Consider the following 122,207-nt stretch of genomic DNA (forward strand, 5'->3'; position numbering starts at 1 on the left):
TCAAACTGTATTAATTATTTTGTATATGTATGGTTGTTCTTGATTATTATGTATTATATTCTATGTAAAAGGGCTTGTTCCTTTAAACTTTTAAAAAAAAAAATCGCATGTCGGAGCTGTTAATAATTGTATAGAAACAAATACAAAACTTTCTTTTAAACTTTCTTCTATAGACAGTGTAAATGCCGAAATAAAACGCATAACAGGTATATTTGATGAAAATTCTTTACCGAATCGTGGATCATATATTTCAAATTTAAACATTCGTTTGAAAATCATCAAAGAAAATTATATTAAGAAAAATTAATTTTTTACATAATAAACTTGTTAAATGTCATGAATGTGTTTGGTGGTTCACAAGCTGGTGAAACTAAAAAAACTCTATAAAAATAATTAGATTTGAACTAAATAAAAATATGAGTAAACTTGAAAATAACACTAAGATTATTGAACAAAAATTATCAAGTATCGAACAATAAAAAAAAAATTTTAAATTTAAAGTATCTGATCTGGAAGATAATGTCGATTACATGAAATTTCAAATATCAGACCTTGTAGAAAATGATGCAGAAAATGTCGCAGAAATTAAGAAACCTAAAGAGTGAATTTAACATTTATTATTACCTCAAACCGTCTAAATTTGGTTCGACCCAGTTAAAACTACCATACGGCATGTACTCTGACATTGCATAAACGTACAAGTTGTTACCTATTAAATTAAAAAAATTGTTAAAAAATGTATTAAAAAACGTATATAACCCAGGCAACAAAATTACATTTCAAGAACTTTTAAATAATATTCTAAAATAAATATAAATGTTATAAGAAAATTCAGATTGAGTTTTAATAATATTATTCCATTGTTGTTAGAATGTTCTACCTTGGTTTTTTGGCCACGCTTTTAACGTTTTTATAATCTTATAGCAATAATGTTATGTTCTGAAAATATTTTAAGTATAATATTTTGTTTATAACATTGTTTAATATTTTGAGAATATGAGAATTAAGTTTCAAAATATTATTTATATGTTCTTACAACAGTTAACATTCATCCAAGTTTATAAATTATATACAATATACATATATATATATTATATAAAATACAATGGATTATACTTTTATATTTTAACAGTATCAACTTAATTTTTGCAGACTTAATTTGTGTACATAATTCATAATTCATTATTAAATAATTTAGTTCAAATTTACTCAATTGTCTCAGTGGCAAATGTACACTACTGGAGAGTTATGACTTATGAGGTTAGGTTAGCTTATTTAGGTAGGTACTATAAACTTTAATAAATTACACTTCAAAACATTATATAGCGTAATAAAAATCATTCATAGAAAAGAGGAGAATAACATAATATATAGGTGCATTAAAATTGAAATAAACATATTTTTGTGTTTTTACATAAATCTTTTTTATTATATTTATAATAAATACGAGTGTATTAAAAAAATTTATGAACAAATTATAGTATTATAGAAAATTAGTTTTCACCCATTTTTATTAGCAAGCCGATATTTGGCATGCGCCAACCAAACTGCTAATGACACATGGAATTATTTTTCAACAATTGATTTATACTTCGGATGAATTCTTAAGGAATCTGTAAAAAAATTTTAAAAGATATAAGCTGTAATAAGTATATTATTAATTATTATCTGTATATATATTATTATATAGGAATACAGTAGTATCTTTTTGAATCATAAATCACCCACTCAATTTTGTGCCAATGTATAAATTACCTATAGACTATAGTTGTATCTTAAACTGTCAAATTTATAACAACTAAGCTGTCATCAGCTTTAACTAGGATTATAATATAGATCTGCCACCCATTTATAAAATTCAGCAATCTACCCTAATAAGTGCCCTCGTGACACCACTGTATGTATATATACTGTACAGTATATATATTATATAGACATCAACCAAAAAAAATTTATATTATATTTAAAAATGAAAGATAGTATAATACAGGGTGTTCAAATCTGGAAACAGTCATTAATCTAATTAGGACTGATAATCAATAATATGATATACCTAATTAATAAGATAATTAAAAATTCTATCAAATAAATGTGTGTCTAACACACGGACTAAGATTAACAGGACTGGAAACGAACAATACTGCACAATATAATGAAAAGATCCACATCTGTTACGGAAAGTCAACAACCTTACGAATTATTTCGTATTTGACTGTTGGCATGTATTTTAAAATGTATTGTATTATAAAATATGTATCGTATGATTTTGAATTGTGTGCTATGTATGTTGTTCCTTTCATATCTTTACTTAGTGCCCATTTGCAAAATTTATCATTAGCCGTGGCCACGTCATCTGTCGAAAACACATATTTTGTACCTTCAAAATTGTGAGCAATTACCATATTTGGTATGTGTGTTCCTGTGTTTTGTTGGGCTTCGTAATCGAAAAATCTATAATTCGTTGTGAACGTACAGTCTTTCCGTTTTTCTGATGATTTGTTGTTACAAACGCAGGCTTCCACACAATATCCACCTTTTCCTATTTTTCGTTGCATAAAACATTCATGTAGACACAATTTGATGTTTTCTTGTTTGCAATTATGGCATTTTCCATATCCGCAAACGCTATTGTGTGTGTGGTCATTTCTTTGTACGATTAAATTACATCCACTGCATTTATACTCCTTATCGCAAACATTTCTATGTTTTCTTAAACATTCGACATCGACACAGTAACGGTTGCACTCTTGACAAAAAATTTTTTCTTTTCTGAAGTCATGGATATGATATTTTTCGTTACACAGCTTACACTTTAGCCCGGGTCCTTTTTTACACACGTGTTTATTTTTATTATTATTATACCCCGTATCACATAATTCGCAGTAGTATACACGTTCCTTAAACGAAGGCATGAAATAAATAGTATGAAAATGATCATTTTTTTTCAATAGATAAATCTTAATTCTATTTTCATTTCTCGAGTAGTCGATTTCACAAAAATTATCCACATTCACGACTTTCACTTGAATGTTCAACAATTTTTCGACATTTTCTATATCGCGGTAGGTAAATGGGCGGTTATCAAATATTTTTAATTTTTGACATAATTGCTTTGTCAAACGCGTTTGTATATTATTTCTGCCATTCCGTAGGTCTTTTATTTGGCTATCGGTTAATTTATGTCCCAATATATCAGCAGTCTTGTACGATAATCCAACTAAAATAGCACGGGGGCAACATAATTCATCTTGATTATTAATTTCTGTTACACATCTTTTGTTTTTGGTAAAAAGATTCAAGTATTCCCAAGACGGTTTAGGTTTACCACCTTTAGGCATTATAATAACTTGAAAACTGAATACCGTTTCGTTAATATTCACAGACTGATCCGATGTTAATATACTACAAATTTTATTTAAAATTTTCTGCCCTGAGATATTGGATGTCATGTTACCTGTGGATATTGGCGAAAAAAACTTCGGATTGTCTGCGTGCATATTAACAATGTCCCCATCAGTAAAATTTGTAATTGTTTTAATATTTGTTATCATATTTTCTAAACCATCCTCTAATAGTGCGTTTAAACTAACTATATCTAAATTTCCCGGCACAGGTTTTAATGTTATACTATAGTCAATCATATAAGCATTATATTTTTTTATAAATCTATTTTTCTTATTATAAATGCTGAACAAATTTGATTCTAAAAGTGAAGTTTCAGTTGCTGGTTCTATTAGTTTCGCTTTTTTTCTTTTTTCTTTTGTTCCGACCGTGGTGCCAACGTGTACACGCTTACCTAAAAAATGTACACATAATATATAATATAAGCGTTTCATAAAAATGTTAATTAAATACTTTTGTTAGACGTTTCAGCTGGATTATTTTCCACGAAAATGTTGGGGGCTATTTCAAGCATGTCCTGTTGTTTGGCATTAGCTAAAAACATTTAATAGTGTTATATTATGTAGGTATGTATAGTTTATAAAGTGTATCATACTTTTACATAATTCACTATTTTCGACCTCTTCCAACAATTGAACACACAATTCATCGTCACTGTCCTCGAACATTATATTATTGTCATCTAATTAAAAAGCAAAAATATTTTTTATTTTTGACACCGAATAAACAAAGCACGTCTTACTTTTACATAATTCAGTATTTTCAACCTCATTCAACAATTGAACACACAATTCATCGTCACTGTCTTCAAACATATTACCATCTGAAAAAACTTTAAATATTATAATACTCAATTATAAACATATATATATATTATATATATATAAAGTTCTTACTTATTGCTTCAGGTATTGTTGGTACTAAAGGTGCTGCTGGTGCTGCTGTTGGTACGGCAGGCTGTTTATTAATACCTAAAATGGATCAATACTATAATATTTTAAACTTGAACACCGAAATCGCTATAACAATTTATTGTCTATCTGTGATGTACCATCTGAGATCGAGTGTCCTATTACGTTGACCTAATAACCATGAACATGTGGTTGCATATACTAAACTCCTTAAATACGGTCAGAATGTCTTAACACGACGTATACCGGTGTCCATGTTATCTAATGATAACAATAAAAGTAGATATAAAACGCGGGAAACAGAAACCGATTCGTTAAGTTGCATGCCTGAGTCTGTGCTGTCTATGAATTATATGACGATAAAAGTAAACGATAAAAATGCGGGAAACTGAATGCAAAAATGTTCAAAATAGTAGTATATTCTACAACCAAATAATTTATAATCGTATTTTCAATAATGTAGTGTTGTTAATGGTGCATGTATTAGTATTATATAATGATAAATAAATAAATACATTTTTTTCTCATACAAATCTAATATTGTACGACTGTGAGAAATTACACGCATGTAAATCGTGATTATTACGTATGGATATTTACCATTATACATTATACGTTAAATTTTATTTACTCACCGTGAATACTTTTGATGTGTCGTTTGAGAGCATCGTTTCTAGTAAATAAATTTCCACAAATAGTACACTTAAATGGTTCATTACTATTATGGCGCTTTAAATGCCTAGCTAAAATGTCTTTTCTCGAGAAAAAACATTGACACTGATCGCACTTAAACATTTTGTACAATTATAATTATTATTTTAATAAACACATCAGAACGATATCACTACGAAAACCACACTAAATCAGTGATACTGTGCTATAACCTAATGCAATGAGGAGAACAAAATATGTCAGCAGAATCGTGTTACAAGAGAAAAAAAAATGCTTGTTGGTGTTTTTTAATTTTTACTGGAATATAATCGGTACTAATGATAAATCTTAGTGCATTATGTTAGTGTAGTTTGTTGAGTTGTGTTAAAAATTATTTAAAAATTATTTTGTTTTTAAAAATGTCATACTCCAGCCAAGTATCTACTATAAACACACCTGACGTTTCAGCAGGCTTCATCGACTTTTTAGCGAATGGCGAGTTTGATGAAATGGTATGTTTAATTACTTATACATAATATATTAAAAATAACACATTTTATTACATTTGTAGCTATCAAATACACCAAGACGTATGTTTTATAATAATCTATTAAGCCAAGGTGAAAATATTTCTGTTAAAAAAGTTAGTATGACAAAATATATTATTATAGCACTTACCTTACCATAGTCATGTATGCAACGTGCTCTGATACTTATATTAAATATAATATATAAATTACAAATTATAAATTATAAAGAACAATAAAATGTATAAATTAAATATATAAATATTTAGATATAATAAGGAATAATATTAATAATATAATATAACTTAAAAATAATAATATAAGTTATTAACAATCACATAAATGTATAAGTATGTACTAAATGTAAAAAAAAAATATGAAATACACTCACTAATACAAAATGTTTAATTATACAGAAAAGAGACACATAAATTCATAATTATGGACTTCGAGTTCTCAATGGTAAACAAGACAAGCATGGTTGTCATCTCCGGAGCTATATCCAATAGCTTAGACCGTTTTAAGATCAGGAAACTGGAGGGACGACCTCTTTTGCTACCACTTAACGAAGAAGCTCGACCTATGGGTGAGACGGAGCTTCAGGTGGCAATAAGAGAGATAAAGAGAGTGTTCAGAGTAAAAACTGATCTGAGAGATGCTTGTCTAGACCAATTACAACAAAGTTTGAGTTCAACCAGGAATAATTTGAATAAGGGATATATTGACAGTTACATACGTAGAGGTAATAAAGAGAATGTGATAGTAGTATGGAACGGACATTCGGACAAAAAATATTTTAAAAAGATTAGATTTAGACCACTATCCTATGTTAAACATAACGTGCTACGATAAGTATTTTAATAAAAATTTCTATATTCAGTTTGAAAAGTTAGGCAACAAAGAAATAATTTTCGAAGTAGATATCGGTACATATAATAAAACAGGAAGGCTACTTAATTTAGTAGAGACCCATGATATAATATGTAAAAAGAAACACCATACTACGTATGCGCATGATCCGAGAATGGATGTCAAGTATACTAAATGTATATTTGATTATGTGATACGGAAACAGCGATATGAAAATTTAATAAAACATTTCTAAAAAAAAAAAAAAAAAAAAAATTATACAAACAATAACAATAAGAGTAGTAATAAAACAAAAAACAACGGTTACATTAATAATCGAAATACGAACGTAAAATTTCTTTTTCAGAAATTCATAATTCTATAAATTACAAATCAACTCTACGAAATAAATAATAACCAATAATGGATAGGATGGAGCAATTAGCTTCGGCAATATCGTTTAACATAGAAACGCAATTTCATATTAATCCAACACAGGGAGAATGGCATAATTACACAGCTTGTTTTGATTTTCATATAGTTACCGCTAATGAAAATATACTCGTACCTTACGAGGATGAAACTATATTGGAAATAATTGAGGCAGCCAAAAGATTTTTGTATGATATGGCGTTAGACAGAGAATTTGGTGAACCATACTGTTATGAATTAAACTATTACCTCGAAATAATACAGAATCCACGAGATATATTGAATTACAGTAGATAAATGTATGTCTAGAATGAATTGATCAGGTAAAACGAAGTGGTTGGGGCTGTACGAAACACCTATCGACATAACATTTGACATATGATCGATGGGGTGGATTCTATGGCATCCCCAATGAGTAAAGAGTGATCAAGTAAACGTATTAATCAATTAGGGTTGTTGTCAATGTGGACGACGTACTTCAAATGATTAGTATGTCATTCCATGGGCAGCGAATCTTGATTGAGTAAATAAAAAAAAAAAAAACATACAAACTGGAATGATAATAAATATATATATACACTTAGATTTAAGAAAACATACTGTACGAATAAGTTACTATTGGGATATGGAAATAAATTTGAATTGTGGGGAACTTTATAGATTTTGTACTACTAAAATATTATAATAAGTAAAAAAAAAAATATTATTTGTATTAATTAATTTACCATATAAGAAACTATTGTAATCAGCACATTATACTAACCACATATTTTATTGGAATTATCAAATTAACTATAATCACTATATTGTACTATTTACTAACACTATATTTTATTGTAATCACAATTATAAATTATAAGAAAACTAACCAACATATTTAAGAATATTTAATCCAACCATATAATCATTAATTATATTATAATCAAAATATTTAATCAAACTATTTAACCATTTGTAAATGTAATCAACCCATATTTAATCAAAATTATATATACAACATATACATCATATATTCATATTATATAACGAAAATACTTTAAATGTAAAAGCATACAGAGGATTGTAATGTATGTCTTATATCAATGACTTGTAATCGATTATTGTAAACACTATAATATTGTAATAATTTGTAATTTAACTATTTTGTACTGAACTTTGAAAGATTTCTGTCTTTGAGACATAAACCTTTTTTTTCGTGGGGAGGTGCAACGTGCTCTGATACTTATATTAAATATAATATATAAATTACATTCTGTAGCCAACAATAATCTAACATTGGGGGTGCAACAGACACTTTTTGATGAGGGTGTAACAATTATTCTTATAATTGGATTCTAAAAGTGAGCAGGTGATATCAAGTACAGATTTTCCTAACCGTGAACGATTAACACATTAACGTAGCAATTGTCGATCATCAGCGGCGGCGGAACGGCGTGAGAACGCTAGCCGCAACGAAAATATTATATTATAACAATTATATTATGCGGCGGCATCGTGCAGGGTCAAAGGCAGATCATCGCACGTACGCTTGCCACCCGGTAGAATAATATAGAAATATAATTACCACCCGATAGAATAATATAGATGTCAAAATGACGCACGTCGGCGTTCAGATAACGCAAAGCGTGGGAAGAAGCGGATGCAGGTGCAGATGACCATCAGGGATCTGAAGGTACCGCGGGAGTCCCTGGACGATATATAAGGGGGCCCAGATTAGGCACAATTCAGACGTGATCCACCAGAGTTAGCGCAAGCACCTTCACGTCACCCAGTTTAATATTTTATGTCTCCTGGACTTAGAATATTTTCACAAGTTTTATTAAATTAATTAATTGGACTTAGAATAATTTTAAATAAAAAACACTTAGAATAATTTCGAGAGTTCAATTATTTCACAAAACCTTTTCCAAATCGACATCATTCAACTGATTGTACGTGGCACGTTACATGTATACCTATATATTTGTTGTTGTTGTTATAGACTAGAAACGATGTAAAACATATATCGGATGATTGTGTTAATCAACAACAGACCAATGGTATGTTCATTTAATGTTGTTTTTTCCGTGCATTATGCATAACATTTATTTACTATTATAGATAAACCAAATGATATCGATCCATGGGGTGGCGAAGATTCAGATAATATATGTCTTGAAGCCCTTGATAAATATATTTGGGGTGAAGAATACACAGATGATGAGAAAATGTTGTTAATAGCTTGTATTGAATCTAATACCTAACACGTATTACATATATATATATATGAAAAATATAACTCTTGATTATTCTATAACTTTATTTTATTTTTATTTTTTTAATCACAAATCTTTGTCGTCGTCTGTTGAAATAACGGGCGAAAACGTTTCAGACATTTCGTCGTCACTCAAATCTTCGTCAGTTGGCATTTCTTCATCATCACTACTATAAAGATTTTTTTTTTATAATGTTAGAAAAATTAATAATAATAAACTTACATTATAAATAATCGGTTTTGGTCGAAAGGTTGTGGCAACCAACCTTCAACCATCAAATTCCTGATCTCGTTCTCGAGAAATTCACCCATCATTATTGCTACCTCGTTTATTGTAACGGGTGTCGTAGGTAGTTCATCAACACTAAACACCGAATAATATGATAAATAAACTAATAATAAAATAAAATAACATTAAACTTACATTGGAGGTAAATCCTGATTTGGAGTATCAAATGCATTATTGTTGTTGTTGTTGTTGTTGTTTTTTTTATGTCTTGAAAATTCTCTATTATTAATAAAGAAATAAAAAAAAAAGACTGCTAAATTAAACATTATGAAATGACACTAAACCTTCTCTTGACAAATTTGTTTCATACTGATTCAATTATCTATGATTATTTTAAATCACATTATTTTAAGTGTATGGAAATGCTGAATAAAAAATCTAAGTAAAAAAAAAAAATATGTATGTGAAAAAACATCTTACAATGTTTGGATTTCACATTACATGCATAATCGGCATGTAAAGATTTATGATGTGCTTGCAGATTCTTTGATGATGCTGTTGCAGGGATATGCACATGTATACATAGGTCTGCAACGTGCTCTGATACTTATATTAAATATAATATATGAATTACATACCATAGGCAACAATAATCTAACATTGGGGGTGCAACAGACACTTTTTGATGAGGGTGTAACAATTATTCTTATAATTGGATTCTAAAAGTGAGCAGGTGATATCAAGTACAGATTTTCCTAACCGTGAACGATTAACACATTGACGTAGCAATTGTTGATCATCAGCGGCGGCGGAACGGCTATATTATAATTTATAAAAATATAGATATTTAGATATAATAAGGAATAATATTAATAATATAATATAACTTAAAAGTAATAATATAAGTTATTAACAATCACATAAAAGTATAAGTATGTATTAAATGTATAAAAAAAAAATAAATATGAAAATACAATCACTAATACAAAATGTTTAATTATACAGAAAAGAGACACATAAATTCATAATTATGGACTTCGAGTTCTCAATGGTGAACAAGACAAGCATGGTTGTCATCTCCGGAGCTATATCCAATAGCTTAGACCGTTTTAAGATTAGGAAACTGGAGGGACGACCTCTTTTGCTACCACTTAACGAAGAAGCTCGACCTATGGGTGAGACGGAGCTTCAGGTGGCAATAAGAGAGATAAAAAGAGTGTTCAGAGTAAAAACTGATCTGAGAGATGCTTGTCTGGACCAAATGAAGCAGAGTTTGAATTCGACGAAAAATAATTTAACACGAGGATATATTGACAGTTATATACGTAGAGGTAATAAAGAGAATGTGATAGTAGTATGGAACGGACATTCGGACAAAAATATTTTAAAAAGATTAGATTTAGACCATTATCCTATGTTAAACATAACGTGCTACGATAAGTATTTTAATAAAAATTTCTATATTCAGTTTGAAAAATTAGGCAATAAAGAAATAATTTTCGAAGTAGATATCGGTACATATAATAAAACAGGAAGGCTACTTAATTTAGTAGAGACCCATGATATAATATGTAAAAAGAAACACCATACTACGTATGCGCATGATCCGAGAATGGATGTCAAGTATACTAAATGTATATTTGATTATGTGATACGGAAACAGCGATATGAAAGTCTAATAAAACATTTCTAAAAAAAAAATATATAAACAATAACAATAAAAGTAGTAATAAAACAAAAACAACGGTTACATTAATAATCAAAATACGAACGTAAAATTTCTTTTTCAGAAATTCATAATTCTATAAATTACAAATCAACTCTACGAAATAAATAATAACCAATAATGGATAGAATGGAGCAATTAGCTTCGGCAATATCGTTTAACATAGAAACGCAATTTCATATTAATCCAACACAGGGAGAATGGCATAATTACACAGCTTGTTTTGATTTTCATATAGTTACCGCTAATGAAAATATACTCGTACCTTACGAGGATGAAACTATATTGGAAATGATTGAGGCAGCCAAAAGATTTTTGTATGATATGGCGTTAGACAGAGAATTTGGTGAACCATACTGTTATGAATTAAACTATTACCTCGAAATAATACAGAATCCACGAGATATATTGAATTACAGTAGATAAATGTATGTCTAGAATGAATTGATCAGGTAAAACGAAGTGGTTGGGGCTGTACGAAACACCTATCGACATAACATTTGACATATGATCGATGGGGTGGATTCTATGGCATCCCCAATGAGTAAAGAGTGATCAAGTAAACGTATTAATCAATTAGGGTTGTTGTCAATGTGGACGACGTACTTCAAATGATTAGTATGTCATTCCATGGGCAGCGAATCTTGATTGAGTAAATAAAAAAAAAAAACATACAAACTGGAATGATAATAAATATATATATATACACTTAGATTTAAGAAAACATACTGTACGAATAAGTTACTATTGGGATATGGAAATAAATTTGAATTGTGGGGAACTTTATAGATTTTGTACTACTAAAATATTATATTAAGAAAAAAAAAAAATATTATTTGTATTAATTAATTTACCATATAAGAAACTATTGTAATCAACACATTATACTAACCACATATTTTATTGGAATTATCAAATCAATTATAATCACTATATTGTACTATTTACTAACACTATATTTTATTGTAATCACAATTATAAATTATAAGAAAACTAACCAACATATTTAAAACATAGAATTATATAACCAAATATTTAATCTAACCATATAATCATTAATTATATTATAATCAAAATATTTAATCAAACTATTTAACCATTTGTAAGTGTAATCAATCCATATTTAATCAAAACTATATATACAACATATACATCATATATTCATATTATATAACGAAAATACTTTAATGTAAAAGCATACAGAGAATTGTAATGTATGTCTTATATCAATGACTTGTAATCGATTATTGTAAACACTATAACATTGTAATAATTTGTAACTTAACTATTTTGTACTGAACTTTGAAAGATTTCTGTCTTTGAGACATAAACCTTTTTTTTCGTGGGGAGGTGCAACGTGCTCTGATACTTATATTAAATATAATATATGAATTACATACCATAGGCAACAATAATCTAATATTGGGGGTGCAACAGACACTTTTTGATGAGGGTGTAACAATTATTCTTATAATTGGATTCTAAAAGTGAGCAGGTGATATCAAGTACAGATTTTCCTAACCGTGAACGATTAACACATTGACGTAGCAATTGTTGATCATCAGCGGCGGCGGAACGGCGTGAGAACGCTAGCCGCAACGAAAATATTATATTATAACAATTATATTATGCGGCGGCATCGTGCAGGGTCAAAGGCAGATCATCGCACGTACGCTTGCCACCCGGTAGAATAATATAGAAATATAATTACCACCCGATAGAAGAATATTAGAGATACATAATTGACGCACAACATCGTTCAGATAACGCAAAGCGTGGGAAGAAGCGGATGCAGGTGCAGATGACCATCAGGGACCTGAAGGTACCGCGGGAGTCCCTGGACGATATATAAGGGGGCCCAGATTAGGCACAATTCAGACGTGATCCACCAGAGTTAGCGCAAGCACCTTCACGTCACCCAGTTTAATATTTTATGTCTCCTGGACTTGAATATTTTTCACAAGTTTTATTAAATTAATTAATTGGACTTAAAATAATTTTAAATAAAAAACACTTAGAATAATTTCGAGAGTTCAATTATTTCACAAAACCTTTCCAAATCGACATCATTCAACTGATTGTACGTGGCACGTTACAGGTCCATGCATTTGTGTTTTGTACGTATATAGATGTATAGATATAGGTATATAGATATATGTTTAAGTATATAATATAGGTATAAAGATAATGTGTACTACGAGATAATGGCTGAGCAGTGTTATAGGTATAAAGATAATGTGTACTACGAGATAACGGCTGAGCAGTGTCCGATTGCGGCATCTATGGCGGGGCGGGAGGTGGTGTGACGGCGGCGCTAACCATGGCTGGGCAGCGAGTGGTTGTACGGGTGGCGGTACCTTGGGTGAGTGGTAGGTCACGGGGGTGGCGGTGGCGGTGGTGGCCCCCCAGGGACCCAGTTACTACTGGTGTCGGTGTCCCCAAAGAAAATTGTCTTTTTCCCTGGTGAAAGCGACCCCGACCGGACCATCCCCCGTCTCCGGCGGCACATGAAAGAAGTTGCATATGTTGCGCTGTACCGTAGTAGTATGTAAAAGAGAGTTCTAGCCACTCATCCTGCTGGCTCATCGCTATACCGCCTTGCGCATCCCGATTCAAACACCGCATCCCGCATCCCACCATCGCCGCCGCCCGATCGCGTACGTGCGCGACTTGTATTATCAGTTATAACATGTTATCATTTGTTATCATATACGTATGCCATCGAGATGTATATACTACACTGGAGCGCGCACTCCCTATGATAACACTACAACGAAAAATGAGCCGTCGGCGTAGCCTTGTTCCCCCACCATTGCAGGGCAAAAAAACTCACATAGCATATTCAGATAAGCTTTAATACGCATTGCTCCGTGCTCGCAAAGTCGCAACGTTCGTTGTTTATTTATTTTTTCTGTAGTTACCAATGTTGAATGTACGATTTTGAATTTATTTGTTGAAAATAATTAATTTTAAAATACATTGTTCTAAATTGTGGTCCGAGAATTATATTGTAATGAAATTAGGTACTTAAAAATCATTTATAATAAGCAACTAATAGTAAATAGGTACCCAATATTCATAAACAGTCAATTAAAACAAACCATTATTTTTCTAATATTTATATTTGATACAACATATAAATGAAATAAGTACTTAAATTAACAATATTTGTGCTTATAATTAAATAATACTTAAAAAATTAAAAAATATACAAATCTAATTTTATTTTTACAAATTATTAAATAATATTAATTTAGTGAATTTTTGCCTCAGTGACGATTTATTTTTAAATACTTCCCTAGAATTAATTTCTTTTGCATAATGACGCATTCTTATGTTGATATAACTATTACTTATAGCTGTAAACAAACTATATTCATGAGATGGAGAACCTAAATCAACATTAACAGGGTGAGAATTTGGGAAAAAAAAAAGTGAATTTTTATTTAATATATTTTTTTTTGTTAACATAATAATACTTTGTTTTACATTCTTGTGTAATATTTTTTTTATTACAACTATAGTTTGAAAAGATTTTTCTAATTCCTTGATGATCAAAGATACAGCCTCAGATACAATTTTTAATTTTCCTCGATTTACAAAAGATGTAAATTGAATACCTGCTGTATAGTCATGATCTGATTGAAAACTTAATAATATACCTACACAGAGAGGACACACAAGTTTTTTGCATATGCTTCTTACAATATATCCTGCAATGTAATCTAATATTTCACCTGTGTACTCTCCTAACTGTACACTATTAAGAATATCTAAATAATTATTAATATCAGATTCAAATATATTTTCACTGTCTTCAGTTATTAAGCTTCTTTTTTCACAACGGAAATCTAAAACATCCCCTCCAGGAATAACAAAATGAGAGCAATTTCCGTTTTCCACGGTAATATTTTTGGTAAATAGTAATTGCCTTAAACTTTTTTTGAATTGGACACAATTTGGGTTATTGTTAGACTCTCCTCTCGCTCTTACACAACCAAAAAAAATTTCAAGGTGATCCTGTGACATTTTGTATGTCAAGATAAATTTAAGGGGACTTTGAGATCTATATAGAAGTTTATAAGCAATTTGTATAGTAGAAGACATTGTAACAATAAATCCTAATATGAACATTTTTCTCCCACCTAATACTAACGGACTTCCATCACATTTTAATGTTTTTAAATAATCAGTAGTATCATTGAATACAGACACTATAGTGTTGATATTACCAGCGTGTATAGGACTCTTATAACCTTTAGAAAATGGTATTCTAGAATTTAGGATATCAAATAGGCGGTCAATTTTTCTTATAAATTCAACTGTAGCTTGGCTATTTGTAAAAGAAGGTTCACCTTTTTGACATAAATATTCAATTGCATCGGCAACCCCACTACTCAACGTTTGTGCTGCAAGTTTGACCTTCATGACTGAATTTCTGTAATAAATATGTTGTGCAGTTAGCTTATTTGCAAATTTTAATCCTAATTCATTTTGAAAAGAGTTCAAAGAGCATAAATATGACCATTTTATATCACCATTTTTTGACTGAATAATTTGTTTGTCAGCTAAAGAAGAACGAGCAAGCTTAAGCATGTGGCAAGTGTCAAACATAGAATATACTTCTATAGATTTATCTATAGTGATTTTTGTATTCAAATTGTCTATATCAAAACTACAGCCCAACTTTTTGAAGCATTGTATGTTAGCAGAAGCACCATCACACGTTACATTCCAAACCTGAATGCCTACCTCATGTAGTTTTACAATAGCTGTAGATAATAATGTACTTAATACACTACTATTTATCTTATTCACATAAAAAAAAGCAATTGGGCATTTAAACTGTTTAGTTAAGCAAACCACCATAATAACTAAAACTTCAGTAGCAAGATCTGTACTTTCACCAACACCAAATTCTACATTTCCAGCATATTTGCCTTTATCAGGTTCCCAAATTAGTTGTTTTCTGATCGACATAGAATCAAAAACCAACGAACAGTCTTGTAACCAAGTCTTTTGAGTTATTTCAAGTTTTAAAAATTTGAAGACTCCTTCCAAAAACCCAGGCTCACATTCCATAGTGTTCATCCAGCTTCGAATGGTTGAATGATGAGGAAGTCTAAAATGTGTGCGTACATACCTATAAGCTCTAGGAGAATAGAAGAAAAGTGTTTTAGCAAACTCTTTCATAGAATCACTATAGCGTATGGCATTTTTTCCAATTTTTTTAGTTTTGCGTTCATGCAGAAATAAAGCTAACGGTATCCCACCAAAATGTTCTTCTAGCTGTGTCGTCACATCATCTGACATCGGGACGTTTTTCTTAATGCGCATAACAAGACCTGTAACACAAATACATTTTACAAATTCAATATTGTATTAGAAACAATTATGTTAGTTACATTACTTTTTAATGATTTTATTTTTGTTTCTCTTCGCTTAAGGCGTTGTTGTAATACTTTTACTTTTTTTCTCAAAATTGCTTTTGTTGGCGATTGTATGGAACACTGAACACTTTTAGTATTATTTTCAAAATTTGTTGAACTGGAACATTGTATATCGACCGTATCGACAGATATATCACAATTATTTTCAACCTAAATTAATAAATAATAAAATTAACTAATCAGTCTTATGTTTTCAACTTTTTTCTTGTTTGAAGGAGTAGAGTTTATAAAAATTGCATATCTAGACATTTTTATATGTCACTGGGTAAAAGTGTATGTCTTAAAATTAGATAATGTACAGTGAAGAAAAGTTTATAGGTATGTAAACCTATATACACAATTTGTATATAACAACATTTAATGTTGTTAAAAAATATAGTGGCAACATTTGTCACTGTGTAGTCTGAAGGATCTAAGTATATTGCATACTATTAATTAAAAATAGGTAACAACAATTTCTGAAATTAATAAATGATTAAGATTATATGATGTAAAATTATTAAACTTACCAATGGGTTTCTTTGTAACAACCGGCGAACAACTTTTTTCTTCTGTAAATGTTGAGGAAACTCTTTAAATACTGATGGAACAGCCTCATCTTTTAACCATTTCACATTTGCTCCTGGACGGATTTGATAGTCTTCATTTGTAAAGTGTTCGCTGCATAAATAGCTATACTCAGAAGGTTTGAAGTTTTTGCGTTTCATTTCATGTATCCACTTTTCCAAAACGGATGGCCTCTTTAGAGGAAAGCTAAACCAGGTAAACAAAATAATTTTATTACATATACTCATCAGACAGTAACGTTTATCTTGTATAATATTAAGGCTATTTATATTAGAATAATCGGTACAAAAATGACTAAAGGTACCTATGTTTTTACATACCGGTGAAATTGTATACCACATCCTTTTTTCCGCCGGTTTGTACACCCATATGAGGAACACGAAATTACCATGATTAAATATTAAATATTGAATTTACAATAAAGCAGAAATTTAACCAGTAAACAGAATTTGACGCCATGAAATAATCGAAATTGTGCAACGGCGTAACGCACTGCCTTATGCCATCCAGTCCTTTTGCCATGCAATGGTGGGGGAAGCGAATCAACGAGCCGGCTCGTTTTTTGACGACTAGTGCGCGCTCCAGTGTAGTATATACATCTCGATGACGTATGCATACAACTAGTTATCATTTGTTATCACATACAACCAGTTATCACATGTTATCAGTTATCATTTGTTATCATATATTTGTTACTTGTTGAGCTACTTTACATTTTAAATAGGCAGGGTAGACACAGTGTGCTAATAAAATGATAATATTCATACCTAATGGCATGAATTGTATCTTATTATTGTCGATACAGTTAAAAGGTATAATGGTCATTATAATGTACAAGTGGTGGTTTTGTTTACTTTACCCTCGACGTATATATATATATATAATTCTCGCACGGCATACAAATCGCCACCGTATTGTCATTACCAGACATCACTTAAAGAACAATTATTAAAGGATAAAATAGACATCTGTTCGCACGCTCGTCGAAAATTATAAAATAATCAATATAATAATTGTCACAGGTATTGACACGTCAATCAAATAAATACAACACCATATTGTCAGTATAATAGTGTATATTTCCTTAATCAATTAACAAATATCTTAATAGTCACCTCATTAGATGAACATATCCGTAATTAATGAAAAATACATTAACCCTAATTATTGTCTTGGTCATCACCAGTATGTCGCACGCTAATGATATTAAAATTAATAATATATAAATAATGATATTAGTGAATAATACATTCCAGCAAAATCCATTAATATTGAAAAAATGTTCCCACCTATTTAATTTCCAAGCACCGCGATCGGACTGAAAGAGCCGGTGGCCGTTTAGTCCGTCTACTGCCTTAAACCGTTGTACACGTCTACGCGCGTCTTCAAAAAAATTTTAGTGAGTTTTTTTTTTGAAGTGTGTGTTTTTTTATTATTTTTCAAAAAATAATTTTAAACATGGCTGCAGTGTGCAAGAAGGCTTTTACTTATATGCCTCCGTCACCACCGGCCTACCTTATCGAATCTACAACTTACACACTAGACTTTGTCGCCCGTAAGTTCCTACATATTGGCATCGATCCGACTGAAAATTTCCAAGTCGCCGTTCATTTGATAACTTCATCGCGGCATGTAAATATAACACCGGATTTTCTAAAACGTATATTTTCACTGTTTGGCAATATATTGTCATTTATATTAGACACACCACGAACAAATAAACGAATACTTTTCTCGATACTGATTTATTTCTAATATCGAGTATGGTGTATAAGGGTGAAAACAATCTAGTTGTTGAATGTAAAAATAAAAGCGAATGCAGAGTTTTATTGAATCGTGAAGATTTGATTGAGTTAAATAAATTAGAATGGTGTATTTCAAAAACTATCATTCAAAAATCAGTCATCCAAACCATTCTTCTTAATCAAATCGAAGAGTATTGTGATTATCTAGAAGAAACTAGTTTACAAGATACCAATCCGCCAAATACTGAAGAAGAAATGGAAGTATTCATAAAGTTGGGTACACCTTTAGAAAACACAACTACATCTCCTAACCTGGCCTGTCAAATCCACATGTATGCACCTATGCAGTTACTTAGAATTTGGGTAGATCGTAGAAGGGCACGAAAAACACCAGAGGTAAACCTTTAAATTATATCGCTTGTAAAAAAAAAAAAAATTTAATGTATAATTATTATTTTATAGTTATTCACCGAATCCGAAATGAGGGTCATATCATCCTTGTCGCCGCCTCAATACTCGAGTATGTCTCCAATGTATAATGATAATGGTTTCGACCCTTCGCAGGCACGGGTAATTTATAACTTATATATATTGAAATAATTTAAGTATTAATAATTTTTAATTTTATAGGCAGCTGACGAGGATCGTGGTATCCATGAATTTTTAACGCAAATCAACCCTACACAGGCGACATGGGCACCAACCAAGTCATTGGTAAATTTCACATTTGATTTTATATAAATATATATTAACAAATTATTATTTGTATAGCCTATTGATGATTCTGAGAGTCTACCACCGGCGATCATAGACAATCATTCTACAGGACATGATTCGGACAATTTTACGCAATCACCCCTATGGTATAATAACCGTGTAAGACCCCCACCAACGAGCCTCGCAGTTGATGAGAACGACGGGCCGACGTCTTTTAACCACTCGCCATCAATTCTAGTCAGCAAGCCCACGAAAAAGCGGAACGTAAAACGCAAACTGTTCGAATAATAATTATTGTTTAAATAATTTTTGTGTAAAATAAAAACAAGCGTGATACTTAAACAAGTTTTTTTTATTTATTAGATTAAGTTTGTATAATAAGGTTTACAATTTATACTTAAAACAAGGTATTAATTACAAGGTATAAAAATAATTATAAAATATATACAAGGTTTACAATTTTCTAACATCACCGCTAAACGGGTTATAAGTTATAATCTGGTCATGTAGTATTAAACAATAAGCTGCAGTCTTCTCAGGAATAACTGTGTCCGTTTCAAATTCTATTCGTAGGTCTATGGTCGATGATTTAACGTTATCATTCTGGTACGACAAATCGACAACGACGATTGGAACATATGTTTGAAAAACATTTTTTGATAACAATGGTTCACAATAATCTCTTTCGTAATACGATTTTTGAAAGTCTGTATAAGCCTTATACAGTAAGCAGGTGGTATTTTTTTTAAAATCGGCTCGAAAGTCTTCATATGGAAACACTTCTGAATTTAAGTGTACCTTAAGATTTTTTAGTTGGCAGTGATCGAAGCGTCCAGCGTCGATTTCTATATTTTTTTTTTCGATCTGTTTGTAACCCAAACAAAATAAATCTCGGTTTTTCAAGCAAGCTGCTAGACTTTATCGTCCATGAATGTGAAGTATTTCTAGGGAGTACCGGATATTCACATAGATCCCAGGTTCTGAACGCGCATGATAAGGTTTTGCGCGAATCCAATACTTTCAGCAGTTTTAATTTTTCTTTATCGGTGACTTTGATTATAGGCATCTTCCACGCTACCTTAGTCAGTTCAATAGTACCTAATTTTTTTATTTTTCTCAACGTTTTCGGTGGCTCCGGCACCCACAACACGTATTGCGTCCAAATCAGTAGACGAGCGATTTAAAATCAATTGTTGATTGCAATTAAGTAATATTTTTTTATAATCTTCACAAAATCCGAATAAATGTTTTAGAGGGATGCATCCGGCAAATACATTGTCGGTCATAAAATTTTTATTATCTTCACCGTCCATTTCTGTATCCCAAGCACAGTTGTCTAATGTATTCAAGTCATTTGGTGTATATGAACAGTATGCTCTCAAACAAGACGACACTCCGGGTGATTTCAATTTTTGTATTTCTATTCCGTTTATTTCATATCGCATCTCGGAGAATAAAAATGCCAATCCATTATTTGAAAAACGTACGTCTCCAACAGCATCGGAAGGTTTTTGTACATTCCCTTCAATGTAAAGAAAACTCTCACACGGTAAAGTGTAAGAATCCATATTCTGGATATTTATTCTAATTTCATCGTTGTATGAAAAAGACGCGTTTGAATATGGTGTAAACGAATGATATTGCATTTGTGTTATTTTACAATCATCGACATAGTCAGCAGTCACGTCTAAATATGAGTCTTCCATCATTGTAACGAACGAAGAAAATTTAAATTATTTTTCGTGAGCTTGATTTTGTTTATTATCTTCTTCACTGACGGTTTAGATGTAGGCTTCTTCACTGTCGGTACTACACTGACGGGTTTTTTGATGGGAGCAGTTTTTATATTAAATTTGAGTGCCATATCACTGTGTTATTTGTAAACGAATTGTAATCGGTTCTCCCCGTAGATTTATTAGAAAATCGTTTTGATCTTTTAGTACAATATTTACTTTACTTATTGAAGTCGTGTTTAGTCTGTAAAACACTGGGTGTCTAGGTACCTCAACGATCTTATAACCTGCAGGCACAGTCGGGTAAAGTTCATGTATGATCTGACTCGGCGTTCCGTCACAAAATGAACCAACAATTAAGTTGCACTCTATTTTTATACAGTTTACTTTCATTATGTTGACTGTATTTGCAGATTCGTGAGTAACACCGGTAGTGTATAAGACGTTTCTAAAACCCAACAATTTAACAACGCTGTTTTCGACTGAAAAGTCAATCTCATGGCTACAGGATATCATACACTTTAATGTATTGCTGTTTGCTTTTAATTTAAAATGAGTAACATAGTCAGGCATAAATTTGTTTATAACAGACTCTAAGTCATCCAACTCGTACGAACCAGTAGGTATAATTACGTTTTCAATTTGTCCAATCATATTCCGAAAACCTATGGTATTGCATCCAGGTTCTATGTTTGGAATTGAATTATTCGTCTGTAAGCTCAAAAGACAAATCTGCGCTGTATTTTCTACTTCTATAGGTGGAAAAATATCACATGACAATTCACTAGAGTTTCCGTTTAACGTTATCGTGTACATGATAAAAATTTTAAACACAAGTGTCCACAGTTTGTAGTGTTATATTTTTGTTTTCTGTTATAATTATAATTAATAGCGCATCCGTGAAAATAGTTCTGTACTTCGAGTGGTGGTGGTAAATTTCCAAAACTATCGTAATATTCTATATTTTTTCCGATTTTTTTATACGCTACCCAATGAGTTCCTGTTCCGTTTTCTGTATCCAAGTTAACAATCGCCGATTCTTGATGTTTAGGACGTCTAGATAACCTATCTCTGGTAAAAACGCCAATGAAATGAGGTATTTTCATCATGCGAGCATATTTTATAAGTTCGTAATCGTACAACGCTCTACTGGGTAACGTGGCAATTAGTTTTTTGACTTTCTATATTTTTTCGCTTTTACACCCCCACCACTTTTTTGTGGTGTTTCTATTTTGTATGAGTTGCCTTTATACGGAGTGAGATATAGCCCTTTGCCTAAATGCGACGGAGTGTTTCTATTAAACTCATTAGCAACCTTTACAACGTTGGCTACGCCGCCAGTCAGGGCTCCTAGAGCTGACAACCCTGCAAAAATCGGTATGAGTGGTAGCACACCGCCCTTTTTCGGAATATTTATTGTTCGCGGAACCCTAGTCTTCTTAGTTTTGAATGCTTTTCGTGCGACGGCCACACATTTTTTAGTCAATTTCATCAAGTTTTTTTCACCGATATTTTTCTTTATAACGTTTTTACTCGCTTTAAGTGCCGCTTTAAAACCACAGCCACCGCCTACTTTACGTTTTGCTTTCATGGCGGTAGTCACACCCCAAGCCACAGCTTTTTCTTTTAAACTTGAATCTTTTGACTTGAACCTATCCCAGGCTCGCTGTTCTAATATATAATCGGCTTTGTTACGATCTGCGATAGAGTTACTACGCTCGTATGCTATGTCGTGGTCTCTACAAGCAGAGTCCAGTAGGTTTATACCTTTGTCACCACGAGCTAATCGTTTTTTTAAATTTGTACCAGGTCCACAGTATTGATAACCTGCAAAGAATTATTATTATTATTATTATTATTATGATAATATAGGATTTAATAAACTTACCAGGCACATGAAGCTCGATTGGTAATTTGTTTATAAGCGTGTTGATAAGCCCTCCGCCCTTATTCTTGTTGCTTCTTCGAGCGAGTGACATTGTGTACTGATTGATTTATCATCGTTGCTCAGTTATTTATAATGAAGTTCATCAAACAAGATATAAAACTAACAGTAGAAAACGTGGACCCACCTACATTGTTACAGAACTTTAAACATGGGGCGCTTCTTCCTAATACGATTAGAGCACTTATCGTGGGTCCTTCAAATTGCGGAAAAACGAACTTAATATTCACCTTATTAACACATATAAATGGAGTACGATTTCACAACGTTTACATATATTCAAAAACATTGGATCAACCCAAATATAAATTGCTAAGTGAAATATTATCGGACATTGATGGTATAAAATTATTTACGTTCTACGAAAACGAACAAGTTATTGAACCTGAGAAAGCTTTACCAAACTCTGTATTTATTTTCGACGATATTATTACTGAAAACCAAAAGATTGCAAGAACTTACTTTTCCAGAGGTCGTCATAATTTAATTGATGTATTCTATCTGGCTCAGAGTTATTCAAAAGTCCCAAAACAACTTTTGCGTGATAACGCTAATTTTATTGTATTATTCAAACAAGACGAAACTAATTTAAAGCATGTTTACAATGAACATTGCTCTGGCGACATGTCATATTCAGAATTTAAAGACTTTTGCACTTCATGTTGGCGTGCTGAAAGATTTGAGTTTATCGTGATAAACAAAGACAGTGAACGTGACAACGGGCGATATAGTCATGGATTTGATACATTTGTTGTTATATAAACTGGTGTTTTTATGAAAATGATTCATTCACAGTCATGGCTGCCAGTGGTGATGTACTCGGAGAACTGATTAAAGCCAAAGAAAATATCAAGCGCAAGTATACAGCATTAAAACACGGAAAAGCCGATATTCATTCATTAGTATCAGAAACATTAAGTCCGATTATCGAACCATTAGAAAAAATAAAACGTTTCGGTCCATCAACATTTCAAGCTCAACATACGGAACTTGGAAAAGACAGTGATAATCAAGATTCTAAATATTTTGAAGCAGATAATTCGCTAGCTTTTGACGACTGGTTTAAGTCTTACGATATAGACAAGACGTATGGACCTAAAATACAAACAAATGGAAGTGTACACTTAGGTAAAAAAGAAATTAAACTCGTTGATAATACGTTAACTATTGAAGATACATCATATCCACTAACACAAGGACTTGGTAATTTAATATTTTCAAAATCTCCAAAATTGTACACCAAAAACGATTTAGAAACATACAAATCTATATTAATTCAAACATCAGCTCATTTAACAGCAGACGGAACAAAAATTAAAAGAGGTGGGAATAAATACTCGGGTTTAATCCAAAATCTATTTCCATCGGGCGCTGGACTGTCAGTTAAATAACAAAAACATAATTTAGTATACTGGAACGATCCTAACGAGCTAGTCGAAAGATTGAAGTTACTATTGGCGTCAAAAGCAGCTGGTAATACAGGTGTTTCCAACGAAATACTCTCGATTTTTGAAGAATTGCGCGAAGCTGGGTTAATAAAAAGTATTCCAAATGTCTAAACGTGAAATAGCAGTCGAATTACACAAACCGGCTAGGAAAAATTATCCACGGCGTAGAGTTAATGTTTACGGAAAAAACGATCTATGGCAGGCAGATTTAGTCGAAATGATACCGTATTCGAAAAAAAATAAGGGCTATAAATATATCCTATGTGTCATTGATTGTTTTACAAAGTTTGCCTGGGCAATAGCGTTAAAATCCAAAACTGCCAAAGAAGTTGCCTGTGCAATGTCTAAAATATTGCATAAGCGCACACCAAAACTATTACAGCTCGATAATGGTAAGGAATTTTACAATTCTACATTCGATGCCTTGATGAAGAAACATGATATTCATAAATATTCAACTTATAGTACTATGAAAGCGTGTATTGTAGAACGTTTCAACCGCACATTGAAAGAAAAAATGTTTAGAGAGTTTACGGCACGTGGCTCGCACGAGTGGATTTCTATTTTGCCTTCATTGATTAACGAATACAATAATTCAAAACATAGAACTATAGGAATGACGCCTGTACAAGCTGATGCTAATCCTACGTCAGTAGAAATAATGCAACGAAAAATTATTAATCGAAAAAATAAATTTAACGTTGGCGATAATGTCCTTATAAGCACGTATAAAAGTGTATTTGCAAAAGGCTATTTACCGAGCTGGTCTACAGAAATATTCAAAATCGTTAAAATTAATGAAACATTACCTACTACTTATCAGCTGCAAGATTATACTGGAAAACCGATTGCTGGTTGCTTTTATTCAGAAGAAATATTGAAAACAAATTATCCAAATGACTATTTAGTCGAGAAAATTATCCGTAAGAAGGGGAAGCAAATTTTTGTGAAATGGCTTGGCTTTGATAGCACTCACAATAGCTGGATAAATATGCGTGACATTAGAAAATAGTGTCAGTCAAGCTACAGTCATGAACGTGTTTGGTAGTTCTCAGTCTGGTGAAACAAATAAAATTATTTTAAATCTCGAACAAACCGTTAAATCGTATTCTAATAAATTAGATAAATTTGAGCATTTACTTGACGAAAATCATAAATCCGTTCAAATTCAAGAAGAACAAGTAGAAGCGATACAATCAACGTGTGTGGAAATAACTGAGCATATGACAAGAAGTGAAATATCATTACAATTAATCAAAGAAAATATAGAAGTGTTTAAAAACATAATTCCTGCTATACTGAGTCGTCTTAATACTATCGAAACGTATTATAAAAACAAGTCATAATGTCTTCGGCCATCTTGGACATGCAATGCGTTCTTGGCGTAAACAATAAATACATGATTAAAGAAATGTCCATAGTAGACACAGAAACATGGGCGACTCAACACTGGATTTTTAAACATTCAAAATCCATGGAGGATAACAAAAGTCGTAAAACCAACAAGTGGTTGGAACGTAATTATCATCAACTAGCTGTAGAATTTGGTGATGTCGAGTATGAAGAACTCGGTAAAATATTGAATTCATTAAAATTCACCTGCATTTACGTCAAGGGTGAACAGAAAAAACAAGTTCTTATGGAGTATATACCGCACGTCGCACTAATCAACATTGAAGACGTTGGCTGCCCTCGTTTGGATCAAATATGTGATGACGAAACTTTACCTTGCTGTATTTTTCATATGGAATTTAATCCTAAACAATGTACATTTTACAAAGTATTTGCTATAAGGAAATGGTTTATAAATAATTCATAACAATTTTGAATGTATACATTTTATTTAATAAACATAATAATATTTTAACTTTGTGTTTATTATTTTTTTTTTTTATTTATACATGGTTACAAGAAGGTTAGAATATTTACAAGTTTATATACACGGTATTTTTTACAATATAACAAATATACATGGTATTTTACATGGTATTTTACAAACTAAACATTAATCTATATCAAGTATTTAAAATATATAACATGATAATATTTTCAATATACAAATTTATATACATAGTATTTACAAATTAGAAATATATACAGTATTTAATTATGTAGACATGCATTCCCTTAGAAGTAATCTCATTAAATCTTTATCCGATTCATCCCACTCATGCCCAGCAACGTGTACTGGAAACTCATGATCAGGCCATTTAACAGTCTCCTCAGATTCAAGTTCGTCTTTCCTATAAAAAAATTATATAAGTTAAACAGTTTTATGATATGTAATTATTCTAAAACTTACTCTAAACTATAGTGTCCGTAAGCCAAGGTATGAATTTTATCTTCTAGTATCACCCTTTTATCATCATAGCTGTTAAATGTCAACTTATCTGACTTTATGGTCTTGAGCTGGTGTTTGAATGATCGGATTGAAACGTTCTCTCGGTACGCCTCCACGCCGGCTTCACCAAACAGACAACGATAATGGTCATTGAATGTCATGTGGTTCTTTACCACATGCCCACGGATTCCCTTGGCTTTGATTTTTTCCTTCCCATTGATCTTATATGCATAAGACTTGGCTCTGAGAGCACAAAACTCTGTCATAACGAGTCCATCCGTCTCGTCAGAAAACAAACCCGGGATTTTCTTACGGTCAGCAATGTAACACGGATGGTCTTTCGGAAGATTTGCCGTGTCCATTCGGTCAAGCAAGTTGGAATTGTGTGCTAAGTCGTTGTAAAAGTTGTCAGTCAAAACATGATACACCAGTGAATCTAAAATAATTATTATAAATTAGTATATAAAAATGAGATTAGTTTAAACAAAATTACCAGTGTCAGTGTACATGAGATTGATTTTGTCTCCGTAGTGTTTTTTCATGACATTGTAATGGTAATCGTACATTAATGTTTTTGAAATATCTAGCACGGCAAAACCTGTGAAAATAAATATATTAAAATAAAAATCTACCGTTAAAAAAAAATTAAAGTGAAAATTTACCTATATAAATAGGTTTACAAAAATCGATTATTTTATTTTCCAATGAGACAGCATTTAGATTTTCGTTATATGTCGTGCAATATTTGAATGTTGAACGATTTATCAGCTTCTGGAGACGTTGTTCACTAGACACTAGTTGTATGTTAATTCTTTTCCTCATGCTTTCCATCGTTTTTCCTGGATAAACGACAGGAATTAATTAAAAAAAAAAACCTTACTATAACTTATAATAACATACCAAAAACAGCATTATTCATCAGCTTAAAAAAGTCCTTTTCAAAGTCGTTTACTGCCTTCTTCCGCAACTCTGTATTAAGACTGATATATTCAGCTAGCCAAGCAGACTGATTAAACTGTACTACTCTATGCACCTATGATAAAATTAATATATTAAAATCTAAATCTAAATAAGTGTATATATATATATATATTTACTTTTTCAACTATGAGACCGTTGGCTATAGCTTGCTGCAAGTTTCGATAGTGTATAACATAATTTTTCTTTGATTCTAGTGTCGTCATAAGTTTTTTCACTTTAGAACCTGGTGGAATACTGTTTTGAGGCAGAAAGGGTAAATCATTGTGATGACCATGAAGTTCTGCCGGATAAACCAAATCAACTTCATATATTCGGCCGATGGGAGATGTTTCGTTTAAATCATTTAGACCGTCTAGTGATGGTTTGACCCACTTAAAACCTCCATATGGCATGTATTGAGACATAGCCCAGCCATATAAGTTATTACCTAAATATTGAAATATATTATCAACTGATTAAAGGAAATTATAAAAATATACTTACAGTCTTGGTATATCAGCCATGATTTAGGATTTGACGGTTCGTAATCTGGGGTATTTTCGTTGTTTGCTTTAGCGTAACGCATGCTTGCTTGAGTTAGACCACCACGAATTCCTTTAATAAAAAAAATAAAACATAATTTATAAATAAACAATCGCTTTATAATTTACCTTTTTCAATCATCAACAGCATATCATAATCAGAGAGTAATTCAAGTTTCATAGACGTGTATTTCAACATACAGTCAAAGCTGAAACCTGGTGCTGTGTAGTAGAATGCCGGGTCGAGGTGATATGTGCTCAAACACAGATCACGGAAATTTTCAAAAACATCAGCCAATAATAAGACATCAATTTTGAGATACAGATCTGAATATTCACCGAGTGATCGACAATTGAAGTGGTCCCATACTGTTTTTGCGTGTTCGTAATCTGCGTTTTCAATATTTGACTCTGTTAATGTGCTATAAAATTCTTCTTTCTGTGGTAAACTTGTCTCTTCTAGTTTGCTCCAATTGTCTGTATATTCGTACGGGTATACTCCTTTACGGGTAACAAGCGGCATATCTTCGGGTTTAAACACTTTGGCAATTTCTCTGAACTTTTCGTATCCAGGTGTTATTAAATTTGAGGACAGGGTCGATAAGCTTGACGCCATAAATCTGCATGTGTCAATGAATCTTATTGAAAACTTGTTGTTTACATATTTTGAGAATGAGACATACTTTTCTTCACTGTTCGGAATAACATTAATAGTGTTTGAATCATAGCCAAGACGTGTCACAATAAAATGTGCATCATAATTTGATAAATTATGAAAAAAAACCGGTATAAAATTAGGTGTTTGGAGCTTAAGGTTACATGTATTGCATAATGTTTGCCTAAATTTTCCCGATAAATGGCAGTGATCTGCCACTTTATGATTTTCTTTAGAAAACTCGGCCTTACATAGATTACATATACAACATGACTCGTGTGTTTTTCGTTGGTCATCGGTGAAAATGATAGGGGTGTTTGTTTTCAGTAATTTTTCTATTTTCTCAGCTATTTCCACAATACTATCGACAAAATGTTTTGCAACGTCCGGGTTGTTTTCATTTCCACGATAAATAATTGGTGAAGTCGGAATATTAAATTTTTCAAGTAGTTCGAGTGGTATGTCATCATTCGCCTTAACCAAAAATCCATAGCTCATCGCTTCATGGTTTTGAAAAGCTGTTGTTTTGTCTCCAATTTTCTCATCACTTTTTTTAAGCAATGCTTCAAAATCTGCGTAAATTACTATCGGATGACGTTGTGTTTTTTTCCACCCGGTAAACTCTAGCATTGTTCCAGGTTCAGGCATCTGAGGTAGTATGGGCTTATGAGTGCCACATATCAGTTTATGTTGCGCTAGTCCAGCCTCTCCATTCAATTTATATTTGTACTGTTGTCCATCGAATGACGTGAAGCACCGTTTACAAAAAATTGTTTGTCCATTATGTTTGGTCTTTTGCGAGCGAATGAGTCTAGAAAAATTTGAGATGTAGCTAAAGTGGTTGTTATCTTCGTCTGATATTAATAGTAGATCGAAATGTTCGGGTTTTTCTTCATCCACTACTTTTAATGGAAATACTTGGTATTTAACAACTTTTGGTGGTTGAAATTGCTTTTGAATACCGTAAACATTGACAGACACGTTCGGATTATTTCTTTCAAAAATTTTTACTTGGTGAAGAGGTGTCGGGAACGAAAGATCAGAAAAATTATACCGTCCTTCGTGTTCAAAATAATTTTCACCAACATAAGCTTTATTTTTTCCTGTAACATGCCTAGCAAGAATTGCCCATTTGAAGCATTGCATGTCCAGGTTTTGCGGGTTGATAGTGGCTTTTTTATTTTCTATTGGATCTGGTAATGCCATGTAGGAAGATCCAACCATAGGTGTATATTTATATACACCTAACATTAAACCGTCTATGCACTGTAAAGTAAAGCCACTACCCTTGCTCGAATACTCGGTTTGTTCTGTCATTAATTTTGTAAATGCCTCTTCAACGATTTCTTGTACTCCAGTATCAGTGAAAATCGCCCTAGCTGCAGTTTTAAAAGCACGGTTTTCAGACGAATATTCTACGTGTGGAATATTATATGTTGCCTCTAGCTTTAAATTGAACTTTATAGGATGTTTGCACGCAATTGATTTTAATAGCTTGACAAGTTCTGATTTAATCGAATCAAGGAAGTATACATAATTTTCTATATTACTCATATTTTTAATGTAATACCAGGTGACTGTACGGTTCGAGGAAGACGAGATTTCCACAAACCCAGGGGACTGTACTAGATTCAAGCGCGCTTTTTTTGCAATGATAGCTGACTTTGTGTTGGCCAAAGAAACACGTTTCCCGTTTTCACCCGTAGTGTATGAGTCTTTAAGAAAAAAACCTAGTTAGCAAATACCCAGTCTATATAAATATTTAAATTACTAACCTTCCGTATCACAGAGTCCAAGATTTTCGACGGTGGTTAGAACTTCCATACATTCATCGTCACCAAGGTTGCCCAAAAATTCATCCATCGCATTATCTTGTTCGGTTGATAGGGGAGTAGTTTGGATATTTCGTACTGTTAATATGCTATCGTTTTGGGTGGTAGGTCCTGGATTCATGGAAGACGCTCCAGCTGGTATGTTGGGAACAAAAATGTGTGGCGCGATTTGAATATTTTCTGTCAGCGGGGCTGGGATGCCACCTGGTAATCAATATTGTATAAATAAATATATAAAGCGGATTACAAAAATACGTACCATGAAATTTTTTTAAATGTCTGATGAGGTTGGTCTTGTAACTGAATGTAATGGAACACCTAGTACATGGGTAACGCACACCCGCATGCTTTTTTTCATGCCTAACCAAATTACGTTTCGTCGTGAATTTCGAAGTACATTGCTGACATTTGAAAAATGTTAAATGAGTTTTTCGGTGAGCGAGCAAATTAACCTCGTAGCTGAATTTCAAAGGACATTGCTCGCATTGAAACATTTTATAAAAATAAAAGACAGACTGACCGAAAAATATACTCACAACGGTTAAAGACGGGGTGAACGATAAATATACGATTGAAGACTGAACGACTGACGACTCTTTCAGAGTATATATATATAGCCAAATTTAAGTAGGCGGGCATAGGTAGTGTAATATACTTAATGATATTTAATTGATTATCGATGAATTGAATATGGATATGTGAGAGGTGGTGTAGGGATATACATTATGAGTCGGCGACATCCTGGCGACACGAGTCGTACGAATTTCGAAAAATAGGTATTTAACATATCGAATAATCCTAATGGCATTTTATATACAAAAGTAGGTATATCGGTTATTAATGCCTCCTGTGATGGCTATTAAGATGGCAATATATTGGTGTATTTATTTGATTGACGTGTCAATACCTGTGACAATTATTATATTGATTATTTTATAATTTTCGACGAGCGTGCGAACAGATGTCTATTTTATCCTTTAATAATTGTTCTTTAAGTGATGTCTGGTAATGACAATACGGTGGCGATTTGTATGCCGTGCGAGAGTTATATATATATATATACGTCGAGGGTAAAGTAAACAAAACCACCACCTGTACATTATAATGACCATTATACCTTTTAACTGTATCGACAATAATAAGATACAATTCATGCCATTAGGTATGAATATTATCATTTTATTAGCACACTGTGTCTACCCTGCCTATTTAAAATGTAAAGTAGCTCAACAAGTAACAAATATATGATAACAAATGATAACTGATAACATGTGATAACTGGTTGTATGTGATAACAAATGATAACTAGTTGTATGCATACGTATATGATAACAAATGATAACATGTTATAACTGATAATACAAGTCGCGCACGTACGCGATCGGGCGGCGGCGATGGTGGGATGCGGGATGCGGTGTTTGAATCGGGATGCGCAAGGCGGTATAGCGATGAGCCAGCAGGATGAGTGGCTAGAACTCTCTTTTACATACTACTTACCGTTATAATCCCGTACAGTGTCTTGTACGTGACTAGATAATAGGAATCGTTCCAATGACCAGTGACTTGATTTATTGGGGTTATTTTAGATTTTATTACATGCGTGCGACAACTTGACCGTTATATATTTTATTAATTGAAAATAACGGACTTACAAAATTTATGTAAATTTGAGCATATCATTACATCCACCCTACGCTTTTTTGTGTTGTGCCCTCACAACACCACTCATGGTTGAGTGTCAGCGTGATACAATAATTGAGATGTTAGAGAAAGAGAAGAAATTAAAATTCAAAAGTTAAAAGTTTAAAAGTTAGAATATAAAGCAAACGGGTCATGTTTTTGTTTTGTTTTATACATAATTAAAGGGTTAATGATGATATGATTAGAGCTTGTACATGTAATATCGGAATAGTGTGAGTGCAATTTTGAGGCTTGAGTTTTCTTCCACTCCTATTCTAATATTGCTCTAATTGTGTTTATTTTAAAGAAGAGAAAAAAATTCTTTTTTTGAGTTTGAATTTCCTAACTGGTGGATTATAATGATTGCTTTACAATTTTATTGTAGTTTGACATGATATTAAAAGTTGTACATTATGTTGTTATTGCTTAATTTCTAATTTTGTATTCTAATTTATTAATTAGAGCTTATGTCTAATGATGGTAAATGGCCTTGTATATATTTTTTTATCTATATTCTATCTATGTTTATTTTTTATATGATAAATCTTGATTGTGATTTAATAAGAATTTGTCTAATTTGAATTTTTGTATTTTGTTAGTTTATTTGTTGTTTATTTATTTTTATTTCTGTTTTAGTATTATTTATATTTGATTTAGGAATGGTCTTTCTATACTTATATTAACTTAACTAAGGTTAGTTTATAACTTATATTAGGTTGTTTATTCTTTACACATTTTTTTTTTTTTATTAATTGCAATGACAATTGTGGTTTAACTTATACTATTGGTTAGTTAAGGTTAATGTTTTTTACATTTTTTTTTTTTTTTTGATTTGGGTATAAACAGCTGTGACTTAACTTATACTACTGGTTAGTTAGGGTTTTACTTATACTAGTTTTAAACTACAATATTATTATTACGTTTTTTTTTTGACTATTTATTAGATATCTTATACTAACTTAATTTTATAATTAACTTTTTTTGTTTATTACAGTTTTTTTTTTGTTGTTTTTTTTTTTTTTTTGACGTACAAATAACTTTAACTTATTAATTCTAAAATTACTTATACTAATTTTAAATTATGTTATTAAATATTTTTTTTTTGTTTTTTTTTTTGTATTATTTATATTTGTGACTTATATTATCTTTATTATTAACTTATTTTTGTAATGATTATTTATGAAAAGAAGAGAGAATTGTCTCTCTTTTTATATTTTTATGACCCTCTTTTTTTTTTTTTTTTTTTTATTATTTTTTTTTTTTATATATATTTTTTTTTATACTGAGAGTCTTCTCTGGTAAAGTGCTATTGATGCTCCACTTTTTTTATGCTTATCATCTGTTTTTACTATTTTGTAATCGGAATTTTTTGAATTATACTGTTTCTTGTGCTTGTTGTGCATCAAGTGGTGAGTTACATTGGAAAATAACCCACCAATTAGGTTGATGCTCCATCCAAAAGTATTATATAATAAAGATATATTGAGCCCAGTATTTATTAATGTTATAATTATTTTGAAAATAATAACTATCCCTAATACGCCTGACATTATGTTACCAAAACTCGTGAACCAGCCCCACATGTTATGTAGTTCTAGTTCTTGATGTACTAACTTACTAATGGTTTGTTCATTAATTAAATTTTTTACATTAATTCCCTGATCTATGACACTGTGACCTAACGTTTGTCGAATTAGATTTCTTTGAACTGTTTCCGATTCCTGAGGGAACATTAAGTGATTTTGTAACGCCTTCATTATGTCAGGTGTATATATACCTGCCGTCATAAAGTTGTCCGAACTTTCGTAGGACCATGTGAGCGCAGTATCAGGTTTTAAGGATTGTGGGTTATTTACCTTATGTGGTTTAGGTGTCAAAGAAAACCATTTTCCGTTTTTCTGAAAAGCGGAGGGTAAGTATTCATTACAATCTATTTGGGTGCCGTACGTCTGTAATATGTGGGTTTTCGGAGTCATGAAGTGTGTTTTGTTGTTGAAAAGAACTGGAAGTTCATTGAAACAAGAATCTTGTATTGATATTTCTACATCTACTGGTTTGCACTTTTGTAAATAGATAATTTCGCCATTTTTAATGGCTACGAAGCCGGGCCCTTCACCAATGGTGTAAGCAAATTCTGAAAGACTGTACGAGGCTAATGATAATTTTTGAAATAAGAGTTGTCTCTCGAAGTTGCATTGTTTTTTGGTCAAATCTTCGTAGAGATTTGTAACTGTTCTTTTTATTGTGTATTCTAGGTATACGAATTTTGTGTTTATGTATGAAAATAAGTCGGTATTGAAAGGTTGAATTTTTTTTTGGTGAAAATATGTTGACGTACATGGGATTAGATAGTATAAGTAGTTGATTATTTTCGGTTTGGGCAACTGGTATGTTGCAGGCGAATGCCATGGAAATTTTTTTTAATACAAATGCAGTATAAGTCGTTTCTACAATGTAAGTTTCGGTTTTATGATTGTTACGTCCTAATGAAATGACTAAGGAGGCCGGCCCGTCGTAGAATACATCGTACTCTATAATACTACAGTCCGACTTTTCGTTCCTCCAAATCACCTCTCCTTTATATTGATCGAGTCCATACGATTCTGATAATTTAAGCCTGGAACCCGTTGGTAATATTACTATGTTATCTTTGTTGTTCGCTAGCGCTATACCCTCAGACAAATAAATTTTATATTTGGCTTGGACTATGACGTTGTTCCATGTACCCCTAGCATTAGTGAAAGTGGTACTTTCGCAATTGCCATATTTGTCTAATATACCCCCACTTGTGTGTGAAGTGATAAAAGTTTCATTTATCCTTAACCCAGATATAATACCTCCGAATGGGGTCTGATAAATTAATTTCTGATGTAAATCATCACATCGGGCATAACCTAATTCGATGACTTCTGAATAGTAACTCCCCATCTACCATTTGAGCATCTTCAAATGTGGAGCATCTAGTTATCAAATAGTCAACTGAAATAAAGCATGATCTGAAGTATTGTGTATGAATTTCTACTTTTTGTAATAGTTTTATTTTTGGTAGTGATTCGATTTCCGTGGGTTTCGGAGTTTCGCAGAGATCTATATCTATGCTGTTGAATGCACTAATGTTTATTTGTGGGCCCCCACAGTCATATGCTATGAAAGTTTGTATAGGATTGAGCTTTAAAATACAGATGTAAGTGAGTATGTACTTAATATAGAGTGGAAGCATTTTTGATTATAGTTATTGTTTTATTGTTTTTTTTTTTTTTTTTTTATTAATGTTATTTTGTTATTATTTTTATTTATTAATTTTATTATGTATAAATAGTATGTGATAATATGTTGTCACCTTGATTTCTGAAAAAAAATGTACTGTAATTGTGTTTTTGTAGATATTATATTGTATTAAAATACAATATATTGTTAATAAGCGATAGGCATTAAAAGTCATGCTTATTGTTACAACTAATGATAATGGCATTAAAGCTAAAAAGGTAAGTATTATATATATATTTTTTTACATGTGTTTTTATAAAGTAAATAATAATAATAACAACTATTTTATATAATTAATTCTTATACTATAAGTTATTTCATATTACAAAATTGTGTAAGTAACATTTATATGATTTTAATTTATATTAGCGTAATATATAGTTTGAGATGTGTACATATATATGTTGATTTTTTTATAAAGATTGGAGAGCAAAGTGAGTATTAAGTATAAATTTATTTTTTACTATGTATATGCTGTTATTTGTTATTCTCTTTTATGGTATGGTTTTAACCTCCTAATGTGTATAGTATCAATAAGCTCTTTATTATTTAAGATTAATTTTATTTTGTAATTAAGTTCATTAACTTTGTCTATTAGGTATCTTAAATGGTCCTCTATATATAGGCCCTAATTTTTTGATTTAATAAACCTATTGGCTTGCCACTCATTTTTTTATTTATTTGACATTCGTCACAGGATTTAATGAAATTGGTGGTGTCTTTATGTAAAGATGGCCAATAGTATTTATTTTGAATTTTATGAATAGTGCGTGATATGCCTGTGTGACCATCTGTAGGCGAATCGTGATAAGATTTTAGTATATCATTTATAAGTGTTTTCGGTATTACTAAGATTGGATTATAGTTTATCGGGGGTGTGTATTTTTTATAATATAGTATTTCATTTTGTAATATGAATAACCTAGATTTTCTTTTTATGTTGGTGGGTACCTCTTCATTATTTAGTGCTTTTATTATATTATTGCAAAATTGGTCATTTTTTTGTTGTGTTTTTATGTCGTGTAAGTTGGTCAATGTGTCGATATTGTTGTTGATTTTGCTTATGATTTTAATGTTGTTAATTGCGTTTCTAGATAGTGAATCAGCGACTTTGTTTTCTTTATCTTTTTTATATATTATTTCAAAATCAAAGTCTAATAATTTTAGTGTTAGTCTGGCTATCCTAGCGGAGGGTATTTTTAAACTGTTATAATATTGTAAACTTATATTGTCACAAAATACAGTAAATTTACGTCCCCATAAATATTCTCGAAAATACTGAATACCTACCGAAACAAAGTCCAAGTAATTCAAGAGTGGTAGAGGAATAAGTTTTCTCCGAGTCTAAGAGTTTTCTAGAAGCATAACCTACAGGGTGTAATTTATTTTTGTCATCGGGTTGCTCAATGCATGCGCCTAAACCCATTATAGAAGCGTTTATTGTTAAATATACGTGTTTATTGTCGTCGAAATGCATTAATAAAGGTTCCGAGATTAAACATTTTTTTAATTTATTGAATGATTCATTATGTTGGTCAAGCCATGTTATTTTATTTGTTCCTGATTTTATTAATTCACTAAGTGGGTGTGCAATTTTTGCAAAATCTTTGACGTGTTTTCTATAGTACGAACACATGCCTATAAACGATCTAACGTCTTTTATTGTTTTAGGTATATTAAATTCAGTAATAGCTTTGGTATTTTTGTCTAGAGGTTGTATGCCGATAGTTGATACCTCGTGTCCTAATAATTCAATTTTATCAAAAAAGAACTTACATTTTTTTGTTTTTAAAGAAAAATTTATTTTATTTTTCGAATGCTTCGCGTAAATTGATTATTGCTTGTTCAAAATTATTGCCATAGGAGACTAAATCATCGATGTAAATTATGATTGATTTATATAATATATTTGAAAATGCTTTATTTAGTTCTCTTTAAAATATTGCACTACTATTTTTAAAACCTTGTGGAAGTCTTGTGAAGGTTAATAAACCTAGAATGGAAGTAAATGCAAAGTTTATATTGGTCTTGCTCTTTGACAGGGATCTGGAAAAATCCGCTGTTTAGATCTAATGATGAAAAATATTTTGCTCCTTCCAGGGCTCTAAATAAGTCGGCAATACGAGGAATTGGGTATTGATCGCATTCTACTCTATCATTAAGTTCTTTGTAAGATACAACTAAACGGTATGATCCAGCCTCCTTTTTTTTTACTAAAAATGCCGGGGTGGCAAATTTTGAAATTATTGATTTTACTATATTTGCTTTTGTTAATTTATTTATTTGGTTCTCTAATTCGGTTCTTTGTTGCGGTGAAACTCTATGAGGTGCATTAAATTTTGGTTCTTTATAATTTCATTTCATTTTAATTTCACACGGTTTTATATTGGCGGCTTTTATGTTAGAAGTGTCGGTTGTGAAAATGTGTCTGTATTCAGTTAATAGCTGAACGACTTTATTATGTTGTATTATGCTTAGGTTAGGAGAAATCGAAAATGGTGTACCCTCGTAATCTGTTATAGATAGTTTTGTGAAATTATTTACTTGATCTGGGACCGTTATTATGTCACTTATTTTTTTATCGGTTTGTTTGATTTGTTTGTTAACGATATTTTCTAATGATTTGACATGTGTTGACATTTTTGTGTAAGGGGGTGTGTTGGAATAAGACCTTTTTTAATTTTGAGATGCCGCGTCTGTGGAATGCGGTGAATCCTTTATTTTAGGGATTATTTCCAGTTTATTATTATTATTTATTATATGGTTGTCGTTTGGGATTATTTGTATATTGTTAATTGTATTTATATTATCGTTTTTAGTGCTCTTGATATTTAAGTTATGTGTCTGTAAGTTGATTGTCGGTGTTTCTTTTATATGAATTATATGATTAGAGATTTTATTTGATGTTTTTGACCTAACTTGACCGTTATATATTTTATTAAATGAAAATAACGGATTTACAAAATTTATGATATGTAAATTTGAGCATATCCTTACAGCTTACTAACATGAAAACTAATGCTTCTGTAGCAGGAACATCCAACCCTTCCAATTGCAACTCCCCTCCAAAATCACAATATCCAACAAATTTGTTAAATTTATCGCTCCACAAAATTTGTTTTCTCAATGCCATGGCATCCATACATAAATTGCAGTGCTTATCTTCTGCTTTTAAAGTTTTTAAAGCCTCCATAACCTCAGTAAAAATTCCTGGTTCTCCATTTACAGATGATGTCCAGTTCATAATTGATTTACAATTTGGCAATATCAAGATGGATCTAAAATTATTCAAAAATTATTAGTAGATACAAACTGGATATATATTTATTTATTAAACGGGACAAGCGCAATACTAAGAAACTGGTTTAGTCCCCAAATAGAAAATAAGAATAAATAAAAAAAAAAATAAAAATATGGGACTGTTTCACAAATAGTCATGAAGTGGACAATCAATTTATTGATACCTGAAGGATGCACACTACAGAAAGTTGCGTTGGGTAAAAGATAAATTATATATTATTTTTTTTAACTAATATTTATAATTTTGTAAAATATGCTTTTAAAATTAAAATTCTGTGTATGCACTAAGCGCATGAAAAAGAGTTTAATTTGCAAAAAAAAGCTCTTAGCATGGTGAAACAAATATTTTTTATCATAAGCAATGTTTTGAATGATTATTAAAAAAAAACAAGCAAACCCCAAGTTCCAAGCCTTACTTATAAGCATTTAAGTTTTTTAAAATGTTATAACATACTCCTATATAATATACATACATAATACTCCGTGATTTCTAAAAAGGAAATTGTAATTTTGCTGTACAATATATCACTAAGACAATATATTTTTGCAATAATTAATTACTAATTAGCATTTTATAATCAACTATATTATTTACCTTACATACTCGTAAGCTTTTGGCGAATAATAATGAAGCGTTAAAGAAAATTCTTTTATTGCCTTATTGTACTTGCGGCCAGTACCTTTACGCTCTTTGTTTTTAATCAGGTTTTTAAACAACTTCAAATTGGTACCTTCAAATTTCTCCAATAATATTTGTTCTGTATCGTTTTCCAGCAAATTTTTTTTTCTAAAATCTTTTAGCAGATCCTATAAATTCGTTAATGAGGTATTTTTCCTCCTAATATTTTGTTGTAATCGTTTTATTTTGAGCTTTAGTTCAAATTTTGATGGTGAATGTTTTTTATGTTTTGGACTAGCAACAAATAATGGGCGTGCTCAGGTTGCTCTTGATGGTGTTATTAATAATGGCTCAAAACTGGTGTTAATAAAGGATCTTTCAGGTGTAATCAAATTAGTTGTATTTGAGAGTGGAGTCAAATATGATGCAATAGGTTCAATGCCTTCTAAATTGAAATAAAATAATAAAATTTATAGCTAAAATATTAAAACAATTCTTGGTATTATCTATTTATTTCATTTACCTAGTTCCGGTATTTCTAATTGAGACATATGTTTAGAATACGATGGAAAAATTGAAGGCACAGCGTTTGAGTTAAGCTTCAACTTGTAGCTACCACCAACATGTTGTTGAAAATCAGTTTGAACAAAATGATCACTGCACACCTTGCTATATTTCGAAGGGATAAATCCTTTTCGACCTAATGCCGTTATCCATAACTCATTTCTTTCTGTATCCTTAAGTGGAAATCTATTAAAAATACAAATTAAACAAGCAAATACCTATAACATCTAATAATAGTAAATTAGTTTTATAGTAGGTACATAACGTTAGTAGATAACATATTGATCAATTTTAAAAATGTTAATTATAATAGGTTAATATAAATATAGAATAATACTTACGAGAAAAAGTGTACATTTCTAACTACATTAATTATTGTAGAATGTCTATTCGTTCACAAATGTACACTACACGAAGTCACCATCTTAAATTATTAATTATACAAATTACAAAATAAATACAATAATGGTCGAAAAGGGGTCAGTAGTCGGTAAGTTGGGCAGCAGGCTTGTTTGTATTGTTATCATATTATATTATTTGTAAACATTGCCAAAGTTGCAAATGGCTGCCAGAGTCATTGATAAGAAGAAGTCGGGTATCTAGTTATTATACATATCTGTGGTCCCAACAGTTAGTCTAATGATTACTGCTTAATTTTTATAATAATAAATAGTTATAATATTTTAATATTAATATTTTGAACACTATATATATGTTTTAGAATAATTGTTTATAAACTATAATATGTAAAACAGTGTTGGTGGAAAGTTTTTTTAAAATCAAATCATCATTGATGAACAGCCCGGGGATTCTCTTACGCGCCGACGTGTAGCACGCATAATCCGGTGGTATATTAGAGGTATCTGTACGGTTCATCAAGTTTGGGTTGCCCTCCAAGTCTCTGTAAAAGTCGTCCGTCGACACTCGATACAGGTGGGAATATGTGAAGTGTAATAAAAATAAAACATTTTTATATTAAGTGGTATACACACCAGTGTCGATGTACAGCAAAGTAATCTTATCAACATAATGACGTTTCATGACGCTATAGTAATAATCATACATGAGTGTCTTGCTCCACTCAAGGACTGCAAACTCGATGCAAATCGGTTTACAGAAATCGATCTCTTTGTTGTGCATAGATACTGATGCAAGACTTTCACTATAAGTGGTACACTGCTTAAACGTGGGACGGTTAGTGAGCTTTCGCATCCTCTAGAGGCATGAAACAAGCTTCATATCAAAACAATTTCGGACATATTTCATTGTTATACCTTTTTAATGGTATTAATCCTTAAATCATTTCACGAAATTAATAATAATAATAATAATAAAACGCTATTATTTTGGGCTTTAAAAAATTTTTCTTCAAACTCATTCGTCACCCATTTACGCATCTCAGTGTTCAACGCGATTTATGGTGCCAACCAAAGAGATTGTCTAAACTCTAATACTCTGTACACCTGAAACGCATGAATAATTTTTTGTAGAAAAAGAGTAATGTATAGTATATTATATATATATATATATTATAATTTATAATAAATGTTACCTTATCGACGATCAGATCGTTGGCGATGGCCTGTTTTAGATTTGAGTAATGCACGACGTAGTAGTGCACTTTCCGCTCGAACGTATCCATCAACTTTCGGACGGTAGACCCGCGTGGAATGCTGGTGTGTGGTAAGAACGGTATATCATTGTGTTCGTCGTGCAGATGACGCGGATACGAAATATCGACTTCGTAGAATCGTTCCACGTCATCCGTATCCGACATCCACTCCAGCTGAGCCAACGCGATGTTCGGATTTCCCGCGTACCACGAGAAATCACCGTACGGCATATTAAATTTGCTCATGGCCCATCCGTAAAGATTGTTGCCTTCGGAAAAAATTAATTAATTAATACACATACATAATATATTAATATCATTAATATTATTGTATAATTACAATCTTAATATACGAGCCACGTATTCGGCTCTTCGGATTTGTATCCAGGCGTCTTCGGGTTATTGGCCTCGACGTGACGCCCGTTCACCTGTACCAGCCCGCCTCGAATTCCAAGCTCAAAAAATAATATTTGATCGTAATCAGTTAGAAGTTCTAATTTGACCGACTTGAATTTCAGCATACAGTCAAAACTGAACCCGGGCGCCGTATAATAATACGCCGGGTCCAGCTGGTACGTCGACATAAATATGTCGCGGAAATGCTCAAACACGTCGGCGCTTAGCAGTACGTCGATTTCGAGGTATACATCGCTATAACCACCAAGAGTCTGACACTCAAAACGATTCCATACCAGGGTGTCATGTTCATAATCGGCATCACTCACGTGCGTCTCGGTCAACGCACTGTAGAGCTCCCTCCTTGCTGACAGCTCTGTCTCGCGTAATTTTGAGTAGGAATCCGTGTACTCATACGCAAAAACGCCTTTGCGCGTCACCAGTGGCATCTCCGTCGGAGTGAACACTTTTGCGACTTCGCGAAACTTGCAAAAGTCTGCGGTCGTAAAGTTCCGCGCCAAGTTAGCCGAATTCGACGACATGAACCGGCATATATCGATAAATCTAACAGCGAACTCGTTATTGATATATTTCGAATACGAAATATACTTTTCCTCGCTGTTATGTATCACCGATATCGTATCGGTAGTTATCATACCCCAATTCGGTAATGATGAAATGAGCGTCGTAATTCGACAGATTATGTAAATAGCACGGGACGAACTTCGGCGTTCGTAATTTAAGATTGCACGCGCTACACAGAGTTTTAAGAAAACGACCGGACAGGTGATCGTGATGTGCGACCTTGTGGTTACTCGCGATAAACGTTTTCGCGCACAAGTCACACGCAGCTTACCTCCGTGAGCGCGAGCATCCTCAACAGACATCGACATCGGTACGTTGATCGTCTTGAGCAATTTACATATTCTGTCTGCCACATCGGTGACGGTCAGGACAAATCGTTTGGCCACATCGTCGGCGAACTCAGAGCCGCGAAAAACGATGGGGGCCCGCGGGATATCAAACTATTCGAGCAGCTCCACCGGTACACCGTCCGCAGCTACCACCAAAAACCCGTAACTCATCGGATGATGCGAGTGCAGCGTGGTGGTATTGTTGCGTGCTAGTATCAGATTTAAATCCAGATGGTTATTTTGAACGAAAGTTAAACTCATTAGCGAAATATGTCTTTATTGCGTATAAATGAAATACATGTAACAAACAAAATAAGTGGCTGAGTGTCATGAAAATGCTCAGTTGTTGATAGCTTTGGTACATCTGCCGTTGCTGGTCTTCGGGCTCCCTTATATATTGTGGTGCGTCTCTTGTTTACGTCAAGTCGTCGTCTTCTGGGTGAAACCAGGTGTCCTTGTAGTTGTTTTTTCAAATTCGGACAAAAATTTGATAATGTGCAATAACATCTCAAATGCATCATTAGTGCACTATAATTATTGGTGGGCTTATTATCCCGACATGTGTCATGGTCATAGTAGCATCTGCATCATCCTCGACACGAGGTATGGTCATACTAACTTAGCCTTGATATCTCGTAGATATCTCGTAGCCCATAACAGTATTTACTCCGTAGCGCTGCATCGTTTTCGGCAGAAGAGCCTCGAAGTCGGCGTCCAAAACTTCTCAAAACAAAAAAATTTACACAATTCAGCTCAAAATCGCGCATTTAAAACTTCGGGCCGCGAATTATACGGGCACAGTAATGTCGAACGTTTTTTAATCACGATTTCGCAGCGCTCCAGGCCGAAGAGGATTGTTACGCCGGAAAGTATAGTGAATTTTCCTTATCGTGTATCGACGGACTGCTCTTGGGTGTGTACGAGTACACGCCTATGGGGGGATCGTCGTACTTACCGTTGCCGGAAAGTATTTTGAATAGGAAGGCCGTTGTCAACCCACAAAATATTGACCAGCAATTTTTCAAGTGGGTGATCCTCGCCAAACATGTATTTAACGATCGCACAAGAGTAGGTACGATTTATTCGAGGGAAGAACACCGATACGACTTTTCTGCACTATCAACCCCCACTCCGGTGTCTGAGATAAAGGTATTTGAAAATTCGAATCCCGGCACGACCATTAATGTATACGGCGTAAGAAAATGCGTAAAAAATAAAAATAAAAATAATAAAAAGTCGTCCACACAATCTGTCGCGTACCCTCTGCGAATCGTGGATGAAGAAAAGGAGAATCATTTTGACCTGCTACTGATTACCGGAAAGGATGACAAGAATCATTACGCGATCATTTCTAATTTTTTACGCCTAGCCAGTTCTCAAAAAAATAATCACCAACATCGATTACTTTACTGCAAACGGTACTTCGCCAGTTTTGAGGACCGCCCATTAAAATATAAATTACACGGAGAGAAGGCACTGGCCAACCACCGTTTACTGTGCGGCTCACACAAACCGGTTGTTAGGAAGGAGACACGCTCAAATTCGAGGCGTGGTGTAAAACGGGTCGCCTGCTGTTCGTGGTATACGCTGACTTTGAAGCCCCACTACTGAAAACGGGGTGAAAACAAGGTGAAAATACCACTGCGATACACGAACACCATCCAATGAGCTACGGGTACCATGTTGTCGCGGCAGAGGGGGTGCCGACAGAGTTGCTCGACCAGTTCAACATACCTCGAGCTCCAGTCATTTTCCGTGGTTTAGCTACTCAGGACGATGTTGCCAAACGCTTTGTCAGCAACGTACTCGGCGTGATCAAAAAGATAGCAAGATTATATAAGGAAGTAAATGTACCGATTATTATGAGTGTTGAGGATTGTCACGTGTATGACGTCAAGACAATGTGTGAATTATGAAGTTGTACGTTTAGCGAACGCAATTGTAAAACTGCACACCACGACCACTTTTCGGGACGTTTTCTAAAAACATTATGCAACACGTGCAACCTTGTGTTGAAAACACCGAATTTTATACTGTGCTATCTGCATAATCTGTCCAACTACGACGCCGCCCATTTTATCGTGACGAATTTGGCGTGCGACGGCGACAATAATCGAATATCGGTAATAGCGAACACCGAGGAGAAATATATTTCGCTCTCGAAGTATATTAACAACTCGTTCTCCGTCAGGTTTGTAGACACGTGTTGATTCATGACGTCGAGCTTGGCGCACTTGGCGGAGAACTTCAGCTCCGCGAACTTTGATAAGTTTCGCGAAGTCGCGAAAGTGTTCGCCCCGTTGTCGTTGGTACACGGAAAGGCGTTTATCCGTACGAATATACGGATTCGTGGGATAAATTGGACGCTACGTACCGGATAAGTTCCAATTCTACAGCGCGTTGATGGAGACGCACGTGAGCGACGAGGATTATAGTCACGCGACCAGGGTCTGGAATCATTTCGGCTGCACCTCACTCGGCGCTTATAGCGATTTATACCTTAAAGTCGACGTGTTGTTAAGCGCTGACGTGTTCGAGAATTTCAGGGATATATGTATGGCCACATATTACCTCGACCCCGCACATTACTTCACGTTTTGACTGTATGCTATACTTTACGAAAGTTCAACTTGAACTTTTGATCGATTATGAGAAAATTCTCTTCATAGGGTTAGGCATGAGGGGTGGCCTGGTGCAGGCCAGCAAGCGTCACACGCGTGCCAACAATCCTGAGACACCGGGATACAATACCGAAGAACCTGACACGTCGCTCATATACTTAGATGGTGATTATAAAATATAAATAATATGTACTCGTATATTAATCCATGTTTTTCTGTATTTATTTAGCAAACAATTTGTACGGGTACGCGATGTGTCAGTATATGCCGATTGGAGATTTCGTATGGTACACGGGGAATCAGGAGGTCGCGCTGGCCCAGTTAGATGCGCGCGATGGACGATGTGGGTAGATTTTACGAAGTGGATATAATATACCCGGAGGATCTACGCGACGCCCACAACGATATGCCGTTTTTGCCTCACGACAACATTCCGCACGGGTTGACTGTCCGAAAGTTGATGGTCACATTTCTGCGGAAAGAACACTACGTGTACGAAACAACATTACGGAGATAAGATCGAGCTGCTTTATACCGATACTGTTACGTCTATATAAATCTCGTGCAGACTCATTCAGATATTATATATTATTATTATTATTATTATTATTATTATTTCAGATTTACTATTCTACCGCGTGATGACCAACGATTTCTTTGCTGACCTGATAAAAAATCCTAATTTGATGCGGTTTATGGACACCTCAAATTTCGCACACGATCACAAGTGCTATACAAATGCTCGGAAGCGCATTCCAGGACTTTTTGAATTCGAGTGTGGCTCCAGAACCGTTTACGAATTTGTAGCTTTGCGCTCCAAGTCTTATGCGAACGACGTGGAAGAGGAGATTACCATTCGCGCGAAGGGTGTTATGAGGCACGTGAATCGTAATCACCTCACTTTCGCCGACCATAAGCGGTGCTTATTCGTTGACGTGGACGACAATACAGAATCCAACGAGTGTGACAATGAGTTCGACGCAAATATGGAGAAAATGAGCGCACCCGATTCCGCACTGAAAGCTGTCGCACAAGCTGTCGATATTGTTATTAAATAATACAAACCTTATAAAATATTTAATAAAATATTTATTTTTTTCAAAAACCATCTCATCTTAACGAGAATAATTATACATGTTAAATGTATATAATTATATTATACGTCTCCTAAATTCGTATACACAAATGCCGACTATTAAATAATAAAACCTTATAAATATAAAATATTTCACCATCTCGTATTTGCGAGGATAAACCTTATAATAATTATTAAATAATATATTTTTTAAAACCAACTCATTGCTTGGACAAAATAATTATATAACTTGTTAAATGTATATAATTATATTATATGTCCCTTAAAACTATAGGATCTAGATAAAATGAAAATAAAAACATATTTTTAATTTTTTTTTATTAAAAACAAGACATAAAAATATTTATTATTATTATTTTTTTTTTTTAAAGCTACATTAGACATCACTTGAAAAACGAGCTTAAGCGGGTATGAATGTAATAATAAAGCTTCTTTTACTCATACCCCAAAAAATGAGGTTTACCAGGTCAGCCTCATGTTGATTGTACCGTTGTATTTCATCACTCGAAAATTGCACCAACTTGGGGAGAAATACATTGATTATCCCACCGCCAGCCGGATCTTGTAAGACGCACGCCACAGCCGTTCCAAATTTCGTCTCCACATTATTCATCGATTGTACGCGGTATTCGATGTCCTTTGTCAGTTCCTCGATAGATAGATTCAACATGTTCGTTTGCCGCTGGAGCGAAAACATCCATAATTAACTGTGAACAGAAAAAATAAACGTTAGAAAGAAAGTAAATTATTTAAATTAACTGAATTAACTCACTTTTTTAATTAGACGACGTGTGTGTAGAGTCGTGTGATGATGTCGTCTTGATATTGTTGAATGATGATGAGTTTAAAAAAAAAAAAAAATCGTCTGTTAATTTTATATAAGATATAAAAATTCTCCACTGACATTAAACTTTAACAAGACATTAGTGCATTAGTCTCGTGTAATACGTCAGCATATTATAATAATAATTAAATAAAACTCACTTTATTCGTGCGGAGGTGTTGTAATATTTATGTTTTGAACTGACGAGTGATGATATCTGGAGAGGTCTGTTTAGTCTTGTAGTGAGAAAATAGGACTGATTCAATATTGAGTGGACAGTGGACAAGTGTCCAAAATTATTGTCATTGGCGGTCACCCCCCCCCCCTACACCGTTCGGCGTGCGCAATATTTAGCGGGTACAGTGATTGATAAACAAATGTGTTTGTCAATATCACGGTCGAAAAGGGTGGTCCGCTGATCGGAATGTGTCGCTTCGGTTGTACGCGACTGGCGGGTTGACCTTCGACGCCAGATGATGGTATTTTACACACCGCCTGTAGGGTTGTCCAGATGTGGCTAATGAATACGCTTATTTGTGTGAAAAACTCCACATTCGTGGGCATTATATTATGTATATATCTATTTGCAGGAGACTATATAATAATATCGTGTATACAGAAATGAAATTATATTATTTTATAGAATACCGATGTTTTTTTTAAAATAGATTTTTAACTCCTTAGAATACCAAATATTATTATTTTAAGACAGATTATAATTTGTACCTCATATAATTACAATTATATGTAAATATTTTCTTGTGCACTGTAATCCTTCTGCGATCTTTCTGTAAAGTCACATTTTCATTGGTTTTGAGCTCAATCACTTCATAGGGTCCCAACCACTTGGCGCTGAGTTTCCCTTTTCTGGCATTGTTCTTGAGCAGTACTCGATCTCCTACGTGTATGTTGGTTGGATTTTGATTTTGGTCGTACTGTTCTTTCATCTTTTGCTTTTGTTCCATCAGACGATCTCTGGCTATCGGATGTGACAGTTGGAGTTTCTGTTTTAGTTCTATGTGGTAGTCCTCATAGTTGTAACGAGGTTCTGGAGGTTTTGTTATAGAATTCGGCATATTTATTTTTCGTCCGTACATTAGCTCGTATGGCTGCTTCCCCGTGGAATAATGTTCTGAAGAGTTAAAAACGAACATAGCATATGGTATAAATGTATCCCAGTTCATTTGGTCCTTATCCCCGAAATGTCGTAAGTATTCCCCCAGCGTCCGATGGCTCCTTTCCAGGGCGCCATTAGCTTGTGGATGATAAGGCGAGGTGTTGCATTTTTTTATCTTTAGCAGCTTACATACTTCAGGCTAGTACTCGGCTTAGAAACTCCGTTCCCTTTTTACTGACCAACATGCTCGGAATCCCATGCAGACATACACACGACGTCACGAAGTGATAAGCCACCGTATTTGCCTCATGGTTGAACATGGGAACAGCTATTGAATATTTTGTCAAGTCATCCTGCATTGTTAAGATGTACACATTATTATTGTCTGTCCTCGGTAGAGGTCCGACCACATCGATGAAAACTTTTTCAAAAGGCTCCATTGCTGTTGTACTTATAATCATGGGCTGCTTAATATTCCGGTTGCATGTTTTGTGTATTTGACACGATGGACACTTAGAGACAAATTCTTTTACGTCGTCCGCTAACCCTTCCCAGTTGAACTGTGTTTGGATGCGCTTCAGTGTTTGGTTGATTCCGCGATGACCGCCTAGTGGGCTAGCATGGTACTCCGCTAACACTTGTTGCTTTTCTGAGTCCTTCAGCTCCGCTTATGGGTAGATATGAACCTCTATGTTCAAATCATTAAACACAAACCGTATCATGTTCCTGATGATAGACCAATCCAGTTGATCGTTTACGGTACCGATCCTGGGAATCGCCAACTTCTCGATGTTGAGTTCGACGCATATGCTTCTAAGGTTCTGTATTGTTAGGAACTATTGTTATGTCCTCCAATGATGCTTTTTGCCAATATTTATTCTTTGTAATCATGTGCAAAATGTATCTTTACCCCTGACGCATATATATAACTTCATGGATTCGCGGGTGTTGGCTCTTCAGCATAGCTACGTTCCCAAATTTTCTGCGAAATAAGAGCCCTGTGCCGTTGTTCATCTGTAGATCCTGCGATACACAATGTGCAAAACTTTGGTCTGACGGTGCGTCAAATAGATCCCCAGATTCTTCTATTACCCTGCTGTTGGTTATAGTCTTGCCCTTCACTAGCTCTAAGTAAGTTTCAAAACTCAGTTGAACATATGGGGTGGAAGTATTATTCAGCAAAACCCTTTCCATTCGACTCAATGCATCGGCATTCGTGTTTGCACTGCCTGGTTTGTAAATGACCTCGTACTGGTATTCAGCTAGCTTGAGTCTCCATCGCATAAGTCTGGAGCCTGGGTCTTTTACATTGAACAGCCATGTAAGTGGTTGATGGTCTGTGTACATTCAGAATTTCCGGCCCAACAGATAGGATCTGAAAAGCTTGACTGACCACACAATACTCAATAGCTCCTTTTCGGTAGTGCTGTAATTGCGCTCCGCTTTATTCAGAGTACGCGACGCGTAAGCAATAGGTAAATCATGTCCTATTTCACCTTGGGAAATAGCGCTTCCAATAGCATATTGACTTGCGTCTGTCGTCAAGATGAATGGCTCCTCGAATTTAGGATATTGTAGTATGGACGCTGTAATGAGTTTTTGGACAAGCGTCTCAAACGCCGTTTGGCACTCGGTATTCTACTCGAACGGTTGGCCTTTCTTTAATAAAGTCGTCATTGGTTTTGCGATTTGGCTATAATTCTCGAGGAATCTTCGATAATAACCAGACAGTCCAAAGAACTGCTTGATTTCAGTTGGGTTCCTAGGGACTGGATCACCTTTAACACAACTATTACTGATTTTCGTCGGATCTGGTTTCACACCAGTTTCTGTAATTAAATGTCCGAGGTAAATAACCTCACGTCTAAGAAACTGACATTTACCCGGTTGGAGCTGAAAATTGAATTTTTGTAACCGTTGAGATACTTCTTCCAGCCTTGCCTCATGTTCTGTCAGATCGACGGCATATATGATTATATCATCTAGATATACAAACGCTTTAATACCGTTCAGCACGGTTAACACATTATTCATCAGCCGCTGGAACGTGCTAGGAGCTCCACATAATCCGAAAGGCATCCTGACAAACTCAAAGTGTCCCTTATCTGTGGAAAATGCCGTAATGCCGTCTTGTCACAATTCTGTGGTCGAATAGGCACTTGATGATACTCACTTGCCAGGTCCAGTGTGGTGTAATATCTAGAACGCCCAAGTTGGTCTAAAATCTCGTCGATCCTAGGAATTGGAAATGCATCCCCGATGGTTAACTGGTTAAGTCGACGGAAGTCTACGCATACCCTAAATTGAGGTTTACCGGTTGCATCCGGTTTCTTTGGCGCCACTACTAAGGGCGCGTTCCAAGGTGATTCTGATGGTCGGATTAATGTTGTTTTCTTCTAGTTTCCCCATTTGCTCGACTATCACCTGACGGTGAGCGTAGGGAAGTCTGTAAGGTCTGATGTTCACCGAAGCTACTCCTTCCGGGACCTTGATATCATGTTGAATTGCGGTAGTGAGAGATAGCTGTTCTTCTTCGAAATGAAACAACTTCTGGTATTTTTTACAAATTCGTAAAAGGCTGGCTCGTTCTTCGAGGTTTAGGTGATCCATCTATAAAGCTTCCACAAGCTTTGTTGTTCGATTTTCTGTTCCTTCCTGGTTTCTTGGTTGTCTGCTGAGTTGTACACTTGATTCCTGCCAGACTTCATATTGCATGTCTCCCAGTTGGGGCGGGCAAATCTCAATGTAACCCTCTGATGTGTTGATTACCGTGACCAATATTTGTCCTTCATTTATATTATTGGCAATATTTCCCAGTAAGATCCCCTTCTCCCCAATGGTCTGAGCATGGATCAGCAAAGTTGTTCCATCTTCTTTATCCGTTACAACGGGTATTAGAGTTTCAGAACGTGGTTGTATAATAATTGTTTGAGGAACTTTCGGAGGTTCTGGAGACTCTGGACGACCTGAGACCTCTATTGATAATGTGGAGGTTTTGAAATTGATGCTTACTCCATTTTCCCAGAGGAATGGGGCACCCAAGATTCCTGCTTCATGTATTGGAAAATCGTCATGCATGACTTGAAATGTAGCTGTTATGTTCTTTGATTCAAGTTGGATTGTTAGAACGACGGTCCCTATGGTGAACACGGGTCGTGAGTTGATTCCCGTTAGTTCGTAAACGGTGGATTCATCTACTAGTACATCCTTTTGCAATTCTGAGAGCTTTATCATATTCACATCACTTCCGGTGTCCACTAGTACCTTGACCTCCTTATTTACACACTGTTTGATCTTGAGCTGGGTCGTATTGTTTTTTAATGCTGTTGAGAAGACGTAGAAGGTCGTTGCAGGCTTATAACAGCGCTCTGGATCTGCTGAACCGAACGTGCGCTGTTTGTGTTCGCTTCCTCCTCATTTCCCGCATTTTGATTTTCTGTCGCGGCTTCTTTCGTTGCCTGTTCCCTTTTGCTGTTAACATATTTCCTTTTTCGACATTCTTCCAACTCGTGTCCTTTTTTCCTACAGTATTAGCATATCAATACTGTTTTCCCGTCCTGTTTCGAATCCTGTTGTTTACTCTGCTGTCTGGATTTATACTTTTCTCGGTCCCACTGCGGCGCTCTGCAATCTTTAGCGAGATGATTGGTTCTGCCACACTCGAAACAGCCCTTGCCGGCGCTATTGGTTTTATTGTATTCCCCTTGCTTAGTTGTTCTGGAATTCGGTTTCGATGGCTGGTATTGCTGATTCTTCCCATTGATCTGCAGGTTAAATAGTTGCGTTTCCTTGGCCAGATTCTGCTCCATTTCTTCCTCTAAAACAAATACTTACGCATCGCTTAATTTCTTGGGACCTCGCGCTTTTAATAATATTCGATATGAGTCTGGTAAGCCACTTACAAAAGCGTTGAGTACCTTGCCGTGTAACAATCGGTCTACGTCCGCTTCGTTTGTATAGCCTCCCTCTTCCATTGTTGCTCCGATTAAGTCATGTAGTAGTTGCTCCATTTTATTGTAGTATTCTTGCACTCCTTCGTCCGGAGCTTTCCTCCAGGTGAGTAACTTCATCTGCAGTTGAGGCAGCCGTTTTTTTGCCTCCGATATTTCCGCTATACTTTCTCGGAACTTTTTGTATGTTGCGATATTCTTATATCGTACCGTCCGCAATGCTCTTCCCGTTAACTTAATTATTAGTCCTTGTACTAACATTTCCACATGCTCCGGATCGACCATCCTGACTGCCAAATCACATGCCCTCAAGAAATGATATGTTTGGTCAGAATTTGTCCCATCACAATTCGGCACTATTCGCATTGCTGCTTCGACACTTTCTCCGGCACTTTTAAGTTTGGTCTTAGCGTCCGTGTCGACAGACATTTTCCTTATTTGTGATTCTTCTGTGTTGACGCGATGTTTTGAATTTCCTAGTCTTGGTGTAGGTTTTGGACGTTCGGCGCGCTTCTTGTTTCTTCGATGCTCTGCAGGTTTTGTATGCTGTTGATGTTCTGGATTTTCCGTGTGGTTATGGTATTCTCGATGTTCTGTAGGTTTTATTTGCTGCTCTAGATGCTCTGCGTTTTGTTGCTGCTCTGGATGCTCTGCGTTTTGTTGCTGCTCTGGATGCTCTGCGTTTTGTTGCTGATCTGGATGCTCTGCGTTTTGCTGCTGCTCTGGATTCTCTGCGTTTTGTTGCTGCTCTGGATTCTGTTGAGGTTCTGGATTTTCTGCTTGATACCTTAAGAAATACCTAGTGGACCCTAAAAGTTCATCTGTTTGTGCTATTGTCTCCCTTGCCCTACGTAGGACATTACCCGGTTCATAAAGTTCCCCGCTAGATTGTTCACTACTACTAGAGCTATCAAAATCTATTAAATCTAAATTAATTTTATTATTTGACCCTGAGTTCGACATGCACTAGCAAAAAGTCCCGACTATTAGATAATTATGTTTAAATAAGTTGGATGTATGTGTCGAAACGAAATATTATTACCCCGAATTATAATACATGCAATAGCCATAGATTTAAATATGAATAAAGCTTACGAAACGATGTATAATAAATAACGCCGCATGCTCACGATGTCGATAACCGATTGTTGTTGTTTATCCCTTGATAAGATGTTCGTTGATAAGAGCGGGACGGTGATTGTCAGCTCGTCCCACGGACATATCCGAGTTGGGTCCAAGATAACATTTATGATAAAGGTAAACAACTAATTGGGTCCGTCTATAAAAACAATAACATACTAATTGGGTCCGATTGAAAAAACTGTAACTTACAATTATTGATATACGATATTGTCAAAAATCGTGAATTAAAAAAATGATGATCTCAATTTAACGCATAATGATTGTAATCTAATTCGAAAAAATATTTATAATGCTAGAAAAGCTATACAACCAAAAATTCCGAAAAATATTGACGATGTTCATAATGTTCTAAATGATTTAAAACTAACAACGAATCGAGATGAGTAATTTTTATTAGTTAATGATAAAGTTAGTAATATTATAATTTTCTCCACAGTAGAAAACTTAAAATTGTTATGCTCGAAAAACATTATTTATGTAGATGGAACATTCAAAAGTGTCCCGAAGATGTTTACTCAAATGTTTACAATCCACACAATGCATAACAACTTTTACATTCCTTTAATTTTTTGCTTACTCAAAGATAAAAATACTCAAAGATATGCACAAATTTTTCAGTTATTAGGCGACGAATGTATTAAGATTAATTTAATTTTTAAACCAGAATTCATATATGCAGATTTCGAGAACGCAATTCATTTAGTTCCTCTTTCCACATGGCCAGAAATTAATATTAAAGGCTGTCGGTTTCACATTGCACAAAGCTGGTGGAGAAAAATACAAACTTTAGGACTTAGTAATGAATATAAACAAGATTCTGAACAAGGTAAATACTTGAAATATTTTTTTGGATTACCATTCTTAAAGCCTGAGGAAGTTGCGGATTGTTTTATAGAAGATCTAATTTCTATTCAACCAAATGATCAACGAATACAAGAATTTACAGATTATATATTAAAGAACTATATTGACTCAGAAGCAATTTTCCCCCCCTAATATTTGGGCAGACTTCAAATCATCAACAATGAGAACGACAAATGCCTGTGAGTCTTTCCACGCTGATTTCAATTCAAAATTCTATTCAGCAAAGCCTAACTTATATCAATTTATCGAAGTCTTGAAAACTGTACTAATCGATAATTACATAAAAATTAGAAGTGGGCAGAACAAAAGGAAAATTATATTATTAAAAGAAAATTTTATTGAAGAAAAAATTATAGAAAAAATATTGAGTAAAATAAATCGTTTTGAATTCGTAAAAGCCCTTTCGTTTAAATTTTTACCAACTATATGAATATTATAATATTTTTTAACATTTTATTTTTTTTGCATCATTATAGAAACAGTATTTTTAATCATACATATGTTCTAATTTATTAGAATTAATTAATTTAATATGAATATTATAAAATTTTTTAACGTTTTATACTTTATATCTACTAATATTAACATTTTAACATTTTTTGTATTATTGTAAAAAAAATATTTTTAATCAAACCTGTGTTCTAATTTATAGATCACTGACAGTCCTAAGTCTGTAAAAATAAGAAGGAGAATGTTTTTTTGCTAGGACCCAACTAGTTAACACCCAAAAAAATCCCGGACCCAACTAGTGTGGTACCTAAAAAACACCGGGACCTAACTAGGTTAAATAAGGGTATTTCGAACCCAACTAGTAAACGCCGCGTCCCACTGACCTATTTGTACGATTGCGTTGACCTTGCCCCACTTGTGCAGCGGTGACGGAGGCGGCTGCTACGGCGGCGCTGCGACGGCGGCGACTACGACGGCAACGACTACGAAAACTGCACCCTGACGGCAACAAAGTGTATTAGGACGGCAGTGACGGCGGCGATGGCGGCGATGGTGACGATGACGACAACGGCGGCGATGACGAAACACTAAAACGGCGGATTTTCGCGACCGGACTCCTCCCAGTCGCACTGGCGTTAATTCTTTGTTAATTTGCTATGCGTAACAATAATGTAAACGGGTTGTCTACGTGGCGGCTTCGACGTGACACTGTATATCCTAACTTGTCCCGACCTTGACAACGGGCGTTACAGGACGATGTTCGTAACGAGTTCGATCGGCGATGTATCGGCACTCGATAGACGTACGTGTACACAAAATATTATCTACCCGTATCCTCGCTTTTTGACACCAAAACTGATTGGACTTGGACGGCGATAGACTACGAAGGTTCTTTAGTGATCTCCAAAATTGTACTGTCGCAATATAAATTTCGACAATTTTTCTTTTCTGGAAATCCCACCGCTGCCACCAATGAAGTGTAGACCACCGACGTACGACGCTCGAACGTATGTTATTGGTATCAAATAAGTAACACGAGAATTATGGGATTTATAATACCTATTACTAATTTATTGAATTTAACACTAATTAATTGTATATTTGCACACTACTAATTATACGATATTCTGAGAGGCTCTGATTAAAACTATAAGAGGTTCTGCTAAGGCTTATTAAAAAGAAAGATGCTCTGCTGAACAACACGACTGTTGTTCACACTCTTGACCAAACTCGACTGACTGGCCGACCACCGACCGGCTCGTCGCAACGGTCCGTCCGGGGCCTTACGGAAGTGCTGATCTAGCCCTTTTTGGTCACGTAGACCATCGTGGGAATCTAAGTGTTCTCACACTCATTTTGCCCTAGTCAACACATTCCAATATTTTATACACTAGTCTTTTGGATAATATAGGAAAACTTATAACTACACGCATACACAGTACGTAGATACGCACACGACCATACACACACATATGTACACGCGTATACGCACATGCGCACCTACGTACGTGTATACTCATATACCTATATATATATGTATATATATATATATATATATATATGCCTATACAACACTATTATTACTTATTAAACCTATAATGCATATTTTTTAATATATTTTAATTTTTGTAATATTAAAATCATATTTATAATAGATATATCTGAAGGTACCTACATATGTGCTATAATTATAAAAAAAAAAAATTAAGTATTCATGTAATTTTATTTTTATTGTGTAAATTAATTACATAATGTAACTTTTATTTTTGTACTTTTTTATTTAATTCAATATATAAATTTTAAATGAATAATTGACAATATTGTTTACGCGTATAATCATTGACGTTATTATTACTTTTATCTGTATTATATTATTGTACATACTATAGGTCACAAAATTTTACAATACAAATGTTAACGAACGCGAAAATGCAGCATTTAATTCAATAGACCTAAAGGTAGATAATATATGTACAGAATACACTGTATTTTATTTATTTAGTTTAAATCATGATACGTAAATGAACTATACGGCATTTAGAAACATCTGTTGAGCTCGTAATGCACGAACAAACTACATATTGTTTTAACTGGGTTATTAACCTGAATTATTAAGTCGAAAATTTAGAAAATTTACATTCCATGGTAACATTCAATGGTTTTTTTTCGATACATTCGCTTACGAAACGGTAATTAGTACAGAATTATTGTATATTCACCTGTAATAGTGTACGTTTTTATTGTATCTTAAAATATTTTTTAATAAAAACAACTTCATGGTAACATGTAAAATAGTATAGGAAAATTAATTAAATGCATCTCACAAATCACAAGTTTTGTTCATATATATATATTAAAAACTACCAAAAATATATACCTTATAGTGATATAATTTTGTTTATACATATTCACGTTTGATAGGTATTCGTACTAAGTTCGTCAAACTTAGCAATTACTTTCTATATAAAGGATAATCATTCGTTTAATCACTATCGTTATTCATCGTATACAATAGTAATTGTATTCAAGTTTATCACATCCATTTCAGTGACTTACCTTATGACTTGAGCTCAGATATGAATGTTTTTGCATATTTTTTTTCCTATTTACTTTTTCTATATTTTTGTTTATAATCTTCACGAATTATACAAGTTGGAATTCACTGTTAAATTTTATTTTGCATATTTGTTGCATATTTCAATGAATGCGCTGTCGCGATTTAATTTTAGTCGGTTGGAAGCGAAATGAGCGACACAGTTTTAGCTATCTTAATTTTAAATAATACGTATTATATGTTAAATACTATATGAAATGGTTGAGTTTATCCTAAAGTATTCAATGAAATAGTTCATCTGCTGTAATCTAATCATTATATCGTCGTTATCGATGTAATACATACATTTTAATAATTTTATTAATTAATAATTTAATTATTAATAATGATTAATTTTAACAATAAGGAATAGAAACACATTTTGAGATGTAGTATTATTTAATTTTTAAACAGTAATATTCTTATATTTTTTTATTTTCGAGATTTGGGTGTTATATTCTTATTCCCTTAACATAATTTAAGGGGTCTGATCGTAGTTTAACCGAGGTTGTAAATTCATAGGATTATATATACCTGTATTCATTTTTTTATAATATAAAAGATTTTTAACAATGTTGTGCACCCATCACCCATGTGTCACTGTTAGAAAATATGTTAACCATATTGTGTGTCAACAAAATAATTTACCATTTGTCGATTATTACTTATATAGTTTTAGAATACATATACGTAAATCCATTGTGTGTGTAATTTTTTGTAAACAATTACTTTTAATTTAACGTATTAGAACATTTTAATGTTAATACTTTAAAATTTTTCTTTAATGGCATAAAACATTTTTCACATTAACAATGCATAATATTATACAAACTATTCAAAACTCATCCATATAGATTACACTCTAAATGGTAGTAATGAGTTGTGTTTTGGGTCCAGTTCAGGCCTAGAACGGCTAGAACTATTGTATATTACAATTCCTCTTTAGAAAATGTAAATGCTTGTATTTGTCAGTGTTCTGGTGGTACTTGTTATAGCAAATGATTGGAATTACTTGACCACTTACCTAGTTTGATTTTATTCTTAGAAAAAATATTTATATAAAGCCATATATTCGCTTTCGGTACCGGTGACTATATTATTGTCAACGTACAAATCGTGTAATACGATACTATGTGCAAATTCCTAACCACGAAGAACGAAGACGATTTTTGTTTAAACATCTAAAAATCATTTGATATTCTTTTTTGGTTCGCCTACGAAAAGCGAAATAACAATCGTTGGTAGGTCGGATGTTTTTTGTAATAACAACTTGATGCAACATTTATATTTTTATGTCCGCTGTGAAGACCACGGGGTGTAATCAAAGACGTAGCAGGATAGATACTAAGTCTTATACATTTTATCGTAGAATATTCCATCGTTTAGCGAGCAGTCTGAAATCTTTTGTGCCGATGCATCGAACACTAAAATCATTTTCGTGGTGAACTGCTTGTTAAGGTCATAAGGGATGTAATATAAGCATTATCTTCTTTATCTAAACCATACAGGTTACTCTAAACATGTAGTCCGAATCCAAATAAACATTTATGGGTTTACTATTTCGTTTAAAAATGTTAATAGGTGAAAAGTGCAAAGAAAATTATATCATCTTTCAACGGTTGTACTAAAAGTGCATCAGTAGGTACATTCAAAGTGTTTAGATCTGCGCTATGTATTTTAAAGGCTAAAACTAAATAATATACCTATGTTTTAAAACTAGTTTTATTTTAAAATTTATTTTTTCTTTAACAAAGAAATGAGGAATTCCCGAAAAGTGCTCTGGATACTTATTCGGACTACATTCGTCATCAATCAATAAAATGTAAAAAAACATAGTAATATTCATGATTTTTTTAAATAATCAAAAATAATAAAAAAATATATTTATATTATATATGTGTATACTTTTATAAATATTTAGGTAATAATACTGGGTTATTACTTTTTGTATAATTAAAAAAATTCTATCATTGTTTTATTGTAATAACTAATACCTATATATTGGTAAGAATAAAAACATAAAAAATCAGTTTTTCAATAAATTTGTATGTTTTTTTTTTATATCGGATTATTGGGACAACCTGCGTTATTGGGAAAAAATAACATGCAACCGATGTGTCCCAATAAAGAGAAGTCGAATTATCCATTTGGATTTTAATACAGATGTCTGAAATAAATACATAAAATATTTAATATTTGTTTTAATGTATATACTCCAAAGTAAATATACACTGTTTTGGTGCTTATGATATCATTGTACCTTAGTTCAGGTTTATTCTTCGCGAATAAAAGTTATACTCATTTGTTGTAATTATTTAAAAAATGCAATGATTTCAAATAAAATTTTAACAGTATTAAATATGATAATTATTTTAAGCTATTGCAGAGTTAATAATGTTAATAATAAGGATTTACGACCCAAGAAGACATTTACTAAAAGTAACAACTAATAATTATTTCATCATTTTATTAAAATATAAACTTTATATTAATTAATAGATATAAAATATATAGTTATAACATGTGTTATAAACGTGCAAGTCTAATAATCAATTCAATGAAAAATGTATATACAAAAATATTATACTTATAATTAACATTTTTTTTTTTTTAAATGAAACCAGACTTTATTAAATATGGACGTATTTGGTAGTTAATTTGAATTTAGATACTTTTCTTTTGACAAATCGGTGACTTCTGTCAGATTAAGATTGAAATAGAGTGACCCACCGATATTTTTCTAACAATGAAAATGAAATAAAATCAATATTCTAAACTAATATTAAAAATGTTTTTTTTTTTAATAATATATCAAAAATATTTTAAAATATATTATTATTATTTTTTAATTATATAGAACAAAATTATTTAATAGGTATATTGTATATGTCAGCAGTTTCAAAACTGTGCAGAAAGAGCACTTTCTAAGGGGACTTTTCGGCTCTGCCGTATCGATGATAGATATTTTCAGCGCTAAAATTATTATCGACGACAACTTTTAGTGCTATGTAGTTTATTATTCATACCGTAGGCAGTTTGCCGAAAGTCGCATTTTAAACTATAAGTATTAACACAGATGTATAAAGTATTTTTTGTTATATTTTTTAAAAATATAATTTTGTTATTAGCATCATAGTTATCCATATACTTTTTATTCGTTTTTTTAGTATAATGAACTATTTTTTAACTCTCTCGAAGGATTATTTACTGTTACAAGGTGTTGGTTATTATGTATCAACTCCGGGGTTTTTTTTTTTGAGATTTGAAATAAAATTCAAAATCTATGTACAATTGGTAACTATTTACGATTTTTGGTTATTTTGTATAATACGGATTTTCATTAATTCGGAAAACCTAGAGCCCTAATAAGTCCGGATTAATGAGGTTCTACTGTAATTGATTTTTAGAACTATTCTATATGAACTTACATCCATTTTCATGATTAAACTCATCATATTCTTACCAAGCAAATAGCTTTGAACAATCGATCGTTTTTAGATACCATTTTTCATAAATTCATAATATTTAAATACATTATTCTGAACAATAAAATACTCCAATATGAACTTTTATTTAAATAAATATAGCCATATTGTGAAAAAATATATATATTCCAAAAGTTTATTTAAGCTGGAAATTTAGCTGAAAATTAATTAATTTATTATTTTGAAAATTTCTTATTTTTATAAATTTAACCAAAAATTTCATTCCATATCACTCCGACAAATATCCAAAGCTCCTTTTGTCTCTAACAATAACGCTAGGTACTTATAAAATATTGTCTATGAAACGTATTACATCGATATAAAAATTTTACAGAGCTAAATATTTGTATTTTAGGTACATAAAAACAAACATAATATATACTGTTGGTACTAAAGTGTGTATGGCACCCACATATGTCTTTCCATGTTTAACAAAAAATAAACCCAAACACAATACTGCTGAATTCTACAACAACAGAGAAACTATCAACAAACTTGGTTGGATTATGTTAAATAAAATAATATTATATTTTTCGACTCAAATTGTTTCTTAGGTCTTCTTACCTATGTTAGTAACTTGCATGCTAAAAAATATTTTATGTTCATTTGTAATCTATATTCGATTCAATGCACCATACCTATTTATTATCTTATAGTGTTGTCTATAATATTGTTATTATATAACAATACGTTTCTGGTATGACATATTTAAATGTAAAATGATATTGATTTTTTTCAACTTTTATTACTAATTCAATTTCAAAAAAGTAATGCCATGAACAAATGTTCATTTGATAGTTTCCTTTAAGTTTTTATTTAATTCTAAAAGAATTCCTAAACTCGGTGTACCTATAATAAGTGCATGTGGACTGAATAGCCAAAAACGGTTCTGAGTACACTCCATGCTCACAAACAAATATAATATTGCACACGTGGCAAGATACTATCAAATTATACAGTACAATAATTCATGAATTTAAATAATATGGTGTTCACACTCACATGTATAAATCGTATATGTGTACCTACTCATATAACACAGAAAATATTGTAAACGATAAGTTCCACGATCATCATAAAGTATTTAAAGTTATATTTTATAAAGTTTATATTTCATATCAATAAATAATTATAGTTAATCTATATACATTTTTTTTATAGATGTTATATTATTATATGATAAAATGGCTTCATTAAATTATGTACTTGGAATACTCATATTATATGTCAAGTTTTATCATATATTCTAATATATAAATATTAATATTAATTACATATTAATCTGTATGACTGTATGTAATATATACGTACCTACTATGAAATCAATGAGTTGTCAATTTTAAATATTAATTATCTAATTATTGTATTTTAGATTGCGTTGGTAAGGAACTTTATATCTGTAAATTATAATTTATATATAGCCATGATAAAGTAACTTAACTACATGTAATACGCATATCTTTATATAATACTTAAACTATTATTTAAATTTTTTGCTTTGTATAAAAATTTAGGGCTAAAAATAATTTCTTAAGGCTAAGTTTATCTTCCAAATAAAATGTTGGAATATATGTAAAGCCTTGTATGAATAATTTTCGCAATGATATGTGATTTTAAATTTTGAATTCAAAAGTAAAAAGTGACAGTGTTTTTCATAAAAACATTAAACCAAAAGGGTAGACAAATGGGTAATGGTCTGCTGTACAGTATATGTATCGAATGTACATCAGCCATACTATAACTACTAGGAAGTAGGAATACAATTATATAATTATAACTACAAAATACTACGTTACTGCAAATTTTTTTTATAAATTTCTAATAACAAATTAGTTTACAAATGATTTTGTCAATATTTGAACTTCATACAATAATAAAAAAGAAATTGTGTTTAAGTATTCTTGTACTTTTTAAATAACTATATGACTAACTAATGAAGAATATTGTATTCAATTTCCAAGTATTTTGACTTGGTCAAAGAATTTATAAAAATAAAAAACTAAAAAAAAATATATCAAATGCTTATAAATAGCATAAATATAAGTGAAATATATATAAAAATATAATTCTAATCTAATTAGTTAGTGAAAGGTTCAAATATTTATGACTTATCTTTTTAAATAGGTAATAATAAATATTGAAAATCCTTTGAGGATAAATCGTTATCTAAATAAATATAGTAGATATGAAAACGAATATTAATCATTTTAGTTATTTGGTTGAATGTTTAATAATAATAATTAACTTTATGTACTTGATATGTATTATATTTTATAAATACCTATTAATATATTAAGTATGACATTTTCAAGTACAAAAGTTTCGCCAAATATCCATTCAGTTTACCGTGTTACTAATCATTTAATAGATCACTTTAATAATATAAATATTTTTATATATTCATATACGTTTAGAATCAAAATTTTGTATGTAATATTTTATAATTTATTCAAAATTTACACATATATTATTACAGTTGTTTAGTGACTACTGAGGTACATTCGACAGTTATTGTACAGCCAAGTGGTTGCTGACTTCCCCTTTTTTTATTTCATTGTATTTTTCATAAACATTTTTTGAAATAAATAATATGTTTACTTATATTATATTATATTTAATTTTATAAAATAACTAACAGCAAGTTTAAAAATAGTTGGGTTCAATTGTAAGTATATGTTAAAAATATCAATAATTGTTTTCATATCAATTATTTTATGTATTTGATCTGATAAAATAGATAGAACTATGTTATAATGCAATATACATAAATCTGTGTATAACATAAAAGCACCTAATATATTATATATTTATGAAGATGACAATGGATTGGCAAATTGTTGTTTTGCAAAGCAATTTAGTAAGTAATTTAGATTGGTATTGATGAATATTTTTAAAATATATAAGATCACTTTGTTTAAAATATAACTATTCCATCACATCATTATTGATGATCAACCTCATTATCATACGTTGTGTTGTGCGTTGTATACTTATTGAGTAACTATACCTGAACGGAAAAAAAATAATATATTAATATTGATTCTCGGGTACACACGGAACATATAATACTTATTGAGTCCGTGGATTATTTAAGTAAAATACTAAATCTTCCAGACAAGTCGGAAATTGTGCCATGTAGAATTAAAATATATGTTAATGTCACACTTTTGCCGCACATTCGTGTCACGCATCATAAGCTGCCACTTCTGAATGCACTATAATACATAATATAATATATGGGTGTGATATTGATGTGTACCGGCGCGTTGTTGTTCTTAGTGTAGAGAGAGAAGGGACGTATTCGAAAGAATATACGCAAAGAGGCTTAATAAATGACTAAAGATATCTTTATTACTACGAAAACTACAATGTACTGTATTCTAATGCTAAATAGATTTTCTGTATAACAAATGAGGTTCTGACTGAGTGCGTTTAACTCTACGACTGACTGGGTGGCCGTGACCAAGGGGGCCCTCTCTGCAACAGCCAGGGTAGGAATTGCTGGATAAGTAGATTCCAGCCAGTGGCGGATCCAGGGCTTAATTTTGCAGGGGGCAAAAGTTCCAAACTATTTACAACATAATATACACAATAATATCTCACAAATTTATATTTTATAGTATATTTTACAAAACAAAGTCTAAACCTCGCTGTTTTTTATTGGCGAAGCGGTCGATGACAGATTGAATTAAATTTTTTACATTTATTTCCCTATGCACATGCAATAAACAGAGACCGGTTAAGCGAGTTTCACCCATCCTAGACCGCAACCATGTTTTCATTCTTCGAAGAGTGGAAAAACTTCTTTCAGCCGATGCTACTCCAACAGGCATTGTAGATAAAATTTGTAGAAAATATTTTAAGTTTGGAAAAATTTGAGCATTACAAGAAGAAGGCTTCTATAGCATTATCAGGACATTTTTCAATTCCTTCTTCAACAATTAATTTCCATTTTTGGCACCAGATTTCTAATTCATCTACAATAAAAATTATACTTAATACACTTTTTAAAAATTTGAATCAATGTAAAAGTAGTTAGTAGTTACTAAGATGTACAATTTATATTTACCTAAAATAGTTTCGCCATGTAGTTTATTTGGTTCAATCGAAGAAAATATTTTTGATACATTCAATACTCTATCTTGATAATCAGAGGTACAATACATTTTCTGTTGCAAAAAAGTTTTTGGTATAAATAAACTTATGCTTTCATGTGGTAATGTAAATCATCTTTTAAGATCTTCAATTATTGAATCCAACAATGGAATAAACATGCTTATACGATAATATTCATCAATGCTTTGTGAATTATAATTTTCTCTGTGTGTTTGTTTTTTATTAATTCTTGGTATTTTTAAATCAATATCTAATTCAGATGCCAATTGTTGTACTTCTATATACAATTTAGCAAACTCAGAAGTACAATTAGTTCTGTTACTCTGTAGTACAGTTATAGTGCACTGAACTATTTCAGAAGCATTTTTTAAATCAATGGTTGATGACTGTAAAATTTTACTTAATGGCAATGTACGTTCTAACACATACCTCAAACAAGTTAATGCAAAAATAAAATCTGTATCACATATTGATAGAACAAAACTTTTAGCTTTAGATGTAGTCATACTTGATTCCTTCCATTTAGTAATTTCAGTAAGTACAATAACCAGCTGTGGAAGTATTTTTTTAAATTGTATTATACCATCATGAAGTTCAACCCATCTTGTCTGACATAAGCCAATAAGTTTATGACCAATTGTATCAGTTAGTAATTTATGTTTTTTGGCAGATGTATTGAAAAAAACAATAATAGCTTTTAAGGTACCGATTGTGTTTCTTATAGATGGTATAGTTGAAGCCTGAGCCAATGAATTATTTAAAGCATGATTGAAACAAGGACATCTAACAGCATCACAACATTTTTTTTTGTGTCTCCGATACTGCACCACAAGACTCTAACACCATTACTGCTGCACCATCTGTCCCGATACCAATACACTTATCTAAATCGAACCCTAATTTAGATATAATATCCAACACAACATGTCTAAGTGCTTTACTACTTAACTTTACTTCATAAGGATTTGGTATATCTTCTGGTCTAATTGATTTATAAGTATCAACAAATGTTATAAAATCTTCATGTACCTTATTATCCAGAACATATCTCAATACTAAACTTATCTGTTCAACATGGCTGATGTCGGTAGTCTCATCAAATATTATAGCAAACATACCAGCCATCCTTACATTATTAATGATTTGAGATTGTATTTCTTGCCAATGCAATCATTTAAATCATTTTGAGTAGTTTTACTTATAAATGTTGAACAAGATGAAGTTGTTTTTATATGGCTTTCTAGTGTTTTGTCACCTGCACTTATTCTAAACATAAGAAGTTCTTTAAAATTCCCTTCATTTGATGGACCAACATCGTCGTCCAGAAATCCATCATCTCTGTGCCCTCTTAATGCTAAATTTTGTCGACCACAAAATATAATAGTTTCAATGATTGGAACTAACCGTTTTCTATTTTCATTAACTTGAATGGATCGTTGAGTATTTATTTGATGAGGCAGGTCGCACATTTCTTTTTATTTCTTTTCCTTGGCTTATGTGTATAGAGAATGGATATATGTATCCTGGTGGAGGAACCCAGTGTTTTTCAAGCAATGCACATTTTGTGAAGTCATCAATAGGAATTGAAATATTAATAAATTTTCCAATATCCAAATTGTCATTTATTATTATACTTTCATCATTCTTCAGATTTTTCTATTTAAATAAAAACATAAAATTAAAATATATATCAACCAATTGGTAATTATTTTATACATAAAATATAATATTATAATTATATAAAAAAAATTTACCTTACATAAAATGTTAAATAGTTTAATGTTATAAGTGTTACATAATTATTATTGAACTAACTGAATAACTGGGAATAACTTACTGAATGTGGTATTTCTGGGTTGGAAAATGAACAACTTAACAACTTGAACTTAAACTTGTACTTGTAGGAAAATTGTCATTTGTTTTTTTTTTTGAATTTTATTGTTTTTTGGTATACATACTATAGGATGAATCAATACTCAACTCTCTTTTACTTTTGTTTATATTTTCATTCTAAATAACAAAATATGATTGTAAAATACTATTACCTATGAAAAGAAATAACTTAGTGTCTTAATAGTTAATAATATTAATTAAAATAGGTACCTTTCCATATTACAATATTACTTATATAACTCAATATTATTTTAAGTATTAAACTATTAAAATAAATTTGTAATAAAGTAATACAATAATATTAATATATTATATCCTAGGTATAGGTAGGTTACCTACATAGGTAATATAAAACAATCAACTTACCTGATGATCAGATTCATTAGATTGTACTTGTTCAACTTTTGGTTTAGAAAACATAAATTTGTTTGATTTTTCTTTGAATGAAACTGATTTTTTTTCTATTCTGAATAACTGCGGTTTTTATTATAATATAGTATATACGTGTAATATATATCCCAACAAAAACACTACGCCAAACTCCGTGTAAAAAAACGCTCAGTATAAAAAAAATCCACCTCAAAAAGTTGTGATATCATTTTATAGCTATGTATTTAAACTATATAGGAATAGATATATTATTATAATTTATGTTAAAATTCATTGCTTATAAATTGAACTTAGCTGGTGACATTATTTAAAACTCATGAGAATTCATTTCGTATTGAGTATACATGTTATCTTTGAAAATGAGTGATACTAATTAAGTGTTATAATTTTAAAGTCACCAGCTAAGTTCAATTTATAAGCAATGAATTTTAACATAAATTATAATAATATATCTATTCCTATATAGTTTAAATACATAGCTATAAAATGATATCACAACTTTTTGAGGTGGATTTTTTTTATACTGAGCGTTTTTTTACACGGAGTTTGGCGTAGTGTTTTTGTTGGGATATCACTAATTTTTTTTATGTTATTATTATTATTATTATTGTTGTTGTTGTTGTAATCATTATTATTAAATATTATAATGTCATATATGTATTAGTATATATCAAACATTTAAGTTTTTAATTATTTTTTTCCTGAAAACACCGCCACCGCAAGCGCTGTGACAAAGCACGCGCGTACGGTAAGTGTGTGTGTGAGCTCTTCAGTGGGCGGGGAACTTCATGCGGGCCGCAGGGAATATTATCGAATAACATTTTCTTTTTTTGCCATAAAAATTCATAATATATTTGGCTATAACTCCATTTATAATGTTCAGATCGGATTAAAAAGTGCAGCATGCACTTCTACGGAACATTTCCAATAAGATTGATGCATTGTCAAACTAAATTATTGTACAAGAAATTAGGTATGCATTGTCAACTATTTTTTTTCGTGATTTCAGATACTTCCTGTAATTATACCCGGCAGTTGTCTGTGGGCAGTGGTGATTGCCGATGCGTTCATTTTAAGGCGTTTTTTTTTTTTATACTTAGCGCGACCCTGCCGGGTCGTTGGATTATACAATCTATATAATTTTATTAGCGCACACGAAACGTTCAGTTGAACTTGACCTTTCGAAAATGTTCGATAAGTATTAAGTAATAACACATAAGCTAGGTAGTAAGACGTCAAACGTAGATACAAAAGTGAGTAAAAACTAAGAGTAAAGATTGTCATTTGTCATACATCGCGCATCGTCGCGTCGAGTTATAAATATAAATAGTATATTTACGTACCTAATTGATTTTATCGTATTTATTGAACGTCTGTCCAGTCGATATTCATCAAAACTATGATAAAGAAATTTAATAACTAATGTGCTATTTTTAGACTAGCGGAAAATTTTCAGAATTGTAATTTTACGATGTTTACAATAAACGGCCATACAGAAATTATTGAAAACTGTAACTCAAGAAATATGAATATTTATGACATAAAATAAAGGTCAATTTAGGCGTTTGGAGGGGGGGGGCAAATTCCCCCATTGCCCCCCCTTGGATCCGCCACTGATTCCAGCTCGAACATCCTTTCCCGTAGTCACGTACGCCAGTATACATATCGTATTATTCTAATATAACTACCTACGTACTATGCTTAAATATAATAATATCGCGCGTATCAGTTTTGTTGCAATCAAACAAAATAACGATTTTTTTAAATTGTTGTAAATCAAAAACGAATAACTGTAAGTAATTGAAATATTCCTCAAATGTGTCTATAATTATAAATATATATATTAACGTTATATTTTATACACGGTTAAATATTCAAAGTAGTATGGTTTTTTTTTAGATATTTATAAGGAACTTGAATTATCAATTTTTCTAAGTATTTTTTTATTCTGAAATTACAATTTTAAAATTTTAATAGGAAATAAAAATTAATAAAAGTTTAATCACAATTTTTTTTATGAACGTTCAAGTTCAAATTTTTACAAAATATATCAAAATTGCAAAAATTTGCAGAAAAATGTTTATTACAAAGGTAAAAAAATGCTAAACAAAGTTTGCCATTAGTAATGATTCAAATAGCTGTAGAGAAAATTCGAGTGTCATAACTTATAGGAAATAATGCTATGAGCATTTTATTTTTAAATTTTTTACGTAATCACGTAAAGATAACGATTTATCCTCAAATGATTTATTTTAAATATTTGTTATAATTTAAAAAGTAAAATTTTTAAATACTTGAAACATTCGCCAGTTATTATTTTTTAAATTTAATTTTCAAAATATTTCACTTATTTTAAGTCTATTTATAGATATTTTAAATATTCGTTGTTATTTAGTTTTTTTTTTTTATATATAAATGCCGATTAAATTTTAAAATTAAAGTCAAAATAATATCAATACAAAATTTTTCAAGAGTTAGTCTTATGGACTATGGTTTTCCAAAAATTATAAGAATTCAAATGCATTTTTATTTTTTTTTTATTAGTGTTTGAAGTACAAATATTATCCAAATTCGTCAAAAATTTACAAAACATTTTGTATAATAGCTAAGAATCACAAATGTAATACAAGATTTTCCATAAGTTTGGCTTACATTAATTGTAAAATAAGTTAAGCATTGGCCAATTAAAAGATTTATATCTTCAGTTTAAATTTTTACAAAATGAAAAAATCACTAGTAAAATAATGATTTCCTATAAATAATTTTTGATTTTTGTTATAACTAAAACTACTAATCGTAGAAACTTGAAATATACACCAAATTTAAATTTAGTGTAAATAATTTCTGTACCTACATAATTTAATCTTAGGTATTCAGGTCATTAAAATATAAAAAACCTTTCACATCACCATCTGAAAAATATATGCTGTATACACTGTACAGTGATAAATTTAATACATCCATTATAGTGACCAACTCTATACCCGAGGTCCATTCAATACCTTCCATATAGCAAAGCGTTACCCACTTGATCACGTTTTTTTTTATTTAAAGATTGACTGGACTCTTTTAGTATTAAAACAATGACTCATTTAGTATTTTATCTAAAATTTCAACGTGCTCAATTTGAATTTACCTTCAAAAACCCCGGGAATCAATTCGTTATAGAAGGTTATATTTGCAATTCGCATGTATGTATGTATAATAAGTATAATACAATTTTTTTTTTCATATATTGTGTGGTAACTTACATTTGCTGATTATTATTATAAAAAAATAGCTTTTGAAGAATTCAAAAAAAAAAAAACTAATGGAATGGAATTTGAAGCATATGTGAATAATACATTAATTACCAAAAACTATGAAGACGAAGTAAGTTTTGTAAATTAATTTAATGTAAAACACAGCAATTAAAGTTTCTCATACAAATCAAAATTATTTGTCATTAATTAAACTTTTTCAATGCTAAAATGCTAAAATATAAGAAACTTTCTGTATAATTCTTTAATTTTATAATTAAGAATTGTATGTAAATTATCATAAATTATAAATAATTTAAATAAAATAAAATAAAAATACAATTTATTCATGTCCAATCAACATTTTCAAATTGTTCAATATTGAACACATTGTATTAAATGATATTTTTCATACATTCGACATATCTTTTAATATCGTTTCTAATACATAATAACAATAATAAAGTTAATTTTAATATTCAGTATGTCAAATAATAATATTATACTTCAATTACAAGATAATATAAAATAAATACGATATATTTTAAATTTTTAACTTTATTCAAATTATATACTTTAAGCATACGATAAGAGTTTGAAAATTTCTTTATATAAAAAAGTTATTAATTAATTAAACTATCATTAAGATACACTAAATTAAAAATTAACAAATATAATAGAATACATTCTTTCGTATAGGAAGGTGTGTGAATAATAAGTCACAAAGTGACTTTTTGTAAATAAAATATATCCATACTGTATAATCTGCTTATTATTGTAGCTCATAATTTCCATCGTGTTCTTTGAAATTATGTATTGGTGATTACGAAGAAAATGAATTTTTTTTTTAAATTATAATATTGTTATGGATTTTACGCACAACACAAAATTAAAATACGCTCCAATTGTATATTTAAATAATGAATATATTTATTATATAATTGGAAGTAAAAAATCTTAAGTATAGCTACAAATGTTGATCTAACACTGGTTATTTTACGACTGACTGGCTCCCTGTGTGTCGTCGAGACGTTGCCCCATGTACATCAAAAAACCCTTATTCAGCGGATCCCACGGTAGCAGCGTCGTACGACACACACTCTGCATTATGATTGTTTGATTATGAAATACTTCTATTATATATATAAAAACTAAATATGTAATATTCAGGGGTTCTTAACAATATGAAATAATATACATTTACTTTGATAATTTTCAATTTCATCGAAATTTGTGTATATTATTATTTCACTACAAAAATCATATATCATAGGTTTATTGTGCTTAATTATTTTATATTGTGTTTTTTTATTTTACAAGACGCTTAAGGCAATGACGGAAGACGAAAAGAAACGTATGTTACTTTATTCATTATTGCAATTGCTACAGACAGCAGACGTAATCTTCTTTCACGAGTGTTAACTAAAACTTAAAAATATACAATCTATCAGAGTTTTGTAAGTTATAAAAACCCAAATTTACAACCACCATCAAATCTATACTCAACCACGTAGTTCAAGAAATATTTAAAAAAATATATAATATAGTTATAGACGATTTTCAAATTATAATTCAAAAATAATTATTGTAGTTAATAGTTTTATATTCACATATTTTTATAATTAGTAAACTTAAATAGGTATAATAGATTAATGAATAATGGCCAGATAAGGGGAACCCCTTCTATAATTCTTGATCATTGATGAAAGGACCCATATTGTAAGATCACGTAGTTTTTCACAAATATTTTTAGCTACACTGCTGACAAAGAAAATAATTGTTTTTAGATTATAATATTTATTTCATTTTAAAATTACCAACAGATATGGTACAAGTAGTATTGGCGTACTATGAGGAAGTCATGGGCCTTCAATTAGGTAAGTATTATTCTTGAATACCTACATTCATTTCTATAATTATTTATACAAATAATTTAGAGAATTCGTCCCAAATATATAAATGTTATACTTGTGTTGTCTTTGTATTTTTATTTTCATAATGTAACAAGTAAATCTAACCAAGTAACACATTATTTTATTCATTTAATTCAGATGAAGTAAAAACTCCAGAAGAATTTTGTAAGGAAGAATGTGAGTAATATTATAATAAACTGTACATGATATAAAATCTTATAAATGTAAAATGTTCCAATACAATGTTTTATATCAAATAATGCTATGAAATATGAATAGTTGCATTGTATACATATATTTTAATCTATAACAATATACGTAGTTAAAGAAAGTTCTACGAGTTTTTCACGTTTTAGATTACAAGAAAACAAAACTATAACCGTTAGAAAATGATTGTTACTTTTCATTTAAACATCAAATTCTATCATAATACATGCACCTAAATAAAATTGTTTTAATATATTTTCAAATGTCTTGAAGTAGAAACCGCTTTTGAAAAAGAATTACTTTTAATGAATGCATGTTATACACTAAAACTTAGTAAATCAATTAATTAATGCTTTAAACACAAATTAAAAAAAGAAATTGGTCATTACACTTCCACGTACCACTCAGAATTGGAATTAAGAAAATCTGAAGGATTATATTATATAATTTTAATAAGAAAGTCAAAATAAAATCATGAAAATAATAAACTGTATTTTTGATTTTATCGTGAGACACTAACTTTTATTTATTATAATTTTAAAAGTAGAGCACAGAGATCAGGGGCGGACTGACCCGGTCCGCTGGTCAGCGATCGAGGACTGGCCTGTCGGTTGTATTATATAATTTAGACCTACATTGTTTTTAAGAATAAAATAGGAAAACATACGAAAATACATCTTATAATAATAATATGAAGAATTCCAAACACTGAATAATTCCATAATATATACATATGTTTATGCCGAAATCAATAAATATTCACATTTTATTTTTGTTATCGGTTTATTCTATTTTCGTTCCGATTAAATCCTTTTACGGGCATACCCGCTCCACGCCTCACTCTACATAGACTCTAGTTTATGACGGCTGAAGATAATATTATATCGTGTAGACCAAAACCATTGTTTATTTTTATTTTTGATAGAAATGTGAAATGTGAAATGTTAAAATTAAAATTGAGGCAATAGTTTTTAACAGCGTTTATTTTCCATCCGATAGTCAGAGTGATTACATGTCTACATATTTAATAAGCTACCAAGTAAGAATTTTTTCATTTTTATAACTTGTAGGAGGTAGTTTAGTACCTAGTTAGTAATTCATTTTATTGGACAATGAATGTGAACGTATTCTCTATTTTATTGAGACGATTTGTTAGAATAATCTTTTATATTTACATCAGGCATCAGTAATTTATTTTAGTATTAGTACAATGTTAGGTTAAATCCATTTCTTTGATTGTTATATAAATATATTAATTCAATAATGTTTGGTATATAGATCAGTAATCTATTTAAAATTTAAAATGGACAAGCGTAGTAATGATGCCGATGGTAATATACACATCCAGTGAAAATAAAACGTAGTTCTGGCCTTCTGGGCGGGCAAGAAAAAAGAAACTGATAGACAAAAATAAAAAGCTATTGCTCAGGACAAAAATCAACAAAAATTAAATTTTGGTTTTGTATCGAGCTCATCGCGACCATCTATTGAGTCAACACAAAATGCTGCAGTAAATATGCAACCATCAATTTATGAACCATCGTGCAGTAATGTTATAAAAAAAAAAATGATAATTCCGATACTAACATAATTAATATCCCAGAAAATGAAATAATGCTTAGCATGAAATCCTCAAATAATAAATTTAAACAAGATCTTAACATTAATGATTTTAATTAATGATAAAACATTAATGAATGGATCTTCCATTCCTTTATCAATCGAATTTGATGAAAGAAATATAGTTGATTTGGGAAATAATATTGTTCCCAATGATCCTTTACATGAAATAGCACAGAGTTCGGATTCAGACTTAGATGGTAACTCTCCGGTAAATAATAATAATTTTACAGCACTTTCTCATAATTCGACGTTGGCTGAAAAACTACGTTTTATGTCATATCATCCAATACAGCCGAATTATAATCAACTACCATTTAACGCATATAAAATATATATTTTCGTCCATTATCTAATATTGATAACACTCAAATTCCCAGAAATTGGCTATCACATAGAAAAAGTGAAAAGCTTTTTTGTGCCGTGTGTTTATCATTTTAATTAAATAAAGAATCAATTTTTGTACAAGGTGTACAAGTATGCACTAAAAATATTAACAAACACATTAAAATACATGAAAATTCTAAAACACATGATGAAGCTGTTTACGCTAATATGCAAGCAAAAAAAGTTAAAGATGTCTCGTCTCTTATTGATATAAATCAACGAAATTCTCGAGTAACTCTAATTCAAGAACGTAGACTTTTTCTGTCGAGAATAATTGAAGGAATTCTTTACATTGGCAGGCAAGGTATTGCTTATAGAGCTCATAAAGGAGAACAAGCATATACTCTAGAAAATAAAAATATGAATCACGGAAACTTTTTGGAGTTATTGATGTGTTGGTCTAAATTTGACTCACTTCTTGAAAAATATTTAGATATTGCAATTGAAAAAAGTAAAAACCGTTCAACTTAAAGTAGAGGACGAGGATCACTAGTCTTGTTACATTTCTTTCAAAAACTACAATCAATAAAATAATCAATTTAATTTCATAGTGGATACAAAAAAAAATTGGAAAAGAAGTAAAACAAACAAAATTTTTTAGTTTATTCATAGATTCCACCAAGGATGTAAGTGTAACCGAACAATTGGCTGTATATGTCCGTTATGTGATTCAAACTGATGTAAAAGAACGGCTAATTAAATTTTTACCAGTAGAATCGTAAAAGGCAATTGATTTCTATAATTTAATTAAAAATGTTTTTGAAGATATTGGGTTATCTTTTTCTAATATTGTAAGTCAAGCGTACGATGGCGGTGCAAATTTAAGTGGTATTCACAATGGTTTACAAGCTCTCATTAAAAAAGATGCTCCGCAATCTATTTACACCCATTGCTTTAGTCATCTCTTAAATCTTACACTTACACAAGCTTCTGATTCGTGTTCAGAAGTTATAAATCTCTTTGGATTATTTGATCGTTTGGCTATATTTTTTAGTCAATCATATAAAAGAATGGGAATGTGGAAACAAACGGTTATTGAAAATTCTGATGGAAATGAAAAATTGTTACGACTTCAAAAAATAGGACAAACTAGATGGTGGAGCAGAGATGTTGCATTAAATAACGTATTTGATCCATTATTCACACCAAATAAAGAAAAACAGATTTATAACAGTAATTAAAGCATTACTAGCTGTTGCAAACAGTGGCGATTTTGATCTTGGTGAAAAATCAGAAGCTCTGAGTGTTATATTATAATAAATAACTTACTCAAGTTTGAAACTATATTGACAGCATACGTGTTTCAGTCACTGTTCATTTTAAGTTCATCTGCGTCCTCTTGCTTACAGTCAAAAAAATTAAATTGTATTCAAGGATATAAACTGTTGCATAATTCAAAAACAAAATTAATCGAAGGAGTTCATAATTTTGAACATATTTTTATAAAAACTACAGAATTTACTGAATATTTAAAAACGATTTTGGCCAAAATCGCATCAATGGCCAAGGTGGATGTTTTAGATATTCAACGTCAATTGATAGAATTCGCTCAAAATTATGACGCCATACCAAATATAGATACTAGTATTCTGTATCAAGATTATAATGATGAATTTTCAGAAAAAGAAAATGAAAACCACACAAATATTGAAGATGATTTAAAATGTGTATTATCCGAAAAACATCGTTGTAAATCATTTTTTTCATGTGTATTCCTTTATATATACACATTAGTGACCCATACACCAAATTTCAATGATTTATATACAGTATATAAGGTAATATTAAGTTTAGCTTTTACTCAGGTAAGTTGTGAAAGGAGTTTTTCTATACTCAAAACTATAAAAACTAGACTAAGGTCTACTCTTTCTAACGATAAATTAGAAGCATTGTACCTCATGATATTATTATCGATCGTTTAGGTAATGCTTCTACTGAAATGAAAAGGATGCTTATTGGTTAATATGTATACTAACAAAATAAAAATATTGAATTAAAGTTATTTTATTTTTATTTAAATGAATTTATTATTATTAGAAGTGTACTTATATTATATTTTGATTTGCTGTAATTATTAATTAAAGAGTAGTAAATAATTATGGATATACATTAAATATTTTTGGTATGATGTAGTTTTAATTCTTTTCATAATTTTTTTTTCTGATTGCATACCGCATACCGGGTGGCCAAATTTCTAATTTGTAGTCTGTGAGTTTTGTATTTAATATGGTTGTGATTGATGCCGTGGTCTAGTAAAATCACTAACATTTGTGATCAGTATTTAATTATTATCAGATTAATGTAAGGTAAAAGTCCACCATTATTGTGGTAACTATAGTAAAAAAACATATTAGCATTTTGATAAAAAAAAAAATTGACTATTATATTATTTATTAATTTTCGGTAAAAAAGGGCCTGAAGTTTTAAAATCGCAGACTGACCCGTCGCCTACCCAGTCATCCTCTGACAGAGATTTTTCTTTAGGTAAGTAAATGTATGCTACATATATTTTAAATCGAAAAATATAATTAAAATAAACTATTTATATTATGAAATCATATTACATTATTATAATTTGTATTTATCTTTTATATAATATCAGTACATTTTCAAAAATTATGAAGTATTGTTTATGATTATTTTTATGTTTATTAAAATTTAGATAGGTATGGCTGTAACATAATATTATATCAATATAATTTTATGAAAACAGCTTCTGGATTTTTTTTGAAAAAATAATATACAATTAATATAGCATTTGTATATAGTTTTTAAAATAGTGTCTGTTCGTACAAGTCCTATAATCTTATAAAATAAGATATTAGAGAATGAATAAATGTAGAATTATTTGGATTGTATAGCAAATAACAATAATAATATTTAATTTTATATAACATTTTATTGTTAATGTTATCAATTTATCATTGGGAAAAAATATTAATTTTGATTAGGTATTCTTACTTCAGTAGATTTAAGAAGATTCATAATTATATCAAAAGGCGTTGAATGTTATTGATTTTGATGAGAAGTGTGCTTATATTTAAGAAATACGTAGAAAATGCATAGACATTAAACTTCATCAAGTTTTGAAGTTTCATTTAGTTTTATAATCGTTTAGTGGCTACCTTTTTCCTATGTTCGTTATATATCTGTTATATCATATGGGCTCGTGGTGTTCCACTCGAGCTTCGTCGTTCTTTTAATAAACCTTTTTTTTTGACATTATGTCAACTTAAATTCGGTGTTGTGATTTATCCAACAACTCCGGTAGTCGATGACATTGTGTCAATCTGTCAGCGTTCGACGATAACCGTTCGCCACATTGGGTGCCGAACCTCGTCATTCGTCCAACTACAGCATAACACCATCCACAAAGTCTACCATGAGATTCAACTATTTGCCCGAGATCGAGACTGTTGCCAGAGTACTTGTGTAAGTCCGCCAGCAACGCATAGTACGTTGTGTGAGTGGCCACCCAGGTCGTCGAGTTGAATTGCGCACCGGATTGGACCTTCACCTGCCTTAATTTTAAGTAAAATTTAAGAATTCCCTATTATTATATTAGTCCTCTGTGGCCATTGCACCAGATCGAACCGATCACAGGGAACCAGTCCCTGTAATTAACGAATTAACCTGTATCATCCTTATTCCTGTGTGTAAAGTCTCCATTCCTTTCTTCAAGCGTATTCCTCAGTCTTTCGTTGTCGTCATCGTGTGTTAGGTTGCCTATCGTGCCCCGTCATTTGAATGTGGGCAGTGTGGCATATAAGTTGCCGACCCCAATCAATTTCAGTCGTCGACATTCAATTATTATAATTATTAATGTTCAAGAATTCTCGGTATTGACCAGCCGAGTGATCCTTCGACTGTTTTCTCGCGTTAAAGCTTACATTGACAAAAAATATTAATTAATTTATTGATAAAGAGTAGTCATCTATCGGTATGTTATCAATTAAATGGAAGACAATACCAATCAACTTTTTTGGCAGTTGTCTTATTAAGTGTGTCCTCACTCTTCAGTGAAATACGAAAAACTTGTAATCCAATGAATCCTTACACATCATTTACTGGAATTTAATAATTTGCAAAAAATAGAATACAAAAAAACCATAAATTATGTTATTGGATTAATTGCTAACTGTATTCTAAAATCCAGTAATTGCAGTATATTAATAACTATTTTGATAATTTGATTATAATTTACGTTTATACTTTTACAGATGTTAAAAGTAAGCTTATAATATAATAGTATAGTTTAGTAAAAACTTTCAAAATTAATTTAAAATTAAACATAATTCTATCACCTAACCTATGTATATGCAAATTTCATTAATTTTATCAACCCGAAAAAGAATAATATGCATTTTTTTTTAAGCACCAACTTTGACAAAAAAATTATTAATAATATTAGCTTAATTTCAAGTCATACCTTTCAAAAAAAAAATTAATTAATTTGAGAAACAATTAATTTGTTACATTCTATTTCAAAACCTTTTACTTACTTTTAAGAACTTACTTGATTTACTTATAAGCAATAACTCGCTTAAATCTTACAGTACCCCTAGATTTAATATTTTTTATAAAAATCAATAATATCTATTTAAAAGAAAAATTATATTTTTATTCCATAGTTCTACATTTATACAATATATATAAACGAATTAAATAAGTAAATACTTATTAAGTTAATTTATAATTTTTATCATACTTTTAGAATGTACTGGTAAGATAACTTAACAATAAACTTTTAAAGATTATAGTTGAATGTATCATTCATTAATATATCATATGATAATTAAACATATTATACAATTATTGCATTTGGATTAACATTAAATTTATTAAAATATTATAAATTTTAAACAGATGAACTTCTTAAAGATTATCATGGTAATTAAATAATTATTTTATGCAAAAACATATACTTAATCTTAGGTATCTTAATGTAACATAAAGACCTACGACTGATCAAAATTTTACTAATTGAGAAATTCGTATATTATGAGTTCTGTATGCCAACACCAAAGTTAAACATATTCCAATGTTTTTTAAACCATTTTTAACATAATTTTGATCATGATTTTTGTGGCATAAAGATAAAAATAAATAAATAAATAAATTAATAAATAAAATAACGTAGTAGATTAGGTAACTTATATATTATTTATTTATTAGAGAAAAACAAATACGAAAATGTTATAAACATATTTGGAGAAAGTAAGAAAACTAATATAGTATACTTAAATGATTGATAAAATTGCACTAATATATTATTATAAACAGAGCTTCTCTAATCGCCTCTCTTTACTGATATCTTTGTTACTAGCATTATAGTAATAAAAATATTACTATAACACTTTACACTAAAGTTATAACAAATAATTTATGCATAATGCTATATCTTTGGATATTATTAATGACTGATTCTATACCAATTTTAGAGATTGTGGTTTTATTTTTATAATGTATTTCTTTTATGTTAATTTATTTAAAGCGGTTTTTCTTTAATCTATAATGTCCTCCGTGGTGCCTATTTCACGACTGCGTAATATACTTCGATTCATGTATATCCCACTATGTAAAAAAGATAAATATTAAAAAAAAAAAAAAACAAATTTAATACTAGAAAATTAAGTTCATAGTGCTATATATTCACGCAGTTACACAAAACGTACACTGAATTTAATATTTCTGTAAATGTTCTTCGATATAATTACTACTAAGATTTTTAAACTTATTAGAACTATTTAAATTACGAATAACGACTATAAAAAAGGGTGGTCTATGGTAACGCTCTGCAGTAAAGTAGGTATCGAGTGGACGGCGTTGGACATAGTAGGTCACTTTAATGGATGTATTACATTTGACTGCAATGATAGGTATCATTTTATACGGAAAATGATTCTGCGCGGAGATGATGTGTCAGTCTAAAATATATTTTCCAGTGGGTAGTGAAAAATGTGGTTTATGTTTTAATGGCCAGAAAACCCCAAAAATAAATTATGTATAGAAAATGCCAATTTTACAACAATTTTAACAACTGGTGTTTGTTTCAAGTTTCTACGACTAGAAATTTTTTAAAAATTAAAATTAAAAAAAAAATCAAAAATTAGTTGATATTAAATCGTTATTTTAAGCGTCAATTTTTGATTTCATAAAAATTTCTACAGAAGATAAAAAATTTTTAATTGGTCAACGCTCAACTTCTTTTATTATCGTTGTAAGTCAAACTTATGGAAAATCTTGTATTCAATTTTGAGCTCTAAATCTACATATACACAATTTTTTATACATTTTTAACTAAAAATAACTTAAAAATCTTCATGATTTTAACGAATTCGGTCAATATTTGAACATTAACGCTAAAAAAAATTGTAACCTTGTATTCTTATAATTTTGTAAACTTTATATTAAATTCCCAAGTGTTTTTACAACATTAATTCGCAATTATACATGAAATAAAAAATCGAATATTTTAAATATTTATAACTAGCCTTAACATAATTGAAGTATTTTGAAAAATAAATTTAAAAATTGGCGATAAAATTTAAATTATAGGCGCATGTAACAGTATTTCCTATGAATTATGAAACTTGAAATATATCTATAGTTATTTGAAGGAAAACTAAAGTAAAGGGTATTTTGCACATTGTGGTTTATTAATACACTATTTTATTTTAGATCATGATATACTTTAAATTAGTACAGTAGTTGTACTTTGTATTTCAAGAATCACTTAGATATTAAGGAAAAACTTAAAATGTATTAATGATTTTCAACAATTTCATACTTTCCTCTGTAGCATTGTTCTTGGATGATGAAAAAACGACAACCGATACAAAAGGTAAAAATCAAGTTTAAACCAAATTATACCGTAAGAACAAGCTTTTCAGCGTATGACGCGTATCTATCTATTTTTGTGTCATATACTGTGATAGGTTCAAATATTTATGTAACCATTATTTTTTATCTTATCTCGCTTGATTTAATTACAAATTTAAATTGTAACAGGTGTGTAATTTGTGAAGTCAATTCGTTCCATCCTAGATTTGTATAATATATACATTACATTTTTAATACTGGAAAATTTTAGAACGGCAAGAAATAATTTATGCTTCCGAGAGAGGACGAAACAACCAAAGCACCACTCGAAAACCTTTGATACGACAATTATAAATATTACCTAACCTAACCTAACCTAACCTTTTTTTTTTGCGGGTTAAATCAACGACCGAGAGGGAACCGCTTTCGCATTACTTCCTCCCGGCCGCCATCGTTTATTGACATATATCAAAATACACACATAAGTGGGGGAAGAAAAGGCTAACCTAACAGAAATATTTTACGGTATACAAAGGTTATGAAACAATGATATTAACGCGTGGTTAACCTAACCAATCGAAATACACACATATGGGAGGAAGAAAGGGCTAATCTCCCCAACTTGCCCCTTACCGGCACGATATAATAATAATACTTAGTTATTTACATACTATCACAATAAAAGCATAATTATACAGTACAAAACTTATAAAAAAATGTATTCGCGCTATAAAAACATATATTAGTGATAGCCAGCGAAATCCTATGAGCACTTCTTGGAATGCTGTTCTCGGACCGACTACCCACCGGCCATTGTGTTCCTAGGGTCAAACTGCCGCAGCTCCCTGTCGTATTCATTCTTCTTCTTCCTTGGTGGATAGATATAAGTCTTTCGACCATTCTATACAGAAGTCTCAGTGATTCCGTAGCGTCTTCAATGATAACACTCCTGCTGTCGGGATCAGGGGGAGATCCTCTTAGTGGCCCTTCTAAATCGATTCAAGTAATACTGAAGACAGCCGTGACCGGACAGCGCCTGGGTCATCCGGTACGTCAACGGGATCTTGGAAAGTGTTCTTCGTACCCATCTCCTTACATCCGGAATAAGCCTTTTTGTCCACAAACCTTTGTGAGTGAACAGCCATCTCCTTTACCATATTTCTAGCGTGATCGCCCTCTCCTCACTCTTAATCATTTCCCGAGATAGCGGGATGTCTCCTGGAACTGGCTGTATGTCATATCTACTTCTAAGTCTGGCCCTCTCGTTTGCCAGAAGGTCTGCTGGCGACATACAGGCCAGGACTAGTGCGGCCTCGTCCGATACGGTTCTGTATGCCCTTATAACCCCTCAGGGCAATTAACCTCTCGGGCCGTATCAAATAGCTGATATAGTTCTGGTGGATTCCGAGACAGTGGTCGACCAGATGGGGGCGGCATAGAGAGGCTGACTCTCCACCATGGAGGTCAGTAGGCGTCTCTTCCACTGCCCCGGACCCTTAGTTTGGTTTCAGCAGTCGCAGTGAGCAGACGTGTGTCGGCGTGCGGTACTTCAAAAAGATTTCTGTAATTTGGAATAAATCGGTCAATTGTAGATGGTTTTTTGCAAATTCGATCTCTATCGATGCGGTATCGTTCCCTGAGCGTTTTGTAAAAGTTTTGAGTAAATCCGAATACCGGTTCGCGAGAAATCGAGCCTTTTGGGTCACGTACGTTAACGACGTGTTTTTTACCAAGTGTGTTCAGTGAGCATTTTAATTATTTTGAAAGGGTGTAAAATGTGATACAGCTACAATTCAAAATCGAGAATACAGAGGAGATCTGAGCGCAAAGGTCAAGGTCTGAACCAGTGTTGGGAGCAGTCCCGTTCAAGGACTACGACCGTCCAAAGTCGATAAGATCTAAAATTTGCGCGCTTTCAAGGGGGTAACAGGTCAAAACCTAACTCGGCAACGGGTTGGGATACGACTTTGATTCAAATTCGCAAAAGCTTATTACATTTATCATAAGAGGTTGGGACTGTCAGAACAAGTAATTTTCAAAAATTACAGCTTTTGGGTTAGCTTTTAATAGGGCGGCATATCAAAGGGTTTTAGCCAGACACTGCCACATATTGCGTAAAAGTCAACTTTTGAACGCGTAGTGGTAGAAAGTTGATATAAACACCAAATTGAAGGAAGATAAAATCTTAAATTTTAAGCTTGGTTTGAAATCCGTGGCGCTATTATCAAAGCTCTGAGAGTAAAGTTTGGCGGCACATCATAGGAATACCGACCGGGTGGTCTGCCACGTGTCGGTGTTTACTCTAGTACGACTTTCCAGTTTGGGTTCAAGTCCACCTAGAGCTTTGATTCTTTCGGGGTTTTATTACTCAGGACGCGAGGATTACATAGGAACTTGAACTGAAGTCCTAGGACCATTTTTAGGGCTTTTGGGTTAAAAGTTTTAAAACAGGTCAGGCTAGCGGCATCATCAAAGACAGGAAACAGACACGTGTAAGGCTACCTCAGCATTTTTTCGCAAGTCGGCAACGAGTTGTCGTAGAGCTTTGATTCTTTCGGGGTTTTATTACTCAGGACGCGAGGATTACATAGGAACTTGAACTGAAGCTCTAGGACCATTTTTAAGGATTCTGGGCTAAAAGCTTAAAACGCGCCAGTCTAGCGGAAACATCAAAGACAAGAAATAGACACGTGTAAAGCTACCTCAGCATTTTTTCGCAAGTTCGCACCAATTAGTCGTAGAGCTTTGGCTCCAACGGCGTTGGACTCATCTCTCCGAGACGAAACAGACCGAATTTGAACGGAGGCTCTAAGTTGACTTGCCGAAAAGCGGGCTCATGTCGGCAAGATCAAAGGAATAACTGCGACAAGTGCAAGTTGGAAGGGAGAGATACTTTCAAACTTTGGATTGGGGCGACCTAGACTCTCGGGGAAAAGTGCGTCCTGCTGAGGGCATTATCCCGGCGAATAAGAAATTTGATTGGAAGTTCTAGGGCAAATAGGGCCTAAGTAGGTTATTCGCTCTCATAAGTGGGTCATCTGCAGCTGGTGCCTAAATCAGCAATTTTTGCTGAAGTAAGCGGATTTTAAATATCAACGGCATCTTCCGAACTAGAGCACGCAGAAGCACGGTTTAAAAACAGGCGAATAGTAGGGAAAGCCACGAACAAGCCCAAATTTGAGCCGAACTTCTAGGGCAAATAGGGCCAGAATAAGGTAAAGGTCCCATAGCACTTCACCATGAATAACAATAGGAGACCATCTGAGATGAGTACTAACAGTAACACCGAGAGCCAAGCGGACTTAATTGAGAGGCACAGGGAGGCTACAAAAAACAGGATAGACCTACATCAACAAGGTATTGCAGGCTGGAACGCTAGATGGGAAAGATTACAGGAGGACAGGGGAAGTAGAGCTCGATTCGTGGAGACAAGATTGTTGATTGAAAACCATAAACTGGACCAGAATAGAGATAAAAAATTAAAAAGATCGTCGTCACTATGGAAAATCCCGAGTATAGGTGGGCATTGGGGTTTTGGACCCACCAGAAAATCTAAGATGGAGGATGTTAAGGTATGGGAAAACAGAAGCAAATTTGAAACCAAAAAGGTGATTTCTTCGGCTGAAACAAACTGGATCGGCAGTTAGAGAAAGGCAAAAAATGAAAAATATTAAGAAGGAAAGGGAACAAACTTTGTCAAAGGATGAGGAACTAAAAAATGCCGAGTACCTTGCTAGCGAGAATCTAATGAAGGCCTTGGTATTGGAAGAAGAAATGCGTAAGCAAGCGGAAAACATCCATACAAAAGCGACTACAACAGGACAGGGAAAACCACTTGAGGTTGTATCATCCTCAGTAGCAGAAGATTATCATTACTCAGAAATCGATATACCAGACAAGGATAAATAACTGGTCGAAAACACATACTCGGAGCCATCTGGAGGCTGGGATGGACCTTTCACCCTCCTCGCGGGATACGACAATGAGAAAATCGAAGTCAATGATCCTTTGACAGGCTTTGAGAAAAACTTTGCCACATCAACTCCGTCTAAACCGGTACCAGCTATAAGGAAATCTATCACCAACAAGGGTGTCAAAACCGAAAATTTGATAATGAACAATATCAGCACAGCACCTACTACACACGGAAACAAGGTCAATATGCCCTCAATCGTAGACTCAGAAAATGAGTTTTGCGGTAGCGTATCCAATAAGACGAGAAATCATGAGGTTCTTGACAGATCAGTCATGAGACTCAAAGGGGGCAAGGGCAGCGAGCACGGGTCACCAAGGAAGGAAGGAGACGCATCAATCCAGCTAAACACAGCCGAGAATATGAGGGATAGTGATATGGATATAGCCTCACCGATAGAATCAATGGAAACTGAAATCAAGGGGCCTAAAAGTCGCCTTATACCATTAAATATAAACGACATAAACACGGATAGTGAACTATCATCAGACGAGGATAACAAAGAACCCAATCAAAGGAAACGTTTCAAGGCAGTGAGTTAAACGCGTACAACGATAAGGATCCAGGGCTATCACAAAGTAGTTCTCTTGGTCACACACAGAGGCTTCAACGATTGACGACTAAATTCGACGTAATTATTCTTTCCGGAGCCTTCAATAAGAAGGCTTCAAGATCAAATATTACTGAATTGATGAGTATCAGACAGGAGTTCAACGAGATCTTCGAACAAATGATACTAGAAAATAGCATGTTGGAAGGGAGACTCATTGAAGCCAGAGCTAACATAGAGTTTTTGGCCTCGATGAAGGCAGCAACAGAGGAGGAAAAATCCCCTACGTTGGCGATAAACAACAGGGTTGGGCCAGCTCATGAAGCGCCTAAAGGAAGAAAGAAGGAAGGAGTAAGGTTTAAGCAAATCGATAAGGATCAATTAAAAGTAAGCAGCTATGAGTACTTGCATAGTGAAGCTACTACCGACAGTGAAACGGGAGGAGAGAATAAAACAGGTACAGCTAGGTCATCTGATGCGGACGTTTCGGCAGCACATAGTGAAAATGAGAATGGCTCCAAACCAAAGAAGAAGAAGACAAAAAGGACTAAAAAAGCCATTAAGGAAAAAATAGAGAAGCTTAAGGAGGTCGAACCACAAAAACAATTCTTCTGGCAGTTGGACGAAGGCAAGGATGAAATGACTGCTAGAAATGAGCTATGGAATGAGGTAGTCAAAAAGGTTAGAGTGCCCAAGATTGACCAGACGAAGTTGGCCATCAAGGGTGATAAGTCTGCGTTGCGTATCATTACGGCTGATATTGATACCTATAAAGCACTAAAGGAGATAGCATCAAATAGGAATAATGTCCGAAGGATTCAGACAAGAAAACCCATGGTCATGATCTATGATATAGATAGAGACCTGACAGTGGAGGAAATCAAAGATCTAATTAAAACACAAAATCAGGAACTAAATATTGGGAAGAAAGATCTGGAGATAACACCGCTATTCAGAAGAGGGCCCAGAGACAGCCCAACGGTGTGGTGGGTTTGCGAGGTGGAACCCTCGTTACATGAGAAACTACTTAAGCTGGGTAAACTATATATTGGTTTGGCAAAATGCAGGGTACAGGAATACTTTGATTTGACACAATGCTTTGGCTGCTGCAAGTTTGGCCACAAGCAAATAGAGTGCAGAAACCAGAAGGTTGTCTGCTCTTTCTGTGGGGAACTGGGTCATTAAAAAGAAGTTTGCAACTCTAAGAGTAAGCATCCTAGGTGCGCTAACTGTGGGGACGAACACGAAGCAACTGATCGTGATTGTAGGGTGAGAATAGCTGCCATTAGCAGGGTAGTCATAAGGACGGACTATAAGAACCAGTGATGATGAATAACTCTGCACTCTAAATAAATCATCTACAAGGGGGGATACACAAGGGGAATTTAAAATTAAAATCGTACAAATTAATATGGCAAGGACTGCCACTGCAAACGAAGACCTCCTTAGATATGCCTAAAAGGAAAAGATAGACGTTGCCCTTATGCAGGAACCCTACGTTAGACGTGGGAGACTCGTAGGGCTTGAAACATCGCCTATCAGGATTATTTTATCACCTGGGGTGCAACAAAGAGGGGCGCAAAACATATTGCATGGAGCTGCAATAGTTGTGTTCAACCCGGCACTGACTGTGTTGTCCAGGAACGATCTAACATGCGATAACTTTGCAGTAGCAACTATAAGTGCAGAAGATGATAAAGAGATTAACCTAATCTCAGCCTATTTCAAATACAGGGAACCCACAGCTGAACTTACAGAAGTACTCAGGAGAATCAAGAGAGAATGTGGGGACCGCACTCTAATTGGAGCGGATATAAACGCCTTCTCAACAAACTGGTACAGCAGGAAAACTGATAGACGTGGTCTAATCGTTGAAGACATGATAGCGGAGGAACAACTAATACTAGCCAATAAGAGACATCCCCTCTTCACTTTTTCAGGCCCCAGAGGCGAAAATCACATTGACATAACTTTTACGACAAAAGATTTATCAATGGAAATAGACGGGTGGGAGGTTATTGAAGGCGAAATAACAAGTGATCATAGATTGATTAGATATAACATAGGAAGAGGTGACTCCTTAAAGAATTTTAAATGCAAATTAAGATATGCCACGGAAAAAGCAGACTGGGAAAGTTTCAACGCCGAACTGGTTTGGCAGCTTAGTGCTGTCGACGATGACCTGAGACATGCAGATCTTGAAGATAGGACAGAACTTTTAATGCAGGCAATTACAAAGGCATTTAATAAAGCCATACCCAGGAGAAAGATAAGATTAAAGCAACACCCTCCATGGTGGACTAAGGAATTGGATGCACAAAGAAAGAAGATGAGAGCGGCATATAGGAAAATAAATTATTATCCAGAAGAACGACAATTACACAGGAACAACTACAATGCAGAAAGAAACAACTTTGTTAAACTACTGAGAAAAGAGAAACGCACCTCTTGGAGGAGATTCGCTGGGGAAATCAGAGACGATAAATGGGGAAGATGTTTCAGATGGATAAAAAAGGGCTCGGCGGAGCATGATGCACCATCGGTCCTCAAGAAACCAAACGGAGAATACACGAAGACACTAAGAGAGACACTACAATACCTCCTGGACACGCACATACCTAGTGACCAGTCGGCAAACAGTACAATAGAAGAACCAAGAAGACAAATACTTAGGCATCAGAAGACGAACATGAACGAGGTCAGCGAAGCTATATGGAGGATGTCTACGAAGAAGGCACCAGGAGAAGACGGCATAGACGTCTTAATACTAAGGAAAGCGTGGCCCATTATAGGTGAATACGTTACAAATCTCATTGAACAAGGGTATTTCCCAAGATTGTGGAGATCAGCCGACGTAGTAACAATTCTTAAGGGCAAAGATAAGAGAAGAGAAGATCCGAAATCGTTTAGACCAGTTAGCCTACTACCGGTCCTCGGTAAAGCACTGGAGCATCTAATATGAACAAGGTTCAATGATGAAATAAAAGAAAATCTAGCAGAGAACCAACATGGATTCAGAAAATTAAGATCAACGCTAACAGCTATCTTCGAAGTTAAGGAATGGGTAGCCAGCAGGAGTGAAAAATATGTATTAGGAATCTTTTTAGACATCAGTGGTGCATTCGACAATGTCGCATGGTCATCACTCATTGAGGACATGACAGCACTTGGCGCATCAGAGGCAACGATTAACATCACAAAGAGCTACCTCATTAACAGACGGGCTGCAATTACTTCAAATCAAATTACAGTAAGCACAACACTAACAAAAGGATGTCCACAAGGATCAGGATTTGGTCCAACACTCTGGAATATAGCAGTAAACCAGATACAAAAGAATACCACCAACGAATACACACATCGCGCATGATATAACAGTATTAGTCGCAGGAAACACTCGAAAAGAGCTGGTTGAAAGGACAGAAGAACACCTTCCCGATCTGATCACCTGGCAGATAGGTACGGATTGAAATTTTCACTGATAAAAACAACAGGCCTAACCCTTAAAGGAGGGTTAACTCCAGGTTTTAGTTTTGCTTTTGGAGAGAATAGGATAAAAGTATCCGAGAAAATTAAGTATCTAGGTATAATCATGGATACAGACATGAAACACAAGTACCAAGTGCAGCACATTATACAGAAAGAAACAAAAGAATTCAGCAGGATGAGAGGTATGATCGGTAGAGACTGGGGCGTGGACTATTTAGCTCTTGATCTACAAAGCGTTATACATTCCAAGGATCACATATGGAGCATCCCTGCCTAATGGTAGCCTAATCCTGCGTCAAGGTGCGTTTTCAAACGCTGGAGCAGCAGCCTCTCCAGCAACTTTTCCGGAGTGTCCAACAGTCAGATTGGTCTAAAGCTGGAGGGGGATTCTGTAGGTTTGCCACCACCATTATACAGAAGCACTAGTCTCGCCGTTTTCCCCTGTTGCGGGAAATATAGAGCCGCTATGCAGTTATTGTATACCTTGAGTACGGCGTGTGGACGCATCTTCACAAGCTGTTTGAGAGCCTCACTGGGCACTCCCAAAGGGCCCCCGGCCTTGCTTGCCGAAAGCCTCTTGCAGCTTTGAAGTTCCGCGATCGTGAATTGCGGTATGACCCTCTCGTAGCGAAGTGTGTCCGTATCTAGATCAAAAGCCTCGAATATATTGCATGTGGCTGCTGAGGAGGCGAGGTCCCATTTCGTTGCCGGGGCGTCGGGGAAGAGATGATCGGTGATCTCTGACTCCTTACCGAGGGAGGCTGATCGCTAGATGCTATCTCCAAACTTCTTCATCACAATTTTGTATGGCTTGCCCCACGGATCCGACTCGGCCATGTCACATAACTCTTCCTAGCTCTTGTCCTTGGCCCGTTTAATGGCCACTCTCAGCTTCTTCCTCGCTACGGCAAATTGTATCCTGGCATCCGCAGAGTCTTGAATGCTCAGGCGGCTGATAGGACAGTAGTAGCTCCTGCGGACGCTTAGAACCCGCCTCCTCGGGTCCGCAATAGCATAAGACCACCAACGGACGGGTTGTTTCTCACCGGGTCCACTGCTCCTCCGTGGCAAAGACGCTTCACAAGCCTCGAACAGGTATTTGTCCAGCTCGCGAAAGGCAGCTACTACGTGCTCTGTGGAATTGCCGTTACCAACGGCCCAAGGATGTGACTCGACATAATTGGCGACCTCCAACGGGTTTCTTCTTTAGACGGACCACTCTGCATGGGTGTTAGGTTAACCTAACCCAACCCAATGGAAGGCAGGAAGCTTGACGGCTGTGGTTACTGGGCTGGGTGTGCGTCCACCGAGAAGAAAAGGTAGCGATAGGTTTTTGAGAGAGTTCTCGTCGAGAATTTTCCACCCGGTGACTGACACGTCCCTGGAGTAGCTGATTTTGATGACAGAGACCGCTTTTCCTCTGGTGAAAGTGGGGGATGAGCCCCTGTTCGCGAGGATTAGCCTCAGGTTCCACGCGAAATCAGAGAAGAGTAGACCTTTCGGATTATTAACGCGTGAACCCCACTCCACATTCCAAGCGTTGAAATCGCTACACACTACGACCCTGTCTCCTCCGACTGATCTAATACTATCCGCTAGGTTGTCCAAGAATGAGAAGAATTCCGCCAGGGTCAATCCAGGTCTCCAGTAGCAGCTGTAGACTGTTATGCCGGTTATGGGCGGCCAGGCATATCCCGTGCCCGAGCCCTTATCCGAAAAAGCGCACCTGGAACGAGAGGGGATTCTTACTGCGGCTCTCCTGTCCAAGCTAAAGGCCCATCTGTCTTCCCGTCTGCATTTGGCGAAGGGTTCGCTCAAGATGAGGACATTCGCATCTGTGTCTATGGTGGTCTGCAAGAAGTTAATCATCGTGTTGGTACTTAAGGACGGACGCGTGCTTCCTCGCTGCACACCCTCCGGAACCCGGCTTGTATGATACCTTCGGGAGACCCGCAAGCTCGCTGGCCAGGCAACGATCTTCGGGCGCTTACAGTCTTTCATGCGGTGGTCAGTGAGGCCACACTTCCAGCACGCCCCGGTCCTGTCCAGTTCCATGCAGTTCCTGGAGTTGTGCCCAAAGCCTTGGCAACAGAAACACCTCTCCGGGGGCAGTGTCCTGGCGTGAACACGACACATCGTCCATCCCACTGCCACTCTCGTAATGAGGGATACGGCGTGCCATTATATTTTAGTCGTCGCGATCTTTTAGCCCGTGCTAGGTTAGGTTAGGTCTCGGGGGTTGCCAACCGCTTTAGGCTTTCAACCTAACCTAACTTCGTCCTCGGGATAGCTGGTTTGACCCGAAGCTGACTGGTTGCCTTCTTTTCTGTGAGTCCGAGCTCTCTTTCGCAGTTTTCCCTCCGTAGATAAGTCAAGGCGCTGCTTATCCTAGTCATCCTTAGTCGATCGGAGCAAGAGACCATATATCGCCCCTGCTGAACAGCTACGATCGCTTCCACTTCAGCAATGGCACTGAGGATAGCTGTAACCTAACCTAACCCGTCGGCGTTGTCTGACGTTTGGGACTCCAGGTCCTTTGTGTTCCTCTCGGTTTGCGCTGAAGCCTCCTTGTAGACGACTATGGGAGCCTGTTCGCCCTTCGGAACACGTAGAGTAAGAGTCTTGAACGCCTTGATCACGCTCTCTCGACTATCCTTGAGGCCCGCGACTACACTCAACAAATCCTCAATGGCGGACTTAAGGTCCGGGCTTCTCGTCTTAGCCGACCTCACATCCAAAGACGTCGCCTTCTGTAGTAGTAGCTTATAACCACCGTTCTGTATGGCGATGCACTTACGGAGATGGGTTACAGTACTCTGAAGTAAATCTCTTTCCGAGCGAGCGAACATATCCTTATTATTGCCTACGACGGGTCCGTTTGCAGTCTCCGACTCAGATTTCCGTCCGAGGGTAGTGTCCTACTTCGCAACACTACCAGCAGTCGCAGTACCAGCACCATTAAAGCCTGCCTCAAGTCTTCCATATTTGTTGGGTAGCTCGTTGGAAGCGATGACGACTCCCGAGATGTGCCCACACTCCCTGCCACCGGCACCTGGGAGTTCGAATTCCCTGGTTCAGTATCGGTATTATCTGTATTTGTGTACATCATAAGGTTGAAGTGTGGCTTAGCCTCCACCGGTGACGCCAGCCTAATGTCACCCGTTTTGCTTTCCGGTTGTCTATCCTTATCCACGGGGGCATCGGGGGTCGATCGCTCCCCCAATGGTGCATTTGTCCACGACCGCTTATTCGTCCAACCCGGAGGTATGGCTTATTTCGCGGCTACCCTGCATATCTACAGGACGTTCTCCTATACACAATCTGGGGACGCGCCCGATGGCATGTGCATGCACACGGAAACCTAACCTAACCTAAGGATACCGGTCGTCAATCACACATACATACCTGAATGTAATGGGAGATGCGACCTCTTTAACACACAACAACAATTTAAGAAATTCGGACTCAGAAATATCAAGTTGAACAGGAATAGACAAATTATATTATAAGGGAGGTGTAGTAAACTGACGTTTTTAGTATAAAAACGTAGTTCTAAAGTCCAGTGGCCTAGAACTATATCACGCCACCGAGTCGGACCACTGATGCCGTTTCCTGATTGGATTAAACACATCACGCCACTTCATAGACGTAGATCGTCCTATTCTCCATCATGGCATGTTCCATATAAATATGAGTCCTCATCATAGATTTAATTAGAGTTAGTTAAGAGTCAGTTAGACTTAGTCAGTGTTGTCACTTGCTCTCCGGTAGTTAAGTACTTGTGCTTACGCTAACGAAAGCCTTTTCATTTATTGTTTTAACAAGTTAATAAACGTATCAATTATCTTATTAATCTATTGTTTAACTTATATACCTCATCTCTCCAACCTACGACGGAACGTGCATTTGTCGTAAAAGAAGCGTGCAGCAACCATCACTGGTTACTACAGAGGGAACACTGGAAACCTTGAAGTCGATTTGGTCTGATGCGATGAACATAAGGTACAAACAATATTTCAAATTATTCAATATTTTAAATTAACTTATTCTAATTCAAATTAAGGCATGACTTCTCACACATCTGTTTAGGGTTCCGGTGGACTTATGTGACGTGTTCGTATCTCGGTCTGGCACTAGTCGTATCGTTTGATGGCGCCACACATACATCCACAGGATCTGGTGAACTTATTCAGTAACAAAAATTAAGCTCACCGGTTTCGATCTCGAGAAAACGCAAGGCGATAACAAGGGCCTAACAATAATAAATACTCACGAAAAAGAGTGTACTAGTAACAATATATAGTATTTAACCAGAGTTAGTTTGTTCCGCAATGGCAAAGCGAAAAAAAATTCACAAGTGACAAAATATAGATATAAAAACAGTATTTGTGTGTATACAACTGTACAACGAGCAAAACAAAATAAAAATAAGGTAAAAAAAAGATAAAATGCAAAATGATAATACTACAGATATGATAATAAATATCTGATATTAATTACAAATGACCAAAAACAATGGAATATAATATGCTACGACACAATAATAATAATTATAAGTATGATAATAAAAATTGGGAAATTGGGGATAAAGGAACAACTGAAAATAAGAAACATGGCAGTCGTCATGGTCATCAGCATATCGCAAACGTTAATAATTAAAATATTTAGACCACGAGACATTTTCGCTACGTACAGATAATACCTTTAACTTGAAGTTTGGTAATGTTTGTTTTTTTGTTTCTAATATAACAATCAAACGTTACAAAATTGATACAGTGGAACGAAAAATTGTTAAATTCCAATCGTGTCTGAGAAAGAAAATCAGTATTATAAAGTATGTGACATTGAGGAACAAATGTATTGATTTGCAATAACATAATATACTGATTATAATATAGGTAACAGTAAATATATTATCAATGCAATTTAATATACTGCATTCACGTTGACCCGGCTGACCTTCTTTTGCATATGGCATCTTTCTGGCATCTTTCTTACCATTCTAATTATTTTTAAGTAAGGGGAACTTTTATGTGTGAATTGCGCACTGCTGACACCGTGAATCGAGTTTTACTGAGAGTAATCAAGCCATGTCTCTGCAATCCGGTACATCCAGTTATTTGGCTCCGTTTTGTTTTTATTTTTTCATCATTATAATAACCATAAAAATATTATCGTAAACAATAAAACCAACTGAATAAGTTCTAACTAACGGATTGATTCATTAGATTCAGTTAATATGAAAGTGTTGGGAGAGTGTTTTGTGTATAATTTATAGTCGTCAACCTAGCTACAATGTATTTTAACTTTAGAGTATATCGTGCAACATTATAATACAAGTAAAAAGCAACAAAAATGTTTTAGTTTTGTTTAAAATCAATAAAAATTTGAAAAGTATTAGCAAAATATTAAAAACAAGTGAGTTTCTCGAAGTTGATTGTTCCTTATGTACCTGAGTTTTTGCAAGAACTTTATGTAAATAGAATTAAATATTTTATGGTAAAATTTTATAGAAGAAATAATTGTTTTCATAAAATTCATACAGTATATGATTTTCTGACTATTAAGAGCTGACTGGATAAATTAAAAATCATTTTGTATTTACAACCAATAAACTATACATAACAGTTCAGCTTTTGTATTTTTCTTCACTATGGAGGACACCTGGCGTTTAACATTATTCAGCGATTTTAATTGCACACTTTGGTCCAATACTACTAGAGCTGTTCAGTGAATTACTCTGCACTTTATACATTTAACCATCCCATAAAAATTTAAGATAGAGCAAATTCCCAAATCAAATGACAGTTTTTTTACAATATGATGTACAGTGCTACTATGATTGAAAAATATAGTTTTTTACGGCACATTTTTAGACATATTTTATTATTATATTTTTTTTTATAGAAAAACGAATATTATCCTGGACAGGTAAATTATTTTATACAATAACTTTCAGCACCACTTGTACCCTTAAATTTATTGATACCAGATACACTGTATGTAGTCATGAAAATAGTTTCAGTATATATCTTTATTTTGTTAGGTATATAGAATATTTATTTTTGCGGAAATTAGATGTGTTTTTTTTTATTTTGGTAAATTATTTAGTTCGTAACCTAACCTAACCTAACCATTATTATTTGTGTTGACTAATTTCATGCATTTATTCTATTGAAAATACTCGATAGTACATTAAATGTTTTTAAAATAACAACCATAATCGTATATTTTAAATAGATTAATGAATATTAATTATTACCTTATGTATTCGAAAATAAGACGCTTATAGTTTGTAGCTATCGGTTGCGATCACACTCTGTCTATAAACTCCACTCCACTCGTACAGAACATTCATCAATAAGATTCGTGTCATTGATTTAAGTATATTAGTATACACAAACTCAAAGTTATACTATTAAAGTATAATTTATTGTACTAAAATAAATAATCCAAAAAATGAATTTTTGTTTAGTTTCACAAATAACACATTATGTAGTATATTTTTTATATACATATATATATATATATATATATTATTTTTTGTTTGTTTAGAATACAAAACTGAGTACTTCCAATATCATTTAAAAAGAATGATAGAAGAAAAACCAAGTATACTTACATAATCTAAAGAACACTAATTAATAATAATATTTTTTTTAGAAATAAGTTAAATTATAAAATAACGATAATGTGTGAATTGATGTCAAACCTTAAATTATCTAATTTATTGAGAAAATGAGAATAGGCTCTCAACGGTTAGCTACTGTAACTTTAAACACCATAAAAAGAGATCAATAACTCTGTATTAGGTTCTGAGTGTGTCTCATCATTGAATTAATATAATAGGTATAATAATAATCTATATATTATATATAGGAGACCGCGCCTATTCACTCATCTACACCCAGACCAAACCACTGGGTTTAGAGACTTGACATTTTTTACAGAGATTCCTAAAGCAATGTAAAGGAGCACTAAGAAAGGACTTTTCAAAGTTTGACTTTTAAGGAGATAAACCTTAATAAATAATCAGTAATTTATTTTATTGTACACTAAATCTTATTCTACTATTATGCTATAGTGTACGCATTTACAGTTGTAGACTACAAGGAAAAGTATTTAAAAAAATATTTAATTATAAACAATTGATACATTTAAAAATTAATAAAATTCTTTAAATTATAATAAATTAAAAAAAAATAAATCAATATTTTTGAATTACCAATCTATATCTAAATCATAATTTATTGTAACTACTTCCAAAACTATATACTGTTGTATTAGGATTTAATGAATTTTAATAATTGAGCAATAATAAAAAAATAGAATTTAAATAGGTTAAGATAACAATTATGAAATATAGTGTTGTTAAACTTTTATATTTTAGTTAGCATAGTAATCAAAACATAGTAGTAAGAAATGTAAATAAAATTAGTTATAAATTAGGTTAAAATAATAATTACGTAGGTAAGTTAAGGTGTAAATTAGTATAATACAACCGATAATTACTCAATTGTAAATTTAGTATAGGTATAAGAGATATGGTTAAGGCAGAAAAGGGGTCAGTGGTAGTGATCGTGTGACTCGATCACCATCGGACGTCGCATTAAATAAAGTATTTCACATCATTTTTGGTTGTACTTTATTTTGGTATACGTCCGAGTAATCGGAGTATATGACAATACTTAAGATCTTAAAAAGAATGTGAAATCCTATAATATCTTAGCAGCAGTAATACTATATTGTATAAAGTAACAGTATCATTATAAACAACATACAACACATACGAGATTAAATATACAAACTTGTAGTTATCTGCCTAAAAAGCACGATTTGATTTGACGAGAGTAATTTTCGTTAATAAACCACCATTTTTTACTTCACTATGAATTTTAAGTAGTTTTTTTTGTTTTAGTTTTTAGTTATTTATTACTTTATTAATAGAACATGCGGCAATACCAAATAATTTTATTTAACCAATTCTTACGTAGGCACATAAAGCTATATGTTTATACATTTTAGATTTATTTATATCTATTCAACATTTTATAATTAATAAAAAAATAAAAGTAATATAGATATGTATTTGTGGTTTCAGTAACGTCAAAATTTCTTGTTAGTCCTTGGTGCAAAAACTTTTTTAAAAAAAAATACAAAAACAAAAAAGATCTAAACATCAACATGATTAAAGTACCTGAAGATAGCAAACTCACTATTAAAGATATCGAAATCACAGATGAAGATAGCGAACTCACTATTAAAGATAACAAAATCACCGATGAAGATAGCGAGACTATTGAAACTGATCCAAAAAAAAAGATGAATTTTATTACATCTAAATTGCAGCTATTAAAAAATTTAATGAATAATTATTTAATTTAATTTAAGTGCTTGTCATTTATTAATTATGTATCTAATAATTGTTATTTTGTGTGTGTGTGTGGGAGGGTCAGTGGGTATATAAAATATATGGTTGTCATAAAATCGATGATTACAAATTTAAAGTAAATTGTATTAAAATTTTATTAAATATAGACATTAATCGAAATAAAATACTGGTTTTGTTGTTTAATAAGTTATAAATAAGTTACCTATAAAAAGTTGCATTTCTGCAATGAATGTATTATGTTTCAAGTTGAGTTCTCATTGAAAACTGCTGTTCCTACTGATAATCATCCTGCTTTGAACATTAAGTTATCTTATTATTAAAGTAGGTACCTCTTTTTATGTTCATGGCCAACCTATTTATAATCTATATATATAAAAATGCACTCAGAGAAAAGTGTAGTAGGATTAATGAAAAACGACTGTAAATTTAAAGAAAAAAGGTGATGATTTCGAGCCTATGAAATTTCATCATAAAAATGAATCAATGTACAGATTTAATTCAATGAAATCTTATGTTTTCAATAATAACACATTTATCATTATTGCAATACATATATTATTTGTAATAAGAAAATAATACTTTTGAAAGGGAGAAAATCAAATCATTAAATCGAAAATAAGATAGGTACATTAAATTAATTGTTCAACTATTATTATTTTAAAAACATTTTTACTTATAATAAAGACCCACCATTTTTAAAACTAGGAAAATCTTATAATTAAGTTAAAACTATTTTATTTCAACTAATTATTCAATTTTAATTATTTTAATAGCACTTTTACTTAAAACAAAAATATATGGTCTTTAAAAATAAGGAAATTAAATCATAAAATTAAAAAGTATTGCTTTGTAATCAATGATATTTTTATTATTAAAATGAAGCGCATTTATTTTATTTTCAAATGTTTAGCATTGAATGTTTTGTTATATAAATATTATATATGTATATTAATTTAAACAACACAAAAAATTCTTAAAAATAACTATAATAAAGTATAAAGATATTAAAACTTTAAAAATCGTTTATTTTACAAATTCTTACTAAAAATGTACAATTTTTATAAATAACAATATTTCATATTTTTAATTACTAGCTTATTATTATAAATAATAAATAATTATACAAATATATGAAATTATATAATATAAAATTAAGTAATTTTTTAAATAGGTAAATAATAATCTTATAAGAAATAATGTTTTAACCTAATTACATGATCATTCGTATACATGGGTATACCTTGTAACAATAAATGATGAACACAGTCTTTCTTGAACTATTGTTCATAAAATTGTTATTCTCTTTATTATATTCAAGTTTATTAAACAATACATTATTTTCTTTTTATTGAATTATATCATAAAAATATGATTTGACATATAAAAAAAAACGTGTAACAAGGATGAAGTTTAATGTTTGGTATTTTTTACTGAGTTGACTCACAATACAGCAGTAAGCGTGGTGGACTGGCGAATTCTGCTGTGGTTGGATAGCTCTCTTATATGTGTTCGGCGGTCTATCGCACTGACGGCGGCTGTGGCGGTCTCGAGGCGTATCGGCGAGTATCGTACTGCGGGCGGTGGACGGCGGCTGTAGCGGTCTCGCGGCGTATCGGCGAGTATCGTACTGCGGCTTACTCGTCTGTTTTAGTTTGAACCAAAATAGTTTGGTTTCTAAAACAGAGGAGTGAGTAAAAAGAACGGAACACAAACGGCGGTCGAAGGTGGCGAATTGTGAACGGCGGTATTCACTTTACCGGGACTAGTCACCTGTCTGAACCATTCGTGGATGGCTCCAGGTAGACCGTTTGTCGCCGGTAGAGTGAATCGGAACGAAAACTATGTTGTTTTTCGGTGGTGTATGAGGTATATTTGCAGGCTGTGCTGGCATCCTCCGAGTTGCAGTATGCGTCGATGACGCTTGCGGTTTTCTGAGGTATCTGATGGTACAGTTCTCGCAGAGCACGCTGTAATTATGATAGCACATAATTAAGGTGATGCTGAATGTACCTGTACCATCAGATTACCGGTAAACGGTAATTTCAACTGGTTAATTCCGCGGGTACGATGCGAGCCAAAGTGTGGCGCGGCGTTCACGCTATCTAGTGTGACCGTTTGGCACATATTGTTGGGCACCGCACAGAAATTAGTACCCGTATGGTCGACTAGCGGCGTGTCGGTGCGTGGTGGCAGCGCCCGTAAATCGGATTGATTATTATTTCGTACACCGTACGAGCTGGTTACCTAATTATGCGCGCTATTGTGCGGATAATAAAATGGTCTCGTTACAACCTATCATACAGATTAATCGGAGGTCCATGAAAATAATTAATGTTTTGTACGGTGTATTCATCTGTTACAGATTTACTTATTCGGTAACATGCTAAATGTTTTTCATAACATATAATGTTTAATTTTTTACAAATAATATATAATATGTCGTTTTTTTTTACACACACAATTTTTTTTATAACATATGCTGCTAAAGCATTTTCATAAAAAGTAGCAAGTACATGGTTAATATTATATATTGTATTAGCATGCATAATTTTATCATAACATAAAGCTTCATTTGATAAAAATCTATTATTAGCTAAAGAATTATTATTTATTTGCTTCATATATTCAACATATGGAATTTCTTCGCTTAATTGTTTAAAAGAATAATAGGTAATCATTAATTTTAAAATTGTATAAAAAATCAGAAAAAAATAATGAATACTTAAAACCAAGTGATATGGGAACATTAATTCTAGAAGTTATATTTTTTGTATATGTTTTTAATTGGCGGTGTTTTGATTCAAAGTTGTATGACCATAAATATCTTAAAGGACCGGATTGTTTTATTATAGAACAGTAGTGGGTCAAAAAGTGATGTTTTGGTTTGAGATTATCATTGAATAACTCAACATATGTTTTGTTATTATATTGTTAGGGCCGAAGGGGATATTTAATGTAATAAATCCGTACTTCAGTATAAATTATCATAGACTTTATTTTGTTTAATAAATATTAGCATGTAACGCGTTGAAACGGTATTGATTGTTGGATAGCTATGACGCTACTAAAATTATATAAAATAAAATATGATAAAGTTGCCCGAGCGACGTCTTATCGCTCGCTGATTGTCGTACCGGTCTACCTGCTACAGTGATAATAATAATTTAATTTTCCCGGCTCCAACACACCGCCCGACATTTTACGCTTGCGGAAAATATCAGCAAATTACAAAATACTTGATAATAAATAATACAATACAAAAAAAAAAACATTTCAATAATTGCTGATCGGTGATCGCTAATTCATACAAATAATTGATAAATATACATTATACGTTTATAACACACAAATATTAATACATAAACAAATTTATAAAAAAAATCTAATACGCTTAATCGTCAAGCGGCAATGGACACAAATTCCTAACCGCTTGTTTGGAATTGCCTCTCTCCGTTCTCACCGTAACCACACGAATGACATCGTTTGGAGCTGCATGCAGATCAATAACTCGTCCAAGTCGCCACTGTGTAGGTGCCAAATTAGGTTCCCTTATGATCACCAACATACCTTTCTTTATTGAGGGACCAATTTTAGACGACCACTTAATTCGTTCCTGTAGTTGGCTAAGGTACTTCCGACTACAACGCTGCCAAATTTGTTGGGTCAATTGTGTTACCAATTGCCAACAACGTAGACGGTTAGCTGGCACGTTCGCCATATCCTGTTCTGGTAGACAAGTCAGAGAGCCACCAACCAGGAAATGTCCAGGAGTAAGCACATTTAAGTCAGATGGATCAGGAGATAGTGGGGATAAAGGACGGGAGTTCAAGCAAGCTTCTATTCGACTTAATATTGTGTACAGTTCCTCGAACGTTAAAACTGCATTACCTAACTGCCTAATTAAGTGATGTTTTATTGACTTAACTGCGCTTTCCCACAGTCCACCGAAGTGAGGACTATACACGGGAATAAACTTCCAATTTATTCCGACTTCAGACACACAACGTTGCACTTTTGCTTGATGTTCCTTTGAGCTAAACAAGTCGCGTAGCTCCTTTAACTTTCGATTAGCTCCTACGAAGTTTTTTCCGTTATCAGACCATAATGTTGCACAATACCCACGCCTTGACCAAAATCTTCGAAGGGCTGCTAGGATAGCATCCGTACTGAGATCACTCACCAACTCAATGTGTACTGCCTTAGTGACGAAGCACACAAACACGCATATGTACGCCTTTAACGTTTGAGCATTACGGCGGGTACTAACCTTTATTTTGACGGGACCGGCGAAATCCATTCCAGTGGTAGCAAACGCGCGACAAGGTTGTATACGTTCTTTTGGTAGGTTCCCCATGACTGGTTGAAAGGTAAACGTTTTAGTTTTAAAACAAATAACGCATTTGTTTACAATTGATCTAGCGATATTTCTACCGTTCAATGGCCAGTATCGATCCCTAATTGACGCTTATAGTGCTTGAGGACCGACATGTAATTGGCGATAATGTTCGTACATAAATATTAATGTTGTTAATTTAGACTGTGCTAGTAATAATACTGGATTTCGCTTATCGACATTGATTGATTGCATATTATTTAGACGTCCACCGACTCGTAATACACCGTTCTTATCGATAAACGGACACAATAATTTTAACTTACTTCGTTTACTAACATCTTTTTTAGCAATTAAACATTTGATTTCTTCAATAAAATATTGTTTTTGAACTAATTTAATCAACAACGTCTTGGCGGCATTAAGAGGCCGTCGTAGTAAAAGTGAAACGTATACAACGCTCAAGAGATGGCGTTGAATTCCATATCGCCGCCGTCGCGGTAGGCCGTAACCACGCCCATCGTGTACTCGACGGGGTCCGCGTGTTGTAATTGCGGGAGAGGTACATTATTATTTCACGGACGGTCATTCTGAACGTTTCGCATCATTATAGAGCGTAACGAAATTATCGCCCGTGAATTCTATACGGTGCGCTAGCTCGCTCCTAGCTCACAAGTCGCAAACCTATTTTTTAATTAAAGCTCCTGTTTGCTTAAAAATGTAAACCAATAAAATAAGCATACAAATTATTAAACACCATAACTTGATTTATATTTCTAACCTAATTACTTTTTAAAATAAATGTAAAATAATAATTTTATTACGATTAAATATATTTTTTAGTAAAAGTGTTGCGTATTTTACGTTGTAACTTATAAGTGACATGCAGTAATTTTTGTATGATAATTTAAGTAGTAACTGGGTCCCTGGGGGGCCACCACCGCCACCGCCACCGCCACTGCCACCGCCACCCCCGCGACCTACCACTCACCCAAGGTACCGCCACCCGTACCACCACTCGCTGCCAGCCATGGTGAGCGCCGCCGTCACACCACCTCCCGCCCCGCCATAGATGCCGCAACCGGACACTGCTCAGCCGTTATCTCGTAGTACACATTATCTTTATACCTATATCTATACATCTATATACGTACAAAATATATGCCCCACCACTAATCCCCACTACTAGTTAACACCTAACTTCCAGAACTCGATCATCCCCCACCATTCATAATAATAATAATAATAATAATAATAATAATAATAATAATAATATTAATAATATTAATGACGATTAATAATTAAGCACTAATATTCAGTCATAGTTTTGTTTTAACAGTGTCAAGTTGTAAATCTCTGTTTAACTTTATCAGTATTAATATGGCAGGGCCAATAAGTGAAATGAACCGTTTGTATAAATATGTTGCACCTTCATCGCCGTCCGAACTCATCGATTGTAGTAATTTCACAATTGACTTTGAAAATCGCAAGTTTTTAAACATCGGATTCGATCCAAAAGATAAATTTAATATTGTGCTGCGAATAATTACACCGTCACGGTATGTAAATATTTCTCCAGACTTCTTGAAGCGTATTTATTCATTCATGGGTAATATTTTATCCCACATTCTCGATCCTGCTGTGAAATATAAAAAATTCACTTTTTTAGAATGTGAATCGGTTTTGATCACAAGTATGGTATATAGGGGAGAGCATGTATTAGTCGTAGAGTCTAAAGAAACAAGCGGATGTAGAATTTTATTGAATAGAAGAGATCTTATGACAATTCAAGATTTAGAGTGGATGATTTTTGAAACCGTATCAAGAAAAATCAATATCGTAAGACCTAATATTTTAAATCAACTCGAACAAATATCCGAATACTTTAAAACAGATTTTAATATTGATAAATCCGCTACACTCGATGAAGTTATATCAATAATCAGAGGAATTCATATTGAATTAATCGCGAAACATATACAAAAGAACAAACAGAGTTTTTTAACCCAAATAATATTATTCGCAACTGAACAGCTTGCAATCAATTGGATGACAAAATCGAGAAATTCGTTAAAAGTAAGAATATATTTTGAAATTATTAATAAAAATATTTAACATATGCATTAAATTAGACAGTTGATGCACCGGCAGAATTTATTTCACCAACCAAGAGAAATGAGATGCACGATGCTGAGGAATTAAAGGTGAAACATATTGTACATATTTTTATTACGATTACTGATTTTTGTTAATTTTAGTTTTATTCTGAAACCTTTGATGTGGAAATGCTACAACCTTCACCACCAAGATACTCAAGTATGTCTTCATTGATGAAATATAATGAAGACGATCCTTCACAGTCACGAGTAACTATAAATGAAACCAATAAAATATTCAAGTACTAAATTTTATTTTATTCTTAGGGTGCTGACGAGGAAAGGGGATTCAGAGAATATTTAGTAACAAATTCGATGAATCCATTAGAGGCAGCATGGGCTCCGATTCGGAAAACTATACCAAGGACGATACACGTATGTCGTATATATATATATATATATATAATTTGTATGAGAAAAAAAAAATAATTATTATTAATTTTATAGGCTGTCGATGAAAATGATGGTCCTACGTATTTTAACAGACCATAATCCCCCACCATCTCTTTCCGCCTTCATAGATGGCAAGTCAGCAGAACAATCTATTCACTCCAATACAAAAGTCTTTTTATAATTATTAATAAAATCTTGTTAATGATAATAATAATAATAAATATTTCTTATATCATAATATTTGTTATTCAATACGTTATCAATACCCAGACTATGTTTCCTTCCATAACCCTGTTTTATATCATATGAGTTTTTACTCCCACCCTGACTTAAGAGTAGGGATTCGTCCCCGCTTTAAACAAGCGCTCGATAGCACTACATAAAAAGGATGACACGACTATATGACAAGTCAGTCGTAACCCGCTCTTCAAGTTAACAAGTAACATTAAGTAACAATTTCTGCGTTTAACCTTCAGTGTTACATAATGGCTAATAATCTGATCGATTGTAACACATTCTTTATTGATAGCAATGTTTTTTACACATTGGCTTAGATCCGGAACTTTTGTTTAATTGTGTTTTGTATTACAAGTAACTCTCAGTGCGTGAAAATGAGTGTTGAATTGTTTCAATCCATAAATACACTTCTTAACAACGTAAACTTTAGACTTCCATCGCACTTACTGTTAAAGGAGTTTAAATTGATGTCAATAGAGGAATTCAACGGTGTCAACATTCTGTCAATCAAATGCTTGCAGCAAGACCAGAATGTGCAGTTGACTAAGGAGAATGTTAAAAAGATTTTACAATTGATCGATGCCATGGAAGAAGTTATTCAGATGAAAAATATGTATGTTCGGTCAGCTTCATTGCTTCAGGCCTGTAAGATTTCAATGTTTCTGGGGAAAGAAATGCCGTTACCCAAAGATACAAAAATAAGCGATGTTGAGGAATATCTGGAGCACATTGAGGTCAAGAAATTGAAAGAACGTATTTCAGTCCAAGGTACTTGCTTAATAGCAGATTTAAAGATTAAAGCACTCAAACAATTGGCAAGGGGCTGGTTATCTTCTTCACCCGAAACTGAGGTAATACTAATATATTTTACATAATGTTGTATACTTAAACAACATTTTTTTTTTTTTAGGCTGAAGTCAACAGACCGAGGACAAGAGCATTTGTAGCGCGTGAAAGGGCAAAGGCAAGCCGTAGATTAAATTATTTGAAATAATTTATTGTGATACAATCAGAAAAAAAAAATGTTTATAATTATATTTTAATATGGCGAATAATTAAATAAAAACATCATAATTTTTTTTTAAAAAAAAGTTTTTTATTTTTACAAACTATTTACAATTTCCTTACATCACCATTAAACGGGTTATAAGTTATAATTTGATCGTGTAAAATGAGACAATAAGCTGCGGTTTTTGCTGGAATGGCCTTGTCTGTTTCGAATTCAATTCGTAAATCTACAGTCGATGATTTTACGTTGTCATTCTGTCGTAATAAATCCACGACTACGATTGGTACAAATTGTTGAAAAATATTTTTAGGAAGTAAAGGGTCACTATACTCTCTCTCTCGTAGTACGATTTCTGGAATTCAGCATATGCCTTGTACAATATAGCCGTAACATTGTTTGTGAAATCTGCACGAAAATCTTCATATGGATATACTTCAGAGTTTAAATGTACTTTTAGGTTTTTCAAATAGCAGTGATCGAATCGTCCTGATGGATTAAATAAATTATTTTTTCGATCGGTTTGAAGTCCGATTAATGCAAATCTAGGTTTCTCCAACAAACTGCTTGATTTTACCGTCCACGAATGAGAAGTGTTCTGAGGGAGAACTGGATACTCGCACAAGTCCCAATTTCTGAACGCACACGCAACTGGTTTACGAGAGTCTAATACTTTTAACAGTTTTATTTTTTCTTTATCACTAACTCTGATGATGGGCATCTTCCAGATAATTTTATTTAATTCAATGGCTACTTTTTTAAGTTTTTCATTAGGAGTTGTCGTCAAAACATACAACGCATCAAAATCTGTAGATGATCTGTTTAAAATTATTTGTTGATTACAGTTGAGTAGTATTTTTTTATAATCTTCACAAAATCCAAACAAGTGTTTGAGCGGGATACAACCAGCGAATTTGTTATTTACATGAAATGTTTATTTTCACTGGCATCCATATCTACGTCCCAAGCAGCATTTTGTAGATTGTTCAATTCACTCGGAGTGTGCGAGCAAAAACCTTTAAGACTCGAAGATATTCCAGGAGATTTTAATTTTTGTATTTCCACTCCGTTAATTTCATATCGGATTTCAGAAAATAAAAATGCTAAGCCATTATTTGTAAAGTTGAATTCACCCTTCTCTGCTGTAATATCTGCAGGTATATTTAATTACCTTCAATGTAAAGATAGCTCTCGCAAGGCAAAGTGTAAGCGTCCATATTTTGAATAGATATTCTAATTTCATCGTTATTGGATAAAGCTGTAGTCGAATACGGAAGGAAAGAGTGGTACTGCATTTGAGTTATTTTGCAATCTTCTTCATATCCGCCAGCTACGTCCAAATACATTTCATCCATGATTATAGAACTTTTAAAGAGCGTAGAAATGATAGATTGTTTTTGGTTAGTTTCTTTACAATCGGTGTAAGTCTTGACGTATTAATCTTGCTAGTAGAACTATTGATTTTCTTGATAACATTTCTTTTTATATAACTGTTGAACTTAATAGCCATCTTTATGTTTAATTTGTAAACGAATTGTGATTGGCTCCCCTCTTAATTGATTAAGTTATTATCTTGATCTCTTAGCACTATATTTACTTTACTTATAGACGTGGAATTAAGCCGGTAGAAAACTAAATGTTTTGGAACTTCAATGATTTGTCCAGGCGGCGAAGAAGGGAAAAACTCGTGTATCGTCTGGCTCGGTATACCATTACTGAATGAACCAGAAATTAGATTGCAATCTATTTTTATACAGTTAACTTTCATTATGTTAACTATCCGTTCAGATTCATGCTTTGTGTTTTCAGAGTAAACTTTTTTTCAAAACCTAATATTTTGGATATATTATGTTTAATCGTGAAATCAATATCATGACTACACGTCATTGAACATTTTAATGTGCTGCTATCAGCCTTGAGTTGAAACAAAGTAACATGATTTGGTAAGAGTTTTTGAATCGTTGACTCCAAATTAATTTATATGATCCCGTTGGTATAGTTACATTTACACATTTGCCGAGCGAATTGCGAAATCCTATCGTATTACAATCCGGTTCTATGTTTGGTATAGAATTATGTGTTTGCAGACTTAAAAGACACAGCTGCGATGTATTTTTTACTTCTAACGGTGGAAAAATATCACATGACATTTCACTGGAATTACCATTTAATGTTATCGTGTACATGATAAAAATTTCAAACACAAATGCCCGCAATTAAATGTGTTATAACGTTGATGCCTAGTGTAATTATACTGTATGTTACATCCACTGAGGTACGACTGTAGTTCTAGTGGAGGCGGTAGATTACCAAAACTGTCGTAGTATGTAACTTGTTTTCCAATTTTTTTATACGCTACCCAATGAGTTCCTGTACTTTTTTCAATGTCCAAGTTGATAACCGCTGATTCTTTATGCTTTGGTCGTGGAGGTAACCTATCTCTAGAAAACACTCCGATGAAATGAGGTATTTTCATTATGCGCGCATGTTTTATAATTTCGTAATCATACAGCGCTCTTTTGGGTAACGTAGAAATTAGTTTTTTTGCCGTTTTGGAGTTTTCTTTAAAGATTTACGGGTACCCTTTCTTTTATACGAACCACCTCCGTGTGGAGCGAGATATAGTCCTTTTCCTTTCTCTATTTTATACGTGCCGCCTTTATTAGGTGCGAGATATAATCCTCTGCCCAAATGCGAAGGTTCATTTCTATTAAATTCACTAACGGTTTTTACAACGTTAGCAATGCCACCTGTTAGCGCTCCGACTGCAGATAAGCCAGCAAAAATTGGTATCAACGGTAACATACCACCAGTTTTCGGTATAGGTATGACACGAGGTACTCGAGATTTCTTGCCGTTTTTACGGAATATTTTTTTAGCTGCCACAACACATTTTTTGTTAATTTCATCAGGTTTTTTTCATTAATATTTTTTTTGAGTACATTTTTAGCCGCCTTTATTGCAGCTTTGAATCCACATCCTGCACCAATTTTACGTTTTGCCTTCATGCCTGTTGTGACTAACCACGCTGCAGCCTTTTCTTTTAAATTTGAGTCTTTTGACTTGAATCTATTCCAAGCCCTATTTTCTAATATATAATCTGCTTTTTGACGATCTGTCAAAGATTTGCTGTGATCATAAGCGATATCGTGTTCTTTACACGCCGAATCTAAAGGATTGATACCTTTATCACCACGATCCAACCGTTTTCTCAATTTTGTCCCCGGACCGCAGTACTGATAACCTAAAATGATAAATAAAAACTATAAACTTGTAAAGTGATATTGTTAGTTTATGTGCGTGTGTGTGTGTGTGTGGTAGAGTTTATAATTATCTGGTAAATGAAGTTCAAATGGTAATTTATTTATAAGAGTGTTAATTATACCTCCACCTTTATTCTTGTTGTTTCTTCGAACGGGTGACATCGTGTAATGGTCAGATTACAAAGATTACACAGCTATTTATACATAATCATTATATTATAATGAAGTTTGTCGATCAACAAATAAAACTTACAGTGGAAAATATCGACCCACCTACGACTCGTGAATCAAGACATGGAGCGCTTTTACCAAATACCTGTCGTGCTTTAGTTGTTGGTCCTTCTGGATGTGGTAAAACGAATTTAATTTATGCCTTATTGACTAATATCAATGGTATTCGATTTCATAACGTTTATATATACTCGAAAACACTCGATCAACCTAAATATAAAATGCTTTGTAAAATTTTAAAAGATGTGGACGGAGTACAGTTATTCACTTTTCATGAAAACGATGAGGTTATCCCTCCAGAAAAAGCATTACCAGATTCTGTTTTTATATTTGACGATTTTATGTGAAAATCAGAATATTGTACGTTCTTACTACACACGCTGTAGACATAACAACATTGATGTGTTCTATCTGGCGCAATCATTCGCACGCATACCAAAACAACTTATTCGAGATAATAGCAACATGATAATATTATTCAAGCAAGATGAGACTAATTTAAAACACGTTTACATGGAACACTGCTCTGGTGATATGAATTATCCCGAGTTTAAAGAGTTTTGTACTTTGTGTTGGAGTAAGGGGAGATTCAATTTCGTCGTAATAAGTAAGGACTGTGAACGTGACAACGGACGATATCGACACGGTTTTGACACGTTTGTCGTTATATAAAACACTATAGTACGATATTAACCATGGAAGACGATAGTACAGTGTTGAACGAATTAGTTATTGCTAAGGAAAACATTAAACGTAAATTTGAAGCATTAAAAAGAGGTGATGCCGACATTCAATCTTATGTATCACAAACATTTAAATCAATAATCGAGCCTCTTAACAAATTGCATAACCAATCGCCAACACCACAAACTTCCGAAGCAGGTAATGATAATGACATTTCGAATGCAATTGAAGATTTAGCTACCGATAATCGGACGGGAACTTACCGGTCATTAGAAGAATGTGAGAAAGATAAAATATATGGTCCAAGAAAAAAATCTGATGGTGTTATTAAATTAGGTCATGAAGAAGTAAAATTTAAAAACAATGAAATAATTATCTATGATTCATCTTATCAGCTAACACCTGGGCTTGTTGAGTTATTGTTTTCTAGATATCCAATGCAATATACTGATAGTGATTTAAATACATATAAATCAATACTTATTCAAACATCGGCACATTTAACGCTGGACGGTACAAAAATTAAGCAAGGTGGTGCAAAGTATAAACAAATTATTTGTAAGCTATTTTCCTCGGGGACCGGTGTGCAATTACAAACGCATAATTTAGTATATTGGAATGATCCGAATGAGTTGGTTGATAGATTAAGACTTCTTTTAGCCTCTCAATCTGCGGGAAACACTGGAGTTTCAAACGAAATATTATCTATTTTTGAAGAACTCTATGAATCCGGTATAACAAAGAAAATACCTAATGTCTAAACGTGATATAGCAATCGAACTTCACAGACCGGCTAGGAAAAATTATACTAGACGAACAGTAAATGTGTACGGAAAAAACGATTTATGGCAGGCAGACTTGGTCGAGATGATACCACTTTCAAAGAAAAACAATGGATACAAGTATATTCTCTGTGTGATTGACTGCTTCACGAAATTCGCCTGGGCTATTCCATTAAAAACAAAAACATAACGTTACTACTTTCTTAAGAAGGGACGAAGCACCTAGTTGCTTAAAGTCACATATGGAAAATGCTAATAAGAAATTGAGCGAACCATATTCGCAATCGGAATTAGAGAGATTTACGAAAAACATTACGGTTTATATACATGACGTTTATGAAAAAAACGACTTGAGAGAACAATTTTGTATAGTAATAAACGATTGGTTAGACGTAATGCCGGAGGCTGACGAAATGTTAGAGCACGACAGGAAAAAATATAGAAAAGAAATGAAACGAATGGTGATGGTAAGTCGTAAAAGAAGCGACAGAATGGACCAATTGTTGAGAATGTATGAACAGAAATAAAAAAAAAAAAAATAATAATATAATAAAAAAAATAATAATATTAAGTATAGATATAGAGCATAAATGTATAATAAATAATAGAATAATAAAATAATATAAGTAATAAGTAATGAAATTATAATTAAAAATTTGGGTAGAAGAATAAAACGCCAAAAACACTGTTTCTTAGTGGGGGACAGGGAAATCCCCGCCTGCTTTGACCACCATGTGCACTCTGCGGCAGCACTTATGCCTTACCCGTTAAGTCCTCACGTAATAGAGCAATCTATTGCAACTTTGAGATCAGACCTCTTGAGAATCATACAAAGTGATGAGCCCTATACAAGACCTATGTGCTGGATCATGAAAAGAGAAATTCTGAGGACAACGTCGGAGGAAATTTTTAACAAAATAAATGAAAAATAATTGCTAGTAGTATTTAGTTAGAATTAATAAGATAATTTATGTTTAAGTAATAAAATAATAATAACGTAACATGACCTATTAAATTAATTAAGGTAAATATATGTCTAATTAGCATATTATTATATAGGTTTTTGTGTATAATGATGGTGCAAGGACAGTCGCCATACACCATAGAAGAATTTAAAAATGAAACAAGTATATTTTATGAAAACCAAGGTGAAATCAGAATAATAGGAGTAAAAACTGATCTGAGAGATGCTTGTCTAGACCAATTAAAGCAAAGTTTGAGTTCAACCAGGAATAATTTGACTAAGGGATATATTGACAGTTATATACGTAGAGGTAATAAGGAGAATGTGATAGTAGTGTGGAACGGACATTCGGACAAAAACATTTTAAAAAGATTAGATTTAGACCATTATCCTATGTTAAACATAACGTGTTACGATAAGTATTTCAATAAAAATTTTTATATTCAGTTTGAAAAATTAGGCAATAAAGAAATAATTTTCGAAGTAGATATCGGTACATATAATAAAACAGGAAGGCTACTTAATTTAGTAGAGACCCATGATATAATATGTAAAAAGAAACACCATACTACGTATGCGCATTATCCGAGAATGGATGTCAAGTATACTAAATGTATATTTGATTATGTGATACGGAAACAGCGATATGAAAATCTAATAAAACATTTCTAAAAAAAAAAATATAATATAAGCAATAACAATAAAAGTAGTAATAAAACAAAACCAACGGTTACATTAATAATCAAAATACGAACGTAAAATTTCTTTTTTCAGAAATTCATAATTCTATAAATTACAAATCAACTCTACGAAATAAATAATAACCAATAATGGATAGAATGGAGCAATTAGCTTCGGCAATATCGTTTAACATAGAAACGCAATTTCATATTAATCCAACACGGGAAGAATGGCATAATTACACAGCTTGTTTTGATTTTCATGTAGTTACCGCTAATGAAAATATACTCGTACCTTACGAGGATGAAACTATATTGGAAATGATTGAGGCAGCCAAGAGATTTTTGTATGATATAGCGATAGACAGAGAATTTGGTGAACCATACTGTTATGAATTAAACTATTACCTCGAAATAATACAGAATCCACGAGATATATTGAATTACAGTAGATAAATGTATGTCTAGAATGAATTGATCAGGTAAAACGAAGTGGTTGGGGCTGTACGAAACACCTATCGACATAACATTTGACATATGATCGATGGGGTGGATTCTATGGCATCCCCAATGAGTAAAGAGTGATCAAGTAAACGTATTAATCAATTAGGGTTGTTGTCAATGTGGACGACGTACTTCAAATGATTAGTATGTCATTCCATGGGCAGCGAATCTTGATTGAGTAAATAAAATAAAAATAACATACAAACTGGAATGATAATAAATATATATGTATGCATATTGCATTTAGATTTAAGAAAACATACTGTATGAATAAGTTACTATTGGGATATGGAAATAAATTTGAATTGTGGGGAACTTTATAGATTTTGTACTACTAATATATTATAATAAGTAAAAAATATTATTTGTATTAATTAATTTACCATATAAGAAACTATTGTAATCAACACATTATACTAACCACATATTTTATTGGAATTATCAAATCAATTATAATCACTATATTGTACTATTTACTAACACTATATTTTATTGAAATCACAATTATAAATTATAAGAAAACTAACCAACATATTTAAAACATAGAATTATATAACCAAATATTTAATCCAACCATATAATCATTAATTATATTATAATCAAAATATTTAATCAAACTATTTAACCATTTGTAAGTGTAATCAATCCATATTTAATCAAAACTATATATACAACATATACATCATATATTCATATTATATAACGAAAATACTTTAAATGTAAAAGCATACAGAGAATTATAATGTATGTCTTATATCAATAACTTGTGATCGATTATTGTAAACACTATAATATTGTAATAATTTGTAACTTAACCATTTTGTACTGAACTTTGAAAGATTTCTGTCTTTGAGACATAAACCTTTTTTTTTCGTGGGGAGGTGCAACAAGCTCTGATACTTATATTAAATATAATATATGAATTACATACCATAGCCAACAATAACCTAACATTGGGGGTGCAACAGACACTTTTTGATGAGGGTGTAACAATTATTCTTATAATTGGATTCTAAAAGTGAGCAGGTGATATCAAGTACAGATTTTCTTAACCGTGAACGATTAACACATTGACGTAGCAATTGTCGATCATCAGCGGCGGCGGAACGGCGTGAGAACGCTAGCCGCAACGAAAATATTATATTATAACAATTATATTATGCGGCGGCATCGTGCAGGGTCAAAGGCAGATCATCGCACGTACGCTTGCCACCCGGTAGAATAATATAGAAATATAATTACCACCCGATAGAAGAATATAGATGTCAAAATGACGCACGTCGTCGTTCAGATAACGCAAAGCGTGGGAAGAAGCGGATGCAGGTGCAGATGACCATCAGGGACCTGAAGGTACCGCGGGAGTCCCTGGACGATATATAAGGGGGCCCAGATTAGGCACAATTCAGACGTGATCCACCAGAGTTAGCGCAAGCACCTTCACGTCACCCAGTTTAATATTTTATGTCTCCTGGACTTAGAATATTTTTCACAAGTTTTATTAAATTAATTAATTGGACTTAGAAGAATTTTTAAATAAAAAACACTTAGAATAATTTCGAGAGTTCATTTATTTCACAACACCTTTCCGATTCGACATCATTCAACTGATTGTACGTGGCACGTTACACATGTATAGAGAGTTTACTGCTCAGGGTTCACATAAATGGTTATCTATTTTACCCATCCTAATAGATAATTACAACAATTCAAAACATAGAACGATCGGGATGACACCAGTCCAGGTGGAAGAAAATCCTGCACTAGTGACTTTGAAACAACGCACAATCGTTAATAGGAAAGTAAAATTTCATGTTGGAGATAAAGTTCGAATAAGCACTCAGAAAGGAGTTTTTACAAAAGGATTTTTACCTAATTGGTCAACAGAAATATTCACAATAGTAAAAATAAACAAAACAGAACCACCCACTTATCAGTTACACGATTATCATGATGAACCAATAGCCGGTTGTTTTTACACCGAAGAAATATCTAAAACAAATTTTCCTAATGATTATTTAATCGAAAAAATTATACGAAAGAAGGGGAATCAGATATATGTTAAATGGATAGGGTTTAACAATTCTCATAATTCATGGATAAATAAGAATGAAATTAAAAAATAATTTCAGTCGGTGTTCAGAAGTGAATGTGCTTGGTACCACGAAATTATTTTTCAATATTCCACACGGTGAGTCAGCTTAACAATATGTCTTCGGCTATTTTGGACATTCATTGCATTCTCGGAGTCAACAACAAGTATTTTATTAAAGAAATGTCTATAGCAGACACTGAAACATGGACCCATCAACACTTTATATTTAAACATACATCTTTAAAACAAGACGCAAAAAGTCGAAGCGTAAACAGTTGGCTTGAACGGTTGCAACACGGTTTATCATTGGAATACGGTGATATCGAGTATGGAGAAATACAGAAAATATTTCAATCATTAACATTTGATAGAATTTACGTCAAAGGTTTGCAGAAACAAAAAATTAAGAGTTCATGCCGCACGCTACCGTCTTCAACATTGAAAACTTAGAATGTCCACGGCTTAGTCAATTGAACGGAGAAACACTACCATGTTGTATTTTTCATATGGATTTTAATCCTCAACAATGTACATTGTATAAAGTATTTGCTATAAAAAAATGGTATGTTTATAATGTTTAAGATTGTATTCTATTATTTGAATAAACAATAATAATATTTTAACATTGTTGGATTTTTTTTTATTTACTATATAACACGGTATAATGTTAATAAAAACAAAATCAAACAGATATTTACATGACCTTAACAATAAATTATAGAATATATATATATAATATTATGTACACTGTATAACATTTTTCAACATTTAGTTGTTCAAGTTGTACATTGTATAAAGTATTTAAAAAATGGTATGTTTATAATGTTTAAGATTGTATTCTATTAATTAAATAAACAATAATAATAATAATAATAATAATATTTTAGCATTGTTGAATTATTTTTTACTATATAACATGGTATAATATTATTAAAAATAAAATCACACAGATATTTACATGACAATAACAATAAATTATAGAATATATATATATTATGTACACAGTATAATAATTTTTAACATTTAGTTGTTCAAGTACCCCCATGGTAACGTTTCTATTATGTCACCTTCCGAATACATAGCCATCCGTTTGTCGTATTCCATTTTGAAAGTTTTTGACGTAAATGTTGTTGCTAATTGCTTAGTTTTAGAATTTCGGGTTATTTGTTGAAATTGTAGTTGTACCTCCTTTATTTCGTCGTTCATTATTTTCTTCATACTGTCCATATTTAATTTTTGAATATTTTCATAACTAAGAGTAAATCCTTTTATTTTTGTTGTTGTCCGGTTTTCGTTATCTGTGTGTGCTAAACTTTTAGGACCAGTCGACACCCAGTCTGTTATATGTACACCTGGACCTAATTCATCAGTCCATTCACCTAGCATGCACCCTGTCTTTACTTCGACATCATCGAAAATATAAAATACGCTATCTGTGTCGTAATACACTACTTTCTCACCGAGATTGTCCAACATGTTATACAATCTTAATCTGGCATTTGATGTTGTGAACGCTGCTATGTAAATGTTGGTATTATGCTCGTTTCCGACGTATTCGTTAATTTGTTTATAAGAAACTTCGACTAAATCATCCGTCAAAAACACTATGTTTTCAATTTCTAGTTTATTGTCCAACAATACTTGATACCATCTGTCCGGTTTTGATATGATCTCGGTTTTTGTTTGATTAGGTCTTTGTCCAAACTTACCCCAAAACGAATTTAGGCATATTTTAGCAAGTGCTCTTAATCCAGGATTTTCTTTTATATTTTCTACATCCAAATCGATTCCCACTGCATTTTTTATTGCTAAAATATAATCATTAACTGTTCGATAGTCATTTTTCCAAGAGCTAGTTTCTAGCTTAATTTTTAAAAATCGTTTTATATATTCCTTAAACAATGTATTAGATTTTTTTTCAAAATGTTGCACTTCATAAATTTTTAGTATTTTATAACCTTTCTCTATAGCTTTTTGCACTTCGTCTGTGGTCCAAGTTCCTGTAAGTGACTTCTGATCAGTGTTGTGTGTACACTGTCTAATTTTATCAAGATGACATTGATTACAAAGTGTAAATACTAATTTTTTAGATTTTATCGGAAGTACGGGATGATATAAATTGGTCGGTGGTAATAATTTGCATTTGATAAAACCATACCAATTTGATTCCGAATATTTTTTAATTGATGGATTAAAAATCTTTTTAGGATGGCCTACGGGGTAATTATCATAATACATTACTGTCGGGTATAAACTGCATACATCGAAGTATTTAATTTTTTTATTTTTAACCATTAATTTTGTAGCGTTAGTTCTTCCTCCGAAAAATGCATCTCGTGGGTTTAGTGGCTCAATCACATCATCTGGATATTGCATCATTTGTTTATAATCGGCGTGCTTTCTCCATTTACAACTCCATATTTCTTCAACTTGGTACCCATTTTCTTTCAATTGAGTTGTCCGTCTAATTGTGTTGTTGTATAAATCGGTCATGGAGTGTTTATTAACGGGGTTTGTATCATTAGGGTTGAAGCAATCCGGACAGCCATGCCAGAAACATCCATGATACTGATATACTTTTTTTTCCGACACATCATAACCGTCGACTTTAGCACCGCATATGACAGCTTCTCCGCCGTTTAATGCATGCTTTATATTTTTATTTCCATTTAATATTTTGCTTTTCAACCACTTGATTGATTCGTCTGAAAATTTCTCTTTTTTCACATTTTGAACGACTGCTATAGTGGAATTTGACAAGTCACTCTGCCGATAAATTGCCATACATACACTCGCAATGGTTATGTATTTAAAGGGGTCAATGTTGCACACGTCTAAAAATTGTTTTCTGAGTTCTAAACATCCTCTTCGTAGAATGTCAACGTCCGAATTACAATATTCTTCCAACTCTTTTTTGAAATTAAATGTATAATTGTTATTTGTCATTTCATCATGCCAATTTATAAAATCTGTTCTTTGTTTCGTTGTCATAGTATTATAGCCGTAATAAGATTTGTTATCCTTTTTTCGCTTCTGTAAGTCCAAACGTTTTTGGGAAGTCAGATAGTTTAGACTGTATAAAATTAAGGCTATCGATGAATTTTATGTTCAAGCCCAATTCTTTTATTTCGAGCATCATAACTTTTGTCCCGTTACGAATTATTTCGAATTTGACTGTTGGCATGTATTTTAAAATGTATTGTATTATAAAATATGTATCGTATGATTTTGAATTGTGTGCTATGTATGTTGTTCCTTTCATATCTTTACTTAGTGCCCATTTGCAAAATTTATCATTAGCCGTGGCCACGTCATCTGTCGAAAACACATATTTTGTACCTTCAAAATTGTGAGCAATTACCATACTTGGTATGTGTGTTCCTGTGTTTTGTTGGGCTTTGTAATCGAAAAATATATAATTCGTTGTGAACGTACAGTCTTTCCGTTTTTCTGATGATTTGTTGTTACAAACGCAGGCTTCCACACAATATCCTCCTTTTCCTATTTTTCGTTGCATAAAACATTCATGTAGACACAATTTGATGTTTTCTTGTTTGCAATTATGGCATTTTCCATATCCGCAAACGCTATTGTGTGTGTGGTCATTTCTTTGTACGATTAAATTACATCCACTGCATTTATACTCCTTATCGCAAACATTTCTATGTTTTCTTAAACATTCGACATCGACACAGTAACGGTTGCACTCTTGACAAAAAATTTTTTCTTTTCTGAAGTCATGGATATGATATTTTTCGTTACACAGCTTACACTTTAGCCCGGGTCCTTTTTTACACACGTGTTTATTTTTATTATTATTATACCCCGTATCACATAATTCGCAGTAGTATACACGTTCCTTAAACGAAGGCATGGAATAAATAGTATGAAAATGATCATTTTTTTTCAATAGATAAATCTTAATTCTATTTTCATTTCCCGAGTAGTCGATTTCACAAAAATTATCCGCATTCACGACTTTCACTTGAATGTTCAACAATTTTTCGACATTTTCTATATCGCGGTAGGTAAATGGGCGGTTATCAAATATTTTTAATTTTTGACATAATTGCTTTGTCAAACGCGTTTGTATATTATTTCTGCCATTCCGTAGGTCTTTTATTTGGCTATCGGTTAATTTATGTCCCAATATATCAGCAGTCTTGTACGATAATCCAACTAAAATAGCACGGGGGCAACATAATTCATCTTGATTATTAATTTCTGTTACACATCTTTTGTTTTTGGTAAAAAGATTCAAGTATTCCCAAGACGGTTTAGGTTTACCACCTTTAGGCATTATAATAACTTGAAAACTGAATACCGTTTCGTTAATATTCACAGACTGATCCGATGTTAATATACTACAAATTTTATTTAAAATTTTCTGCCCTGAGATATTGGATGTCATGTTACCTGTGGATATTGGCGAAAAAAACTTCGGATTGTCTGCGTGCATATTAACAATGTCCCCATCAGTAAAATTTGTAATGGTTTTAATATTTGTTATCATATTTTCTAAACCATCCTCTAATAGTGCGTTTAAACTAACTATATCTAAATTTCCCGGCACAGGTTTTAATGTTATACTATAGTCAATCATATAAGCATTATATTTTTTTATAAATCTATTTTTCTTATTATAAATGCTGAACAAATTTGATTCTAAAAGTGAAGTTTCAGTTGCTGGTTCTATTAGTTTCGCTTTTTTTCTTTTTTCTTTTGTTCCGACCGTGGTGCCAACGTGTACACGCTTACCTAAAAAATGTACACATAATATATAATATAAGCGTTTCATAAAAATGTTAATTAAATACTTTTGTTAGACGTTTCAGCTGGATTATTTTCCACGAAAATGTTGGGGGCTATTTCAAGCATGTCCTGTTGTTTGGCATTAGCTAAAAACATTTAATAGTGTTATATTATGTAGGTATGTATAGTTTATAAAGTGTATCATACTTTTACATAATTTACTATTTTCGACCTCTTCCAACAATTGAACACACAATTCATCGTCACTGTCCTCGAACATTATATTATTGTCATCTAATTAAAAAGCAAAAATATTTTTTATTTTTGACACCGAATAAACAAAGCACGTCTTACTTTTACATAATTCAGTATTTTCAACCTCATTCAACAATTGAACACACAATTTATCGTCACTGTCTTCAAACATATTACCATCTGAAAAAACATTAAATATTATAATACTCAATTATAAACATATATATAATATATATATTATATATATAAAGTTCTTACTTATTGCTTCAGGTATTGTTGGTACTAAAGGTGCTGCTGGTGCTGCTGTTGGTACTGTAGGCTGTTTATTAATACCTAAAATGGATCAATACTATAATATTTTAAACTTGAACACCGAAATCACTATAACAATTTATTGTCTATTTGTGATGTACCATCTGAGATCGAGTGTCCTATTACGTTGACCTAATAACCATGAACATGTGGTTGCATATACTAAACTCCTTAAATACGGTCAGAATGTCTTAACACGACGTATACCGGTGTCCATGTTATCTAATGATAACAATAAAAGTAGATATAAAACGCGGGAAACAGAAACCGATTCGTTAACACATTGATGGACAGTACTGCTATAGCAGTAATTTTTAAATTTGATGTACGTATATCACTACTGCTATAGCAGTAGTTCAATATTCGTTTATTAAAACTCACTACTGCTATAGCAGTACTATTTTCAATAGTTTTATATGGTAGAGAATTTCCCACTGCCCCACTACAACTCAACGGATCATTGGGCACTGTATTTTAAAACCACTTATTTCTATTTTTAGTATTTGCTGTTTATGATAATAATATTATCGGTAATATTATTGACAATTATTTACGACAGCTGTTTATCTTAACGAATAACAATCAGATATTGAATTCACTATTTATAATTTATTTATTTATATAAACTATCGATTGTTTCGTCATAATATTTAGTTATTTGATGGTACTGCTATAGCAGTAGTGATATACGTACTTGATAATTACTATGTAGGTGGACAATACTGTTATAACAGTAGTCAAATTACTACTGCTATAGCAGTAGTATGTAATTGCGTTTCAAAAGTTACACAAAAAAAACCACAACAATTCAGAATGTCCATCAATGTGTTAAGTTGCATGCCTGAGTCTGTGCTGTCTATGAATTATATGACGATAAAAGTAAACGATAAAAACGCGGGAAACTGAATGCAAAAATGTTCAAAATAGTAGTATATTCTACAACCAAATAATTTATAATCGTATTTTCAATAATGTAGTATTGTTAATGGTGCATGTATTAGTATTATATAATGATAAATAAATAAATACATTTTTTTCTCATACAAATCTAATATTGTACGACTGTGAGAAATTACACGCATGTAAATCGTGATTATTACGTATGGATATTTACCATTATACATTATACGTTAAATTTTATTTACTCACCGTGAATACTTTT

At 32.7% G+C, this 122,207-nt stretch overlaps 9 protein-coding genes, 1 long non-coding RNA gene and 5 pseudogenes across 12 annotated transcripts; 7 read left to right on the top strand and 8 right to left on the bottom strand.

Moving 5' to 3' along the window:
* The first annotated feature begins 5,724 nt into the window (after positions 1 to 5,724).
* Positions 5,725 to 6,616, top strand: LOC126551632 (uncharacterized; annotated as a pseudogene).
* A 2,978-nt stretch (positions 6,617 to 9,594) lies between these two features.
* On the top strand, positions 9,595 to 12,964 carry LOC126551631 (uncharacterized). The gene has a single exon (XM_050205543.1). The coding sequence runs from the start codon at positions 10,286 to 10,288 to the stop codon at positions 10,946 to 10,948; it is 663 nt and encodes a 220-aa protein (XP_050061500.1). The 5' UTR covers positions 9,595 to 10,285; the 3' UTR covers positions 10,949 to 12,964.
* A 4,571-nt stretch (positions 12,965 to 17,535) lies between these two features.
* On the top strand, positions 17,536 to 19,810 carry LOC126551625 (uncharacterized; annotated as a pseudogene).
* A 738-nt stretch (positions 19,811 to 20,548) lies between these two features.
* On the bottom strand, positions 20,549 to 21,169 carry LOC126552302 (uncharacterized). Its single transcript, XM_050206995.1, has one exon. The coding sequence runs from the start codon at positions 21,167 to 21,169 to the stop codon at positions 20,549 to 20,551; it is 621 nt and encodes a 206-aa protein (XP_050062952.1).
* Positions 21,170 to 22,358: 1,189 nt separating this feature from the next.
* LOC126552305 (uncharacterized) lies at positions 22,359 to 23,174 on the bottom strand. The gene is made up of 2 exons (XM_050206998.1): positions 23,082 to 23,174; positions 22,359 to 23,020 (listed from the first exon to the last, which is right to left on the bottom strand). Exons 1-2 carry the CDS (start codon positions 23,170 to 23,172, stop codon positions 22,359 to 22,361), a joined length of 753 nt encoding a protein of 250 aa, XP_050062955.1. The 5' UTR covers positions 23,173 to 23,174.
* Positions 23,175 to 26,474: 3,300 nt separating this feature from the next.
* LOC126551630 (uncharacterized) lies at positions 26,475 to 27,765 on the bottom strand. The gene is made up of 4 exons (XM_050205542.1): positions 27,590 to 27,765; positions 27,421 to 27,525; positions 26,889 to 27,363; positions 26,475 to 26,829 (listed from the first exon to the last, which is right to left on the bottom strand). Exons 1-4 carry the CDS (start codon positions 27,756 to 27,758, stop codon positions 26,694 to 26,696), a joined length of 885 nt encoding a protein of 294 aa, XP_050061499.1. The 5' UTR covers positions 27,759 to 27,765; the 3' UTR covers positions 26,475 to 26,693.
* A 48-nt stretch (positions 27,766 to 27,813) lies between these two features.
* On the bottom strand, positions 27,814 to 31,290 carry LOC126551626 (uncharacterized). Of its 2 annotated transcripts, XM_050205535.1 has the most exons (5): positions 31,176 to 31,290; positions 30,860 to 31,120; positions 28,392 to 28,502; positions 28,025 to 28,335; positions 27,814 to 27,960 (listed from the first exon to the last, which is right to left on the bottom strand). In XM_050205535.1, exons 2-5 carry the CDS (start codon positions 31,035 to 31,037, stop codon positions 27,814 to 27,816), a joined length of 747 nt encoding a protein of 248 aa, XP_050061492.1. In that variant the 5' UTR covers positions 31,038 to 31,120; positions 31,176 to 31,290. The 2 variants fall into 2 exon arrangements, with proteins under 2 accessions (XP_050061492.1, XP_050061491.1); XM_050205534.1 differs by lacking the exons at positions 30,860 to 31,120; positions 31,176 to 31,290 and adding an exon at positions 28,559 to 29,373.
* A 7,639-nt stretch (positions 31,291 to 38,929) lies between these two features.
* On the bottom strand, positions 38,930 to 40,770 carry LOC126551636 (THAP domain-containing protein 1-like; annotated as a pseudogene).
* A 306-nt stretch (positions 40,771 to 41,076) lies between these two features.
* On the top strand, positions 41,077 to 47,309 carry LOC126551638 (uncharacterized). Its single transcript, XR_007605540.1, has 3 exons — positions 41,077 to 46,054; positions 46,119 to 46,431; positions 46,511 to 47,309. It is a non-coding gene; the product is annotated as an uncharacterized LOC126551638 (long non-coding RNA).
* A 16,688-nt stretch (positions 47,310 to 63,997) lies between these two features.
* On the top strand, positions 63,998 to 98,551 carry LOC114130376 (uncharacterized). 2 transcript variants are annotated; one of them, XM_050205544.1, is made up of 8 exons: positions 64,000 to 64,075; positions 64,226 to 64,267; positions 71,090 to 71,181; positions 72,369 to 72,402; positions 72,872 to 72,925; positions 73,100 to 73,138; positions 77,588 to 77,659; positions 98,111 to 98,551. In XM_050205544.1, the coding sequence occupies exons 3-8, from the start codon at positions 71,125 to 71,127 to the stop codon at positions 98,392 to 98,394; spliced, it is 540 nt and encodes a 179-aa protein (XP_050061501.1). In that variant the 5' UTR covers positions 64,000 to 64,075; positions 64,226 to 64,267; positions 71,090 to 71,124; the 3' UTR covers positions 98,395 to 98,551. The 2 variants fall into 2 exon arrangements, with proteins under 2 accessions (XP_050061502.1, XP_050061501.1); XM_050205545.1 differs by lacking the exon at positions 77,588 to 77,659 and having other exon boundaries at positions 63,998 to 64,075.
* LOC126551634 (uncharacterized) lies at positions 64,937 to 65,684 on the bottom strand (annotated as a pseudogene).
* A 3,241-nt stretch (positions 98,552 to 101,792) lies between the features above and the next one.
* LOC114130378 (uncharacterized) lies at positions 101,793 to 102,755 on the bottom strand. The gene has a single exon (XM_027995345.1). The coding sequence runs from the start codon at positions 102,753 to 102,755 to the stop codon at positions 101,793 to 101,795; it is 963 nt and encodes a 320-aa protein (XP_027851146.1).
* A 1,280-nt stretch (positions 102,756 to 104,035) lies between these two features.
* On the top strand, positions 104,036 to 105,389 carry LOC126551627 (uncharacterized). Its single transcript, XM_050205536.1, has 5 exons — positions 104,036 to 104,810; positions 104,867 to 104,938; positions 104,993 to 105,100; positions 105,158 to 105,265; positions 105,338 to 105,389. Exons 1-5 carry the CDS (start codon positions 104,115 to 104,117, stop codon positions 105,380 to 105,382), a joined length of 1,029 nt encoding a protein of 342 aa, XP_050061493.1. The 5' UTR covers positions 104,036 to 104,114; the 3' UTR covers positions 105,383 to 105,389.
* Positions 105,390 to 105,768: 379 nt separating this feature from the next.
* On the top strand, positions 105,769 to 106,514 carry LOC126552306 (uncharacterized; annotated as a pseudogene).
* Positions 106,515 to 106,633: 119 nt separating this feature from the next.
* LOC126552307 (uncharacterized) lies at positions 106,634 to 107,881 on the bottom strand. The gene is made up of 4 exons (XM_050206999.1): positions 107,698 to 107,881; positions 107,452 to 107,629; positions 106,860 to 107,344; positions 106,634 to 106,803 (listed from the first exon to the last, which is right to left on the bottom strand). The coding sequence occupies exons 1-4, from the start codon at positions 107,879 to 107,881 to the stop codon at positions 106,634 to 106,636; spliced, it is 1,017 nt and encodes a 338-aa protein (XP_050062956.1).
* Between the last annotated feature and the right edge of the window lie 14,326 nt (positions 107,882 to 122,207).

This window comes from Aphis gossypii, chromosome X (assembly GCF_020184175.1).
Source record: "Aphis gossypii isolate Hap1 chromosome X, ASM2018417v2, whole genome shotgun sequence".
NCBI lineage: Eukaryota > Metazoa > Arthropoda > Insecta > Hemiptera > Aphididae > Aphis > Aphis gossypii.

Excerpts from the sequence above, each read along its gene's own strand:
- LOC114130378 (XM_027995345.1), bottom strand. The coding sequence starts at position 102,755 with ATGGGGAACCTACCAAAAGAACGTATACAACCTTGTCGCGCGTTTGCT.
- LOC126551631 (XM_050205543.1), top strand. The coding sequence starts at position 10,286 with ATGGACTTCGAGTTCTCAATGGTGAACAAGACAAGCATGGTTGTCATC.
- LOC126551630 (XM_050205542.1), bottom strand. The coding sequence starts at position 27,758 with ATGGAAAGCATGAGGAAAAGAATTAACATACAACTAGTGTCTAGTGAA. Across the intron at positions 27,526-27,589 it reads TTGTAAACCTATTTATATAG|GTTTTGCCGTGCTAGATATT; the intron begins GTAAATTTTCAC and ends TTATTTTCACAG. Across the intron at positions 27,364-27,420 it reads TCTCATGTACACTGACACTG|ATTCACTGGTGTATCATGTT; the intron begins GTAATTTTGTTT and ends TAATTATTTTAG.
- LOC126551626 (XM_050205534.1), bottom strand. The coding sequence starts at position 29,045 with ATGGCGTCAAGCTTATCGACCCTGTCCTCAAATTTAATAACACCTGGA. Across the intron at positions 28,336-28,391 it reads ATGGCTGATATACCAAGACT|GTAATAACTTATATGGCTGG; the intron begins GTAAGTATATTT and ends TTCAATATTTAG. Across the intron at positions 27,961-28,024 it reads ACGGTCTCATAGTTGAAAAA|GTGCATAGAGTAGTACAGTT; the intron begins GTAAATATATAT and ends ATTTTATCATAG.
- LOC126552302 (XM_050206995.1), bottom strand. The coding sequence starts at position 21,169 with ATGATGGAAGACTCATATTTAGACGTGACTGCTGACTATGTCGATGAT.
- LOC126552305 (XM_050206998.1), bottom strand. The coding sequence starts at position 23,172 with ATGTCACTCGCTCGAAGAAGCAACAAGAATAAGGGCGGAGGGCTTATC. Across the intron at positions 23,021-23,081 it reads AATCGAGCTTCATGTGCCTG|GTTATCAATACTGTGGACCT; the intron begins GTAAGTTTATTA and ends AATTCTTTGCAG.
- LOC126552307 (XM_050206999.1), bottom strand. The coding sequence starts at position 107,881 with ATGGATGAAATGTATTTGGACGTAGCTGGCGGATATGAAGAAGATTGC. Across the intron at positions 107,630-107,697 it reads GAGCTATCTTTACATTGAAG|CATTTTTATTTTCTGAAATC; the intron begins GTAATTAAATAT and ends ATAATGGCTTAG. Across the intron at positions 106,804-106,859 it reads ATCGTACTACGAGAGAGAGA|TCGTGGATTTATTACGACAG; the intron begins GTATAGTGACCC and ends TACCAATCGTAG.
- LOC126551627 (XM_050205536.1), top strand. The coding sequence starts at position 104,115 with ATGGCAGGGCCAATAAGTGAAATGAACCGTTTGTATAAATATGTTGCA. Across the intron at positions 104,811-104,866 it reads AATCGAGAAATTCGTTAAAA|ACAGTTGATGCACCGGCAGA; the intron begins GTAAGAATATAT and ends GCATTAAATTAG. Across the intron at positions 104,939-104,992 it reads ACGATGCTGAGGAATTAAAG|TTTTATTCTGAAACCTTTGA; the intron begins GTGAAACATATT and ends TGTTAATTTTAG.
- LOC114130376 (XM_050205544.1), top strand. The coding sequence starts at position 71,125 with ATGGAATTTGAAGCATATGTGAATAATACATTAATTACCAAAAACTAT. Across the intron at positions 72,926-73,099 it reads AGTCATGGGCCTTCAATTAG|ATGAAGTAAAAACTCCAGAA; the intron begins GTAAGTATTATT and ends CATTTAATTCAG. Across the intron at positions 73,139-77,587 it reads AGAATTTTGTAAGGAAGAAT|GGCCTGAAGTTTTAAAATCG; the intron begins GTGAGTAATATT and ends TCGGTAAAAAAG.